Below are 144,179 nucleotides of genomic sequence, written 5' to 3'. Positions count from 1 at the left end.
CTCCACCATTTAACTAGTGGGTGAAGCCTGAACTGTCTAGAGACAGACCAGACCAGCTGCACAACACAGACACTTCAAACCTGAGGACAAATCTGAGAGAACAGAAAAAGGAAAGGAAACTTAGCTTAGAACCATGAAGCGCTACAGGAGACGGCAGCACTGCAGAGGTGAGGACCGGCACCTGTTTGAAAGAGACAAATGCACACAAACACACACAACAACGAACGAGAAACAAACACAGAGAGAGGACAAAGTGGTTATACAGAACTTGAGGACATTATCTACATGTAATTATCTACATAATTATAAATTTGTTGTGTTTTCTTTAACAATGTCAGAAGGAGAGAGGCACTGAGGCACCGTCTTCCGCCCCCCGACGCTCCTGCTGCGCCTCCTCCTTCTGACAGGAACTGCCTACAGAACAAGCATGAATGATGCCTGAGTGGACACACACAACTCACAAGTTCCTGGCTCTGTCAGCTCCTCTGCAGAGGGTTTCCCTAAGAAGGTGGACCTAGCAGGGTCACCGGGGGACGGGGAGCTGTGCCTCACGGCCCTCGCTTCGTCGGAGAAACCCTCATGCAGAGTTCAGAAACTTGTGTGTTGAGTATGTCGCTGTGAGCCTCCACCATTTAACTAGGGGGTGAAGCCTGAACTGTCTAGAGACAGACCAGACCAGCTGCACAACACAGACACTTCAAACCTGAGGACAAATCTGAGAGAACAGAAAAAGGAAAGGAAACTTAGCTTAGAACCATGCAGCGCTACAGGAGACGGCAGCACTGCAGAGGTGAGGACCGGCACCTGTTTGAAAGAGACAAATGCACACAAACACACACAACAACGAACGAGAAACAAACACAGAGAGAGGACAAAGTGGTTATACAGAACTTGAGGACATTATCTACATGTAATTATCTACATAATTATAAATTTGTTGTGTTTTCTTTAACAATGTCAGAAGGAGAGAGGCACTGAGGCACCGTCTTCCGCCCCCCGACGCTCCTGCTGCGCCTCCTCCTTCTGACAGGAACTGCCTACAGAACAAGCATGAATGATGCCTGAGTGGACACACACAACTCACAAGTTCCTGGCTCTGTCAGCTCCTCTGCAGAGGGTTTCCCTAAGAAGGTGGACCTAGCAGGGTCACCGGGGGACGGGGAGCTGTGCCTCACGGCCCTCACTTCGTCGGAGAAACCCTCATGCAGAGTTCAGAAACTTGTGTGTTGAGTATGTCGCTGTGAGCCTCCACCATTTAACTAGGGGGTGAAGCCTGAACTGTCTAGAGACAGACCAGACCAGCTGCACAACACAGACACTTCAAACCTGAGGACAAATCTGAGAGAACAGAAAAAGGAAAGGAAACTTAGCTTAGAACCATGCAGCGCTACAGGAGACGGCAGCACTGCAGAGGTGAGGACCGGCACCTGTTTGAAAGAGACAAATGCACACAAACACACACAACAACGAACGAGAAACAAACACAGAGAGAGGAAAAAGTGGTTATACAGAACTTGAGGACATTATCTACATGTAATTATCTACATAATTATAAATTTGTTGTGTTTTCTTTAACAATGTCAGAAGGAGAGAGGCACTGAGGCACCGTCTTCCGCCCCCCGACGCTCCTGCTGCGCCTCCTCCTTCTGACAGGAACTGCCTACAGAACAAGCATGAATGATGCCTGAGTGGACACACACAACTCACAAGTTCCTGGCTCTGTCAGCTCCTCTGCAGAGGGTTTCCCTAAGAAGGTGGACCTAGCAGGGTCACCGGGGGACGGGGAGCTGTGCCTCACGGCCCTCGCTTCGTCGGAGAAACCCTCATGCAGAGTTCAGAAACTTGTGTGTTGAGTATGTCGCTGTGAGCCTCCACCATTTAACTAGGGGGTGAAGCCTGAACTGTCTAGAGACAGAGCAGACCAGCTGCACAACACAGACACTTCAAACCTGAGGACAAATCTGAGAGAACAGAAAAAGGAAAGGAAACTTAGCTTAGAACCATGCAGCGCTACAGGAGACGGCAGCACTGCAGAGGTGAGGACCGGCACCTGTTTGAAAGAGACAAATGCACACAAACACACACAACAACGAACGAGAAACAAACACAGAGAGAGGACAAAGTGGTTATACAGAACTTGAGGACATTATCTACATGTAATTATCTACATAATTATAAATTTGTTGTGTTTTCTTTAACAATGTCAGAAGGAGAGAGGCACTGAGGCACCGTCTTCCGCCCCCCGACGCTCCTGCTGCGCCTCCTCCTTCTGACAGGAACTGCCTACAGAACAAGCATGAATGATGCCTGAGTGGACACACACAACTCACAAGTTCCTGGCTCTGTCAGCTCCTCTGCAGAGGGTTTCCCTAAGAAGGTGGACCTAGCAGGGTCACCGGGGGACGGGGAGCTGTGCCTCACGGCCCTCGCTTCGTCGGAGAAACCCTCATGCAGAGTTCAGAAACTTGTGTGTTGAGTATGTCGCTGTGAGCCTCCACCATTTAACTAGGGGGTGAAGCCTGAACTGTCTAGAGACAGACCAGACCAGCTGCACAACACAGACACTTCAAACCTGAGGACAAATCTGAGAGAACAGAAAAAGGAAAGGAAACTTAGCTTAGAACCATGCAGCGCTACAGGAGACGGCAGCACTGCAGAGGTGAGGACCGGCACCTGTTTGAAAGAGACAAATGCACACAAACACACACAACAACGAACGAGAAACAAACACAGAGAGAGGACAAAGTGGTTATACAGAACTTGAGGACATTATCTACATGTAATTATCTACATAATTATAAATTTGTTGTGTTTTCTTTAACAATGTCAGAAGGAGAGAGGCACTGAGGCACCGTCTTCCGCCCCCCGACGCTCCTGCTGCGCCTCCTCCTTCTGACAGGAACTGCCTACAGAACAAGCATGAATGATGCCTGAGTGGACACACACAACTCACAAGTTCCTGGCTCTGTCAGCTCCTCTGCAGAGGGTTTCCCTAAGAAGGTGGACCTAGCAGGGTCACCGGGGGACGGGGAGCTGTGCCTCACGGCCCTCGCTTCGTCGGAGAAACCCTCATGCAGAGTTCAGAAACTTGTGTGTTGAGTATGTCGCTGTGAGCCTCCACCATTTAACTAGTGGGTGAAGCCTGAACTGTCTAGAGACAGACCAGACCAGCTGCACAACACAGACACTTCAAACCTGAGGACAAATCTGAGAGAACAGAAAAAGGAAAGGAAACTTAGCTTAGAACCATGCAGCGCTACAGGAGACGGCAGCACTGCAGAGGTGAGGACCGGCACCTGTTTGAAAGAGACAAATGCACACAAACACACACAACAACGAACGAGAAACAAACACAGAGAGAGGACAAAGTGGTTATACAGAACTTGAGGACATTATCTACATGTAATTATCTACATAATTATAAATTTGTTGTGTTTTCTTTAACAATGTCAGAAGGAGAGAGGCACTGAGGCACCGTCTTCCGCCCCCCGACGCTCCTGCTGCGCCTCCTCCTTCTGACAGGAACTGCCTACAGAACAAGCATGAATGATGCCTGAGTGGACACACACAACTCACAAGTTCCTGGCTCTGTCAGCTCCTCTGCAGAGGGTTTCCCTAAGAAGGTGGACCTAGCAGGGTCACCGGGGGACGGGGAGCTGTGCCTCACGGCCCTCGCTTCGTCGGAGAAACCCTCATGCAGAGTTCAGAAACTTGTGTGTTGAGTATGTCGCTGTGAGCCTCCACCATTTAACTAGTGGGTGAAGCCTGAACTGTCTAGAGACAGACCAGACCAGCTGCACAACACAGACACTTCAAACCTGAGGACAAATCTGAGAGAACAGAAAAAGGAAAGGAAACTTAGCTTAGAACCATGCAGCGCTACAGGAGACGGCAGCACTGCAGAGGTGAGGACCGGCACCTGTTTGAAAGAGACAAATGCACACAAACACACACAACAACGAACGAGAAACAAACACAGAGAGAGGACAAAGTGGTTATACAGAACTTGAGGACATTATCTACATGTAATTATCTACATAATTATAAATTTGTTGTGTTTTCTTTAACAATGTCAGAAGGAGAGAGGCACTGAGGCACCGTCTTCCGCCCCCCGACGCTCCTGCTGCGCCTCCTCCTTCTGACAGGAACTGCCTACAGAACAAGCATGAATGATGCCTGAGTGGACACACACAACTCACAAGTTCCTGGCTCTGTCAGCTCCTCTGCAGAGGGTTTCCCTAAGAAGGTGGACCTAGCAGGGTCACCGGGGGACGGGGAGCTGTGCCTCACGGCCCTCGCTTCGTCGGAGAAACCCTCATGCAGAGTTCAGAAACTTGTGTGTTGAGTATGTCGCTGTGAGCCTCCACCATTTAACTAGTGGGTGAAGCCTGAACTGTCTAGAGACAGACCAGACCAGACCAGCTGCACAACACAGACACTTCAAACCTGAGGACAAATCTGAGAGAACAGAAAAAGGAAAGGAAACTTAGCTTAGAACCATGCAGCGCTACAGGAGACGGCAGCACTGCAGAGGTGAGGACCGGCACCTGTTTGAAAGAGACAAATGCACACAAACACACACAACAACGAACGAGAAACAAACACAGAGAGAGGACAAAGTGGTTATACAGAACTTGAGGACATTATCTACATGTAATTATCTACATAATTATAAATTTGTTGTGTTTTCTTTAACAATGTCAGAAGGAGAGAGGCACTGAGGCACCGTCTTCCGCCCCCCGACGCTCCTGCTGCGCCTCCTCCTTCTGACAGGAACTGCCTACAGAACAAGCATGAATGATGCCTGAGTGGACACACACAACTCACAAGTTCCTGGCTCTGTCAGCTCCTCTGCAGAGGGTTTCCCTAAGAAGGTGGACCTAGCAGGGTCACCGGGGGACGGGGAGCTGTGCCTCACGGCCCTCACTTCGTCGGAGAAACCCTCATGCAGAGTTCAGAAACTTGTGTGTTGAGTATGTCGCTGTGAGCCTCCACCATTTAACTAGGGGGTGAAGCCTGAACTGTCTAGAGACAGACCAGACCAGCTGCACAACACAGACACTTCAAACCTGAGGACAAATCTGAGAGAACAGAAAAAGGAAAGGAAACTTAGCTTAGAACCATGCAGCGCTACAGGAGACGGCAGCACTGCAGAGGTGAGGACCGGCACCTGTTTGAAAGAGACAAATGCACACAAACACACACAACAACGAACGAGAAACAAACACAGAGAGAGGACAAAGTGGTTATACAGAACTTGAGGACATTATCTACATGTAATTATCTACATAATTATAAATTTGTTGTGTTTTCTTTAACAATGTCAGAAGGAGAGAGGCACTGAGGCACCGTCTTCCGCCCCCCGACGCTCCTGCTGCGCCTTCTCCTTCTGACAGGAACTGCCTACAGAACAAGCATGAATGATGCCTGAGTGGACACACACAACTCACAAGTTCCTGGCTCTGTCAGCTCCTCTGCAGAGGGTTTCCCTAAGAAGGTGGACCTAGCAGGGTCACCGGGGGACGGGGAGCTGTGCCTCACGGCCCTCACTTCGTCGGAGAAACCCTCATGCAGAGTTCAGAAACTTGTGTGTTGAGTATGTCGCTGTGAGCCTCCACCATTTAACTAGTGGGTGAAGCCTGAACTGTCTAGAGACAGACCAGACCAGCTGCACAACACAGACACTTCAAACCTGAGGACAAATCTGAGAGAACAGAAAAAGGAAAGGAAACTTAGCTTAGAACCATGCAGCGCTACAGGAGACGGCAGCACTGCAGAGGTGAGGACCGGCACCTGTTTGAAAGAGACAAATGCACACAAACACACACAACAACGAACGAGAAACAAACACAGAGAGAGGAAAAAGTGGTTATACAGAACTTGAGGACATTATCTACATGTAATTATCTACATAATTATAAATTTGTTGTGTTTTCTTTAACAATGTCAGAAGGAGAGAGGCACTGAGGCACCGTCTTCCGCCCCCCGACGCTCCTGCTGCGCCTCCTCCTTCTGACAGGAACTGCCTACAGAACAAGCATGAATGATGCCTGAGTGGACACACACAACTCACAAGTTCCTGGCTCTGTCAGCTCCTCTGCAGAGGGTTTCCCTAAGAAGGTGGACCTAGCAGGGTCACCGGGGGACGGGGAGCTGTGCCTCACGGCCCTCACTTCGTCGGAGAAACCCTCATGCAGAGTTCAGAAACTTGTGTGTTGAGTATGTCGCTGTGAGCCTCCACCATTTAACTAGGGGGTGAAGCCTGAACTGTCTAGAGACAGACCAGACCAGCTGCACAACACAGACACTTCAAACCTGAGGACAAATCTGAGAGAACAGAAAAAGGAAAGGAAACTTAGCTTAGAACCATGCAGCGCTACAGGAGACGGCAGCACTGCAGAGGTGAGGACCGGCACCTGTTTGAAAGAGACAAATGCACACAAACACACACAACAACGAACGAGAAACAAACACAGAGAGAGGACAAAGTGGTTATACAGAACTTGAGGACATTATCTACATGTAATTATCTACATAATTATAAATTTGTTGTGTTTTCTTTAACAATGTCAGAAGGAGAGAGGCACTGAGGCACCGTCTTCCGCCCCCCGACGCTCCTGCTGCGCCTCCTCCTTCTGACAGGAACTGCCTACAGAACAAGCATGAATGATGCCTGAGTGGACACACACAACTCACAAGTTCCTGGCTCTGTCAGCTCCTCTGCAGAGGGTTTCCCTAAGAAGGTGGACCTAGCAGGGTCACCGGGGGACGGGGAGCTGTGCCTCACGGCCCTCACTTCGTCGGAGAAACCCTCATGCAGAGTTCAGAAACTTGTGTGTTGAGTATGTCGCTGTGAGCCTCCACCATTTAACTAGGGGGTGAAGCCTGAACTGTCTAGAGACAGACCAGACCAGCTGCACAACACAGACACTTCAAACCTGAGGACAAATCTGAGAGAACAGAAAAAGGAAAGGAAACTTAGCTTAGAACCATGCAGCGCTACAGGAGACGGCAGCACTGCAGAGGTGAGGACCGGCACCTGTTTGAAAGAGACAAATGCACACAAACACACACAACAACGAACGAGAAACAAACACAGAGAGAGGAAAAAGTGGTTATACAGAACTTGAGGACATTATCTACATGTAATTATCTACATAATTATAAATTTGTTGTGTTTTCTTTAACAATGTCAGAAGGAGAGAGGCACTGAGGCACCGTCTTCCGCCCCCCGACGCTCCTGCTGCGCCTCCTCCTTCTGACAGGAACTGCCTACAGAACAAGCATGAATGATGCCTGAGTGGACACACACAACTCACAAGTTCCTGGCTCTGTCAGCTCCTCTGCAGAGGGTTTCCCTAAGAAGGTGGACCTAGCAGGGTCACCGGGGGACGGGGAGCTGTGCCTCACGGCCCTCACTTCATCGGAGAAACCCTCATGCAGAGTTCAGAAACTTGTGTGTTGAGTATGTCGCTGTGAGCCTCCACCATTTAACTAGGGGGTGAAGCCTGAACTGTCTAGAGACAGACCAGACCAGCTGCACAACACAGACACTTCAAACCTGAGGACAAATCTGAGAGAACAGAAAAAGGAAAGGAAACTTAGCTTAGAACCATGCAGCGCTACAGGAGACGGCAGCACTGCAGAGGTGAGGACCGGCACCTGTTTGAAAGAGACAAATGCACACAAACACACACAACAACGAACGAGAAACAAACACAGAGAGAGGACAAAGTGGTTATACAGAACTTGAGGACATTATCTACATGTAATTATCTACATAATTATAAATTTGTTGTGTTTTCTTTAACAATGTCAGAAGGAGAGAGGCACTGAGGCACCGTCTTCCGCCCCCCGACGCTCCTGCTGCGCCTTCTCCTTCTGACAGGAACTGCCTACAGAACAAGCATGAATGATGCCTGAGTGGACACACACAACTCACAAGTTCCTGGCTCTGTCAGCTCCTCTGCAGAGGGTTTCCCTAAGAAGGTGGACCTAGCAGGGTCACCGGGGGACGGGGAGCTGTGCCTCACGGCCCTCACTTCGTCGGAGAAACCCTCATGCAGAGTTCAGAAACTTGTGTGTTGAGTATGTCGCTGTGAGCCTCCACCATTTAACTAGGGGGTGAAGCCTGAACTGTCTAGAGACAGACCAGACCAGCTGCACAACACAGACACTTCAAACCTGAGGACAAATCTGAGAGAACAGAAAAAGGAAAGGAAACTTAGCTTAGAACCATGCAGCGCTACAGGAGACGGCAGCACTGCAGAGGTGAGGACCGGCACCTGTTTGAAAGAGACAAATGCACACAAACACACACAACAACGAACGAGAAACAAACACAGAGAGAGGACAAAGTGGTTTTACAGAACTTGAGGACATTATCTACATGTAATTATCTACATAATTATAAATTTGTTGTGTTTTCTTTAACAATGTCAGAAGGAGAGAGGCACTGAGGCACCGTCTTCCGCCCCCCGACGCTCCTGCTGCGCCTCCTCCTTCTGACAGGAACTGCCTACAGAACAAGCATGAATGATGCCTGAGTGGACACACACAACTCACAAGTTCCTGGCTCTGTCAGCTCCTCTGCAGAGGGTTTCCCTAAGAAGGTGGACCTAGCAGGGTCACCGGGGGACGGGGAGCTGTGCCTCACGGCCCTCACTTCGTCGGAGAAACCCTCATGCAGAGTTCAGAAACTTGTGTGTTGAGTATGTCGCTGTGAGCCTCCACCATTTAACTAGGGGGTGAAGCCTGAACTGTCTAGAGACAGACCAGACCAGCTGCACAACACAGACACTTCAAACCTGAGGACAAATCTGAGAGAACAGAAAAAGGAAAGGAAACTTAGCTTAGAACCATGCAGCGCTACAGGAGACGGCAGCACTGCAGAGGTGAGGACCGGCACCTGTTTGAAAGAGACAAATGCACACAAACACACACAACAACGAACGAGAAACAAACACAGAGAGAGGACAAAGTGGTTATACAGAACTTGAGGACATTATCTACATGTAATTATCTACATAATTATAAATTTGTTGTGTTTTCTTTAACAATGTCAGAAGGAGAGAGGCACTGAGGCACCGTCTTCCGCCCCCCGACGCTCCTGCTGCGCCTCCTCCTTCTGACAGGAACTGCCTACAGAACAAGCATGAATGATGCCTGAGTGGACACACACAACTCACAAGTTCCTGGCTCTGTCAGCTCCTCTGCAGAGGGTTTCCCTAAGAAGGTGGACCTAGCAGGGTCACCGGGGGACGGGGAGCTGTGCCTCACGGCCCTCACTTCGTCGGAGAAACCCTCATGCAGAGTTCAGAAACTTGTGTGTTGAGTATGTCGCTGTGAGCCTCCACCATTTAACTAGTGGGTGAAGCCTGAACTGTCTAGAGACAGACCAGACCAGCTGCACAACACAGACACTTCAAACCTGAGGACAAATCTGAGAGAACAGAAAAAGGAAAGGAAACTTAGCTTAGAACCATGCAGCGCTACAGGAGACGGCAGCACTGCAGAGGTGAGGACCGGCACCTGTTTGAAAGAGACAAATGCACAGAAAAACACACAACAACGAACGAGAAACAAACACAGAGAGAGGACAAAGTGGTTATACAGAACTTGAGGACATTATCTACATGTAATTATCTACATAATTATAAATTTGTTGTGTTTTCTTTAACAATGTCAGAAGGAGAGAGGCACTGAGGCACCGTCTTCCGCCCCCCGACGCTCCTGCTGCGCCTCCTCCTTCTGACAGGAACTGCCTACAGAACAAGCATGAATGATGCCTGAGTGGACACACACAACTCACAAGTTCCTGGCTCTGTCAGCTCCTCTGCAGAGGGTTTCCCTAAGAAGGTGGACCTAGCAGGGTCACCGGGGGACGGGGAGCTGTGCCTCACGGCCCTCGCTTCGTCGGAGAAACCCTCATGCAGAGTTCAGAAACTTGTGTGTTGAGTATGTCGCTGTGAGCCTCCACCATTTAACTAGGGGGTGAAGCCTGAACTGTCTAGAGACAGAGCAGACCAGCTGCACAACACAGACACTTCAAACCTGAGGACAAATCTGAGAGAACAGAAAAAGGAAAGGAAACTTAGCTTAGAACCATGCAGCGCTACAGGAGACGGCAGCACTGCAGAGGTGAGGACCGGCACCTGTTTGAAAGAGACAAATGCACACAAACACACACAACAACGAACGAGAAACAAACACAGAGAGAGGACAAAGTGGTTATACAGAACTTGAGGACATTATCTACATGTAATTATCTACATAATTATAAATTTGTTGTGTTTTCTTTAACAATGTCAGAAGGAGAGAGGCACTGAGGCACCGTCTTCCGCCCCCCGACGCTCCTGCTGCGCCTCCTCCTTCTGACAGGAACTGCCTACAGAACAAGCATGAATGATGCCTGAGTGGACACACACAACTCACAAGTTCCTGGCTCTGTCAGCTCCTCTGCAGAGGGTTTCCCTAAGAAGGTGGACCTAGCAGGGTCACCGGGGGACGGGGAGCTGTGCCTCACGGCCCTCGCTTCGTCGGAGAAACCCTCATGCAGAGTTCAGAAACTTGTGTGTTGAGTATGTCGCTGTGAGCCTCCACCATTTAACTAGGGGGTGAAGCCTGAACTGTCTAGAGACAGACCAGACCAGCTGCACAACACAGACACTTCAAACCTGAGGACAAATCTGAGAGAACAGAAAAAGGAAAGGAAACTTAGCTTAGAACCATGCAGCGCTACAGGAGACGGCAGCACTGCAGAGGTGAGGACCGGCACCTGTTTGAAAGAGACAAATGCACACAAACACACACAACAACGAACGAGAAACAAACACAGAGAGAGGACAAAGTGGTTATACAGAACTTGAGGACATTATCTACATGTAATTATCTACATAATTATAAATTTGTTGTGTTTTCTTTAACAATGTCAGAAGGAGAGAGGCACTGAGGCACCGTCTTCCGCCCCCCGACGCTCCTGCTGCGCCTCCTCCTTCTGACAGGAACTGCCTACAGAACAAGCATGAATGATGCCTGAGTGGACACACACAACTCACAAGTTCCTGGCTCTGTCAGCTCCTCTGCAGAGGGTTTCCCTAAGAAGGTGGACCTAGCAGGGTCACCGGGGGACGGGGAGCTGTGCCTCACGGCCCTCGCTTCGTCGGAGAAACCCTCATGCAGAGTTCAGAAACTTGTGTGTTGAGTATGTCGCTGTGAGCCTCCACCATTTAACTAGTGGGTGAAGCCTGAACTGTCTAGAGACAGACCAGACCAGCTGCACAACACAGACACTTCAAACCTGAGGACAAATCTGAGAGAACAGAAAAAGGAAAGGAAACTTAGCTTAGAACCATGAAGCGCTACAGGAGACGGCAGCACTGCAGAGGTGAGGACCGGCACCTGTTTGAAAGAGACAAATGCACACAAACACACACAACAACGAACGAGAAACAAACACAGAGAGAGGACAAAGTGGTTATACAGAACTTGAGGACATTATCTACATGTAATTATCTACATAATTATAAATTTGTTGTGTTTTCTTTAACAATGTCAGAAGGAGAGAGGCACTGAGGCACCGTCTTCCGCCCCCCGACGCTCCTGCTGCGCCTCCTCCTTCTGACAGGAACTGCCTACAGAACAAGCATGAATGATGCCTGAGTGGACACACACAACTCACAAGTTCCTGGCTCTGTCAGCTCCTCTGCAGAGGGTTTCCCTAAGAAGGTGGACCTAGCAGGGTCACCGGGGGACGGGGAGCTGTGCCTCACGGCCCTCGCTTCGTCGGAGAAACCCTCATGCAGAGTTCAGAAACTTGTGTGTTGAGTATGTCGCTGTGAGCCTCCACCATTTAACTAGTGGGTGAAGCCTGAACTGTCTAGAGACAGACCAGACCAGCTGCACAACACAGACACTTCAAACCTGAGGACAAATCTGAGAGAACAGAAAAAGGAAAGGAAACTTAGCTTAGAACCATGCAGCGCTACAGGAGACGGCAGCACTGCAGAGGTGAGGACCGGCACCTGTTTGAAAGAGACAAATGCACACAAACACACACAACAACGAACGAGAAACAAACACAGAGAGAGGACAAAGTGGTTATACAGAACTTGAGGACATTATCTACATGTAATTATCTACATAATTATAAATTTGTTGTGTTTTCTTTAACAATGTCAGAAGGAGAGAGGCACTGAGGCACCGTCTTCCGCCCCCCGACGCTCCTGCTGCGCCTCCTCCTTCTGACAGGAACTGCCTACAGAACAAGCATGAATGATGCCTGAGTGGACACACACAACTCACAAGTTCCTGGCTCTGTCAGCTCCTCTGCAGAGGGTTTCCCTAAGAAGGTGGACCTAGCAGGGTCACCGGGGGACGGGGAGCTGTGCCTCACGGCCCTCGCTTCGTCGGAGAAACCCTCATGCAGAGTTCAGAAACTTGTGTGTTGAGTATGTCGCTGTGAGCCTCCACCATTTAACTAGTGGGTGAAGCCTGAACTGTCTAGAGACAGACCAGACCAGTTGCACAACACAGACACTTCAAACCTGAGGACAAATCTGAGAGAACAGAAAAAGGAAAGGAAACTTAGCTTAGAACCATGCAGCGCTACAGGAGACGGCAGCACTGCAGAGGTGAGGACCGGCACCTGTTTGAAAGAGACAAATGCACACAAACACACACAACAACGAACGAGAAACAAACACAGAGAGAGGACAAAGTGGTTATACAGAACTTGAGGACATTATCTACATGTAATTATCTACATAATTATAAATTTGTTGTGTTTTGTTTAACAATGTCAGAAGGAGAGAGGCACTGAGGCACCGTCTTCCGCCCCCCGACGCTCCTGCTGCGCCTCCTCCTTCTGACAGGAACTGCCTACAGAACAAGCATGAATGATGCCTGAGTGGACACACACAACTCACAAGTTCCTGGCTCTGTCAGCTCCTCTGCAGAGGGTTTCCCTAAGAAGGTGGACCTAGCAGGGTCACCGGGGGACGGGGAGCTGTGCCTCACGGCCCTCGCTTCGTCGGAGAAACCCTCATGCAGAGTTCAGAAACTTGTGTGTTGAGTATGTCGCTGTGAGCCTCCACCATTTAACTAGTGGGTGAAGCCTGAACTGTCTAGAGACAGACCAGACCAGACCAGCTGCACAACACAGACACTTCAAACCTGAGGACAAATCTGAGAGAACAGAAAAAGGAAAGGAAACTTAGCTTAGAACCATGCAGCGCTACAGGAGACGGCAGCACTGCAGAGGTGAGGACCGGCACCTGTTTGAAAGAGACAAATGCACACAAACACACACAACAACGAACGAGAAACAAACACAGAGAGAGGACAAAGTGGTTATACAGAACTTGAGGACATTATCTACATGTAATTATCTACATAATTATAAATTTGTTGTGTTTTCTTTAACAATGTCAGAAGGAGAGAGGCACTGAGGCACCGTCTTCCGCCCCCCGACGCTCCTGCTGCGCCTCCTCCTTCTGACAGGAACTGCCTACAGAACAAGCATGAATGATGCCTGAGTGGACACACACAACTCACAAGTTCCTGGCTCTGTCAGCTCCTCTGCAGAGGGTTTCCCTAAGAAGGTGGACCTAGCAGGGTCACCGGGGGACGGGGAGCTGTGCCTCACGGCCCTCACTTCGTCGGAGAAACCCTCATGCAGAGTTCAGAAACTTGTGTGTTGAGTATGTCGCTGTGAGCCTCCACCATTTAACTAGGGGGTGAAGCCTGAACTGTCTAGAGACAGACCAGACCAGCTGCACAACACAGACACTTCAAACCTGAGGACAAATCTGAGAGAACAGAAAAAGGAAAGGAAACTTAGCTTAGAACCATGCAGCGCTACAGGAGACGGCAGCACTGCAGAGGTGAGGACCGGCACCTGTTTGAAAGAGACAAATGCACACAAACACACACAACAACGAACGAGAAACAAACACAGAGAGAGGACAAAGTGGTTATACAGAACTTGAGGACATTATCTACATGTAATTATCTACATAATTATAAATTTGTTGTGTTTTCTTTAACAATGTCAGAAGGAGAGAGGCACTGAGGCACCGTCTTCCGCCCCCCGACGCTCCTGCTGCGCCTTCTCCTTCTGACAGGAACTGCCTACAGAACAAGCATGAATGATGCCTGAGTGGACACACACAACTCACAAGTTCCTGGCTCTGTCAGCTCCTCTGCAGAGGGTTTCCCTAAGAAGGTGGACCTAGCAGGGTCACCGGGGGACGGGGAGCTGTGCCTCACGGCCCTCACTTCGTCGGAGAAACCCTCATGCAGAGTTCAGAAACTTGTGTGTTGAGTATGTCGCTGTGAGCCTCCACCATTTAACTAGTGGGTGAAGCCTGAACTGTCTAGAGACAGACCAGACCAGACCAGCTGCACAACACAGACACTTCAAACCTGAGGACAAATCTGAGAGAACAGAAAAAGGAAAGGAAACTTAGCTTAGAACCATGCAGCGCTACAGGAGACGGCAGCACTGCAGAGGTGAGGACCGGCACCTGTTTGAAAGAGACAAATGCACACAAACACACACAACAACGAACGAGAAACAAACACAGAGAGAGGAAAAAGTGGTTATACAGAACTTGAGGACATTATCTACATGTAATTATCTACATAATTATAAATTTGTTGTGTTTTCTTTAACAATGTCAGAAGGAGAGAGGCACTGAGGCACCGTCTTCCGCCCCCCGACGCTCCTGCTGCGCCTCCTCCTTCTGACAGGAACTGCCTACAGAACAAGCATGAATGATGCCTGAGTGGACACACACAACTCACAAGTTCCTGGCTCTGTCAGCTCCTCTGCAGAGGGTTTCCCTAAGAAGGTGGACCTAGCAGGGTCACCGGGGGACGGGGAGCTGTGCCTCACGGCCCTCACTTCGTCGGAGAAACCCTCATGCAGAGTTCAGAAACTTGTGTGTTGAGTATGTCGCTGTGAGCCTCCACCATTTAACTAGGGGGTGAAGCCTGAACTGTCTAGAGACAGACCAGACCAGCTGCACAACACAGACACTTCAAACCTGAGGACAAATCTGAGAGAACAGAAAAAGGAAAGGAAACTTAGCTTAGAACCATGCAGCGCTACAGGAGACGGCAGCACTGCAGAGGTGAGGACCGGCACCTGTTTGAAAGAGACAAATGCACACAAACACACACAACAACGAACGAGAAACAAACACAGAGAGAGGACAAAGTGGTTATACAGAACTTGAGGACATTATCTACATGTAATTATCTACATAATTATAAATTTGTTGTGTTTTCTTTAACAATGTCAGAAGGAGAGAGGCACTGAGGCACCGTCTTCCGCCCCCCGACGCTCCTGCTGCGCCTCCTCCTTCTGACAGGAACTGCCTACAGAACAAGCATGAATGATGCCTGAGTGGACACACACAACTCACAAGTTCCTGGCTCTGTCAGCTCCTCTGCAGAGGGTTTCCCTAAGAAGGTGGACCTAGCAGGGTCACCGGGGGACGGGGAGCTGTGCCTCACGGCCCTCACTTCGTCGGAGAAACCCTCATGCAGAGTTCAGAAACTTGTGTGTTGAGTATGTCGCTGTGAGCCTCCACCATTTAACTAGGGGGTGAAGCCTGAACTGTCTAGAGACAGACCAGACCAGCTGCACAACACAGACACTTCAAACCTGAGGACAAATCTGAGAGAACAGAAAAAGGAAAGGAAACTTAGCTTAGAACCATGCAGCGCTACAGGAGACGGCAGCACTGCAGAGGTGAGGACCGGCACCTGTTTGAAAGAGACAAATGCACACAAACACACACAACAACGAACGAGAAACAAACACAGAGAGAGGAAAAAGTGGTTATACAGAACTTGAGGACATTATCTACATGTAATTATCTACATAATTATAAATTTGTTGTGTTTTCTTTAACAATGTCAGAAGGAGAGAGGCACTGAGGCACCGTCTTCCGCCCCCCGACGCTCCTGCTGCGCCTCCTCCTTCTGACAGGAACTGCCTACAGAACAAGCATGAATGATGCCTGAGTGGACACACACAACTCACAAGTTCCTGGCTCTGTCAGCTCCTCTGCAGAGGGTTTCCCTAAGAAGGTGGACCTAGCAGGGTCACCGGGGGACGGGGAGCTGTGCCTCACGGCCCTCACTTCATCGGAGAAACCCTCATGCAGAGTTCAGAAACTTGTGTGTTGAGTATGTCGCTGTGAGCCTCCACCATTTAACTAGGGGGTGAAGCCTGAACTGTCTAGAGACAGACCAGACCAGCTGCACAACACAGACACTTCAAACCTGAGGACAAATCTGAGAGAACAGAAAAAGGAAAGGAAACTTAGCTTAGAACCATGCAGCGCTACAGGAGACGGCAGCACTGCAGAGGTGAGGACCGGCACCTGTTTGAAAGAGACAAATGCACACAAACACACACAACAACGAACGAGAAACAAACACAGAGAGAGGACAAAGTGGTTATACAGAACTTGAGGACATTATCTACATGTAATTATCTACATAATTATAAATTTGTTGTGTTTTCTTTAACAATGTCAGAAGGAGAGAGGCACTGAGGCACCGTCTTCCGCCCCCCGACGCTCCTGCTGCGCCTTCTCCTTCTGACAGGAACTGCCTACAGAACAAGCATGAATGATGCCTGAGTGGACACACACAACTCACAAGTTCCTGGCTCTGTCAGCTCCTCTGCAGAGGGTTTCCCTAAGAAGGTGGACCTAGCAGGGTCACCGGGGGACGGGGAGCTGTGCCTCACGGCCCTCACTTCGTCGGAGAAACCCTCATGCAGAGTTCAGAAACTTGTGTGTTGAGTATGTCGCTGTGAGCCTCCACCATTTAACTAGTGGGTGAAGCCTGAACTGTCTAGAGACAGACCAGACCAGCTGCACAACACAGACACTTCAAACCTGAGGACAAATCTGAGAGAACAGAAAAAGGAAAGGAAACTTAGCTTAGAACCATGCAGCGCTACAGGAGACGGCAGCACTGCAGAGGTGAGGACCGGCACCTGTTTGAAAGAGACAAATGCACACAAACACACACAACAACGAACGAGAAACAAACACAGAGAGAGGACAAAGTGGTTATACAGAACTTGAGGACATTACCTACATGTAAATATCTAAATAATTATAAATTTGTTGTGTTTTCTTTAACAATGTCAGAAGGAGAGAGGCACTGAGGCACCGTCTTCCGCCCCCCGACGCTCCTGCTGCGCCTCCTCCTTCTGACAGGAACTGCCTACAGAACAAGCATGAATGATGCCTGAGTGGACACACACAACTCACAAGTTCCTGGCTCTGTCAGCTCCTCTGCAGAGGGTTTCCCTAAGAAGGTGGACCTAGCAGGGTCACCGGGGGACGGGGAGCTGTGCCTCACGGCCCTCACTTCGTCGGAGAAACCCTCATGCAGAGTTCAGAAACTTGTGTGTTGAGTATGTCGCTGTGAGCCTCCACCATTTAACTAGGGGGTGAAGCCTGAACTGTCTAGAGACAGACCAGACCAGCTGCACAACACAGACACTTCAAACCTGAGGACAAATCTGAGAGAACAGAAAAAGGAAAGGAAACTTAGCTTAGAACCATGCAGCGCTACAGGAGACGGCAGCACTGCAGAGGTGAGGACCGGCACCTGTTTGAAAGAGACAAATGCACACAAACACACACAACAACGAACGAGAAACAAACACAGAGAGAGGACAAAGTGGTTTTACAGAACTTGAGGACATTATCTACATGTAATTATCTACATAATTATAAATTTGTTGTGTTTTCTTTAACAATGTCAGAAGGAGAGAGGCACTGAGGCACCGTCTTCCGCCCCCCGACGCTCCTGCTGCGCCTCCTCCTTCTGACAGGAACTGCCTACAGAACAAGCATGAATGATGCCTGAGTGGACACACACAACTCACAAGTTCCTGGCTCTGTCAGCTCCTCTGCAGAGGGTTTCCCTAAGAAGGTGGACCTAGCAGGGTCACCGGGGGACGGGGAGCTGTGCCTCACGGCCCTCGCTTCGTCGGAGAAACCCTCATGCAGAGTTCAGAAACTTGTGTGTTGAGTATGTCGCTGTGAGCCTCCACCATTTAACTAGGGGGTGAAGCCTGAACTGTCTAGAGACAGAGCAGACCAGCTGCACAACACAGACACTTCAAACCTGAGGACAAATCTGAGAGAACAGAAAAAGGAAAGGAAACTTAGCTTAGAACCATGCAGCGCTACAGGAGACGGCAGCACTGCAGAGGTGAGGACCGGCACCTGTTTGAAAGAGACAAATGCACACAAACACACACAACAACGAACGAGAAACAAACACAGAGAGAGGAAAAAGTGGTTATACAGAACTTGAGGACATTATCTACATGTAATTATCTACATAATTATAAATTTGTTGTGTTTTCTTTAACAATGTCAGAAGGAGAGAGGCACTGAGGCACCGTCTTCCGCCCCCCGACGCTCCTGCTGCGCCTCCTCCTTCTGACAGGAACTGCCTACAGAACAAGCATGAATGATGCCTGAGTGGACACACACAACTCACAAGTTCCTGGCTCTGTCAGCTCCTCTGCAGAGGGTTTCCCTAAGAAGGTGGACCTAGCAGGGTCACCGGGGGACGGGGAGCTGTGCCTCACGGCCCTCACTTCGTCGGAGAAACCCTCATGCAGAGTTCAGAAACTTGTGTGTTGAGTATGTCGCTGTGAGCCTCCACCATTTAACTAGTGGGTGAAGCCTGAACTGTCTAGAGACAGACCAGACCAGCTGCACAACACAGACACTTCAAACCTGAGGACAAATCTGAGAGAACAGAAAAAGGAAAGGAAACTTAGCTTAGAACCATGCAGCGCTACAGGAGACGGCAGCACTGCAGAGGTGAGGACCGGCACCTGTTTGAAAGAGACAAATGCACACAAACACACACAACAACGAACGAGAAACAAACACAGAGAGAGGACAAAGTGGTTATACAGAACTTGAGGACATTACCTACATGTAAATATCTAAATAATTATAAATTTGTTGTGTTTTCTTTAACAATGTCAGAAGGAGAGAGGCACTGAGGCACCGTCTTCCGCCCCCCGACGCTCCTGCTGCGCCTCCTCCTTCTGACAGGAACTGCCTACAGAACAAGCATGAATGATGCCTGAGTGGACACACACAACTCACAAGTTCCTGGCTCTGTCAGCTCCTCTGCAGAGGGTTTCCCTAAGAAGGTGGACCTAGCAGGGTCACCGGGGGACGGGGAGCTGTGCCTCACGGCCCTCACTTCGTCGGAGAAACCCTCATGCAGAGTTCAGAAACTTGTGTGTTGAGTATGTCGCTGTGAGCCTCCACCATTTAACTAGGGGGTGAAGCCTGAACTGTCTAGAGACAGACCAGACCAGCTGCACAACACAGACACTTCAAACCTGAGGACAAATCTGAGAGAACAGAAAAAGGAAAGGAAACTTAGCTTAGAACCATGCAGCGCTACAGGAGACGGCAGCACTGCAGAGGTGAGGACCGGCACCTGTTTGAAAGAGACAAATGCACAGAAAAACACACAACAACGAACGAGAAACAAACACAGAGAGAGGACAAAGTGGTTATACAGAACTTGAGGACATTATCTACATGTAATTATCTACATAATTATAAATTTGTTGTGTTTTCTTTAACAATGTCAGAAGGAGAGAGGCACTGAGGCACCGTCTTCCGCCCCCCGACGCTCCTGCTGCGCCTCCTCCTTCTGACAGGAACTGCCTACAGAACAAGCATGAATGATGCCTGAGTGGACACACACAACTCACAAGTTCCTGGCTCTGTCAGCTCCTCTGCAGAGGGTTTCCCTAAGAAGGTGGACCTAGCAGGGTCACCGGGGGACGGGGAGCTGTGCCTCACGGCCCTCGCTTCGTCGGAGAAACCCTCATGCAGAGTTCAGAAACTTGTGTGTTGAGTATGTCGCTGTGAGCCTCCACCATTTAACTAGGGGGTGAAGCCTGAACTGTCTAGAGACAGAGCAGACCAGCTGCACAACACAGACACTTCAAACCTGAGGACAAATCTGAGAGAACAGAAAAAGGAAAGGAAACTTAGCTTAGAACCATGCAGCGCTACAGGAGACGGCAGCACTGCAGAGGTGAGGACCGGCACCTGTTTGAAAGAGACAAATGCACACAAACACACACAACAACGAACGAGAAACAAACACAGAGAGAGGACAAAGTGGTTATACAGAACTTGAGGACATTATCTACATGTAATTATCTACATAATTATAAATTTGTTGTGTTTTCTTTAACAATGTCAGAAGGAGAGAGGCACTGAGGCACCGTCTTCCGCCCCCCGACGCTCCTGCTGCGCCTCCTCCTTCTGACAGGAACTGCCTACAGAACAAGCATGAATGATGCCTGAGTGGACACACACAACTCACAAGTTCCTGGCTCTGTCAGCTCCTCTGCAGAGGGTTTCCCTAAGAAGGTGGACCTAGCAGGGTCACCGGGGGACGGGGAGCTGTGCCTCACGGCCCTCGCTTCGTCGGAGAAACCCTCATGCAGAGTTCAGAAACTTGTGTGTTGAGTATGTCGCTGTGAGCCTCCACCATTTAACTAGGGGGTGAAGCCTGAACTGTCTAGAGACAGACCAGACCAGCTGCACAACACAGACACTTCAAACCTGAGGACAAATCTGAGAGAACAGAAAAAGGAAAGGAAACTTAGCTTAGAACCATGCAGCGCTACAGGAGACGGCAGCACTGCAGAGGTGAGGACCGGCACCTGTTTGAAAGAGACAAATGCACACAAACACACACAACAACGAACGAGAAACAAACACAGAGAGAGGACAAAGTGGTTATACAGAACTTGAGGACATTATCTACATGTAATTATCTACATAATTATAAATTTGTTGTGTTTTCTTTAACAATGTCAGAAGGAGAGAGGCACTGAGGCACCGTCTTCCGCCCCCCGACGCTCCTGCTGCGCCTCCTCCTTCTGACAGGAACTGCCTACAGAACAAGCATGAATGATGCCTGAGTGGACACACACAACTCACAAGTTCCTGGCTCTGTCAGCTCCTCTGCAGAGGGTTTCCCTAAGAAGGTGGACCTAGCAGGGTCACCGGGGGACGGGGAGCTGTGCCTCACGGCCCTCGCTTCGTCGGAGAAACCCTCATGCAGAGTTCAGAAACTTGTGTGTTGAGTATGTCGCTGTGAGCCTCCACCATTTAACTAGTGGGTGAAGCCTGAACTGTCTAGAGACAGACCAGACCAGCTGCACAACACAGACACTTCAAACCTGAGGACAAATCTGAGAGAACAGAAAAAGGAAAGGAAACTTAGCTTAGAACCATGAAGCGCTACAGGAGACGGCAGCACTGCAGAGGTGAGGACCGGCACCTGTTTGAAAGAGACAAATGCACACAAACACACACAACAACGAACGAGAAACAAACACAGAGAGAGGACAAAGTGGTTATACAGAACTTGAGGACATTATCTACATGTAATTATCTACATAATTATAAATTTGTTGTGTTTTCTTTAACAATGTCAGAAGGAGAGAGGCACTGAGGCACCGTCTTCCGCCCCCCGACGCTCCTGCTGCGCCTCCTCCTTCTGACAGGAACTGCCTACAGAACAAGCATGAATGATGCCTGAGTGGACACACACAACTCACAAGTTCCTGGCTCTGTCAGCTCCTCTGCAGAGGGTTTCCCTAAGAAGGTGGACCTAGCAGGGTCACCGGGGGACGGGGAGCTGTGCCTCACGGCCCTCGCTTCGTCGGAGAAACCCTCATGCAGAGTTCAGAAACTTGTGTGTTGAGTATGTCGCTGTGAGCCTCCACCATTTAACTAGTGGGTGAAGCCTGAACTGTCTAGAGACAGACCAGACCAGCTGCACAACACAGACACTTCAAACCTGAGGACAAATCTGAGAGAACAGAAAAAGGAAAGGAAACTTAGCTTAGAACCATGAAGCGCTACAGGAGACGGCAGCACTGCAGAGGTGAGGACCGGCACCTGTTTGAAAGAGACAAATGCACACAAACACACACAACAACGAACGAGAAACAAACACAGAGAGAGGACAAAGTGGTTATACAGAACTTGAGGACATTATCTACATGTAATTATCTACATAATTATAAATTTGTTGTGTTTTCTTTAACAATGTCAGAAGGAGAGAGGCACTGAGGCACCGTCTTCCGCCCCCCGACGCTCCTGCTGCGCCTCCTCCTTCTGACAGGAACTGCCTACAGAACAAGCATGAATGATGCCTGAGTGGACACACACAACTCACAAGTTCCTGGCTCTGTCAGCTCCTCTGCAGAGGGTTTCCCTAAGAAGGTGGACCTAGCAGGGTCACCGGGGGACGGGGAGCTGTGCCTCACGGCCCTCGCTTCGTCGGAGAAACCCTCATGCAGAGTTCAGAAACTTGTGTGTTGAGTATGTCGCTGTGAGCCTCCACCATTTAACTAGTGGGTGAAGCCTGAACTGTCTAGAGACAGACCAGACCAGCTGCACAACACAGACACTTCAAACCTGAGGACAAATCTGAGAGAACAGAAAAAGGAAAGGAAACTTAGCTTAGAACCATGCAGCGCTACAGGAGACGGCAGCACTGCAGAGGTGAGGACCGGCACCTGTTTGAAAGAGACAAATGCACACAAACACACACAACAACGAACGAGAAACAAACACAGAGAGAGGACAAAGTGGTTATACAGAACTTGAGGACATTATCTACATGTAATTATCTACATAATTATAAATTTGTTGTGTTTTCTTTAACAATGTCAGAAGGAGAGAGGCACTGAGGCACCGTCTTCCGCCCCCCGACGCTCCTGCTGCGCCTCCTCCTTCTGACAGGAACTGCCTACAGAACAAGCATGAATGATGCCTGAGTGGACACACACAACTCACAAGTTCCTGGCTCTGTCAGCTCCTCTGCAGAGGGTTTCCCTAAGAAGGTGGACCTAGCAGGGTCACCGGGGGACGGGGAGCTGTGCCTCACGGCCCTCGCTTCGTCGGAGAAACCCTCATGCAGAGTTCAGAAACTTGTGTGTTGAGTATGTCGCTGTGAGCCTCCACCATTTAACTAGTGGGTGAAGCCTGAACTGTCTAGAGACAGACCAGACCAGTTGCACAACACAGACACTTCAAACCTGAGGACAAATCTGAGAGAACAGAAAAAGGAAAGGAAACTTAGCTTAGAACCATGCAGCGCTACAGGAGACGGCAGCACTGCAGAGGTGAGGACCGGCACCTGTTTGAAAGAGACAAATGCACACAAACACACACAACAACGAACGAGAAACAAACACAGAGAGAGGACAAAGTGGTTATACAGAACTTGAGGACATTATCTACATGTAATTATCTACATAATTATAAATTTGTTGTGTTTTCTTTAACAATGTCAGAAGGAGAGAGGCACTGAGGCACCGTCTTCCGCCCCCCGACGCTCCTGCTGCGCCTCCTCCTTCTGACAGGAACTGCCTACAGAACAAGCATGAATGATGCCTGAGTGGACACACACAACTCACAAGTTCCTGGCTCTGTCAGCTCCTCTGCAGAGGGTTTCCCTAAGAAGGTGGACCTAGCAGGGTCACCGGGGGACGGGGAGCTGTGCCTCACGGCCCTCACTTCGTCGGAGAAACCCTCATGCAGAGTTCAGAAACTTGTGTGTTGAGTATGTCGCTGTGAGCCTCCACCATTTAACTAGGGGGTGAAGCCTGAACTGTCTAGAGACAGACCAGACCAGCTGCACAACACAGACACTTCAAACCTGAGGACAAATCTGAGAGAACAGAAAAAGGAAAGGAAACTTAGCTTAGAACCATGCAGCGCTACAGGAGACGGCAGCACTGCAGAGGTGAGGACCGGCACCTGTTTGAAAGAGACAAATGCACACAAACACACACAACAACGAACGAGAAACAAACACAGAGAGAGGACAAAGTGGTTATACAGAACTTGAGGACATTATCTACATGTAATTATCTACATAATTATAAATTTGTTGTGTTTTCTTTAACAATGTCAGAAGGAGAGAGGCACTGAGGCACCGTCTTCCGCCCCCCGACGCTCCTGCTGCGCCTTCTCCTTCTGACAGGAACTGCCTACAGAACAAGCATGAATGATGCCTGAGTGGACACACACAACTCACAAGTTCCTGGCTCTGTCAGCTCCTCTGCAGAGGGTTTCCCTAAGAAGGTGGACCTAGCAGGGTCACCGGGGGACGGGGAGCTGTGCCTCACGGCCCTCACTTCGTCGGAGAAACCCTCATGCAGAGTTCAGAAACTTGTGTGTTGAGTATGTCGCTGTGAGCCTCCACCATTTAACTAGTGGGTGAAGCCTGAACTGTCTAGAGACAGACCAGACCAGACCAGCTGCACAACACAGACACTTCAAACCTGAGGACAAATCTGAGAGAACAGAAAAAGGAAAGGAAACTTAGCTTAGAACCATGCAGCGCTACAGGAGACGGCAGCACTGCAGAGGTGAGGACCGGCACCTGTTTGAAAGAGACAAATGCACACAAACACACACAACAACGAACGAGAAACAAACACAGAGAGAGGAAAAAGTGGTTATACAGAACTTGAGGACATTATCTACATGTAATTATCTACATAATTATAAATTTGTTGTGTTTTCTTTAACAATGTCAGAAGGAGAGAGGCACTGAGGCACCGTCTTCCGCCCCCCGACGCTCCTGCTGCGCCTCCTCCTTCTGACAGGAACTGCCTACAGAACAAGCATGAATGATGCCTGAGTGGACACACACAACTCACAAGTTCCTGGCTCTGTCAGCTCCTCTGCAGAGGGTTTCCCTAAGAAGGTGGACCTAGCAGGGTCACCGGGGGACGGGGAGCTGTGCCTCACGGCCCTCACTTCGTCGGAGAAACCCTCATGCAGAGTTCAGAAACTTGTGTGTTGAGTATGTCGCTGTGAGCCTCCACCATTTAACTAGTGGGTGAAGCCTGAACTGTCTAGAGACAGACCAGACCAGCTGCACAACACAGACACTTCAAACCTGAGGACAAATCTGAGAGAACAGAAAAAGGAAAGGAAACTTAGCTTAGAACCATGCAGCGCTACAGGAGACGGCAGCACTGCAGAGGTGAGGACCGGCACCTGTTTGAAAGAGACAAATGCACACAAACACACACAACAACGAACGAGAAACAAACACAGAGAGAGGAAAAAGTGGTTATACAGAACTTGAGGACATTATCTACATGTAATTATCTACATAATTATAAATTTGTTGTGTTTTCTTTAACAATGTCAGAAGGAGAGAGGCACTGAGGCACCGTCTTCCGCCCCCCGACGCTCCTGCTGCGCCTCCTCCTTCTGACAGGAACTGCCTACAGAACAAGCATGAATGATGCCTGAGTGGACACACACAACTCACAAGTTCCTGGCTCTGTCAGCTCCTCTGCAGAGGGTTTCCCTAAGAAGGTGGACCTAGCAGGGTCACCGGGGGACGGGGAGCTGTGCCTCACGGCCCTCACTTCGTCGGAGAAACCCTCATGCAGAGTTCAGAAACTTGTGTGTTGAGTATGTCGCTGTGAGCCTCCACCATTTAACTAGGGGGTGAAGCCTGAACTGTCTAGAGACAGACCAGACCAGCTGCACAACACAGACACTTCAAACCTGAGGACAAATCTGAGAGAACAGAAAAAGGAAAGGAAACTTAGCTTAGAACCATGCAGCGCTACAGGAGACGGCAGCACTGCAGAGGTGAGGACCGGCACCTGTTTGAAAGAGACAAATGCACACAAACACACACAACAACGAACGAGAAACAAACACAGAGAGAGGACAAAGTGGTTATACAGAACTTGAGGACATTATCTACATGTAATTATCTACATAATTATAAATTTGTTGTGTTTTCTTTAACAATGTCAGAAGGAGAGAGGCACTGAGGCACCGTCTTCCGCCCCCCGACGCTCCTGCTGCGCCTCCTCCTTCTGACAGGAACTGCCTACAGAACAAGCATGAATGATGCCTGAGTGGACACACACAACTCACAAGTTCCTGGCTCTGTCAGCTCCTCTGCAGAGGGTTTCCCTAAGAAGGTGGACCTAGCAGGGTCACCGGGGGACGGGGAGCTGTGCCTCACGGCCCTCACTTCGTCGGAGAAACCCTCATGCAGAGTTCAGAAACTTGTGTGTTGAGTATGTCGCTGTGAGCCTCCACCATTTAACTAGGGGGTGAAGCCTGAACTGTCTAGAGACAGACCAGACCAGCTGCACAACACAGACACTTCAAACCTGAGGACAAATCTGAGAGAACAGAAAAAGGAAAGGAAACTTAGCTTAGAACCATGCAGCGCTACAGGAGACGGCAGCACTGCAGAGGTGAGGACCGGCACCTGTTTGAAAGAGACAAATGCACACAAACACACACAACAACGAACGAGAAACAAACACAGAGAGAGGAAAAAGTGGTTATACAGAACTTGAGGACATTATCTACATGTAATTATCTACATAATTATAAATTTGTTGTGTTTTCTTTAACAATGTCAGAAGGAGAGAGGCACTGAGGCACCGTCTTCCGCCCCCCGACGCTCCTGCTGCGCCTCCTCCTTCTGACAGGAACTGCCTACAGAACAAGCATGAATGATGCCTGAGTGGACACACACAACTCACAAGTTCCTGGCTCTGTCAGCTCCTCTGCAGAGGGTTTCCCTAAGAAGGTGGACCTAGCAGGGTCACCGGGGGACGGGGAGCTGTGCCTCACGGCCCTCACTTCATCGGAGAAACCCTCATGCAGAGTTCAGAAACTTGTGTGTTGAGTATGTCGCTGTGAGCCTCCACCATTTAACTAGGGGGTGAAGCCTGAACTGTCTAGAGACAGACCAGACCAGCTGCACAACACAGACACTTCAAACCTGAGGACAAATCTGAGAGAACAGAAAAAGGAAAGGAAACTTAGCTTAGAACCATGCAGCGCTACAGGAGACGGCAGCACTGCAGAGGTGAGGACCGGCACCTGTTTGAAAGAGACAAATGCACACAAACACACACAACAACGAACGAGAAACAAACACAGAGAGAGGACAAAGTGGTTATACAGAACTTGAGGACATTATCTACATGTAATTATCTACATAATTATAAATTTGTTGTGTTTTCTTTAACAATGTCAGAAGGAGAGAGGCACTGAGGCACCGTCTTCCGCCCCCCGACGCTCCTGCTGCGCCTTCTCCTTCTGACAGGAACTGCCTACAGAACAAGCATGAATGATGCCTGAGTGGACACACACAACTCACAAGTTCCTGGCTCTGTCAGCTCCTCTGCAGAGGGTTTCCCTAAGAAGGTGGACCTAGCAGGGTCACCGGGGGACGGGGAGCTGTGCCTCACGGCCCTCACTTCGTCGGAGAAACCCTCATGCAGAGTTCAGAAACTTGTGTGTTGAGTATGTCGCTGTGAGCCTCCACCATTTAACTAGTGGGTGAAGCCTGAACTGTCTAGAGACAGACCAGACCAGCTGCACAACACAGACACTTCAAACCTGAGGACAAATCTGAGAGAACAGAAAAAGGAAAGGAAACTTAGCTTAGAACCATGCAGCGCTACAGGAGACGGCAGCACTGCAGAGGTGAGGACCGGCACCTGTTTGAAAGAGACAAATGCACACAAACACACACAACAACGAACGAGAAACAAACACAGAGAGAGGACAAAGTGGTTATACAGAACTTGAGGACATTACCTACATGTAAATATCTAAATAATTATAAATTTGTTGTGTTTTCTTTAACAATGTCAGAAGGAGAGAGGCACTGAGGCACCGTCTTCCGCCCCCCGACGCTCCTGCTGCGCCTCCTCCTTCTGACAGGAACTGCCTACAGAACAAGCATGAATGATGCCTGAGTGGACACACACAACTCACAAGTTCCTGGCTCTGTCAGCTCCTCTGCAGAGGGTTTCCCTAAGAAGGTGGACCTAGCAGGGTCACCGGGGGACGGGGAGCTGTGCCTCACGGCCCTCACTTCGTCGGAGAAACCCTCATGCAGAGTTCAGAAACTTGTGTGTTGAGTATGTCGCTGTGAGCCTCCACCATTTAACTAGGGGGTGAAGCCTGAACTGTCTAGAGACAGACCAGACCAGCTGCACAACACAGACACTTCAAACCTGAGGACAAATCTGAGAGAACAGAAAAAGGAAAGGAAACTTAGCTTAGAACCATGCAGCGCTACAGGAGACGGCAGCACTGCAGAGGTGAGGACCGGCACCTGTTTGAAAGAGACAAATGCACACAAACACACACAACAACGAACGAGAAACAAACACAGAGAGAGGACAAAGTGGTTTTACAGAACTTGAGGACATTATCTACATGTAATTATCTACATAATTATAAATTTGTTGTGTTTTCTTTAACAATGTCAGAAGGAGAGAGGCACTGAGGCACCGTCTTCCGCCCCCCGACGCTCCTGCTGCGCCTCCTCCTTCTGACAGGAACTGCCTACAGAACAAGCATGAATGATGCCTGAGTGGACACACACAACTCACAAGTTCCTGGCTCTGTCAGCTCCTCTGCAGAGGGTTTCCCTAAGAAGGTGGACCTAGCAGGGTCACCGGGGGACGGGGAGCTGTGCCTCACGGCCCTCGCTTCGTCGGAGAAACCCTCATGCAGAGTTCAGAAACTTGTGTGTTGAGTATGTCGCTGTGAGCCTCCACCATTTAACTAGGGGGTGAAGCCTGAACTGTCTAGAGACAGAGCAGACCAGCTGCACAACACAGACACTTCAAACCTGAGGACAAATCTGAGAGAACAGAAAAAGGAAAGGAAACTTAGCTTAGAACCATGCAGCGCTACAGGAGACGGCAGCACTGCAGAGGTGAGGACCGGCACCTGTTTGAAAGAGACAAATGCACACAAACACACACAACAACGAACGAGAAACAAACACAGAGAGAGGACAAAGTGGTTATACAGAACTTGAGGACATTATCTACATGTAATTATCTACATAATTATAAATTTGTTGTGTTTTCTTTAACAATGTCAGAAGGAGAGAGGCACTGAGGCACCGTCTTCCGCCCCCCGACGCTCCTGCTGCGCCTCCTCCTTCTGACAGGAACTGCCTACAGAACAAGCATGAATGATGCCTGAGTGGACACACACAACTCACAAGTTCCTGGCTCTGTCAGCTCCTCTGCAGAGGGTTTCCCTAAGAAGGTGGACCTAGCAGGGTCACCGGGGGACGGGGAGCTGTGCCTCACGGCCCTCGCTTCGTCGGAGAAACCCTCATGCAGAGTTCAGAAACTTGTGTGTTGAGTATGTCGCTGTGAGCCTCCACCATTTAACTAGGGGGTGAAGCCTGAACTGTCTAGAGACAGACCAGACCAGCTGCACAACACAGACACTTCAAACCTGAGGACAAATCTGAGAGAACAGAAAAAGGAAAGGAAACTTAGCTTAGAACCATGCAGCGCTACAGGAGACGGCAGCACTGCAGAGGTGAGGACCGGCACCTGTTTGAAAGAGACAAATGCACACAAACACACACAACAACGAACGAGAAACAAACACAGAGAGAGGACAAAGTGGTTATACAGAACTTGAGGACATTATCTACATGTAATTATCTACATAATTATAAATTTGTTGTGTTTTCTTTAACAATGTCAGAAGGAGAGAGGCACTGAGGCACCGTCTTCCGCCCCCCGACGCTCCTGCTGCGCCTCCTCCTTCTGACAGGAACTGCCTACAGAACAAGCATGAATGATGCCTGAGTGGACACACACAACTCACAAGTTCCTGGCTCTGTCAGCTCCTCTGCAGAGGGTTTCCCTAAGAAGGTGGACCTAGCAGGGTCACCGGGGGACGGGGAGCTGTGCCTCACGGCCCTCGCTTCGTCGGAGAAACCCTCATGCAGAGTTCAGAAACTTGTGTGTTGAGTATGTCGCTGTGAGCCTCCACCATTTAACTAGTGGGTGAAGCCTGAACTGTCTAGAGACAGACCAGACCAGCTGCACAACACAGACACTTCAAACCTGAGGACAAATCTGAGAGAACAGAAAAAGGAAAGGAAACTTAGCTTAGAACCATGCAGCGCTACAGGAGACGGCAGCACTGCAGAGGTGAGGACCGGCACCTGTTTGAAAGAGACAAATGCACACAAACACACACAACAACGAACGAGAAACAAACACAGAGAGAGGACAAAGTGGTTATACAGAACTTGAGGACATTATCTACATGTAATTATCTACATAATTATAAATTTGTTGTGTTTTCTTTAACAATGTCAGAAGGAGAGAGGCACTGAGGCACCGTCTTCCGCCCCCCGACGCTCCTGCTGCGCCTCCTCCTTCTGACAGGAACTGCCTACAGAACAAGCATGAATGATGCCTGAGTGGACACACACAACTCACAAGTTCCTGGCTCTGTCAGCTCCTCTGCAGAGGGTTTCCCTAAGAAGGTGGACCTAGCAGGGTCACCGGGGGACGGGGAGCTGTGCCTCACGGCCCTCGCTTCGTCGGAGAAACCCTCATGCAGAGTTCAGAAACTTGTGTGTTGAGTATGTCGCTGTGAGCCTCCACCATTTAACTAGTGGGTGAAGCCTGAACTGTCTAGAGACAGACCAGACCAGCTGCACAACACAGACACTTCAAACCTGAGGACAAATCTGAGAGAACAGAAAAAGGAAAGGAAACTTAGCTTAGAACCATGCAGCGCTACAGGAGACGGCAGCACTGCAGAGGTGAGGACCGGCACCTGTTTGAAAGAGACAAATGCACACAAACACACACAACAACGAACGAGAAACAAACACAGAGAGAGGACAAAGTGGTTATACAGAACTTGAGGACATTATCTACATGTAATTATCTACATAATTATAAATTTGTTGTGTTTTCTTTAACAATGTCAGAAGGAGAGAGGCACTGAGGCACCGTCTTCCGCCCCCCGACGCTCCTGCTGCGCCTCCTCCTTCTGACAGGAACTGCCTACAGAACAAGCATGAATGATGCCTGAGTGGACACACACAACTCACAAGTTCCTGGCTCTGTCAGCTCCTCTGCAGAGGGTTTCCCTAAGAAGGTGGACCTAGCAGGGTCACCGGGGGACGGGGAGCTGTGCCTCACGGCCCTCGCTTCGTCGGAGAAACCCTCATGCAGAGTTCAGAAACTTGTGTGTTGAGTATGTCGCTGTGAGCCTCCACCATTTAACTAGTGGGTGAAGCCTGAACTGTCTAGAGACAGACCAGACCAGACCAGCTGCACAACACAGACACTTCAAACCTGAGGACAAATCTGAGAGAACAGAAAAAGGAAAGGAAACTTAGCTTAGAACCATGCAGCGCTACAGGAGACGGCAGCACTGCAGAGGTGAGGACCGGCACCTGTTTGAAAGAGACAAATGCACACAAACACACACAACAACGAACGAGAAACAAACACAGAGAGAGGACAAAGTGGTTATACAGAACTTGAGGACATTATCTACATGTAATTATCTACATAATTATAAATTTGTTGTGTTTTCTTTAACAATGTCAGAAGGAGAGAGGCACTGAGGCACCGTCTTCCGCCCCCCGACGCTCCTGCTGCGCCTCCTCCTTCTGACAGGAACTGCCTACAGAACAAGCATGAATGATGCCTGAGTGGACACACACAACTCACAAGTTCCTGGCTCTGTCAGCTCCTCTGCAGAGGGTTTCCCTAAGAAGGTGGACCTAGCAGGGTCACCGGGGGACGGGGAGCTGTGCCTCACGGCCCTCACTTCGTCGGAGAAACCCTCATGCAGAGTTCAGAAACTTGTGTGTTGAGTATGTCGCTGTGAGCCTCCACCATTTAACTAGGGGGTGAAGCCTGAACTGTCTAGAGACAGACCAGACCAGCTGCACAACACAGACACTTCAAACCTGAGGACAAATCTGAGAGAACAGAAAAAGGAAAGGAAACTTAGCTTAGAACCATGCAGCGCTACAGGAGACGGCAGCACTGCAGAGGTGAGGACCGGCACCTGTTTGAAAGAGACAAATGCACACAAACACACACAACAACGAACGAGAAACAAACACAGAGAGAGGACAAAGTGGTTATACAGAACTTGAGGACATTATCTACATGTAATTATCTACATAATTATAAATTTGTTGTGTTTTCTTTAACAATGTCAGAAGGAGAGAGGCACTGAGGCACCGTCTTCCGCCCCCCGACGCTCCTGCTGCGCCTTCTCCTTCTGACAGGAACTGCCTACAGAACAAGCATGAATGATGCCTGAGTGGACACACACAACTCACAAGTTCCTGGCTCTGTCAGCTCCTCTGCAGAGGGTTTCCCTAAGAAGGTGGACCTAGCAGGGTCACCGGGGGACGGGGAGCTGTGCCTCACGGCCCTCACTTCGTCGGAGAAACCCTCATGCAGAGTTCAGAAACTTGTGTGTTGAGTATGTCGCTGTGAGCCTCCACCATTTAACTAGTGGGTGAAGCCTGAACTGTCTAGAGACAGACCAGACCAGCTGCACAACACAGACACTTCAAACCTGAGGACAAATCTGAGAGAACAGAAAAAGGAAAGGAAACTTAGCTTAGAACCATGCAGCGCTACAGGAGACGGCAGCACTGCAGAGGTGAGGACCGGCACCTGTTTGAAAGAGACAAATGCACACAAACACACACAACAACGAACGAGAAACAAACACAGAGAGAGGAAAAAGTGGTTATACAGAACTTGAGGACATTATCTACATGTAATTATCTACATAATTATAAATTTGTTGTGTTTTCTTTAACAATGTCAGAAGGAGAGAGGCACTGAGGCACCGTCTTCCGCCCCCCGACGCTCCTGCTGCGCCTCCTCCTTCTGACAGGAACTGCCTACAGAACAAGCATGAATGATGCCTGAGTGGACACACACAACTCACAAGTTCCTGGCTCTGTCAGCTCCTCTGCAGAGGGTTTCCCTAAGAAGGTGGACCTAGCAGGGTCACCGGGGGACGGGGAGCTGTGCCTCACGGCCCTCACTTCGTCGGAGAAACCCTCATGCAGAGTTCAGAAACTTGTGTGTTGAGTATGTCGCTGTGAGCCTCCACCATTTAACTAGGGGGTGAAGCCTGAACTGTCTAGAGACAGACCAGACCAGCTGCACAACACAGACACTTCAAACCTGAGGACAAATCTGAGAGAACAGAAAAAGGAAAGGAAACTTAGCTTAGAACCATGCAGCGCTACAGGAGACGGCAGCACTGCAGAGGTGAGGACCGGCACCTGTTTGAAAGAGACAAATGCACACAAACACACACAACAACGAACGAGAAACAAACACAGAGAGAGGACAAAGTGGTTATACAGAACTTGAGGACATTATCTACATGTAATTATCTACATAATTATAAATTTGTTGTGTTTTCTTTAACAATGTCAGAAGGAGAGAGGCACTGAGGCACCGTCTTCCGCCCCCCGACGCTCCTGCTGCGCCTCCTCCTTCTGACAGGAACTGCCTACAGAACAAGCATGAATGATGCCTGAGTGGACACACACAACTCACAAGTTCCTGGCTCTGTCAGCTCCTCTGCAGAGGGTTTCCCTAAGAAGGTGGACCTAGCAGGGTCACCGGGGGACGGGGAGCTGTGCCTCACGGCCCTCACTTCGTCGGAGAAACCCTCATGCAGAGTTCAGAAACTTGTGTGTTGAGTATGTCGCTGTGAGCCTCCACCATTTAACTAGGGGGTGAAGCCTGAACTGTCTAGAGACAGACCAGACCAGCTGCACAACACAGACACTTCAAACCTGAGGACAAATCTGAGAGAACAGAAAAAGGAAAGGAAACTTAGCTTAGAACCATGCAGCGCTACAGGAGACGGCAGCACTGCAGAGGTGAGGACCGGCACCTGTTTGAAAGAGACAAATGCACACAAACACACACAACAACGAACGAGAAACAAACACAGAGAGAGGAAAAAGTGGTTATACAGAACTTGAGGACATTATCTACATGTAATTATCTACATAATTATAAATTTGTTGTGTTTTCTTTAACAATGTCAGAAGGAGAGAGGCACTGAGGCACCGTCTTCCGCCCCCCGACGCTCCTGCTGCGCCTCCTCCTTCTGACAGGAACTGCCTACAGAACAAGCATGAATGATGCCTGAGTGGACACACACAACTCACAAGTTCCTGGCTCTGTCAGCTCCTCTGCAGAGGGTTTCCCTAAGAAGGTGGACCTAGCAGGGTCACCGGGGGACGGGGAGCTGTGCCTCACGGCCCTCACTTCATCGGAGAAACCCTCATGCAGAGTTCAGAAACTTGTGTGTTGAGTATGTCGCTGTGAGCCTCCACCATTTAACTAGGGGGTGAAGCCTGAACTGTCTAGAGACAGACCAGACCAGCTGCACAACACAGACACTTCAAACCTGAGGACAAATCTGAGAGAACAGAAAAAGGAAAGGAAACTTAGCTTAGAACCATGCAGCGCTACAGGAGACGGCAGCACTGCAGAGGTGAGGACCGGCACCTGTTTGAAAGAGACAAATGCACACAAACACACACAACAACGAACGAGAAACAAACACAGAGAGAGGACAAAGTGGTTATACAGAACTTGAGGACATTATCTACATGTAATTATCTACATAATTATAAATTTGTTGTGTTTTCTTTAACAATGTCAGAAGGAGAGAGGCACTGAGGCACCGTCTTCCGCCCCCCGACGCTCCTGCTGCGCCTTCTCCTTCTGACAGGAACTGCCTACAGAACAAGCATGAATGATGCCTGAGTGGACACACACAACTCACAAGTTCCTGGCTCTGTCAGCTCCTCTGCAGAGGGTTTCCCTAAGAAGGTGGACCTAGCAGGGTCACCGGGGGACGGGGAGCTGTGCCTCACGGCCCTCACTTCGTCGGAGAAACCCTCATGCAGAGTTCAGAAACTTGTGTGTTGAGTATGTCGCTGTGAGCCTCCACCATTTAACTAGGGGGTGAAGCCTGAACTGTCTAGAGACAGACCAGACCAGCTGCACAACACAGACACTTCAAACCTGAGGACAAATCTGAGAGAACAGAAAAAGGAAAGGAAACTTAGCTTAGAACCATGCAGCGCTACAGGAGACGGCAGCACTGCAGAGGTGAGGACCGGCACCTGTTTGAAAGAGACAAATGCACACAAACACACACAACAACGAACGAGAAACAAACACAGAGAGAGGACAAAGTGGTTTTACAGAACTTGAGGACATTATCTACATGTAATTATCTACATAATTATAAATTTGTTGTGTTTTCTTTAACAATGTCAGAAGGAGAGAGGCACTGAGGCACCGTCTTCCGCCCCCCGACGCTCCTGCTGCGCCTCCTCCTTCTGACAGGAACTGCCTACAGAACAAGCATGAATGATGCCTGAGTGGACACACACAACTCACAAGTTCCTGGCTCTGTCAGCTCCTCTGCAGAGGGTTTCCCTAAGAAGGTGGACCTAGCAGGGTCACCGGGGGACGGGGAGCTGTGCCTCACGGCCCTCGCTTCGTCGGAGAAACCCTCATGCAGAGTTCAGAAACTTGTGTGTTGAGTATGTCGCTGTGAGCCTCCACCATTTAACTAGGGGGTGAAGCCTGAACTGTCTAGAGACAGAGCAGACCAGCTGCACAACACAGACACTTCAAACCTGAGGACAAATCTGAGAGAACAGAAAAAGGAAAGGAAACTTAGCTTAGAACCATGCAGCGCTACAGGAGACGGCAGCACTGCAGAGGTGAGGACCGGCACCTGTTTGAAAGAGACAAATGCACACAAACACACACAACAACGAACGAGAAACAAACACAGAGAGAGGACAAAGTGGTTATACAGAACTTGAGGACATTATCTACATGTAATTATCTACATAATTATAAATTTGTTGTGTTTTCTTTAACAATGTCAGAAGGAGAGAGGCACTGAGGCACCGTCTTCCGCCCCCCGACGCTCCTGCTGCGCCTCCTCCTTCTGACAGGAACTGCCTACAGAACAAGCATGAATGATGCCTGAGTGGACACACACAACTCACAAGTTCCTGGCTCTGTCAGCTCCTCTGCAGAGGGTTTCCCTAAGAAGGTGGACCTAGCAGGGTCACCGGGGGACGGGGAGCTGTGCCTCACGGCCCTCGCTTCGTCGGAGAAACCCTCATGCAGAGTTCAGAAACTTGTGTGTTGAGTATGTCGCTGTGAGCCTCCACCATTTAACTAGGGGGTGAAGCCTGAACTGTCTAGAGACAGACCAGACCAGCTGCACAACACAGACACTTCAAACCTGAGGACAAATCTGAGAGAACAGAAAAAGGAAAGGAAACTTAGCTTAGAACCATGCAGCGCTACAGGAGACGGCAGCACTGCAGAGGTGAGGACCGGCACCTGTTTGAAAGAGACAAATGCACACAAACACACACAACAACGAACGAGAAACAAACACAGAGAGAGGACAAAGTGGTTATACAGAACTTGAGGACATTATCTACATGTAATTATCTACATAATTATAAATTTGTTGTGTTTTCTTTAACAATGTCAGAAGGAGAGAGGCACTGAGGCACCGTCTTCCGCCCCCCGACGCTCCTGCTGCGCCTCCTCCTTCTGACAGGAACTGCCTACAGAACAAGCATGAATGATGCCTGAGTGGACACACACAACTCACAAGTTCCTGGCTCTGTCAGCTCCTCTGCAGAGGGTTTCCCTAAGAAGGTGGACCTAGCAGGGTCACCGGGGGACGGGGAGCTGTGCCTCACGGCCCTCGCTTCGTCGGAGAAACCCTCATGCAGAGTTCAGAAACTTGTGTGTTGAGTATGTCGCTGTGAGCCTCCACCATTTAACTAGTGGGTGAAGCCTGAACTGTCTAGAGACAGACCAGACCAGCTGCACAACACAGACACTTCAAACCTGAGGACAAATCTGAGAGAACAGAAAAAGGAAAGGAAACTTAGCTTAGAACCATGCAGCGCTACAGGAGACGGCAGCACTGCAGAGGTGAGGACCGGCACCTGTTTGAAAGAGACAAATGCACACAAACACACACAACAACGAACGAGAAACAAACACAGAGAGAGGACAAAGTGGTTATACAGAACTTGAGGACATTATCTACATGTAATTATCTACATAATTATAAATTTGTTGTGTTTTCTTTAACAATGTCAGAAGGAGAGAGGCACTGAGGCACCGTCTTCCGCCCCCCGACGCTCCTGCTGCGCCTCCTCCTTCTGACAGGAACTGCCTACAGAACAAGCATGAATGATGCCTGAGTGGACACACACAACTCACAAGTTCCTGGCTCTGTCAGCTCCTCTGCAGAGGGTTTCCCTAAGAAGGTGGACCTAGCAGGGTCACCGGGGGACGGGGAGCTGTGCCTCACGGCCCTCACTTCGTCGGAGAAACCCTCATGCAGAGTTCAGAAACTTGTGTGTTGAGTATGTCGCTGTGAGCCTCCACCATTTAACTAGTGGGTGAAGCCTGAACTGTCTAGAGACAGACCAGACCAGCTGCACAACACAGACACTTCAAACCTGAGGACAAATCTGAGAGAACAGAAAAAGGAAAGGAAACTTAGCTTAGAACCATGCAGCGCTACAGGAGACGGCAGCACTGCAGAGGTGAGGACCGGCACCTGTTTGAAAGAGACAAATGCACACAAACACACACAACAACGAACGAGAAACAAACACAGAGAGAGGACAAAGTGGTTATACAGAACTTGAGGACATTATCTACATGTAATTATCTACATAATTATAAATTTGTTGTGTTTTCTTTAACAATGTCAGAAGGAGAGAGGCACTGAGGCACCGTCTTCCGCCCCCCGACGCTCCTGCTGCGCCTCCTCCTTCTGACAGGAACTGCCTACAGAACAAGCATGAATGATGCCTGAGTGGACACACACAACTCACAAGTTCCTGGCTCTGTCAGCTCCTCTGCAGAGGGTTTCCCTAAGAAGGTGGACCTAGCAGGGTCACCGGGGGACGGGGAGCTGTGCCTCACGGCCCTCACTTCGTCGGAGAAACCCTCATGCAGAGTTCAGAAACTTGTGTGTTGAGTATGTCGCTGTGAGCCTCCACCATTTAACTAGTGGGTGAAGCCTGAACTGTCTAGAGACAGACCAGACCAGCTGCACAACACAGACACTTCAAACCTGAGGACAAATCTGAGAGAACAGAAAAAGGAAAGGAAACTTAGCTTAGAACCATGCAGCGCTACAGGAGACGGCAGCACTGCAGAGGTGAGGACCGGCACCTGTTTGAAAGAGACAAATGCACACAAACACACACAACAACGAACGAGAAACAAACACAGAGAGAGGACAAAGTGGTTATACAGAACTTGAGGACATTATCTACATGTAATTATCTACATAATTATAAGTTTGTTGTGTTTTCTTTAACAATGTCAGAAGGAGAGAGGCACTGAGGCACCGTCTTCCGCCCCCCGACGCTCCTGCTGCGCCTCCTCCTTCTGACAGGAACTGCCTACAGAACAAGCATGAATGATGCCTGAGTGGACACACACAACTCACAAGTTCCTGGCTCTGTCAGCTCCTCTGCAGAGGGTTTCCCTAAGAAGGTGGACCTAGCAGGGTCACCGGGGGACGGGGAGCTGTGCCTCACGGCCCTCACTTCGTCGGAGAAACCCTCATGCAGAGTTCAGAAACTTGTGTGTTGAGTATGTCGCTGTGAGCCTCCACCATTTAACTAGGGGGTGAAGCCTGAACTGTCTAGAGACAGACCAGACCAGCTGCACAACACAGACACTTCAAACCTGAGGACAAATCTGAGAGAACAGAAAAAGGAAAGGAAACTTAGCTTAGAACCATGCAGCGCTACAGGAGACGGCAGCACTGCAGAGGTGAGGACCGGCACCTGTTTGAAAGAGACAAATGCACACAAACACACACAACAACGAACGAGAAACAAACACAGAGAGAGGACAAAGTGGTTATACAGAACTTGAGGACATTATCTACATGTAATTATCTACATAATTATAAATTTGTTGTGTTTTCTTTAACAATGTCAGAAGGAGAGAGGCACTGAGGCACCGTCTTCCGCCCCCCGACGCTCCTGCTGCGCCTCCTCCTTCTGACAGGAACTGCCTACAGAACAAGCATGAATGATGCCTGAGTGGACACACACAACTCACAAGTTCCTGGCTCTGTCAGCTCCTCTGCAGAGGGTTTCCCTAAGAAGGTGGACCTAGCAGGGTCACCGGGGGACGGGGAGCTGTGCCTCACGGCCCTCACTTCGTCGGAGAAACCCTCATGCAGAGTTCAGAAACTTGTGTGTTGAGTATGTCGCTGTGAGCCTCCACCATTTAACTAGGGGGTGAAGCCTGAACTGTCTAGAGACAGACCAGACCAGCTGCACAACACAGACACTTCAAACCTGAGGACAAATCTGAGAGAACAGAAAAAGGAAAGGAAACTTAGCTTAGAACCATGCAGCGCTACAGGAGACGGCAGCACTGCAGAGGTGAGGACCGGCACCTGTTTGAAAGAGACAAATGCACACAAACACACACAACAACGAACGAGAAACAAACACAGAGAGAGGATAAAGTGGTTATACAGAACTTGAGGACATTATCTACATGTAATTATCTACATAATTATAAATTTGTTGTGTTTTCTTTAACAATGTCAGAAGGAGAGAGGCACTGAGGCACCGTCTTCCGCCCCCCGACGCTCCTGCTGCGCCTCCTCCTTCTGACAGGAACTGCCTACAGAACAAGCATGAATGATGCCTGAGTGGACACACACAACTCACAAGTTCCTGGCTCTGTCAGCTCCTCTGCAGAGGGTTTCCCTAAGAAGGTGGACCTAGCAGGGTCACCGGGGGACGGGGAGCTGTGCCTCACGGCCCTCACTTCGTCGGAGAAACCCTCATGCAGAGTTCAGAAACTTGTGTGTTGAGTATGTCGCTGTGAGCCTCCACCATTTAACTAGTGGGTGAAGCCTGAACTGTCTAGAGACAGACCAGACCAGCTGCACAACACAGACACTTCAAACCTGAGGACAAATCTGAGAGAACAGAAAAAGGAAAGGAAACTTAGCTTAGAACCATGCAGCGCTACAGGAGACGGCAGCACTGCAGAGGTGAGGACCGGCACCTGTTTGAAAGAGACAAATGCACACAAACACACACAACAACGAACGAGAAACAAACACAGAGAGAGGACAAAGTGGTTATACAGAACTTGAGGACATTATCTACATGTAATTATCTACATAATTATAAATTTGTTGTGTTTTCTTTAACAATGTCAGAAGGAGAGAGGCACTGAGGCACCGTCTTCCGCCCCCCGACGCTCCTGCTGCGCCTCCTCCTTCTGACAGGAACTGCCTACAGAACAAGCATGAATGATGCCTGAGTGGACACACACAACTCACAAGTTCCTGGCTCTGTCAGCTCCTCTGCAGAGGGTTTCCCTAAGAAGGTGGACCTAGCAGGGTCACCGGGGGACGGGGAGCTGTGCCTCACGGCCCTCACTTCGTCGGAGAAACCCTCATGCAGAGTTCAGAAACTTGTGTGTTGAGTATGTCGCTGTGAGCCTCCACCATTTAACTAGTGGGTGAAGCCTGAACTGTCTAGAGACAGAGCAGACCAGCTGCACAACACAGACACTTCAAACCTGAGGACAAATCTGAGAGAACAGAAAAAGGAAAGGAAACTTAGCTTAGAACCATGCAGCGCTACAGGAGACGGCAGCACTGCAGAGGTGAGGACCGGCACCTGTTTGAAAGAGACAAATGCACACAAACACACACAACAACGAACGAGAAACAAACACAGAGAGAGGACAAAGTGGTTATACAGAACTTGAGGACATTATCTACATGTAATTATCTACATAATTATAAATTTGTTGTGTTTTCTTTAACAATGTCAGAAGGAGAGAGGCACTGAGGCACCGTCTTCCGCCCCCCGACGCTCCTGCTGCGCCTCCTCCTTCTGACAGGAACTGCCTACAGAACAAGCATGAATGATGCCTGAGTGGACACACACAACTCACAAGTTCCTGGCTCTGTCAGCTCCTCTGCAGAGGGTTTCCCTAAGAAGGTGGACCTAGCAGGGTCACCGGGGGACGGGGAGCTGTGCCTCACGGCCCTCACTTCGTCGGAGAAACCCTCATGCAGAGTTCAGAAACTTGTGTGTTGAGTATGTCGCTGTGAGCCTCCACCATTTAACTAGTGGGTGAAGCCTGAACTGTCTAGAGACAGACCAGACCAGCTGCACAACACAGACACTTCAAACCTGAGGACAAATCTGAGAGAACAGAAAAAGGAAAGGAAACTTAGCTTAGAACCATGCAGCGCTACAGGAGACGGCAGCACTGCAGAGGTGAGGACCGGCACCTGTTTGAAAGAGACAAATGCACACAAACACACACAACAACGAACGAGAAACAAACACAGAGAGAGGACAAAGTGGTTATACAGAACTTGAGGACATTATCTACATGTAATTATCTACATAATTATAAGTTTGTTGTGTTTTCTTTAACAATGTCAGAAGGAGAGAGGCACTGAGGCACCGCCTTCCGCCCCCCGACGCTCCTGCTGCGCCTCCTCCTTCTGACAGGAACTGCCTACAGAACAAGCATGAATGATGCCTGAGTGGACACACACACAACTCACAAGTTCCTGGCTCTGTCAGCTCCTCTGCAGAGGGTTTCCCTAAGAAGGTGGACCTAGCAGGGTCACCGGGGGACGGGGAGCTGTGCCTCACGGCCCTCACTTCGTCGGAGAAACCCTCATGCAGAGTTCAGAAACTTGTGTGTTGAGTATGTCACTGTGAGCCTCCACCATTTAACTAGGGGGTGAAGCCTGAACTGTCTAGAGACAGACCAGACCAGCTGCACAACACAGACACTTCAAACCTGAGGATAAATCTGACAGAACAGAAAAAGGAAAGGAAACTTAGCTTAGAACCATGCAGCGCTACAGGAGACGGCAGCACTGCAGAGGTGAGGACCGGCACCTGTTTGAAAGAGACAAATGCACACAAACACACACAACAACGAACGAGAAACAAACACAGAGAGAGGACAAAGTGGTTATACAGAACTTGAGGACATTATCTACATGTAATTATCTACATAATTATAAATTTGTTGTGTTTTCTTTAACAATGTCAGAAGGAGAGAGGCACTGAGGCACCGTCTTCCGCCCCCCGACGCTCCTGCTGCGCCTCCTCCTTCTGACAGGAACTGCCTACAGAACAAGCATGAATGATGCCTGAGTGGACACACACAACTCACAAGTTCCTGGCTCTGTCAGCTCCTCTGCAGAGGGTTTCCCTAAGAAGGTGGACCTAGCAGGGTCACCGGGGGACGGGGAGCTGTGCCTCACGGCCCTCACTTCGTCGGAGAAACCCTCATGCAGAGTTCAGAAACTTGTGTGTTGAGTATGTCGCTGTGAGCCTCCACCATTTAACTAGTGGGTGAAGCCTGAACTGTCTAGAGACAGACCAGACCAGCTGCACAACACAGACACTTCAAACCTGAGGACAAATCTGAGAGAACAGAAAAAGGAAAGGAAACTTAGCTTAGAACCATGCAGCGCTACAGGAGACGGCAGCACTGCAGAGGTGAGGACCGGCACCTGTTTGAAAGAGACAAATGCACACAAACACACACAACAACGAACGAGAAACAAACACAGAGAGAGGACAAAGTGGTTATACAGAACTTGAGGACATTATCTACATGTAATTATCTACATAATTATAAGTTTGTTGTGTTTTCTTTAACAATGTCAGAAGGAGAGAGGCACTGAGGCACCGTCTTCCGCCCCCCGACGCTCCTGCTGCGCCTCCTCCTTCTGACAGGAACTGCCTACAGAACAAGCATGAATGATGCCTGAGTGGACACACACAACTCACAAGTTCCTGGCTCTGTCAGCTCCTCTGCAGAGGGTTTCCCTAAGAAGGTGGACCTAGCAGGGTCACCGGGGGACGGGGAGCTGTGCCTCACGGCCCTCACTTCGTCGGAGAAACCCTCATGCAGAGTTCAGAAACTTGTGTGTTGAGTATGTCGCTGTGAGCCTCCACCATTTAACTAGTGGGTGAAGCCTGAACTGTCTAGAGACAGAGCAGACCAGCTGCACAACACAGACACTTCAAACCTGAGGACAAATCTGAGAGAACAGAAAAAGGAAAGGAAACTTAGCTTAGAACCATGCAGCGCTACAGGAGACGGCAGCACTGCAGAGGTGAGGACCGGCACCTGTTTGAAAGAGACAAATGCACACAAACACACACAACAACGAACGAGAAACAAACACAGAGAGAGGAAAAAGTGGTTATACAGAACTTGAGGACATTATCTACATGTAATTATCTACATAATTATAAATTTGTTGTGTTTTCTTTAACAATGTCAGAAGGAGAGAGGCACTGAGGCACCGTCTTCCACCCCCCGACGCTCCTGCTGCGCCTCCTCCTTCTGACAGGAACTGCCTACAGAACAAGCATGAATGATGCCTGAGTGGACACACACAACTCACAAGTTCCTGGCTCTGTCAGCTCCTCTGCAGAGGGTTTCCCTAAGAAGGTGGACCTAGCAGGGTCACCGGGGGACGGGGAGCTGTGCCTCACGGCCCTCACTTCGTCGGAGAAACCCTCATGCAGAGTTCAGAAACTTGTGTGTTGAGTATGTCGCTGTGAGCCTCCACCATTTAACTAGGGGGTGAAGCCTGAACTGTCTAGAGACAGACCAGACCAGCTGCACAACACAGACACTTCAAACCTGAGGACAAATCTGAGAGAACAGAAAAAGGAAAGGAAACTTAGCTTAGAACCATGCAGCGCTACAGGAGACGGCAGCACTGCAGAGGTGAGGACCGGCACCTGTTTGAAAGAGACAAATGCACACAAACACACACAACAACGAACGAGAAACAAACACAGAGAGAGGACAAAGTGGTTATACAGAACTTGAGGACATTATCTACATGTAATTATCTACATAATTATAAATTTGTTGTGTTTTCTTTAACAATGTCAGAAGGAGAGAGGCACTGAGGCACCGTCTTCCGCCCCCCGACGCTCCTGCTGCGCCTCCTCCTTCTGACAGGAACTGCCTACAGAACAAGCATGAATGATGCCTGAGTGGACACACACAACTCACAAGTTCCTGGCTCTGTCAGCTCCTCTGCAGAGGGTTTCCCTAAGAAGGTGGACCTAGCAGGGTCACCGGGGGACGGGGAGCTGTGCCTCACGGCCCTCACTTCGTCGGAGAAACCCTCATGCAGAGTTCAGAAACTTGTGTGTTGAGTATGTCGCTGTGAGCCTCCACCATTTAACTAGGGGGTGAAGCCTGAACTGTCTAGAGACAGACCAGACCAGCTGCACAACACAGACACTTCAAACCTGAGGACAAATCTGAGAGAACAGAAAAAGGAAAGGAAACTTAGCTTAGAACCATGCAGCGCTACAGGAGACGGCAGCACTGCAGAGGTGAGGACCGGCACCTGTTTGAAAGAGACAAATGCACACAAACACACACAACAACGAACGAGAAACAAACACAGAGAGAGGACAAAGTGGTTATACAGAACTTGAGGACATTATCTACATGTAATTATCTACATAATTATAAATTTGTTGTGTTTTCTTTAACAATGTCAGAAGGAGAGAGGCACTGAGGCACCGTCTTCCGCCCCCCGACGCTCCTGCTGCGCCTCCTCCTTCTGACAGGAACTGCCTACAGAACAAGCATGAATGATGCCTGAGTGGACACACACAACTCACAAGTTCCTGGCTCTGTCAGCTCCTCTGCAGAGGGTTTCCCTAAGAAGGTGGACCTAGCAGGGTCACCGGGGGACGGGGAGCTGTGCCTCACGGCCCTCACTTCGTCGGAGAAACCCTCATGCAGAGTTCAGAAACTTGTGTGTTGAGTATGTCGCTGTGAGCCTCCACCATTTAACTCGTGGGTGAAGCCTGAACTGTCTAGAGACAGACCAGACCAGCTGCACAACACAGACACTTCAAACCTGAGGACAAATCTGAGAGAACAGAAAAAGGAAAGGAAACTTAGCTTAGAACCATGCAGCGCTACAGGAGACGGCAGCACTGCAGAGGTGAGGACCGGCACCTGTTTGAAAGAGACAAATGCACACAAACACACACAACAACGAACGAGAAACAAACACAGAGAGAGGAAAAAGTGGTTATACAGAACTTGAGGACATTATCTACATGTAATTATCTACATAATTATAAATTTGTTGTGTTTTCTTTAACAATGTCAGAAGGAGAGAGGCACTGAGGCACCGTCTTCCGCCCCCCGACGCTCCTGCTGCGCCTCCTCCTTCTGACAGGAACTGCCTACAGAACAAGCATGAATGATGCCTGAGTGGACACACACAACTCACAAGTTCCTGGCTCTGTCAGCTCCTCTGCAGAGGGTTTCCCTAAGAAGGTGGACCTAGCAGGGTCACCGGGGGACGGGGAGCTGTGCCTCACGGCCCTCACTTCGTCGGAGAAACCCTCATGCAGAGTTCAGAAACTTGTGTGTTGAGTATGTCGCTGTGAGCCTCCACCATTTAACTAGGGGGTGAAGCCTGAACTGTCTAGAGACAGACCAGACCAGCTGCACAACACAGACACTTCAAACCTGAGGACAAATCTGAGAGAACAGAAAAAGGAAAGGAAACTTAGCTTAGAACCATGCAGCGCTACAGGAGACGGCAGCACTGCAGAGGTGAGGACCGGCACCTGTTTGAAAGAGACAAATGCACACAAACACACACAACAACGAACGAGAAACAAACACAGAGAGAGGACAAAGTGGTTATACAGAACTTGAGGACATTATCTACATGTAATTATCTACATAATTATAAATTTGTTGTGTTTTCTTTAACAATGTCAGAAGGAGAGAGGCACTGAGGCACCGTCTTCCGCCCCCCGACGCTCCTGCTGCGCCTCCTCCTTCTGACAGGAACTGCCTACAGAACAAGCATGAATGATGCCTGAGTGGACACACACAACTCACAAGTTCCTGGCTCTGTCAGCTCCTCTGCAGAGGGTTTCCCTAAGAAGGTGGACCTAGCAGGGTCACCGGGGGACGGGGAGCTGTGCCTCACGGCCCTCACTTCGTCGGAGAAACCCTCATGCAGAGTTCAGAAACTTGTGTGTTGAGTATGTCGCTGTGAGCCTCCACCATTTAACTAGTGGGTGAAGCCTGAACTGTCTAGAGACAGACCAGACCAGCTGCACAACACAGACACTTCAAACCTGAGGACAAATCTGAGAGAACAGAAAAAGGAAAGGAAACTTAGCTTAGAACCATGCAGCGCTACAGGAGACGGCAGCACTGCAGAGGTGAGGACCGGCACCTGTTTGAAAGAGACAAATGCACACAAACACACACAACAACGAACGAGAAACAAACACAGAGAGAGGACAAAGTGGTTATACAGAACTTGAGGACATTATCTACATGTAATTATCTACATAATTATAAATTTGTTGTGTTTTCTTTAACAATGTCAGAAGGAGAGAGGCACTGAGGCACCGTCTTCCGCCCCCCGACGCTCCTGCTGCGCCTCCTCCTTCTGACAGGAACTGCCTACAGAACAAGCATGAATGATGCCTGAGTGGACACACACAACTCACAAGTTCCTGGCTCTGTCAGCTCCTCTGCAGAGGGTTTCCCTAAGAAGGTGGACCTAGCAGGGTCACCGGGGGACGGGGAGCTGTGCCTCACGGCCCTCACTTCGTCGGAGAAACCCTCATGCAGAGTTCAGAAACTTGTGTGTTGAGTATGTCGCTGTGAGCCTCCACCATTTAACTAGGGGGTGAAGCCTGAACTGTCTAGAGACAGACCAGACCAGCTGCACAACACAGACACTTCAAACCTGAGGACAAATCTGAGAGAACAGAAAAAGGAAAGGAAACTTAGCTTAGAACCATGCAGCGCTACAGGAGACGGCAGCACTGCAGAGGTGAGGACCGGCACCTGTTTGAAAGAGACAAATGCACACAAACACACACAACAACGAACGAGAAACAAACACAGAGAGAGGAAAAAGTGGTTATACAGAACTTGAGGACATTATCTACATGTAATTATCTACATAATTATACATTTGTTGTGTTTTCTTTAACAATGTCAGAAGGAGAGAGGCACTGAGGCACCGTCTTCCGCCCCCCGACGCTCCTGCTGCGCCTCCTCCTTCTGACAGGAACTGCCTACAGAACAAGCATGAATGATGCCTGAGTGGACACACACAACTCACAAGTTCCTGGCTCTGTCAGCTCCTCTGCAGAGGGTTTCCCTAAGAAGGTGGACCTAGCAGGGTCACCGGGGGACGGGGAGCTGTGCCTCACGGCCCTCACTTCGTCGGAGAAACCCTCATGCAGAGTTCAGAAACTTGTGTGTTGAGTATGTCGCTGTGAGCCTCCACCATTTAACTCGTGGGTGAAGCCTGAACTGTCTAGAGACAGACCAGACCAGCTGCACAACACAGACACTTCAAACCTGAGGACAAATCTGAGAGAACAGAAAAAGGAAAGGAAACTTAGCTTAGAACCATGCAGCGCTACAGGAGACGGCAGCACTGCAGAGGTGAGGACCGGCACCTGTTTGAAAGAGACAAATGCACACAAACACACACAACAACGAACGAGAAACAAACACAGAGAGAGGAAAAAGTGGTTATACAGAACTTGAGGACATTATCTACATGTAATTATCTACATAATTATAAATTTGTTGTGTTTTCTTTAACAATGTCAGAAGGAGAGAGGCACTGAGGCACCGTCTTCCGCCCCCCGACGCTCCTGCTGCGCCTCCTCCTTCTGACAGGAACTGCCTACAGAACAAGCATGAATGATGCCTGAGTGGACACACACAACTCACAAGTTCCTGGCTCTGTCAGCTCCTCTGCAGAGGGTTTCCCTAAGAAGGTGGACCTAGCAGGGTCACCGGGGGACGGGGAGCTGTGCCTCACGGCCCTCACTTCGTCGGAGAAACCCTCATGCAGAGTTCAGAAACTTGTGTGTTGAGTATGTCGCTGTGAGCCTCCACCATTTAACTAGGGGGTGAAGCCTGAACTGTCTAGAGACAGACCAGACCAGCTGCACAACACAGACACTTCAAACCTGAGGACAAATCTGAGAGAACAGAAAAAGGAAAGGAAACTTAGCTTAGAACCATGCAGCGCTACAGGAGACGGCAGCACTGCAGAGGTGAGGACCGGCACCTGTTTGAAAGAGACAAATGCACACAAACACACACAACAACGAACGAGAAACAAACACAGAGAGAGGACAAAGTGGTTATACAGAACTTGAGGACATTATCTACATGTAATTATCTACATAATTATAAATTTGTTGTGTTTTCTTTAACAATGTCAGAAGGAGAGAGGCACTGAGGCACCGTCTTCCGCCCCCCGACGCTCCTGCTGCGCCTCCTCCTTCTGACAGGAACTGCCTACAGAACAAGCATGAATGATGCCTGAGTGGACACACACAACTCACAAGTTCCTGGCTCTGTCAGCTCCTCTGCAGAGGGTTTCCCTAAGAAGGTGGACCTAGCAGGGTCACCGGGGGACGGGGAGCTGTGCCTCACGGCCCTCACTTCGTCGGAGAAACCCTCATGCAGAGTTCAGAAACTTGTGTGTTGAGTATGTCGCTGTGAGCCTCCACCATTTAACTAGTGGGTGAAGCCTGAACTGTCTAGAGACAGACCAGACCAGCTGCACAACACAGACACTTCAAACCTGAGGACAAATCTGAGAGAACAGAAAAAGGAAAGGAAACTTAGCTTAGAACCATGCAGCGCTACAGGAGACGGCAGCACTGCAGAGGTGAGGACCGGCACCTGTTTGAAAGAGACAAATGCACACAAACACACACAACAACGAACGAGAAACAAACACAGAGAGAGGACAAAGTGGTTATACAGAACTTGAGGACATTATCTACATGTAATTATCTACATAATTATAAATTTGTTGTGTTTTCTTTAACAATGTCAGAAGGAGAGAGGCACTGAGGCACCGTCTTCCGCCCCCCGACGCTCCTGCTGCGCCTCCTCCTTCTGACAGGAACTGCCTACAGAACAAGCATGAATGATGCCTGAGTGGACACACACAACTCACAAGTTCCTGGCTCTGTCAGCTCCTCTGCAGAGGGTTTCCCTAAGAAGGTGGACCTAGCAGGGTCACCGGGGGACGGGGAGCTGTGCCTCACGGCCCTCACTTCGTCGGAGAAACCCTCATGCAGAGTTCAGAAACTTGTGTGTTGAGTATGTCGCTGTGAGCCTCCACCATTTAACTAGTGGGTGAAGCCTGAACTGTCTAGAGACAGACCAGACCAGCTGCACAACACAGACACTTCAAACCTGAGGACAAATCTGAGAGAACAGAAAAAGGAAAGGAAACTTAGCTTAGAACCATGCAGCGCTACAGGAGACGGCAGCACTGCAGAGGTGAGGACCGGCACCTGTTTGAAAGAGACAAATGCACACAAACACACACAACAACGAACGAGAAACAAACACAGAGAGAGGACAAAGTGGTTATACAGAACTTGAGGACATTATCTACATGTAATTATCTACATAATTATAAGTTTGTTGTGTTTTCTTTAACAATGTCAGAAGGAGAGAGGCACTGAGGCACCGTCTTCCGCCCCCCGACGCTCCTGCTGCGCCTCCTCCTTCTGACAGGAACTGCCTACAGAACAAGCATGAATGATGCCTGAGTGGACACACACACAACTCACAAGTTCCTGGCTCTGTCAGCTCCTCTGCAGAGGGTTTCCCTAAGAAGGTGGACCTAGCAGGGTCACCGGGGGACGGGGAGCTGTGCCTCACGGCCCTCACTTCGTCGGAGAAACCCTCATGCAGAGTTCAGAAACTTGTGTGTTGAGTATGTCGCTGTGAGCCTCCACCATTTAACTAGGGGGTGAAGCCTGAACTGTCTAGAGACAGACCAGACCAGCTGCACAACACAGACACTTCAAACCTGAGGATAAATCTGACAGAACAGAAAAAGGAAAGGAAACTTAGCTTAGAACCATGCAGCGCTACAGGAGACGGCAGCACTGCAGAGGTGAGGACCGGCACCTGTTTGAAAGAGACAAATGCACACAAACACACACAACAACGAACGAGAAACAAACACAGAGAGAGGACAAAGTGGTTATACAGAACTTGAGGACATTATCTACATGTAATTATCTACATAATTATAAATTTGTTGTGTTTTCTTTAACAATGTCAGAAGGAGAGAGGCACTGAGGCACCGTCTTCCGCCCCCCGACGCTCCTGCTGCGCCTCCTCCTTCTGACAGGAACTGCCTACAGAACAAGCATGAATGATGCCTGAGTGGACACACACAACTCACAAGTTCCTGGCTCTGTCAGCTCCTCTGCAGAGGGTTTCCCTAAGAAGGTGGACCTAGCAGGGTCACCGGGGGACGGGGAGCTGTGCCTCACGGCCCTCACTTCGTCGGAGAAACCCTCATGCAGAGTTCAGAAACTTGTGTGTTGAGTATGTCGCTGTGAGCCTCCACCATTTAACTAGTGGGTGAAGCCTGAACTGTCTAGAGACAGACCAGACCAGCTGCACAACACAGACACTTCAAACCTGAGGACAAATCTGAGAGAACAGAAAAAGGAAAGGAAACTTAGCTTAGAACCATGCAGCGCTACAGGAGACGGCAGCACTGCAGAGGTGAGGACCGGCACCTGTTTGAAAGAGACAAATGCACACAAACACACACAACAACGAACGAGAAACAAACACAGAGAGAGGACAAAGTGGTTATACAGAACTTGAGGACATTATCTACATGTAATTATCTACATAATTATAAGTTTGTTGTGTTTTCTTTAACAATGTCAGAAGGAGAGAGGCACTGAGGCACCGTCTTCCGCCCCCCGACGCTCCTGCTGCGCCTCCTCCTTCTGACAGGAACTGCCTACAGAACAAGCATGAATGATGCCTGAGTGGACACACACAACTCACAAGTTCCTGGCTCTGTCAGCTCCTCTGCAGAGGGTTTCCCTAAGAAGGTGGACCTAGCAGGGTCACCGGGGGACGGGGAGCTGTGCCTCACGGCCCTCACTTCGTCGGAGAAACCCTCATGCAGAGTTCAGAAACTTGTGTGTTGAGTATGTCGCTGTGAGCCTCCACCATTTAACTAGTGGGTGAAGCCTGAACTGTCTAGAGACAGAGCAGACCAGCTGCACAACACAGACACTTCAAACCTGAGGACAAATCTGAGAGAACAGAAAAAGGAAAGGAAACTTAGCTTAGAACCATGCAGCGCTACAGGAGACGGCAGCACTGCAGAGGTGAGGACCGGCACCTGTTTGAAAGAGACAAATGCACACAAACACACACAACAACGAACGAGAAACAAACACAGAGAGAGGAAAAAGTGGTTATACAGAACTTGAGGACATTATCTACATGTAATTATCTACATAATTATAAATTTGTTGTGTTTTCTTTAACAATGTCAGAAGGAGAGAGGCACTGAGGCACCGTCTTCCACCCCCCGACGCTCCTGCTGCGCCTCCTCCTTCTGACAGGAACTGCCTACAGAACAAGCATGAATGATGCCTGAGTGGACACACACAACTCACAAGTTCCTGGCTCTGTCAGCTCCTCTGCAGAGGGTTTCCCTAAGAAGGTGGACCTAGCAGGGTCACCGGGGGACGGGGAGCTGTGCCTCACGGCCCTCACTTCGTCGGAGAAACCCTCATGCAGAGTTCAGAAACTTGTGTGTTGAGTATGTCGCTGTGAGCCTCCACCATTTAACTAGGGGGTGAAGCCTGAACTGTCTAGAGACAGACCAGACCAGCTGCACAACACAGACACTTCAAACCTGAGGACAAATCTGAGAGAACAGAAAAAGGAAAGGAAACTTAGCTTAGAACCATGCAGCGCTACAGGAGACGGCAGCACTGCAGAGGTGAGGACCGGCACCTGTTTGAAAGAGACAAATGCACACAAACACACACAACAACGAACGAGAAACAAACACAGAGAGAGGACAAAGTGGTTATACAGAACTTGAGGACATTATCTACATGTAATTATCTACATAATTATAAGTTTGTTGTGTTTTCTTTAACAATGTCAGAAGGAGAGAGGCACTGAGGCACCGTCTTCCGCCCCCCGACGCTCCTGCTGCGCCTCCTCCTTCTGACAGGAACTGCCTACAGAACAAGCATGAATGATGCCTGAGTGGACACACACAACTCACAAGTTCCTGGCTCTGTCAGCTCCTCTGCAGAGGGTTTCCCTAAGAAGGTGGACCTAGCAGGGTCACCGGGGGACGGGGAGCTGTGCCTCACGGCCCTCACTTCGTCGGAGAAACCCTCATGCAGAGTTCAGAAACTTGTGTGTTGAGTATGTCGCTGTGAGCCTCCACCATTTAACTAGGGGGTGAAGCCTGAACTGTCTAGAGACAGACCAGACCAGCTGCACAACACAGACACTTCAAACCTGAGGACAAATCTGAGAGAACAGAAAAAGGAAAGGAAACTTAGCTTAGAACCATGCAGCGCTACAGGAGACGGCAGCACTGCAGAGGTGAGGACCGGCACCTGTTTGAAAGAGACAAATGCACACAAACACACACAACAACGAACGAGAAACAAACACAGAGAGAGGACAAAGTGGTTATACAGAACTTGAGGACATTATCTACATGTAATTATCTACATAATTATAAATTTGTTGTGTTTTCTTTAACAATGTCAGAAGGAGAGAGGCACTGAGGCACCGTCTTCCGCCCCCCGACGCTCCTGCTGCGCCTCCTCCTTCTGACAGGAACTGCCTACAGAACAAGCATGAATGATGCCTGAGTGGACACACACAACTCACAAGTTCCTGGCTCTGTCAGCTCCTCTGCAGAGGGTTTCCCTAAGAAGGTGGACCTAGCAGGGTCACCGGGGGACGGGGAGCTGTGCCTCACGGCCCTCACTTCGTCGGAGAAACCCTCATGCAGAGTTCAGAAACTTGTGTGTTGAGTATGTCGCTGTGAGCCTCCACCATTTAACTAGGGGGTGAAGCCTGAACTGTCTAGAGACAGACCAGACCAGCTGCACAACACAGACACTTCAAACCTGAGGACAAATCTGAGAGAACAGAAAAAGGAAAGGAAACTTAGCTTAGAACCATGCAGCGCTACAGGAGACGGCAGCACTGCAGAGGTGAGGACCGGCACCTGTTTGAAAGAGACAAATGCACACAAACACACACAACAACGAACGAGAAACAAACACAGAGAGAGGATAAAGTGGTTATACAGAACTTGAGGACATTATCTACATGTAATTATCTACATAATTATAAATTTGTTGTGTTTTCTTTAACAATGTCAGAAGGAGAGAGGCACTGAGGCACCGTCTTCCGCCCCCCGACGCTCCTGCTGCGCCTCCTCCTTCTGACAGGAACTGCCTACAGAACAAGCATGAATGATGCCTGAGTGGACACACACAACTCACAAGTTCCTGGCTCTGTCAGCTCCTCTGCAGAGGGTTTCCCTAAGAAGGTGGACCTAGCAGGGTCACCGGGGGACGGGGAGCTGTGCCTCACGGCCCTCACTTCGTCGGAGAAACCCTCATGCAGAGTTCAGAAACTTGTGTGTTGAGTATGTCGCTGTGAGCCTCCACCATTTAACTAGTGGGTGAAGCCTGAACTGTCTAGAGACAGACCAGACCAGCTGCACAACACAGACACTTCAAACCTGAGGACAAATCTGAGAGAACAGAAAAAGGAAAGGAAACTTAGCTTAGAACCATGCAGCGCTACAGGAGACGGCAGCACTGCAGAGGTGAGGACCGGCACCTGTTTGAAAGAGACAAATGCACACAAACACACACAACAACGAACGAGAAACAAACACAGAGAGAGGACAAAGTGGTTATACAGAACTTGAGGACATTATCTACATGTAATTATCTACATAATTATAAATTTGTTGTGTTTTCTTTAACAATGTCAGAAGGAGAGAGGCACTGAGGCACCGTCTTCCGCCCCCCGACGCTCCTGCTGCGCCTCCTCCTTCTGACAGGAACTGCCTACAGAACAAGCATGAATGATGCCTGAGTGGACACACACAACTCACAAGTTCCTGGCTCTGTCAGCTCCTCTGCAGAGGGTTTCCCTAAGAAGGTGGACCTAGCAGGGTCACCGGGGGACGGGGAGCTGTGCCTCACGGCCCTCACTTCGTCGGAGAAACCCTCATGCAGAGTTCAGAAACTTGTGTGTTGAGTATGTCGCTGTGAGCCTCCACCATTTAACTAGTGGGTGAAGCCTGAACTGTCTAGAGACAGAGCAGACCAGCTGCACAACACAGACACTTCAAACCTGAGGACAAATCTGAGAGAACAGAAAAAGGAAAGGAAACTTAGCTTAGAACCATGCAGCGCTACAGGAGACGGCAGCACTGCAGAGGTGAGGACCGGCACCTGTTTGAAAGAGACAAATGCACACAAACACACACAACAACGAACGAGAAACAAACACAGAGAGAGGACAAAGTGGTTATACAGAACTTGAGGACATTATCTACATGTAATTATCTACATAATTATAAATTTGTTGTGTTTTCTTTAACAATGTCAGAAGGAGAGAGGCACTGAGGCACCGTCTTCCGCCCCCCGACGCTCCTGCTGCGCCTCCTCCTTCTGACAGGAACTGCCTACAGAACAAGCATGAATGATGCCTGAGTGGACACACACAACTCACAAGTTCCTGGCTCTGTCAGCTCCTCTGCAGAGGGTTTCCCTAAGAAGGTGGACCTAGCAGGGTCACCGGGGGACGGGGAGCTGTGCCTCACGGCCCTCACTTCGTCGGAGAAACCCTCATGCAGAGTTCAGAAACTTGTGTGTTGAGTATGTCGCTGTGAGCCTCCACCATTTAACTAGTGGGTGAAGCCTGAACTGTCTAGAGACAGACCAGACCAGCTGCACAACACAGACACTTCAAACCTGAGGACAAATCTGAGAGAACAGAAAAAGGAAAGGAAACTTAGCTTAGAACCATGCAGCGCTACAGGAGACGGCAGCACTGCAGAGGTGAGGACCGGCACCTGTTTGAAAGAGACAAATGCACACAAACACACACAACAACGAACGAGAAACAAACACAGAGAGAGGACAAAGTGGTTATACAGAACTTGAGGACATTATCTACATGTAATTATCTACATAATTATAAGTTTGTTGTGTTTTCTTTAACAATGTCAGAAGGAGAGAGGCACTGAGGCACCGCCTTCCGCCCCCCGACGCTCCTGCTGCGCCTCCTCCTTCTGACAGGAACTGCCTACAGAACAAGCATGAATGATGCCTGAGTGGACACACACACAACTCACAAGTTCCTGGCTCTGTCAGCTCCTCTGCAGAGGGTTTCCCTAAGAAGGTGGACCTAGCAGGGTCACCGGGGGACGGGGAGCTGTGCCTCACGGCCCTCACTTCGTCGGAGAAACCCTCATGCAGAGTTCAGAAACTTGTGTGTTGAGTATGTCACTGTGAGCCTCCACCATTTAACTAGGGGGTGAAGCCTGAACTGTCTAGAGACAGACCAGACCAGCTGCACAACACAGACACTTCAAACCTGAGGATAAATCTGACAGAACAGAAAAAGGAAAGGAAACTTAGCTTAGAACCATGCAGCGCTACAGGAGACGGCAGCACTGCAGAGGTGAGGACCGGCACCTGTTTGAAAGAGACAAATGCACACAAACACACACAACAACGAACGAGAAACAAACACAGAGAGAGGACAAAGTGGTTATACAGAACTTGAGGACATTATCTACATGTAATTATCTACATAATTATAAATTTGTTGTGTTTTCTTTAACAATGTCAGAAGGAGAGAGGCACTGAGGCACCGTCTTCCGCCCCCCGACGCTCCTGCTGCGCCTCCTCCTTCTGACAGGAACTGCCTACAGAACAAGCATGAATGATGCCTGAGTGGACACACACAACTCACAAGTTCCTGGCTCTGTCAGCTCCTCTGCAGAGGGTTTCCCTAAGAAGGTGGACCTAGCAGGGTCACCGGGGGACGGGGAGCTGTGCCTCACGGCCCTCACTTCGTCGGAGAAACCCTCATGCAGAGTTCAGAAACTTGTGTGTTGAGTATGTCGCTGTGAGCCTCCACCATTTAACTAGTGGGTGAAGCCTGAACTGTCTAGAGACAGACCAGACCAGCTGCACAACACAGACACTTCAAACCTGAGGACAAATCTGAGAGAACAGAAAAAGGAAAGGAAACTTAGCTTAGAACCATGCAGCGCTACAGGAGACGGCAGCACTGCAGAGGTGAGGACCGGCACCTGTTTGAAAGAGACAAATGCACACAAACACACACAACAACGAACGAGAAACAAACACAGAGAGAGGACAAAGTGGTTATACAGAACTTGAGGACATTATCTACATGTAATTATCTACATAATTATAAGTTTGTTGTGTTTTCTTTAACAATGTCAGAAGGAGAGAGGCACTGAGGCACCGTCTTCCGCCCCCCGACGCTCCTGCTGCGCCTCCTCCTTCTGACAGGAACTGCCTACAGAACAAGCATGAATGATGCCTGAGTGGACACACACAACTCACAAGTTCCTGGCTCTGTCAGCTCCTCTGCAGAGGGTTTCCCTAAGAAGGTGGACCTAGCAGGGTCACCGGGGGACGGGGAGCTGTGCCTCACGGCCCTCACTTCGTCGGAGAAACCCTCATGCAGAGTTCAGAAACTTGTGTGTTGAGTATGTCGCTGTGAGCCTCCACCATTTAACTAGTGGGTGAAGCCTGAACTGTCTAGAGACAGAGCAGACCAGCTGCACAACACAGACACTTCAAACCTGAGGACAAATCTGAGAGAACAGAAAAAGGAAAGGAAACTTAGCTTAGAACCATGCAGCGCTACAGGAGACGGCAGCACTGCAGAGGTGAGGACCGGCACCTGTTTGAAAGAGACAAATGCACACAAACACACACAACAACGAACGAGAAACAAACACAGAGAGAGGAAAAAGTGGTTATACAGAACTTGAGGACATTATCTACATGTAATTATCTACATAATTATAAATTTGTTGTGTTTTCTTTAACAATGTCAGAAGGAGAGAGGCACTGAGGCACCGTCTTCCACCCCCCGACGCTCCTGCTGCGCCTCCTCCTTCTGACAGGAACTGCCTACAGAACAAGCATGAATGATGCCTGAGTGGACACACACAACTCACAAGTTCCTGGCTCTGTCAGCTCCTCTGCAGAGGGTTTCCCTAAGAAGGTGGACCTAGCAGGGTCACCGGGGGACGGGGAGCTGTGCCTCACGGCCCTCACTTCGTCGGAGAAACCCTCATGCAGAGTTCAGAAACTTGTGTGTTGAGTATGTCGCTGTGAGCCTCCACCATTTAACTAGGGGGTGAAGCCTGAACTGTCTAGAGACAGACCAGACCAGCTGCACAACACAGACACTTCAAACCTGAGGACAAATCTGAGAGAACAGAAAAAGGAAAGGAAACTTAGCTTAGAACCATGCAGCGCTACAGGAGACGGCAGCACTGCAGAGGTGAGGACCGGCACCTGTTTGAAAGAGACAAATGCACACAAACACACACAACAACGAACGAGAAACAAACACAGAGAGAGGACAAAGTGGTTATACAGAACTTGAGGACATTATCTACATGTAATTATCTACATAATTATAAATTTGTTGTGTTTTCTTTAACAATGTCAGAAGGAGAGAGGCACTGAGGCACCGTCTTCCGCCCCCCGACGCTCCTGCTGCGCCTCCTCCTTCTGACAGGAACTGCCTACAGAACAAGCATGAATGATGCCTGAGTGGACACACACAACTCACAAGTTCCTGGCTCTGTCAGCTCCTCTGCAGAGGGTTTCCCTAAGAAGGTGGACCTAGCAGGGTCACCGGGGGACGGGGAGCTGTGCCTCACGGCCCTCACTTCGTCGGAGAAACCCTCATGCAGAGTTCAGAAACTTGTGTGTTGAGTATGTCGCTGTGAGCCTCCACCATTTAACTAGGGGGTGAAGCCTGAACTGTCTAGAGACAGACCAGACCAGCTGCACAACACAGACACTTCAAACCTGAGGACAAATCTGAGAGAACAGAAAAAGGAAAGGAAACTTAGCTTAGAACCATGCAGCGCTACAGGAGACGGCAGCACTGCAGAGGTGAGGACCGGCACCTGTTTGAAAGAGACAAATGCACACAAACACACACAACAACGAACGAGAAACAAACACAGAGAGAGGACAAAGTGGTTATACAGAACTTGAGGACATTATCTACATGTAATTATCTACATAATTATAAATTTGTTGTGTTTTCTTTAACAATGTCAGAAGGAGAGAGGCACTGAGGCACCGTCTTCCGCCCCCCGACGCTCCTGCTGCGCCTCCTCCTTCTGACAGGAACTGCCTACAGAACAAGCATGAATGATGCCTGAGTGGACACACACAACTCACAAGTTCCTGGCTCTGTCAGCTCCTCTGCAGAGGGTTTCCCTAAGAAGGTGGACCTAGCAGGGTCACCGGGGGACGGGGAGCTGTGCCTCACGGCCCTCACTTCGTCGGAGAAACCCTCATGCAGAGTTCAGAAACTTGTGTGTTGAGTATGTCGCTGTGAGCCTCCACCATTTAACTCGTGGGTGAAGCCTGAACTGTCTAGAGACAGACCAGACCAGCTGCACAACACAGACACTTCAAACCTGAGGACAAATCTGAGAGAACAGAAAAAGGAAAGGAAACTTAGCTTAGAACCATGCAGCGCTACAGGAGACGGCAGCACTGCAGAGGTGAGGACCGGCACCTGTTTGAAAGAGACAAATGCACACAAACACACACAACAACGAACGAGAAACAAACACAGAGAGAGGAAAAAGTGGTTATACAGAACTTGAGGACATTATCTACATGTAATTATCTACATAATTATAAATTTGTTGTGTTTTCTTTAACAATGTCAGAAGGAGAGAGGCACTGAGGCACCGTCTTCCGCCCCCCGACGCTCCTGCTGCGCCTCCTCCTTCTGACAGGAACTGCCTACAGAACAAGCATGAATGATGCCTGAGTGGACACACACAACTCACAAGTTCCTGGCTCTGTCAGCTCCTCTGCAGAGGGTTTCCCTAAGAAGGTGGACCTAGCAGGGTCACCGGGGGACGGGGAGCTGTGCCTCACGGCCCTCACTTCGTCGGAGAAACCCTCATGCAGAGTTCAGAAACTTGTGTGTTGAGTATGTCGCTGTGAGCCTCCACCATTTAACTAGGGGGTGAAGCCTGAACTGTCTAGAGACAGACCAGACCAGCTGCACAACACAGACACTTCAAACCTGAGGACAAATCTGAGAGAACAGAAAAAGGAAAGGAAACTTAGCTTAGAACCATGCAGCGCTACAGGAGACGGCAGCACTGCAGAGGTGAGGACCGGCACCTGTTTGAAAGAGACAAATGCACACAAACACACACAACAACGAACGAGAAACAAACACAGAGAGAGGACAAAGTGGTTATACAGAACTTGAGGACATTATCTACATGTAATTATCTACATAATTATAAATTTGTTGTGTTTTCTTTAACAATGTCAGAAGGAGAGAGGCACTGAGGCACCGTCTTCCGCCCCCCGACGCTCCTGCTGCGCCTCCTCCTTCTGACAGGAACTGCCTACAGAACAAGCATGAATGATGCCTGAGTGGACACACACAACTCACAAGTTCCTGGCTCTGTCAGCTCCTCTGCAGAGGGTTTCCCTAAGAAGGTGGACCTAGCAGGGTCACCGGGGGACGGGGAGCTGTGCCTCACGGCCCTCACTTCGTCGGAGAAACCCTCATGCAGAGTTCAGAAACTTGTGTGTTGAGTATGTCGCTGTGAGCCTCCACCATTTAACTAGTGGGTGAAGCCTGAACTGTCTAGAGACAGACCAGACCAGCTGCACAACACAGACACTTCAAACCTGAGGACAAATCTGAGAGAACAGAAAAAGGAAAGGAAACTTAGCTTAGAACCATGCAGCGCTACAGGAGACGGCAGCACTGCAGAGGTGAGGACCGGCACCTGTTTGAAAGAGACAAATGCACACAAACACACACAACAACGAACGAGAAACAAACACAGAGAGAGGACAAAGTGGTTATACAGAACTTGAGGACATTATCTACATGTAATTATCTACATAATTATAAATTTGTTGTGTTTTCTTTAACAATGTCAGAAGGAGAGAGGCACTGAGGCACCGTCTTCCGCCCCCCGACGCTCCTGCTGCGCCTCCTCCTTCTGACAGGAACTGCCTACAGAACAAGCATGAATGATGCCTGAGTGGACACACACAACTCACAAGTTCCTGGCTCTGTCAGCTCCTCTGCAGAGGGTTTCCCTAAGAAGGTGGACCTAGCAGGGTCACCGGGGGACGGGGAGCTGTGCCTCACGGCCCTCACTTCGTCGGAGAAACCCTCATGCAGAGTTCAGAAACTTGTGTGTTGAGTATGTCGCTGTGAGCCTCCACCATTTAACTAGGGGGTGAAGCCTGAACTGTCTAGAGACAGACCAGACCAGCTGCACAACACAGACACTTCAAACCTGAGGACAAATCTGAGAGAACAGAAAAAGGAAAGGAAACTTAGCTTAGAACCATGCAGCGCTACAGGAGACGGCAGCACTGCAGAGGTGAGGACCGGCACCTGTTTGAAAGAGACAAATGCACACAAACACACACAACAACGAACGAGAAACAAACACAGAGAGAGGAAAAAGTGGTTATACAGAACTTGAGGACATTATCTACATGTAATTATCTACATAATTATACATTTGTTGTGTTTTCTTTAACAATGTCAGAAGGAGAGAGGCACTGAGGCACCGTCTTCCGCCCCCCGACGCTCCTGCTGCGCCTCCTCCTTCTGACAGGAACTGCCTACAGAACAAGCATGAATGATGCCTGAGTGGACACACACAACTCACAAGTTCCTGGCTCTGTCAGCTCCTCTGCAGAGGGTTTCCCTAAGAAGGTGGACCTAGCAGGGTCACCGGGGGACGGGGAGCTGTGCCTCACGGCCCTCACTTCGTCGGAGAAACCCTCATGCAGAGTTCAGAAACTTGTGTGTTGAGTATGTCGCTGTGAGCCTCCACCATTTAACTCGTGGGTGAAGCCTGAACTGTCTAGAGACAGACCAGACCAGCTGCACAACACAGACACTTCAAACCTGAGGACAAATCTGAGAGAACAGAAAAAGGAAAGGAAACTTAGCTTAGAACCATGCAGCGCTACAGGAGACGGCAGCACTGCAGAGGTGAGGACCGGCACCTGTTTGAAAGAGACAAATGCACACAAACACACACAACAACGAACGAGAAACAAACACAGAGAGAGGAAAAAGTGGTTATACAGAACTTGAGGACATTATCTACATGTAATTATCTACATAATTATAAATTTGTTGTGTTTTCTTTAACAATGTCAGAAGGAGAGAGGCACTGAGGCACCGTCTTCCGCCCCCCGACGCTCCTGCTGCGCCTCCTCCTTCTGACAGGAACTGCCTACAGAACAAGCATGAATGATGCCTGAGTGGACACACACAACTCACAAGTTCCTGGCTCTGTCAGCTCCTCTGCAGAGGGTTTCCCTAAGAAGGTGGACCTAGCAGGGTCACCGGGGGACGGGGAGCTGTGCCTCACGGCCCTCACTTCGTCGGAGAAACCCTCATGCAGAGTTCAGAAACTTGTGTGTTGAGTATGTCGCTGTGAGCCTCCACCATTTAACTAGGGGGTGAAGCCTGAACTGTCTAGAGACAGACCAGACCAGCTGCACAACACAGACACTTCAAACCTGAGGACAAATCTGAGAGAACAGAAAAAGGAAAGGAAACTTAGCTTAGAACCATGCAGCGCTACAGGAGACGGCAGCACTGCAGAGGTGAGGACCGGCACCTGTTTGAAAGAGACAAATGCACACAAACACACACAACAACGAACGAGAAACAAACACAGAGAGAGGACAAAGTGGTTATACAGAACTTGAGGACATTATCTACATGTAATTATCTACATAATTATAAATTTGTTGTGTTTTCTTTAACAATGTCAGAAGGAGAGAGGCACTGAGGCACCGTCTTCCGCCCCCCGACGCTCCTGCTGCGCCTCCTCCTTCTGACAGGAACTGCCTACAGAACAAGCATGAATGATGCCTGAGTGGACACACACAACTCACAAGTTCCTGGCTCTGTCAGCTCCTCTGCAGAGGGTTTCCCTAAGAAGGTGGACCTAGCAGGGTCACCGGGGGACGGGGAGCTGTGCCTCACGGCCCTCACTTCGTCGGAGAAACCCTCATGCAGAGTTCAGAAACTTGTGTGTTGAGTATGTCGCTGTGAGCCTCCACCATTTAACTAGTGGGTGAAGCCTGAACTGTCTAGAGACAGACCAGACCAGCTGCACAACACAGACACTTCAAACCTGAGGACAAATCTGAGAGAACAGAAAAAGGAAAGGAAACTTAGCTTAGAACCATGCAGCGCTACAGGAGACGGCAGCACTGCAGAGGTGAGGACCGGCACCTGTTTGAAAGAGACAAATGCACACAAACACACACAACAACGAACGAGAAACAAACACAGAGAGAGGACAAAGTGGTTATACAGAACTTGAGGACATTATCTACATGTAATTATCTACATAATTATAAATTTGTTGTGTTTTCTTTAACAATGTCAGAAGGAGAGAGGCACTGAGGCACCGTCTTCCGCCCCCCGACGCTCCTGCTGCGCCTCCTCCTTCTGACAGGAACTGCCTACAGAACAAGCATGAATGATGCCTGAGTGGACACACACAACTCACAAGTTCCTGGCTCTGTCAGCTCCTCTGCAGAGGGTTTCCCTAAGAAGGTGGACCTAGCAGGGTCACCGGGGGACGGGGAGCTGTGCCTCACGGCCCTCACTTCGTCGGAGAAACCCTCATGCAGAGTTCAGAAACTTGTGTGTTGAGTATGTCGCTGTGAGCCTCCACCATTTAACTCGTGGGTGAAGCCTGAACTGTCTAGAGACAGAGCAGACCAGCTGCACAACACAGACACTTCAAACCTGAGGACAAATCTGAGAGAACAGAAAAAGGAAAGGAAACTTAGCTTAGAACCATGCAGCGCTACAGGAGACGGCAGCACTGCAGAGGTGAGGACCGGCACCTGTTTGAAAGAGACAAATGCACACAAACACACACAACAACGAACGAGAAACAAACACAGAGAGAGGACAAAGTGGTTATACAGAACTTGAGGACATTATCTACATGTAATTATCTACATAATTATAAATTTGTTGTGTTTTCTTTAACAATGTCAGAAGGAGAGAGGCACTGAGGCACCGTCTTCCGCCCCCCGACGCTCCTGCTGCGCCTCCTCCTTCTGACAGGAACTGCCTACAGAACAAGCATGAATGATGCCTGAGTGGACACACACAACTCACAAGTTCCTGGCTCTGTCAGCTCCTCTGCAGAGGGTTTCCCTAAGAAGGTGGACCTAGCAGGGTCACCGGGGGACGGGGAGCTGTGCCTCACGGCCCTCACTTCGTCGGAGAAACCCTCATGCAGAGTTCAGAAACTTGTGTGTTGAGTATGTCGCTGTGAGCCTCCACCATTTAACTAGTGGGTGAAGCCTGAACTGTCTAGAGACAGACCAGACCAGCTGCACAACACAGACACTTCAAACCTGAGGACAAATCTGAGAGAACAGAAAAAGGAAAGGAAACTTAGCTTAGAACCATGCAGCGCTACAGGAGACGGCAGCACTGCAGAGGTGAGGACCGGCACCTGTTTGAAAGAGACAAATGCACACAAACACACACAACAACGAACGAGAAACAAACACAGAGAGAGGACAAAGTGGTTATACAGAACTTGAGGACATTATCTACATGTAATTATCTACATAATTATAAATTTGTTGTGTTTTCTTTAACAATGTCAGAAGGAGAGAGGCACTGAGGCACCGTCTTCCGCCCCCCGACGCTCCTGCTGCGCCTCCTCCTTCTGACAGGAACTGCCTACAGAACAAGCATGAATGATGCCTGAGTGGACACACACAACTCACAAGTTCCTGGCTCTGTCAGCTCCTCTGCAGAGGGTTTCCCTAAGAAGGTGGATCTAGCAGGGTCACCGGGGGACGGGGAGCTGTGCCTCACGGCCCTCACTTCGTCGGAGAAACCCTCATGCAGAGTTCAGAAACTTGTGTGTTGAGTATGTCGCTGTGAGCCTCCACCATTTAACTAGTGGGTGAAGCCTGAACTGTCTAGAGACAGAGCAGACCAGCTGCACAACACAGACACTTCAAACCTGAGGACAAATCTGAGAGAACAGAAAAAGGAAAGGAAACTTAGCTTAGAACCATGCAGCGCTACAGGAGACGGCAGCACTGCAGAGGTGAGGACCGGCACCTGTTTGAAAGAGACAAATGCACACAAACACACACAACAACGAACGAGAAACAAACACAGAGAGAGGACAAAGTGGTTATACAGAACTTGAGGACATTATCTACATGTAATTATCTACATAATTATAAATTTGTTGTGTTTTCTTTAACAATGTCAGAAGGAGAGAGGCACTGAGGCACCGTCTTCCGCCCCCCGACGCTCCTGCTGCGCCTCCTCCTTCTGACAGGAACTGCCTACAGAACAAGCATGAATGATGCCTGAGTGGACACACACAACTCACAAGTTCCTGGCTCTGTCAGCTCCTCTGCAGAGGGTTTCCCTAAGAAGGTGGACCTAGCAGGGTCACCGGGGGACGGGGAGCTGTGCCTCACGGCCCTCACTTCGTCGGAGAAACCCTCATGCAGAGTTCAGAAACTTGTGTGTTGAGTATGTCGCTGTGAGCCTCCACCATTTAACTAGTGGGTGAAGCCTGAACTGTCTAGAGACAGACCAGACCAGCTGCACAACACAGACACTTCAAACCTGAGGACAAATCTGAGAGAACAGAAAAAGGAAAGGAAACTTAGCTTAGAACCATGCAGCGCTACAGGAGACGGCAGCACTGCAGAGGTGAGGACCGGCACCTGTTTGAAAGAGACAAATGCACACAAACACACACAACAACGAACGAGAAACAAACACAGAGAGAGGACAAAGTGGTTATACAGAACTTGAGGACATTATCTACATGTAATTATCTACATAATTATAAATTTGTTGTGTTTTCTTTAACAATGTCAGAAGGAGAGAGGCACTGAGGCACCGTCTTCCGCCCCCCGACGCTCCTGCTGCGCCTCCTCCTTCTGACAGGAACTGCCTACAGAACAAGCATGAATGATGCCTGAGTGGACACACACAACTCACAAGTTCCTGGCTCTGTCAGCTCCTCTGCAGAGGGTTTCCCTAAGAAGGTGGACCTAGCAGGGTCACCGGGGGACGGGGAGCTGTGCCTCACGGCCCTCACTTCGTCGGAGAAACCCTCATGCAGAGTTCAGAAACTTGTGTGTTGAGTATGTCGCTGTGAGCCTCCACCATTTAACTAGGGGGTGAAGCCTGAACTGTCTAGAGACAGACCAGACCAGCTGCACAACACAGACACTTCAAACCTGAGGACAAATCTGAGAGAACAGAAAAAGGAAAGGAAACTTAGCTTAGAACCATGCAGCGCTACAGGAGACGGCAGCACTGCAGAGGTGAGGACCGGCACCTGTTTGAAAGAGACAAATGCACACAAACACACACAACAACGAACGAGAAACAAACACAGAGAGAGGAAAAAGTGGTTATACAGAACTTGAGGACATTATCTACATGTAAATATATAACCATGTCATAGCATCATAGGACCAAATTTGTTGTAAGATTCTAAATATATGTGACGTCATCATCCTGTAAGCCGAATAGGGCTTTGGACCTTGATGTCACAGGAGGCGGGCCACGCCCCCCGCCACCATGACAGTAGGCCAGACAAAGGATACAGCTTCAGCTATGGTTCGTACTTGTTTTGTAGTTGGTTGCAACGTTAGATCTCATGATCGTGAAGGCAAGAACCTGGATAATGGGCTATCTTTTCATCGTTTTCCATCCTGGCGGCAACGTGTATCCGATATCACCAAACAAAGACGCCAGTCATGTGCAATCCCCAGCTTTTTGTTGATTTGCTCGTGGCATTTTCTCTCCAGTGAGTTCTAAATTAATTCATATCACTATCCGGTTGTTCAGTCTGACGTCACTAGCCGTGTCTGGGTCTAAACTCCGCTGCAGGTCCATATATCAAACGATCACTATGGCATTACTGAGAGTTGAAAAACTGTCTAAAGTCTTTCATCTTTAATAAAATGATCAGCGTTCTGCTCTACCAGGTGTAACAATTGAGTTTAACATCCAGGCATCCATGAAAACGGAATTTATGACATTTAACGGAGTTAGAAGTTAGCAGGGAGTTAGCTCGCTAGCTTCTATCTAAATACAATATAGCATGTCCTGACTGCAGGGTTTTGGAAACAAATTAAAACGTACAACTCTGCTATCACTTCCAGCATAAATGAAGACAGAAAACTAAACAGCAGTGACGTTTGTAGGGTGACTGAAGTTGGGCTAGCTGGTATATAATGATGTGCTACGTGACCGCTAGCGACACAGCTATGTTAGCATAATATAAACAAGCTAACTTTTTTTCCACTCGATAAAAGTTAATGTGAGCGTTCTCGGTGGTCAGGAACAAATGTAATCGCATGGCAGGATGCTGTAAAAGGACCAAACTTCAGCCAGGAGAACAACTGAGATAATCCATCCACAATACGAGGTTAGTCATTCATATACTGCTGCATGGGCTGGGTTGTAGTTACATCCTAAGGTTTTAAAAATTGAGCTTAAATAAATGATTAGCGGTAATAAAAGCCGAGGGAGGTCAACGGTGATCACTGACTGTTTTAGGAGCTTTTTGAGATCAAATAGAAGAAAACTTTGCTTCAAACCATGCAGGGCAGCTGTCTAGAGGTGAGCTTGTGTGATTCTTATTCTGTCAGTGAACAACCTAAAAACAGAAAAAAAGAAAGAAAACTTACCTTAGAAATCTGTAGGGTTGTTTCCTCTGAGACATGTTGGAATCTGTAAACAGCTACTCCAAAAAGGATCCAGGTGTTTCAAAATACCTCTTTGGTGAACGTTTCAATTCTGCTAACATAAATGCTGCAATTAATTAACTAAAAGTCATTGCTCTTCACCCCTATTTATAGACTTTTGCGGATCAACGGATTAAAGCATCATAGGACCAAATTTGTTGTAAGATTCTAAATATATGTGACGTCATCATCCTGTAAGCCGAATAGGGCTTTGGACCTTGATGTCACAGGAGGCGGGCCACGCCCCCCGCCGCCATGACAGTAGGCCAGACAAAGGATACAGCTTCAGCTATGGTTCGTACTTGTTTTGTAGTTGGTTGCAACGTTAGATCTCATGATCGTGAAGGCAAGAACCTGGATAATGGGCTATCTTTTCATCGTTTTCCATCCTGGCGGCAACGTGTATCCGATATCACCAAACAAAGACGCCAGTCATGTGCAATCCCCAGCTTTTTGTTGATTTGCTCGTGGCATTTTCTCTCCAGTGAGTTCTAAATTAATTCATATCACTATCCGGTTGTTCAGTCTGACGTCACTAGCCGTGTCTGGGTCTAAACTCCGCTGCAGGTCCATATATCAAACGATCACTATGGCATTACTGAGAGTTGAAAAACTGTCTAAAGTCTTTCATCTTTAATAAAATGATCAGCGTTCTGCTCTACCAGGTGTAACAATTGAGTTTAACATCCAGGCATCCATGAAAACGGAATTTATGACATTTAACGGAGTTAGAAGTTAGCAGGGAGTTAGCTCGCTAGCTTCTATCTAAATACAATATAGCATGTCCTGACTGCGGGGTTTTGGAAACAAATTAAAACGTACAACTCTGCTATCACTTCCAGCATAAATGAAGACAGAAAACTAAACAGCAGTGACGTTTGTAGGGTGACTGAAGTTGGGCTAGCTGGTATATAATGATGTGCTACGTGACCGCTAGCGACACAGCTATGTTAGCATAATATAAACAAGCTAACTTTTTTTCCACTCGATAAAAGTTAATGTGAGCGTTCTCGGTGGTCAGGAACAAATGTAATCGCATGGCAGGATGCTGTAAAAGGACCAAACTTCAGCCAGGAGAACAACTGAGATAATCCATCCACAATACGAGGTTAGTCATTCATATACTGCTGCATGGGCTGGGTTGTAGTTACATCCTAAGGTTTTAAAAACTGAGCTTAAATAAATGATTAGCGGTAATAAAAGCCGAGGGAGGTCAACGGTGATCACTGACTGTTTTAGGAGCTTTTTGAGATCAAATAGAAGAAAACTTTGCTTCAAACCATGCAGGGCAGCTGTCTAGAGGTGAGCTTGTGTGATTCTTATTCTGTCAGTGAACAACCTAAAAACAGAAAAAAAGAAAGAAAACTTACCTTAGAAATCTGTAGGGTTGTTTCCTCTGAGACATGTTGGAATCTGTAAACAGCTACTCCAAAAAGGATCCAGGTGTTTCAAAATACCTCTTTGGTGAACGTTTCAATTCTGCTAACATAAATGCTGCAATTAATTAACTAAAAGTCATTGCTCTTCACCCCTATTTATAGACTTTTGCGGATCAACGGATTAAAGCATCATAGGACCAAATTTGTTGTAAGATTCTAAATATATGTGATGTCATCATCCTGTAAGCCGAATAGGGCTTTGGACCTTGATGTCACAGGAGGCGGGCCACGCCCCCCGCCGCCATGCGTATCGAGGCTTGCTTCATTTATGGGAGGAGCTGAAAATGATGACGTCCGAAGCCTCGCTGCCCGGCTGTACCACGTGACTGGTTCAGGAAGCGGTTCGAACTTTGCCGCAAATAATCATTTTCCATACTGCCAGCATAAATATACACAGTATGCTGCCATCACTACAATATAGATGTTTTACACACTCCTTTTGTTGTTGACATTTACAGGCTGTGTGCAAAATGCCACACTCTTCAAATTCATGCCAACTAATATTTTTACGTCCAGTAGGTGTCCTGCTAGAGCAAATGAAGCTTCAAGAAGCTTCGCGTTGAGGTGAACCAATTGGATGAAAAGCTTCAGTGCTTCATGAGGCTTCATCTGCCCATCACTATCCCTCTGCTTCACTTATGGACGCACAGGCCCCTCGCGTCGGGGCCTGTGCGTGAAGGGTCCTCCGATTGAAGAGATTGCTGCGGAAGTGCCTGTTGTCGGTATATTTAGACATTTTCCAAATCACATTGTAGTGAGGTATACAGAACACAATAAATTATATAATGTAAACAACTACCTGAAAAACAGCAGATACAGCAGAGGAATTAATTATAGGCTATTACTTTTGTATCGTTTATTGCATTTATGGAGGGAGTGATGTATGCTGGGTAATGGCACAGCTAGCTACTGGGTGACTTTATTCACCCGCTTCGGCTGTTATCAGTCCATACAATGGGCGTTATTAGCACAAATCAGTCCCATAGATATGGGCCATTTCCTGCTAGATTGTTCAGAAGGTTGTTCTCATCCATCCAGATGGAGGATCACTAACAGGAGCGTGGGAAGACTCCAGAATCCACTCTGGCTGGAATCCGGTGGATATGCAGTGTGTACAGGTAAGACCATTTAAACAGACAGCATTTATAGAATGACTATTAAAAATCAGCGAGTGTCAGTAATGTTAATGTGGTTATGTTAGTAATACACCGAGTGCTAATATAACAGCTTTAAGATGCATTTGTAGAAATTATTACGTGTTTACCGTCTTTATGGTGCTAGCTTAAAGTTACGGTGTAAACGTTAGCTTATATTGGAGGAAAGCTGTTACTGTTTAAACGATGTTAGCACAGAAATATTAGCTTCTGTCATGACTGATGAAGTTACTAGTTAATAAAGTTTCCAGTAATATAATAATAATATATAATAATAATCGCAGCCACAGATTGACAGCAAATATCTCGATTAGCTTCAGTGCATCTATAATAAATATGTGCAAGTTTCAGTGCTTCGTTTAAACTGTATGATACTTATACTGACCCAGGGTCAGTGTAAAATACAATTCTAGCTGTGTGAACAAAGCCTGGCTTCTTTAGTCCTGCATGACAAACCTCAGGATGCAGGTTATTATTACTGTTTCCTGCTGGCACACCTGTCACACCTGAGAGTCGGCTAGAAACTTACAGTGACGTGGACATCATGCAAAGACTGCCAGACTCTGTAATACTGCAAATGATCAGTGACTCAGGTTAACACTAAACTTTAAACGGCACCTCTGTGTCTCTGTGTGCTGAACATTTAGGATTGAGTCAGGCTGCATCAGCTGAAGCTGTTATTTGTATATATCAGTATTTTTTTTATTCAGGTGTGGGGAAAATACGTAACACTGCAGTGAAGCGATGCACCAGAGTAATCCCTGGCCAAAGGTATCGTACTCAAATCAGACTACTGATCCAGCCACATCAGCCTTTTGTGAGGTTTGTTTAAAGTAGACTTAAAGTGAACTACAGGTTCCTGAGAGGTGGACTGTGAGCACAGAAACACATGTTCATACATACAGCTGCAGCAAACTTACATTAATTTTAAATAGATTTGTTACTCTGGTGTCTGTCTTTGTGTTAGTCCTCTGACAGACTGGTGACCTGTCCAGGTGTGCTCTACCTATGACTACTGGGACAGGCTCTAGCCTCTGTAATAGAAATTTTCTGTTATTCTCATTTAAAGTATTTAAGTGCTTATGCATATGCTTAGTTGTAACACTGTTACTGTTCAGTGAAAGTTTCTAAAACTAGATGAACTTACTTCAGCGTCAGCAGTTTGAGAAAACAACTCCCTTTACGGGTGCTGATAAGGCCACAAAACAGCATAACCATTGATCCGTTGAAGTGTGGTAGGATCCGTTTGTAACTTCCTCCCTCTTCCTTGGAATGCATAAAGGAGTAGGAGCACCACTTCTGTGGCAGCGCTGACATGACTGAACTGTGATGTTTGATGTGTGTTGGCGCAGTAATAAATAGCTTGATCACAGCTCTTTCTGTGTTGCAGACTTTATTTAAAAAATTCCACGACACCTCCCACCCTCCCACTGCGAACCTGAATTGAATATTCAGAAGACATTTGTTTAAATAGTTCTACAAATCGGAGCTGTTGGTGTGTCCTTGGATTGTGTGGTAATAATATTAGAGCCTGCAATCTTTCTTACTGAATCTCTACTATGAGTCATGTTACCTGAGATTAATTCTGTTTACCTGTCAGCCTGGACGAATGTGCTGTGTGAAGGAAATTAAATTAAATCAGATCTGAACTGCTGCTACTTTTTGTTATATTAATTCTCTTCTCTGTTTTCCAGAACAGTTCTCCACAGTCGCTGTCCACATGGGTCAGTGGGACCAAGAAGCACTCTGCTAATGTGTGGACTCTGACCAGCAACATCCAGCAGGACCCAGACAGCATTTTCTATCTCCCAGCTGGAGTTTTTGTTTGTCTGTGACTGGAGAGTCAGATTTTTGTTGAGCTTCACACTTGCAGACCTAAGTCAGTTTGCAGAGATCCCTCCCACTCTGGCTTTTATGTCCTAGATTTCTTATCTGAAACAGTAATATTTCAGTGACTGCTGCTTGTACCACAGGTTAATACACGCTACTGATCCCTGATATGAGAATCATCAATTTTGGCAACAAAGAAGCCTGGTGGATGTTTGTTTACAGTCTGATGATGGGACATCATGCTCTGCATCGTCAAAGTTTGCCTCCTCATTATTATTCATACCCAGTAATGTGAAGTATGCTTATATCTACTATAACTGAACCAACCTGGTGCTCTTCATTTATGGAGGCTGTTGAGTCTGAATGTTGGATGTTGTGTATCTCGTGTTCTCTGGGCTTTGTTGTCCTCAGTCTTTTCGCAGGATCAGAAAACAAAACCAGGAGGCGCGTAAATGTTTCTTCAAATGTTTCTTCTGGATGATGATAAGACTGTGACACGGGATGCCACCTTTGGTCTTGTGATGAAGCAAAGCTCAGGAAGAAGTGGGATTAAATGGTACCCACATGTGTGCTGCTGAGAAGGATGTACAGGGGCACCTGCAGCCAAATCCAAGCCTCAGGTTAGTTGTAGTTGCAGAACGCTATAGGACTGAGACAGCTGAGGCATCAAATGTTTGATTAAACGGATGAAAAAGAGAAGTTTCTTCCCTATAATTATCACTTCTTAAAATCTGTAGCAACTTCAAGTCTGTCATCGTGCTGAGCATGCAAAGAATGTGACAATATATTTTTGTTCAATATTTAATTTCTTTTAGTTGCAATTGTTAAATGAAAAAATATATATATTCTTATAATTTAGCAAACTAATTTATCAAAAAAAATATACATATATCTGTATTAGTTTTAATAAATTAATTTGACACCTGTATTGAAAATACCATATTGTATTCATACAGAATCAGTTTGGTATCAGAATCAGAATCAGAATCAGAATACTTTATTGATCCCTGGGGGAAATTATTTTTTGTTACAGTGCTCCATTTTAAACCAACATTAAGACAAGACAGACAATACGCTAACTAAGAATAGTACAATATATACATATACATACATACATACATACATACATAAGTCACTTATAAATAAATATTTGGAAAAGAAACATGTGTAGTTGTAGCAGCAAACAGTGTGTTAAGTGGATGCGTTGTACAGGGAGATGGCCACAGGCAGGAATGATTTCCTGTGTCGTTCAGTGGTGCTTTTCGGTAATCTCAGTCTCTCACTGAACGAGCTCCTGTGACTGACCAACATGTCATGGAGTGGGTGGGATCATTGTTTGTCTGCTCACTGATTGTTGAAACTAAGAGCTACTTTGATCTGTTTAGATCTAAAGTATCCAAAGTTGAGCTCTGATGTTTCTTCACCCCTGTGTGTGTGATATGTGATTCCTACATGCTGGCAGAGCAGCAGTTTGTGCTCACAGATGGTGACGGTGTGGAGAGACGGTGGTGTTTCCTCAGAAGAACCAGCAGAGTCACTTGCTGACTGATGCTCATCTGCACTGCACAGAGGAAATCAACTGACCGAGGTTTGTCCAGTGACGTGTTATGAATGTATATTTGTTTTATGCTTACAGTTATGTTTTTCTTGACAGAGGCTCTGCAGAGGTTAGACAAAGCAGAGAAAACATGTGCTTTACATTTTACTGTGATTTATTGAGATATTTGTTGCCTGATGTTCAGCAGGAATGGAGAAATAGAATCAAAGGGAGATGTTTTTGATGTTTTTGTAATGATGTAAGTAAATCTTCAATATTATTTATTTGCTTGGTTATATTAGGAGTGTTTCTGAGTGAGGGGGAGAAGAGTCATCATCCAGGTAAAGTGACGTAGATCAGTGGATACACTTGTCTCCCCTTTAAAGGAGACAATCCAAGTCATCCTTAAATGTTAGTGCTTTCAAATACACAAACATTTTTAAAGGACAAAAATGAACATCCAACTTTGACTGTAACACAAAATAAATCTTTCCATGTGTGTTTTCAAACTCTCAGATGGGCAGCATATCAGTCTTGGACTGTCTAACCTGCCGGAGCAGCACTGAATGACCACCACACATGAGCATGTTCCTGCAACATTCAGCATCTGATCCTTCATCTGTGTGCTTCTGCTTTTGGTAAGTAGAGTTACCCAACTCCAGTAACTCTACACACATGCCATCCATTTCTGACGGCCTGGTTACTTCCTGTCAGTTACTTTAGAAACCATGTGGTCACCTGACCTAACACTATTCAAGTGTCACATGTCAAACAGCTGGAGAGGAAACTACACCAGTGTACTGGGATGTTTCACCAACACGTGCCAGATGCTGTTCCTTCATGGTGACATCACAGAGACAGCCCCACCCACCTCAGGACCTCGCCATTTATCATGATGATTATAATGATGACAGCGAGCGGAACTAAGACTGTAAAAATCCACGACCAGAATTTTTCTTTCTAATTATTAATGAATACTGAGAGCCTCTTTCTGTGTTTTGTATGTTTTGGGGTTGTTTTTTTTACCTCATTTGTTACTAACAAAGTTCACCAAACTCACACAGTTTACATTCTGTATGTTTCCATCTTTACCAGCCACACTCTAACTGCATTTAAGAAAATAATCCTTAGAAATCGTCATTTTTCTCTTTTGTAATTGATGATAATTCAGTGAATATAAGATAAGATAACTCTTTATTGTCATTGCACAGTCATACATAGTACAGTAGTACAATGAAATTGGAAAAACTGTCCTACGTCGGCACTACATATAACACAACACGACACGATATGACACATCACAACGTAACAAACAACACAACACAGTAACACACTGCTTCCTTCTATTGCGTCACACATTGCTTTAAGTTTTTCAGTGTCCAGTTATTTTTTACTGCTGTTTAAATTCTCTGAATGTTTGACCCTGTAGACTGTTTGATGGACTGCTTGTCTTCCTGTTTGTAACCGCCGCCTGTTTTTTTTTTTTAATAAAGATTTGGATTTCTGACTTCAACACAGCCTCTGCGTGTCCTCCCTTTGAGTCCTCTTCCTCTGTGAACGTGTTGCATGTGTCACAGATTCATTTTATTAGCAGCTTTCCCACAGTGAGTTGCATCAGCATTCATTCACAGCACATTTCAGAAGGATTCAGATTAATACAGTGATCTTATAGTCAGAATGATCCTGACAGAGTGCCACTGTAAACTATCTTTCATCAGGTAAATTTCAAAGTTCAGTATTTCAAAGCAGGAGTTATGAAGACTCATACTGGCATTAGGACTAATAATATGTACTTACAAAGTCAAAGTTTTTTAATTATGCTAGAATATTGGAAGACAATCAACTTTTAGTGTTTTCCGCATATTAATTATTCTGAAATAGAGACGTGACCCTAACTGTACAGAAGCACTAAACAACTGACAATCTTAACAGACATCATTGGCCTGAGCCGTCATGCACAGTGAGTCTGATCCTTTGCTGTGAGAGTCTGACAAGCATGTTTCTGGTCAGTTTGGAAGAAATAATATCACAATGTTGATCTTTTTTTCAATATTCCTTCTCTTTTACAACACAAACTGTGATCAAAGGTACTTATGTTCACAGCATGTAACTATACTGACAGTCCAGGGCATTGTGGTCTGTTGAGCTAGGGTTAGCAATTCAGACATATGTAATCAATATTAAACGTCTCTGACGTGGGCCACTGTCCACAGTGTTGGGAAATCCATACCAGGCTGGAACGAGTCAAGGTAGGTGAGCATCCACGAGAAGACACAGCAGATGCATCCTACTAATACTGACAGGACCAGGAGACTCCAGAAACCGAGCATCTTCTCTTCAGTGCCATCCTCGCCTGTCACCCTCTCTGCCCGCAGCTGAGTATGGAGTAAATACAAACACCTAGAGCTTTAAGACCTAATCTTATCAGCCTCTGTTTAGTCATCTGACCTGCAAAGCAGACTAACATTAACAAGGTTAAAAACTGGACCTGATAGTTGTACTATATGAAAAGTATAAGGATTATTGAGATGATGACACGTCATCCTGAGAGGATTTTTTCTCAAGAAGATTATGTCTACAATTTCAACCATATGTGTGCTTCTCCACATTCAGTCATTAAACTGTACTGTGGTAAATTAAGGAAGTAAGACGTCTGTGAAACTAATGATGAGTCAGATCTCTGTCTCAGATGAAATTAAAAGTTCAGACAACCATTTTCATGACACAAATTCTAATTCTAAGCCTCCTGTAATAGAGGAGTGGAGGACACTCTTTTGACTTTACTAAATCTGATTCTTAAACATGTAGAGAGTAAAGGGACTTTTGCAAAACTTCTTTTCATCGATTTTTCTTCGGCTTTTAATACAATACAACCCCATATTTTAATTAAAAGACTTTTAGAACAGTTTGAAATCAGGAAAAACCTGGTGGGCTGGATTTTAGATTTTTTAACTGACAGGTCACAAAGAGTGAGAATAAATGGGATTCTGTCTGACCCAGTGTTCTCCTCCACAAGTTCTCCTCAAGGGTGTGTCTTATCTCCCTTATTATTCATTCTCTATACAAACATGTGCCAGAGCAGATATGAAAACAGGGCCATCATTAAATATGCAGATGACTCTGTTATTGTCATCTTACTGAAAGAGGGTGAAACTAACCACGGTCCAGTCATTGATGACTTTGTTCAGTGGTGTGAGGAGTCTTATCTCCAGCTGAACATATCTAAAACAAAAGATATGGTTGTTGATTTTAGGAAACAACAAAATGGGCACGGAGTCACTTTAATTAAAGGTCAGAAAATAGAGCAAGTGCAGTCATATAAATATCTTGGGACCATAATCAATGAAAAACTGAACTTTGATCAAAATTGCAAATCAGTTTGTAAAAAGGGTCACCAGCACCTTTATTGCCTTAGGAAACGTGCTCATTTCCACATTGACCAAAAAATTTTAACTTTGTTTTATCGTTCTTTTATTGAGTCTGTTTTATCCTTTTGTTTGGTGGCATGGTTTGGTCAGACCTCTGTCACAGAGAAAAACTCTCTAAATCAGTTAGTGAGATGGTCCAGTCATCTGATAGGTGAGCCACAGTCTTGTTTAGCCTCCCTGTACTCCAAGCAGGTACAGAGGATGGCTTTATCATTCCTTAAAAATAGTTCCCATCCGCTAAGGGGTGAATTTCAGCTTCTTTCCTCAGGACGGAGGTTTCTATTTCCGAGATAGCTTTGTCCCTGTTGCTCTCACTGAATTAAATAAGAACTGTTTTTGATTCGAAATATTAAATTACTATATATGTGCTACAGGGAGGTTTATATCTTTATTAGGTATGTGTGTTTTTGAAGGGATGCTAAATGCTATCATTTTTTCTGTAAAGCAGATTTACCTTGCCTGTGGGTATAAATAAAGTTACCTTGACCTTGACCTCCTGTAATGATCCTCCTGACACAACAAACAGCGCTCACCTCATCTGCAGGTTATACATATTGCAAAGTCATGCAGCAGGGTGCACTGAACTGGATCAGATCTGGCATATTGACACCCCTGAACTAGCTGATAAGTCATTTCATACAAAACCATATATGTGAGTCTCATGGAGGCACTGCATTACTCATTCTTTCATCTCTGAGTAGAAGGAGCACATTTTAGTTTTGACCATTTTCAGCTGCCCAGGCAGTATGTGGGAAACATTATTATACACTATATTACCAGAAGTATTTCCCCTTTTGCCTTCACACACATATAACTGAGATCCCAGTCTTATTCCATAGGGTTTGATATGGTGTCGGCCAACCCTTTGCAGCTACAACAGCTTCAACTCTCATTGGAAGGCTTTCCATAAGGTTTAGGAGTGTGCTTATGGGAATTTTTGACAATTCCTCCAGAAGGACATTTGTGAGGTCAGGCACTGATGATGGATGAGAAGGCCGGCCTTGAAGTGTATGCTCTAATTCAGCGGTCCCCAACCCCCGGGCCTCGGACTGGTACCAGTCCGTGAGTTGTTTGGTACCGGGCCGCGAGAGTTGAGGCTCAGGTGTGAAATGTATGGTTTTCAGGGTTTTTATCGGTTTTCAGCGTTATTTTGTTATCGTTTTTATCGTTAACTCGGTTTTCAAGGGTCTTTTCACGTGTGTTATGAATAAATCTTCTTTTTTTCTGTACCGGTACTAGTTTTATTTTGTTGTATTTATCCGTGACACCTTAAAGGCCGGTCCGTGAAAATATTCTCGGGCATAAACCGGTCTGTGGTGCAAAAAAGGTTGGGGCCGCTGCTCTAATTCATCCCAAAGGTTTTCTCTCGGGCTGAGTTTAGGACTGTGCAGGCCAGTCAGATTCTTCCACACCAAACTCACTCATCCATGTCTTTAAGGACCCTGCTTGTGTGCACTCGTGCACAGCCATGCTAGAACAGGAAGGAGCCATCCCCAAGTTGTTCCTACAAAGTTGGGAGCATGAAATTGCACAAAATATTTTCAGTTTCTTTCACTGGAAGTAAAGAGCTGAGCCCAACTTCTGAAAAACAACCCCACACCCCCTCCAGCAAAGTTTAAACTTCTCTATATTGTGCTCGGCCATGGAAACCCATTCCATCAAGTTCTCTACACACTGTTCTTTAGCTAATCTAATGGCCACATGAAGTTTGGCGCAAACATAATGTGTCCTTCCACACCTTTGCTGATGACATTCAGATCTACCTCCCTCTGAGGTTAGACTGTAAGGACTCTCTGCAGCCGTTATTCTCCTGTTTGTCTGACATTAAGACTTGGATGGCTCTTAACTTTCTACATCTAAATGAAAGTAAAACTGAAGTCATTGTGTTTGGGCTTCCTAAAGACCCCAACCTTTCCTTTGATTTTGTGGGACCCCTAACTTCTGAATGTACTTCCTCCATTAAGAGCCTCGGTGTTACTTTTGACAGTGCTTTTAAATTTGATAAACAAATCAGCTCCGTAGTCAAGGGATCTTTTTATCATCTGCGGATTTTAACTAAAGTCAAGTCCTACCTGTGCAGGAACGATCTAGAAAGGGTGGTCCATGCTTTTATTACATCACGGCTGGACTACTGTAACTCCCTTTATGCTGGTTTAGATCGTTCCTGTCTGCATCGCCTCCAACTGATGCAGAACGCTGCTGCTCGCATGCTGACCGGTTCCAAAAAGAGAGACCACATCACTCCGGTCCTCTGCTCTCTCCACTGGCTCTCAGTTGCTTTTAGGATTGATTTTAAAATTTTATTGCTGGTTTTTAAGGTTCTTAACGGTACTGCACCTCCTTACCTGGCAGAGCTTCTTAGCATTTACCGCCCCAGGAGATCTTTGAGGTCAGCAGACCTGATGCTTTTAGATGTTCCCAGGTACAGACTAAAGACTAGAGAAGAGAGGGCTTTTGCTGTGGCTGCACCCAGACTGTGGAACAGTTTACCTCCTCACATCAGATTCTCCACAAGCCTAGGAACTTTTAAAACTGCTCTTAAAACTCACCTCTTCTCATTGGCTTTTAGCAAGGTTTAACTTATTGTTTTAATTTATTGTTTTATCAGTGAGGTGTTTTATGTACTTGTGTTTTATTGTATTTTATATTTGTATTTTATTGTACAGCACTTTGGTCAGCCTCGGTTGTTTTTAAATGTGCTTTATAAATAAACTTGACTTGACTTGACTTTGGAGGTCTGTACTGACTGAATCTGAAAAAAGTTGGCAACCTCTGTGCCACAGTATCTGTTGAGCCCGCTCTGTGATGTAATGTGGTCTACCACTTTGTGCCACTTTTGAAATATTTAATATTGAGGACATTTCAAGACTGGACTTGTTGCACAGGTGGCATCCTATCATAATACCACGCTAGAGTTCACTGACATCCTGAGAGCAACCCATTCTTTCACAAATGCTTATAGAAGCAGTCTGCATGCCTAAGTGCTTAATTTTATACACCTGTGACCATGGAAGTGATTGAAACACTTGATTTCAATTGTTTGGATGGGTGAGTGAATATGTTTGACCATATAGTGTATGATACGTCCATTGTGAGATTATTATACTATTTTATGCCATGTTATACCTCTAATTAAAGCTTGTGAAATCATTATGTAGTTTTAGGTTGCATTATTCTCCTGACTTAGAAGAAGGTGATAACTATTACATTTATTAGAATGATTTGTATTACATTAGACTGCTGATTTATTGTGAATGAATGACATTGTTTTATGATGCATTATACTGCTGATTTGTAAGAAATACTGTTTTCAGAGAATCATGGCCTTATTTGTCTGATTAGAAAGAACAGAACATACTGCACAGGAAGCCAAGGTCATAACTTAGGCTCACTGAGAGAGAAAGAATGTGGATGTTTAGGTTTTATGACTTTGGAGGGGGGCTGAAGCTATAAGAGTTCTGGCGGACACCCTCCTCTCCATATCTCCCGTCCAGATGGTAATGCTCAAAAGTGTTGTATGGAACAATGAGAATTGTATGGAATAAAGAGACTGTTGATTGAACATTTATGTTGTTCTTCCTTCAGCCCAAAGATCAAAGATTGGGATATTTAACACCATTAAACAGATGTAAGTGTTCAATGGATCAACATCGACTGACAGTAGGAAGAGCATTGCATGATGACAACTTGCATCAGGATGTAGCTAGCACCTAAATCTGGACCCACAATTATTACCCAGCATAACATTAATATGATGACAATGTAGGAGCATGAAGACAAAGGTGTCATGATCCTCTAGTCCTCCTGTGCCAACACACCTTCTATCTTTCTCTTCTATATCATTGTGTGTGTGTATGTGTGCATGTGAGTAATTCTGCTTATGCATTTCAATAAAGTGCGCACCTGGAGACAATCGAGTTGACACTCACCTGTGTGCAATCCTACGATCACTCACCTTCTAGTTAAGGCTGAAGATTTCTATGTCTTGCTTGTGTTTGCCGCTCTGTTGTACTTTTTAGTGAGGCAGATGTCCTGTTTCACTGGTATTCATGGATGCAGCTGAAAGTCAATAAACCTTTGAAAGTTTAGAACACATTTGAATGGTGACTATTAGTTTTAGTCATTAATTCATTAATTAGAATATGGTTGCTTTGTCTATGCCTCATTTGAGGCTAATATACTATACTAGACTGCATAAATAATAGATTATTCTTACTTTAAGTTTATCCTCTAATGCAGTGGTTCCCAAACTCACGTCACGCTGTGTACCACGTTATTGTTTACATGAGATGAATTGCAGAATGGCAGATAGAGACAAAATACTGTTAATCTGACTATCTTCTGTTTTTATGCGCTTACATTTACACACGCACCTATTGTCACTCCGTTTAGAAAGGCAGAGGCGTCACGGTGTGATTATTTTACGTATAGTTGTTTTTTTTCCTGTGTAATAATATTCAACATTGCTATCAAATCAAAAAATGCCTCTCTGTGCAAAATGGGCTTAAAAACATAAACAACTGTGGAATGCCGTTTTTCCGTGATTTCGACAGGGGGAACAAATCAGCCTGATATTATTTGTATCCCACTGTAACTTTACTGTATAAAGAGCTAACATCTCCAAAATGTCAGGAGTAGTTAGTCATTACAACAAGTGTTTGTGAACTAAAAATCAAGAATGTGGGATACTGTTTGTCTGTGATTTGGAGAGCCCAGTGCTGCTCCCGACAAAGGGAAAACCAATTCTGCAGGGGAGACCTACCTTGGCACTTGTGCAGGTGAAGCCAAAGGGAAGACATGCTTCACCATATTCTCTAGTCTTTGGAAGTTAGTTAGAAGGAAGTTACCATAGTTTGGAAACATATTCAGCGATGCTTCATCTCCTGCTTTGCGTTTGCGTGGGCGTCCCGTCAAAGAACCTGTTCATTATGCTAGCAGTGTCCAAGCGTTCTTTTTTCTTCTTTTTTTTTTTCCTTTTCATACCACGCCCCCCCTGCAATGGCTCTGTGCACCCTCTAGGGGGCGGGCCCCACACTTTGGGAAGCGCTGCTCTAATGGCAATGCTTAAAAAGTGTTTACTACTCTGCTGAGTATACTGTGCCCTAAAACAACCCCCCTTTATCCTAGACATGAGTACATGAGCAGCACTTTGTCTCTCTGTCAATCAGAAAGCATTGTTCAGCTTCTCTGCTTGTTGTTCCCCTTGTCCTCTCGGTTCCCTAAGGCTTTCCTTTATCTGATCAATAGTTGTCCTGGGACCTCGCTCTTAACTGGCTGTCAGGCTTTATGCGCTCCAGGTGGCTCAATCTCTATGCTTCTTTCTTTCTTTTGTGTGACTGGTGTCCTTGGTATTTTGTGCAGAATGCAATCTTCATTTATACTCTTCATAGGAGTTCTTTCTACTTTGTCCTTAAAGAAATAACACTACCTTCTCTTTTCTTTAAGTGAGCCTATCCAAACAACCCATGTGATCAAATCCAACTAGACACTCTGACATTGTAAGAACAGTTTTGTATTTTAATTTGTGGTTGTTGTGATTTAAAAAAAAAAAAAATATATATATATATATATATATATATATATATATATATATATATGTATGTATATATATATATATATATATATATGTATGTATATATATATATATATATATATATATATATATATATATATTTCCCTTCTCCTTCGCTTCCAGTCAAGTTCCCAGGGGCTTGCAAAGAAAGCAAAACATTTATTTTTTTCATTTTGGAAAAAATGCCTCAAAAAAGATAAAAACAGACCACCATATCCTGTAACACTTTGTAGTCTGGCGTCACATCACAACACATTAGCCCTCTATGGCACGGTGCTGCCTTGGGGCAACAAACCACATTTTTTGTTTTACGCTGTCCCCTAAAATTTGTAATTATTATTTTTTTCTGTTTGATGACACAAGACACAACACTGTTTACTAAAACGAGAAGTTGAAGAGGGTTTGACCTTTGACCTGGCAGTCCTTTCAGGAAACAAATTCACATTGGAGGCAGTATCAGCTACTGCTAAAAATAACATCATTTTTTATACATAAATAGAAATAACTATGTTCAAAATATGTGGATGTACTTGAACATCTGAAGAACTATATTTGGTAGTTTGAAGTCAGATTTTGATTTCAGCTGTTTAAAATAACATTTTTTGATTTTTTGCCTCAGGACAATGTTATTTCTCTGTCTTAAGTGCGGACGGGGAACTGAATGAGAGTCAGCAGGCCCCATCAGGTTTAAGGAAGTGTTAGGTCAATTAAGGGTCATACACATTTAATGTGTAGGGAAGACAGTCAACAGTTATCAAAATTTTAATAGTAATCGTAATTAAAGCTCCTGGAAAGTCTGAGGTATAACCTCTTGGTATCGGATGAAATATAATGTTGCAGAGGTGCTCTACTGGATTCAGGTCAGGCGAGCACGGGGTTCAGTCAATGGTGTCAATTCCTTCATCCTCCAAGAACTGCTGGGGATTGCCATGCACCAGGAGGAACCCAGGACGCACTAAAATATAATCAAAGTAGTTGATTCAATTTTCAAGAGAAACCCTGAGCTCTCAACAAGCAGGGTGAAATGTTTTTTTCTCAAAGAAAAAAACAATAAGACCCTCGATCAGAGCCTCTGTTTAAATCTTTGACTAAAGTTAAGGGAACAATTAAATGGGATGCATGTTAATGATAGTCTGTCCAGGACTTTAATATATTTGTCTGGACCAAAATACAGGTAATTGAACCTACCAACAGAGTAGGTGTTACAGCTACAGCATTTGTATGACTAAAAGTATAGTAAATAATACATATTCTTACATGCTCTAATGCTAACAAGGCCAGAAAAATCATAACAAAAGCATTACAACAAATTAATTATGGCCAAACACCCCCAAACAAAGCACTTTATACTGAAGCTAACGCTCTCTGAGATAATAAATCACTGATGCACCAATAAGCAGTAACACTTACATAAGCTCATTTAAGTGTTAAGTACAGAATATAAAATCTGCTACTTGACTTATGCAGCATTTGATACAGTAAACCATACAATTTTAATTTAGAGGCCAATCAAAAATGTTTTGTTTCCATTAATGACCACAGCTTTCTTTAATCTGCCCTAAATATTGGAGTTCCTCAGGGGTCTATACTGGGACCTATCCCTTTTCCCTTACCTATGCTCTCTACTGAGAAACAACATTTCATTCCACTGCTATGCCAATGACACAGGTCGATCTCCACCGTTTCAACTATCCTCTCAAGCCCTACAAATTGCCTTAACTGATATTAAGAATAGGGTTTGTGCACATTTTTTGAAATTAAACTGGTATAAGACAGAAATTCTTATCATTGGTTCAGACGAGCTGCTTCCAAGCACCAAGTCTTCCCTTGGTCTTTTATGCATTTACATGAAATCAGCTGTCAGAAACTTGGGTGTGTTATTTGATTATAGTCTGACCTTCAAGAGACATATATGCAAGATCTAGAAGATCCTCTTCTACCACCTAGGGAATATTGTTATAATGCATTCAACACTGACACACAGACTATTATTAATGCATTTATTTCCTCTTTGGTAGATTAACAGGTATCAATTAGAAACCATGAAATAGACTTTAAATTGTGCAAAATACAAGAACTAAGGAAAATTTACATATTATACCAGTCTTAAGGACTCTGTAATGGCTGCCCATAATTTTAGAAGAAATTTTAAAATTACTGGTCACCTTTACAGCTTTTCTTGATCCAAAATATATATTTGTATACTATTATTTTTATTGTTAATAGAACCAGAATTTAAAATAAAACTGGCATAAAAAGAAGTCACGGACCAGAAGCCATTTACAACACACACTCCTTGAAAATTGGTGACCTATCTATCAAAGGTGTAGTACGCACAGAGCAACGTACAATATATTTTTAATGTGGAGAGCAGAAGAAAGCAGGAGGTTCAAACCTAAGATCTTTTTTTCAACAGTAAGCAACAGTAATCCTGAAATCAATAAACTTCACATTCATTCTATTTCATAAAACCCACCTGATCCTACTGCCATAATATCAGATTCATGCATGTACTTTACAACAGGCTTTCTCTTGTGGACAAAATTTCAAAGAGTAATCTACTAATGGCTGGGCCAGTGATCTTCAAAGGACAATTTAGCATGTGGCACAGACTTAATTTAATGGTCTAACTGTAACTTTAAATACATTCTGCCAGACACACTGTCCCTCTGCCCTTCTGTGGAGTTTGGAGATATGCATTTGATTAGTTAAATTCCCCCTACCAGAGAGGCACATTATAAGTAACTTGGCATACTTTATTCTTTGTAATTACTTTAGCCGAGAAACCCAATTTGACAGACATCTGTTGTCTGCCTACTGCTGCCAATATTGATCATAAATCCATTTGCTCTTCTCTGTTTATTTGCATTTTGTCAATCTTTCTGGGTCATCTCCAAAAATAGTTCCCATCAGCTGCTTAGTGAAAGCCACTGTCATTCTGTCTGTGCAAATGTCAGTGAAATGTCAAATTTCAGAGATTTTTTTCAGGGTCTCTGATGCCACACATAGAACTTTGATTAATTAAGTTCCAGTGAGTGACTTATATCAGCTTCTGACATCACTGTACGGAACCTAAATGTTACTCCGTGAAGTGGTATAGTAGTATAAAGTATAATTTACTATCATCTATACCCAAAGACTCAAATATGAAATATTTATAGCTGCAAATAAAAGCTGCAATAATCTTAATTTATGGGGATCTTAAACACGGCAATAAAAATTTTAAAGCAGTTTCATAACAATACTGACAGCTACCGATTAGGAGCTACAGCAGTAAGTGTGGAGACATGAGAAGATGTCACGTCCAGCCTCCAGCTCAGAAGTCTAGTTTTTAAATACAGCCCACAAGATGGAGCTAATGTCTAGTGGGATGAGCTAGAATGCACATGAATGCTGCTTTTATTTATTAATTTATTCATATTAGTGACCAGTGCAGCTTTGTTTAGATCAGAATATGTCCATAGTCATAAACTGGCCACAGGTTTAGAGAAAAGGATAAAATTGGAGTGATATGTGGCCAATTTGTTTTATAAAATTGATTTATACAGTACGAGTCCAGAGGTCCATTTTTCCCCCCTTTTATTTCATATGCTGTTGGAGGTCCCGAGGATGCTGTTCTTGCCTTTCAGCAGTTGTGTTCTTCACTGCTAAGTTGTTGCGTCTGTACGTAATCAAATCAGGAACGTATCACTTCCCATGCAAAGGAGATTATTCCCAGGAAAGATATTGTAGACAGAACAGCAAACGTAAAAGCTTTCAGTGACTGAAAAACAAACGTCTCCACTAATAATATTCTAACATGAACAGTGAGACTGAATGAGACGGTAATAAATGACACATTTATTTATGCAAACATGTCACAGGGTATTATTTTCAAAGTAAAAGTAAAAGCCTCTATTGCATCAGCTCCTTTCATACAGCATAGATTGGTAGATAATAAAATAACCTGGCGTGTCCTCTTACTCTTGCTTGCGATGCAGATGCGCTGCGTGACTGGTGGCTTTTACATGTGAACAAGACAGAATCTGACACAAACATAAACATGTACTTACACGCCACAAACATATACACGTATGCCCCACGAATAAAAAAGCACACATGCTGAGCCTGCTTGTCTGTGCTTTCCCCCCACCGTCATGTGCCTCAACCCATCTGACAAGATCTTCTCAAGCAAAATCTGACATGACATTTTGCAACACTGAATCAGCAGTCAAAGTAGGCTAACACGGTGATATGTAGAACAACACAGGAAGTGAGAGGAGGGGAAACGTGTGTGTGGGAAATGGGGGGCGTCCTGTTTCACAAAAGGCCACTGCTGGAGGAAGACATCCATTTGCCCCCCGTGCCACCGGAGCGCACTATGGCATTAACCTAATGAGTCTTTACAAAGTAATTAACGGTTCACCACTGAATGATACTCTGTGTCGTTCTGTAACAGAGGAGAATTAATTATTAGTATCAATCAATTATGTTATCTGGGGGTGTTACTTGGTTAAGAAGGGAGACGGGCAGACAGTGGCATTTAGCTGTGATTAATGAAGTGACCTTCCCTACAGCCTTGGCTGAGATCTAGAAAAATCTATTCCATTTCAAAGTGACCTCCAGGGGGGATGGCTGGTTGGAACACCCATACACTCAGCATCCAAATGCAACAGAACTCACACACACACTCTCACACAACCTCACTCTGAGCGCTGGACGAGCGTGCGGATGCAGAACTTAATGTCACTCATGACGTGATGCGCTTGCTTTTGGATGATTCTGACACATAACGGAGGGTTACTTCACTACATCGTAGAAAACTGAGGGTTGTTTTTTTTTTACAAAGCCTTAGCACACCATTGGAAGTGGGACAGTAGCAGAAGTGGTGATGATAATGATATTAATGAGAGCCCAGAGACTTTTAAGAAATTTCCATATTTTGTCCCAAGGGCCCGAGCGTGACATTAAAATGTTCATATTGGTACCATTCTCACTAGAAAAGGACAACCGTGTCAGCTTTATTCACACTAGAAAGTATGAAGGCAGAAGTGCGAGTAAACAAGGATTTTACTTGTAAACAAAAGCATCAAGATGGCTAAATGTGATTACTGTGGTTACTATATACAATATGCTTTTATACTTTACAGACAAGAATTAGCTTTGTTTTCCTATCACGTCTTTTGAAAGTGTGAACAAGTGTCATGTCAAGGCACAAAAAAAATGTGGATAATGGTGAAAGTATCTAGCTTTTACAGCTGCAGCACTTTCGTAGCTACAAACCCTATTATGTTTATTATACTGAAGGAGGTGTTTGGAGAAGATTGCTGGATGTTTTATGCTTTTATATTATAGCCCTTTATGCTTTTGGACTGTACAGTGATACAAAGATTATGTTTTAATAACATTAGAAATATAGTTCATGGCTCACTATCAGATGTATGTAATAGATACAACCTAAAAGCCTACATTAACTCAACCTAATATATACACTTAGAACAGACTGCTGCTCTTATGTAGTTAATATCCCTCTTGAATCAGGGGGTATTAAAGCTTTTAAATACACGTCCAAGCTCAAATTTGGCTGATGGCACTTTGTCATCCTTAAAGCTGCAATAATTTATTTTTGGCAGCAAAAAATGTGAAAACACATCATCTCAGATTCTGTTATCCCTTTACAAAGCCACTATGGCCAGTGTATTTACTATTATTAGCATTCTTTTGGAGTTTCAGGCCATTTGGCAAATTTGCATCCAACAAAAAGTCTACCTTTAGCTCGGCTTTAAGTTTCTGCAAAGAGGGAAATGCCTTGACTATTTAGCTCATTCATTTAGCTGCTAAATGTTTATCTACTAAGAAATCTCATCTGTTTGCAGCTAGCTCAGAGTGCATTTGCAAGTTTTGTTTGTAACAGCCTTTAGCACCTGTGATAGAAATAGAGACCAAAACAATGAGCTAAAGTAGTCTCAGAAGGTCAGTAGAAGTCAGAGAGACTCCGAGGTCATGTCTTGATTCTCTGGGGATTGTCATTGTCATCTAATTCATTGTTAATATAAAAAGTAATGTTCTGGGGTCTTTACTTGTGGAGTTTACATGTTGTCCCTATGCCTGCGTGGGTTTTCTTCATGCTTCCGGCTACAATCAAAAGACATGAATGTGAGGTTAACTGGCGGTTGTAGATTGTCTGTTTCTCTGGGTAGGTAGGTAGGTTATTTACTATAAATGGCCATTAGGTACTGTAGCATGATAAAATGGTGCAATTACATTTTGGTTTGGCCCTGTAGAGAGCTTTCAATGTGGATCATCAGTCACATTGTCTGTGATGTTTAAAGTCCCAGATGTTTCAGTTGTTCCTCCTTTGGTGTGGCATAGGATTTGATCAACACCGTTAAAATACCTCTCCAAACCTTTCAGATGCTGGATATGCTTCTTCAACATATTAACATTTGGTAACAGATGGGTAAAACATGTGCATTCACATAAACTGTGCCATCAATATCTAACCAGCTGAGTCTGGTGCATTGCCCAGACAATGACAGCTCCTTGTGCAGTACAGGAAGTCCCTGTGGTGCCACTTTACAGAGCCTTAGAGGCATGCAAGTCATTGTGCCATCATCTCACCCACTCATTAATGATGGTCGCTGGCCAGCACATGACAGACTCCAGCTTTGGCACTGTTTGTCTGCTCAGCCCCGCTGTAGGAAAGTCAGCCAATTCTAATAGTATACATGACATGTAATTGCAACATTTCTGGCAATAACAGACTATAGGAGGGTGTTACATTGGCGACCCTTAACATAATGAGCCGATACAGGCCTTATAAAGTATTCAGGACATTGACTTTTCATTTATGAGTGTAAAACTGGGGGGAAAGGAGATAATAATGAGCATTAGCCAGGCTAGTGTATTCATTTGTAAGAATGATGATCCAAAGAGTGACAGAGGTTACAAAGCCATGTGAGTGACGAGATATAATAAGACAGTTGTTCATGTCTGCAAAATGTCTCTATATTCAACACAGCTTAAATGACTGTTTTATTGCAACAGTGGAACCATGTGATGTTATTAGACCCCTCTAAGGAGAAAAGTGCAGCTAGTGCTGATCAATAAAATTTTACAATTATTCCTAAAGTGCCCTGGTAGCCATTAAAGTGAAGTAAAAATGGAATGTTAGGTTTTCTTGTTCTCTCAGCTAAAGAAGAAGGCTGCAGAAGTTTGGTTAAACTGTCATCTGGATGTGTGCTCTGTTTGGTTTGAAAAGTTTCCAGAGTGAAATGATGAAGGCAAGTGAGATCTGGTCCATGAATTAGAAGATTTGTCATTCCTCCTGTTCCAGAGGCCCACACGTTGATGTGTCTTTGGGGAATATACTGAACCCCAGAACTGCTGCTGTTGTTTCAGCCAGGGTAAGCATGAAAGCAGTGTGTGTGTGTTGAATATGTAAAGGACTTGGAGTGTCTGGTAAAACTAGAAAAACAATAATCTAATTGCTTCATTTTAAATTTGATCTTGTTTTCTCAGATTTGCACCAGTTATAACAATTTAGTTCAATTCAGCTTTATTTATATGGGCCCAATTCACAACAAAAGTCGCCTATGAGCACTTTGAGACACTGGGAAGGAAATACTCCCTTTTAAAAGTAAGAAACCCACGGCAACTCAGGCTCAGGGAGTGACTGGTTGGGGGTGAGGGGAAAGAAAAGAGCACTGATAGTTCACAACAATGGTGATGTCACATGAATGAAAACCTTTCAAAGACAAATGACAGGAAATTCTGGCTCCCTGAAATCAATATATAAAGCAATGTGGGGCTCAAGACTTTTGCACTGTGCTGTATTACTAATTAGACAGTAATTATGTTAAACTGATGGTCCATTAGTCATTAGTGGTCTTAATACAGTCTACTAGTAATAGTGTGCTCACTGACAGATGTTACTGTAGCACAACACAGGACTGTATGTAGTTAAACAACTACACAAGTACGAGCAGGTGCTACTAATCAACACAAACTTGATTAATTGATCATCAGGAAGCCACAATCTTTTCAGGAGGGGACATCCTAACAAATTCACCTGAACGTCAGACTGTTCAACGCTCAAACAAACTGCAAAACCCAAAGAGCTACATCTGAGCTCTAAAGGCCTCAGTTAGCGTATTTGAAATAATTACCAGGAGAAAGCCTTTTGTTTCTTAAAAGAGCATGAGAGCAAAGCTTAGGTTTGCAAATTTGCATCTGAACAACCTTCAAGACTTCTGGACCATTATCCTTTGGACAGGTGAGACCAGAGTGGCTCTAATAAACAATACCAGCACAAACACCTCATGCTAACTATCGAGCATTCAAGTATTCTAGAGTCAAATGTAAAGCCATCTGTCTGACAGCTAAAGCTTGACCCAAACTGGGTCATGCAACAGGGCAATGATGTCAAGATCTGCAATGGGCCAGTCAACATCCAGACCTCATCCTGATTGTGAATGCTGTGGCAGGACCTTAGAAGAGCTGTGCATAAACTAATGCTTGCAAACATCAAAGAATCAAAAGCAACATTGTTAAGAAGAGTGGCCCTAAAAACAGAGAGACTGATAAAGTCACACAGAAAATGAGTATCTAAAGTCAATGCTACTAAAAGTGGTTCTACAAGCTATTTAATCATCATCATCATACTTTTCACAGGACCTCACCTAGTCCTTTCTCACATGACTGTAAAGAGTTAGCATCTCTTTGATGTATAGAGATACATCAGCGTAAACTTGATTTTTATGCTCAAAGCCGATACATTCATAGAAAAAGCTGCAGCCAAAGAGAACTCCACATTTTAAACAATCAATATTTATAAAGTGACAGCAGAGCAACTGTTGTTTTTGCAGTTACAACATACAAAAAGTCAAAAAAAAAAAAAAAAAAAAAAAAAAAGCTCACGGGCTTCAGACTGTCAAAACCCAAATATGGGTTTTCATTTGTTTCATGTGTCTTGGCACATAACAGACTGTGCAAAATTTCAATTAAGAACACCAAAATTATAGTTGTGAGATGGTAACAGCTGCGAGCTCACTTAATCTCCCCACAAACAAATGGCTCATTACTTTGAAAAGTCTGCATTCAACATGAGGAGATTTTACACGCAGCTGTACACAGTCACACACACACACACTAACACACATACACAATAGCACGTGTGTGCGTTTGTAAAATCCAAATTTTCAAGCTGAACAATGAATTGCTCCCCATGAGCTCCTGCAGTGTCCTAATGTGCATCCTATATGCTTATGTATTGTATGATGCATTGCACATTGCGTATACTGATGCTTTGTGTGTTAGTGCGTGATTTCCCTTCACGAGTTACCAGACCTTTTTAATAATACACATTGACGTCTCAATTATTTGGTAAATCAAGCAACAAGAACAAATTCTATTAGGAAAAAAACCAAATATCATTTGTGGCAAACAATTGAAGTCTCTCACAGGGAAAACATCATAACACTAGAGAATGATACATTGTCCTTTTTATTGAATTTGAAGTATCATTTACCTCAAGTATTTCTAACATGCAGTCAGTCTTAAAGGCTTATTTATTCCAGTAAACACGATCTATAGAATATTATGAAGGACTTTCTTTGCAAAAAAGTCATTTGAGTCAAACATCCACATGCCTTACATCTTTAAACATCAGTGATTTGAATGGTTGTTTATAGAATGGTTACAAAAAAACTAAATCTTATGCTGGGTTATAAACACAATAGCTCCGGCAGATCCTGTTTTAAAAACTGTTCGTGTGTAACTAATGGATATTTCAAGGCAGAGCAGCAATGTCTGTCTGAACTATATCAATGGACAGCTCTACACATTGGCCCAGAAGAGACAAGGAGGTCCAGACTTATAGCTACTAGCAATGTTTCTGTTTTAAAATCAGTGTTAAAACGTGATACATCAATCAAACATTCACTGATTCCTCCATTAGGTAGGCCAAAATGCAGCACTTGCCGGACATGATCAACAGCTTTTCTTTAAAATTTGGAAATGAGCAGAAAATGCAGGAAGGTTTATCTGATCCAACGAGAACTTTATCACACAAAATTACTCCCATCACATTTTAAACATCATGGATTAATGATACACGTAACTGTATGAGAGGAAAAGTATTTTCCATAGATTTCTCTGCATTTGCATGATGATAGAGCCCATTAGATCACATTATCTATGTTGATTGAGTTTAACAACAACAAAGCATATAGAGGTTTTTTTCCCCTCTCTCCTAAATTGCGACATGATTAAGAGAAACCGATGACTTATAACATCTTTGTTCTCCAAATACCTCATTTGTCATCTCTGCAAGTGCTCCTACAAACACATGCGAGGCATTGTGCCCAAGACTTCCACAGAAGAAACCGAGAAATATGCCGCAGCACAAAACTGGCTGTACATCTCTGACAAATGTGCAGGAGGCATCATTCCAACAAGTTTCTTCTAAATCACTGTCATTTCAGCGAAAACATTGTGCGATGCCTATAATTAGTGCAGAAGCTGTAAGTGGTGAGTGGGAAGCCTGTGTGTTAGAGAGCATATGTCACAGTGAGTTAGCGTCCAAGCTAAAACGTGTTACTTACGCCTGTCATGGCTGTCCTGACTGCCTGTCAGACCAGCCGTGAGGTGACAGTGATGCGTCTTGTCTGTCCGGCTCAGTGGCCCAGAAGACCTGTAACCTGTCAACAAACACTCACAAACACACACTAATATTGATAGCATATACACATATTTATGTGCCGTGAGCTTGCAAAATTCCAAACTGTGTCATTGAAGCTTCCGCCAATAGTTTTTTAAGGTACACAACCTGGATATCAAAGTTGCATCATCTTTCAGTTCAGTTCAGTTCAATTCAATTCAATTCAATTCAATTTTATTTATATAGCGCCAAATCACAACAACAGTCGCCTCAAGGCGCTTTATATTGTAAGGTAGAGCCTACATTTTTAATCCACTTCATTTAGTTTCCACCTGGTTGTTCTTCATGTTGGTTCCAAAAGTTCATGACGGGCAAACGTGAAATGTTTAAATAGATCATATTCTTCCTGTTTTATGTTTGCTCCCAGCTCACTTGTTGTTTTCTAATACTGTGGCTCACAAAGGCATTACGAAGTTAATGTCATGTGAATGTCTTGTTTTAATTTAATGAAAGCACCGCCCTTTGTCGGGCATGAAGTGAAATATGAGATAAAGTGCAGATGTGTGTAATGACGATGAAAATACAATGCAAGCAATTTTAGGGTTTACACTCTAATAATCTCTAATCACACAATTTAATGGTTGTGATCACTAACAAGCAGCATTCCTGTTCTATTTCTCTATGAGCTTTATCTACGTACAGTATAGTGCAGAGCAGCCTTCTTAAAATCTTAATATTTTGATTTGTATTTTCATATTTTCATGTAATGCAGAGCCCCGCCTTTCTTTTTGTTTTGTTTTTTGTTTTTGGTCTGTAGCTTCATTGCATCTATCTGCAACAACTTCTCCAGATATGAGTCACTGAGGTCACATCTTATCCTGCTCTTTCTTCTCCATCTTTCCTCTGTCCTTGTGGATGACCCTGGTCAAAACCTCTGCCTTCCATCCTGCAGCACTAACTACACTCAATGCATCTCTCTCTCAACTTGTCCCGTTTTTACCTCGTCCTCACCCTCTCCTTTATCTACTCTCCCTCGTCTAAGTGTGTATTTTGTGTATCTCTCCTTGAGGCTCTGTGTGTTAGTGCCAGATGACCTGAAGCCACCCAAGACCAGTGGACCATGGCTAAAACGATAAGGCAGGGGAGTCCTTTGCTTGCTGTACCCCCTTGATTTCTTTTTTCATTTTCTCTTCTTTCCCTTTCCTTCTCATCCTTCCCCATCATCTGCCTTACCTTGCTGTTGCTGTTCCCTATTAGATATTCAAAAGCAAAAATGTCATTAGTTATCACCAGCATTAATGAGTCACAAACAGATAAATATGATTTCTTTAGCTCAGCACTGAGTCGAACAAAAACAGCAGAATTTAAATTCAAATGGAGGTTGCTTTCCTTTTTGCACAAGTGCATTAGGAGTAAGTATTACATTCATATCCTAAACAAGCTAAGTGAACTTTTCCTGCTCATATTTGCCACTTATTATCCTTTTACAGATGCTGATTGGAAAATCACAAAGCTTTCCTCGGGCCTTGATGACCGATCTTTCAGTGAAGTTTTGAAGAAGCAGTCAATAGCTTCACACATCATGCGAGTCCATGGGAAATCTGTTTATTTTATATTCATATCAAATCCTATGATATCTCTCTAATTGAACAGTTTGCAAATGATTTTGAGAGAAATGGCCCGTGTCCCAATTGACTCGGGCTGCAGCTTTTCAGCCCTGTGCCGGCTTCCAGAAAGCCCGGAGAGTTTTGATTAACCACATCTGGTCGCACTCTTTATCAGGATTCATCACTGCAAACTCTTTGGTAATTAGAAAGACCGTCCTTCATGTCAAATCAAAAACATGAGTGATGGTTATTTGTAATCTTATGGGTGCACGTGTTTGTTTGTGTGTGTGTGTGTGTGTGTGCACGCGTGCGTGTGTGTGTCGGTAGGCCGCAATAGAAAGTCTGATTAATGATGCTCATCTCGGCCTCTTTTGGCTGTCCAAATGTAAACAGAGGACTCAACTGTTTGCGTGCAGTGTAATTAGTCAGCGGTGACAGGTCTTTTCTCTCTTTCTTTCTCCCTCTGTGTCTCTCTGCTCGTCTTGTCAACAGGACAGATACGCACCATGCTGTCAACAAGCCTGATAGCCAGCACTGGGAAAAAGGTTAAGATTTACATAAAATATAGCAATCTGCTTACACACACACTCCACATCAGACAGATTTCCCATTACTGCATTCCCCCCCTCCTGTTCATTCCTTTCTGTCCTCCTTGCCTTTATTATTTCTCTTTTAAAATGCAGACTGTGGCTCAAAATGACTCCCACTCATATGCAGAGGCAAAAATGCATGCCTGATTGGGTGCACACACATACACACTGGCAGTCATAAACATTTCTCTTTGTTGAGCAGGTAGACTGCAGAACAACGATCATCTGTCACAATCAGGGTAACGTAATTCTAGTTCATGCTGTCCTACATAAGCCCGTATACAATATATATGTATTTTATTGTTTTATTCTGCAGGCACCGCTATCACTCTGTTATCATCCTTGTCAACAACCAGAAAGAAAGAAAACCGTGAAAGACAGCAATGGATAGAGCAATCTGAGTTTTCATTTTCTAAATCCACATCCAAGGTGATGGAGAGCGAGAAGAAAACTGTACCTGGAGGATGCATGTACCTTTGCCGTCCCCTCCCCTCAAAAAAGACATAGGTTTCTTGGTTCTTGTTTAAGGAAGGGAATATGTATAAATGACAAAAATCTGATGAATTCTGGTAAAAGGAGCGAGAGCCAAAAATAATCCTAATGTGATTGGACCCTGGCAGTGGTAAAAGGTTGTATTTGGGGTTGACCGGTCACCGCGTTCCACTAAAATGTCAACTTCAGCATGTGTGCACATGGCTGTTTCATTTTCACATTAAGGCATACTTGCTCTTGACATTTTGCAATGCACTGAGTATCCCCTTTAATAGAGGCACCTCATCACTTATAGTAATGCCCCCCTCCAGTCATCCTGAGTCATACTGAGTGACATGCAAAAGTTTGGTCACCTCTGGTCATTCACAACAAATGAAAAGTGAAAATGACATTTTCTTTTGACTTTTTAAGCAAAATTGTTGAAATTTCATATGAAGGTTCAGGCTCTTCAAGAGATATGAGGTCTAAGGTATCAATGATTACTTTTACCAACATTTCGGAATTTATTAACCTTGCTATCACCCTGGCTTGTTTATAGTCGTCATTATAAAAGCCAAGTGATAGAAAGCTCAGGGCTTTTTCAATACTTCTCAAACCTTGACAGACCAATCAGCTGCCATGGGCTCTTCTAAGCTGCTTAGCACACAATTAAAATATTTGATGGCCATAAAGCAAGAGAAGCCAACATGATGTATTTTTTCACATATATGTTTAATCAGTAATGTAAGTGAGAAATGGCTGTAAATGGAGGTCCACTTTTCTTTCACCTTCAACCAGCACCCTGAGCTTCATGCTGCTGAAGGTTTATCTCTGTTAGAGAAAGTTTTATGCCCATTCTGGTTCTTAATCCCATAGACGATTGATGGATTATTTATGAATTATTTGTCCTCTAATGCAAAGTGCTTTCATGTAATTATTATTATGATTTGGTGATATATAAATATGAAATAAATCTATGAGAATTGCTCTTTGGCTTGCTAGAAATGCTGTTCAAAGCACCCGCAAACTAGCTTGATGCACTTTGGAAGTTTTCCAGACTTTACGGTTGAAATATAAATTTTTAGCCACAGTAGATAAATGGAGAGCTGTTCTTTATATAGAAAGAATAGCTCTCTAAGTGTTAAGCAGGTGTTAGATGGATCATGCCTTGGGCTTGTGTTGTAGCTTGTGGCTACATTCCACTTGCAGAGAAAGAATGGATTCAATTAAATAGCGGCAGATTCTTGAGTCAGACATCATTCCGCGCTAAAGCTGCAGACGAAAAAAGGATGACCTCTACTAAAGGACTGTAAACACATCTCAAAATCCACAACAGACTACTTCATTGAGGCAAAAGCTTAAAGGTTTTTGCTGTGGCCTTCACCACCTAACCGTGTATTTGTGATCAAAAGTTAAAAGTGGATAAAGCTCAAAAGAGAAGTATATCCCAGAATATCAGACAACAGCAGAATCAGTCAGGGCCGGAGATTTTCCAAAAATGCCTTTTTATCACATGCAGCACATAGCAGGAGTTCTGACTTTTCAAAATACTCACTGTTGTTTAGACGAGCGTGCTGACTGAGCAGCGCATGCGGGAGGCAAGTCACAGGATGACCACCCGCTAGCGAAGAATTTACAGACAAGTGCTTTTTTATTCTCACATCAGAAGAATTGGACCACATATAGACTTTGTATTACAGAGCTGGTTAGTTAAAGATTGTTGGATGTCCAATCTGACCACCTGCGTCGGACTTCTCACACACATTACCTAACGCCTTGAAAAGCTCCGGCTGCAGTGCATGTATGAAAATGGTTAACCAGAAGCCATCACATAACACAATATTGCCCAAAATTATGCATGCATTGTATGAATAATATAGATAGAATAATTTAAAAATCCCAGCACTATTGTAAACATGAAGATTAGGGGAAGTAATACTCGGTGGACTAGCCACTACTGTGACAGGTTTTTGACAGAATCAGGCTATAACACAAAGCGCATAAATCCTGTCTTTTGCCAGTAATAAAGAGGGTTGTTGATGCTGAATACAGTGCAGTGCCTTCCACTGCGGGAAAGCAATAAATACAGTTAATGAGCTATGAATCTTCTGAAACCAAAACTTCTCTTCAGTTATACAGTATATGTATCGTAGAGTCGTAGAATGTAAGGTCTCTAAGCGCTCAAAAGTACTTGTGGCCACACTCCAAACAGGAGCCTTTGGTTGTTCTGGGGATTAACGATTTTCCCATAATGATTTTACTCTGCAAGAGAGAAGCAGAATTATTAGGAAATGTTATGTATACCCAGTAAATGAACAGGGGTTAAAGTGGCCCAGAATGGCATCCAGACACCTTAAATTAATGAGCATTTAAATCTGATTAATGCATATTACTGTCCAATGAGCCCAGTTTTTTGTGTGCTGTAGGTCGGTGTTGCTTCCAGTAGCGACACTTGCTCAGTAATAAGAAAACAATTAAAATAATGACATCCCACGGCACGCTCGTGCCCTTCTCGTGCCTGTGATGCGTTCATGGTGCAGATGTAAATAAAGCTGGGGTACTTTAGCATCTAGCACAGAAGACGAGCGAGCAAATTTAACTTTTCAATCAACTCAAAAAATCTCCAAACACACAAATTGTTTCTGCACAGCTTGTCACAAAATATGTGTATTAGCTAAAGATACAGCTGCTGTGTTGTCCATTGAAAGACAAACATTTTCAAACATAGCTCAGGATGTGAATTTTGATAAACAGGAAGTGTCAAGCTTACATAGAATGTCTGCATTTCTATTGAGAGCTTTTAAACCAGATATTGGATATACATTGTATATACACAATGTGTTGCTGAATTATGTCTCTGTGAAACGTCTTGCAAGAGAAACTGAGGATTGTTTTGAGCAGGCTACAGTGGTTAGTTTGCAGCACCGTGGTGAAGTTTACAGTGTGATTCAGTATGCTGGACTGCTACAAAGCAGCCTCTTCATGGTCAGTGTTAGTGTACATTAAGAGTTGTTATGAATTTATATATTATCAGTTATAATATTTAATGATTATCTCATCTTTTTATTCATTTCACTCACCTAATTCTACCTTTTATACTAGCATTATACTGTATAGGAGTTGAAATCAGCCATAAAAAGCATGAAACATCTGCTTATACCTTATTGAAATCAGTTGGAACCCTAAATCCACCCCACCAATATTAAAACATTTAATATTGGCGTAGCAGCACTACTCTTGTTTTTTGAAATATAGTTTTAAAAAAACAAACCAAAATTAAATTTACTGTGTAATCCTTTGCCCCTTGATATTAGAATTCCCCCACCTGCCAAATCCACTTTAACCTTTGATAGTGAATAATGATGAAAATCAGGTCCATTATCAACAGTAGTCATTCCAGTAGAAATGACAATAAAGGACAATATAGGAAACACTATATAAAACTTGGAAGCTATAAAGAGAGGCACTGTTTCGACACCAAAAGAATATGAGGAGCGTAATTTTGTCATGCATTTTCATCTACACTTGGAAGAATCACAAGTAGTTTCACTTGATATTAAAAATACAAGCATGCACCTGCGTGAAATGCCAGAACAGAATTTAAGTGCAGCCATAATACATAATTCATGAGCCTTGTAACACAGTGAGAGACTGGATGTGTATATTTGCTGCTTCTCTCCCCTGGTGAGTGCATCTCTCAACTACAGAATAACGCTGGAGTAGTAGTTTTTGGCGCAACGTCACCAGATTTCACGGTAGATGGAGAGGTGGATCAAATCTGAGGGGTCAAAATCTAAGCAACACTTTAGAAATGTAGAACAACTTCACTGCTCGATGAAAGTGCACTAACTGGTATTTCTGGAGACATAACTAAAATTTAACTAACAACGAAAACTTAGTTAACTAAAACAAACGTTTAAAAACACAAAAGCTGACAAACGAGCTGTGAAAATGAACTAAAATAAAATAATACATATAGAGGAAGTAGCCTTTGTTTATTGTAATGACACACCTTCAGATGCCAAGCTATGGTACATCCTCTGTGGTGTGTCCTGAGGTCATCGGGTGTTTTGGGTCTCTCGAACATCAGACACCTTCACTCAGGTGACCCAGCTGATCAAGCCTTTGCTTGCTCTCTTTATCCAGAGCCACCTGACGCCTTTTTTCCACTGCCTCTATGCTGTTAGAGATGGCCCTTCTCCTTCAGTGAAGACCCTGCAGTGTTTTAGTATTTGTTAATTAAGCAAAATGATCCCAACTTGCCTTATGAAGCGTATATAGGACATATTTATTGAGACTTTGGATCTCTACAAGACTGCGAGTCAACTAATATTTCAAAATCTTGCCTCTGGCATATCCCCGTAAACATAATGAGACTAAAACTACCCACTAAAAATTCATAAGAAACAAAAGTAAAACTAAACATTCTGAAACATTAAAAACTAACCCTGGTAACTAACTGGAACGAAATTGAATTAAAACAAAAACTGAAAAAAAGACATAAAAATAAAAACTAATTACAAAATGACAAACTTTAATAACTGTAACTCTGTTTTGGAGTTGTAGTCTCATATGAAAGCAGCAGAAATAAAGCATGGACAATAATTAATCTCAGTCGGAAAACATTAATACACTAGCACTAAACTAATGTACTACTGAACGTTTTCCTTTTTATACTTCTTTACACTTCTACTCTTATTATATGCCATCTTTCATTTATTTACATATATTTTATGCACATTGGGCTACTCTGCAGTTTAAAAGCCCAGCACACCTACACAGGTGTTTTCACTTAGACCTCTATTCTGGTGTAAATTGAGTGAAGCTGTACTGGGAATTAGCGATATCGCTGAATGTCAATCAAGCACATCACTTATTAGGTAACATAAGTGAAAATGCCTGTGTGGGCAGACTGTGGGCGTGCAGGGCCTTTGAGATCACACATGTAAATGATGTAATATTTTTATATAACCAAACAAATTGCAATTACGCGACTAAACTCCTAAGCAGGGTAACAAATCATTTGCATTATCTCCATCTCATTCAGCTAAAATGTCAAAAATCATTAAGCAACAGCAAATCACATGAAACACTGAGATCCACTTTGTAAAAAAGTGATTTTATGCTGGATATCTAAAGTACATTTTAATCATATGGGATATGGTTTCCATGCAGTATTGTTACATTAAATAAACTTTCTAAATATGTTCTTCTGCCACTCTCTCAGCTCTGCGAGATCACAGCAGCAGACAAAGATACAGTCGTGTGAAAAGGAAACTCTGTGAAGTCTGTGGAAGTACACCCCTTCCATAGGAATTAGGAGGGTAAGTAGCAGCCAGGAATTGCTAATCAAATGCACACTTGATTAAATGATCACCAAAAGGTGTGAACACCTCTATAAAAGCAGAAATATATGCGCACATCAGCACAAATACCTCATAACAATGATAAAGCAATGTGGTGGAGCAGTGATGATTTGGGCTTGTTTTGCAGCCACAGGACCTTGATTCCTTGCAGCCATTGAGTCGACGATGAACTCCTCTGTATAAATATTCTAGAGTCAGATGTGAGGCGATCTCCCCAACAGCTGAAGCTTGGATGAAACTGAGTCATGCAACAAAACAATTATCCTAAGAATGGCTGAAAAAAACAGAACCATGTGCTGAAAGCCCCGGCCAAAGTCCAAACCTCAACCTGGTTGAAGTGCTGAACTATAAGAGAGCTTCCATACGTGAATGCCTGCAATGAACTCAATGCTGTAAAAAAGATGTGAGATGCTGATAAAGTCACACGGAAATGAGTACACAGGAAAATCTCCAGTGTTAAATTAACACTAGAGAGTGTCTATATGGGTCCACACCTCTGAGTGTTAAATTAACACTTTTGACAGTGTTATATGTTTAAAAGTAACCCAGTCAGTTTTGAAGATTAACAATGGCTAACACTGAGCAGTGCTGATTTTCTAACACTGGAATATTTCTAACATTTTGAGTTATTTTCCAGTGTTAGAAAATCAGCACTGCTCAGTGTTAGCCATTGTTAATCTTCAAAACTGACTGGGTTACTTTTAAACATATAACACTGTCAAAAGTGTTAATTTAACACTCAACAGTGTTGTATTTAACACTCAGAGGTGTGGACCCATATAGACACTCTCTAGTGTTAATTTAACACTGGAGATTTTGCTGTGTACTTAAAGTTATTACTGCTAAATGCTTCGAAAGGAGTGTAATTAGTTTTAGACAGTAACACCGTGTAACACTACCTGCTACCCAGGAGTGCACTGACCTGATAAAGAGGCAGTTTCTTCTGCCGGGGTTACCTCAGGAGTGCACTGCATCTGCCATGTCTGTTTCTGCATCTGTGTAACAGAGTTTTGTGCTGCTCTTTGAAGGATTTCATATCACACCAGGAGCATTTCAAAAGTGGAGCATGAGGTCTTTTATTCAGAAAAAAAAAAGGTGTTAGTGACGAGTTCCATTGCTCCAGATAAATGTTTATCATTTTATCATCATCTTTATGAAATATAAGAAGTAAACACAATGCTAAGCCATAACACAAGCCATTTCAATGAATGAAACACAGACAATTAGAATATTTTCACATATTTTTATCAGCACCATATCAGCACTTGCCTTCTTGGACTTAATAGTAAGCATGTCATACATGATTTGATTGATTTTTTATTATTGACTATTACTGATGAGTGAATGTGCAAACCGCTTTCTAGTCTTGGATAAGGTGAAGTTCACTTTGTTTACATTATACATTGTAAAAATTGTATTTTAAAATTTTCCTTGCCATGTGATTCACAAAGTAACTGTGACCCACACATAAATATAATTCATATTTAGTTCAATATTACCTTCAACATAGTAAGCAGGAAGAGATAAATACATATAATTTGGCATAACATCATAGTACCCAACTTACTTGACAGTAAACTTTTATAAGTAAATGTTACAGAGCAACTTAAACTAATCACAGGGCACGTTTGACTTTCAAGCCAAGTATCTCCCAGGCCTCCACCCTAGACCCCCCCCTTCACCATGCCCACTGCCTTCTTAAAAAATACCCAGACACCCCGCTGGCTCTGAATCAGAAGAGTGAGCGAGAGAGCTGGCATTAGTCAACATTCTCACTTAGATTTCTCCCCACTGATGCGCCACCCACTCCTATGAATGCCAAACAGTTCCTTTATTATCTCAGCATTTACATGATTTTCGGGAGCAGCTTAAGCTTTATTCCTCCACCCATCCTTCTCCTTCCTTTCCGTTCCCCCCCTATTTGTGCCTTTCCCTTTCTGTTCTATCAAAGTGCTGTATCATTACGCCTGGGATAATCCTGATCCTCTCGCCCCTCCCGCCTCCTCCAAGAGATGAGCCTCACCCTTCAGTTTCTTCTGTTCTACAGAGTGTTCAGACTTGGAGGGGGTGGGGTGTGTGTGTGTGTGTGGGGGGGGGGGGTTCAGAGGGGCCAGGATGTCTTTTTCTTGTGCTACTGCAAAATGATGATGAAACCATATGGAGGCTGGTGGTGGTGAGGTTTGCAGGGGGTGGGGGTGGGGTTACGCAGCAGCGTAAATGACTTCTTAGCAGTGCAGCGAGATGTGAAGGACAGACTGACGTGAGACGGTGTGGCGAGCAAACTAATGAGCTACACATTTCACGCCGAGAAAGAAAAGGAAAGAGGAGAGGGAGGGGGAGCGTGGTGAGAGAGAGAGAGAGGAGCGATGGAGCAAGAGGGGTGAGATGATGACAGAGATAGAGGGAGATGCAAGGAGGAGGAGAAGGAGGGAGGAGAAGGTGGGAGAGGGGTGGAGGAGGAATGATGGGGGGAAAACGAGAGAGGGCGAAGCCTTACATTTGCAAAGTTGGCAGAAAAAAAGAGGGAGACAAAAGAAAGACAGCGAGGAAGTACGAGAGGGGAGAGGATAAAGAGTGACATGAAAAATGACCTTTCCCTGCCAGCTTCTCTCATCTATCCTTGCCATGACGATCAACAATAAAGTTAGCATCACTGAAATATTACAAGGATACACAATCTCACAGGCTGCTCATACCTTTCATCTTTTTTCATTTTGACTTTCAGAGATTTCCATTTCATTTGACTGCAAATGAAATTTGTGTTTCATGCAGAAAAAGTTCCAAAGCGATGCATAGTGGGCTATTAGTGTAGCGCTGATATATTGCTCCCAGATGGACTTAAAGATCAGATACCAGCTAGTCAGCAAATTCCACATCTAATGAGATACAGTGCTTCATTGTAGGTAATTAATCAACAATACATTTGTTGTCTGTGAGACAAATGAAACATCACGGAGCATTACTTTTGCATATGAGAATGAAATCTCCAAAATTTAATTTCCCTGCAGATGAAGAAGGTAAAGTTTCCATTATGAACAATCCACACAATATATTAGTTGTAAAACTATACTCACAGGCTCATGTAGAATCCAGTTACATTTACTTTGAGAGCACAGAATAAGGTGATCATGTGCTTTACTAGCACAGAGTTTAAAATAAACACCAATCCTCTGCACCAGCTCTTGAAACTTGATCATTTTCAAAGGAATGCAAGTAGCAGCAAGATTCAGCAGCACATTTTGGGGCTTTTTCGTCTTCTACACTGGACAAAACTTCCTTGTCCCTTCTCTCCTTCATGGCTTTCTGTAGTGCCAGTCATTCAGTATCTGGTGAGATGGCTTTATGAAGATGCCTGTGGTCCTCTGCTGAATGCAGGCTTGCATCCAGCTCATCTGAGTCACTTCCAGTGTTTGTTCTGGGCCAGCCCTCCCACCACTCTACAGTCCCTCAGCGCATCAAAATTTAAAGCACAGAGCACAGATAAAATATACTAAAACAAAAATACAGAGTGAGAGTCCAGCCTATTCTTGGAGTGAGCTAACAGAAGGCTGTGTAAGAAAACAAAGCCAGAAAGGCTTGAGGATCACAGTCTTTCTAATGAAAGAGAAATGTAGCAAGTTAGCATAATGCTGAGGATGTACGATGTAAAATAATCACAAGGGTAACATCTGCATTACTTTATTCACCCCACATGGTCAGAGAAAAATCAGAAAATGATATGACTTATTGTATAATTTCAGTCACAAAAGCAACATACCCAAAAGTAAACATCTTCACATGCTAAACAGTTTCCACAGCTTCACAGAACTGCCAGCAACTGTAGTCTTGCTAACTTGTAGTCTTGGCCACGAGTTGAATGCTGAGGTATGTTAGTGCGTAAGTAATACAGTACCAACAGCACCCAACTGTGTTTGCAGCACGATCAGTACATTTTGGGGCTCAGCAGTGGTTAACACGTTTAAATATACAGGTGTCTGAGTAAAACCAGGCTCACATTTATCATCAGTGAAGCAGAGCTTGATTTTTGATTGTGATGATGTTCACGTTCATGCTTCCCATGTAAGGAATACATAGGCTTCATATATCAGTGTGATTGACTTCTCACACTTATACCTTTTAATTGTCATCATGATAATGAGCTGTAACTTAGGCCCTGTTGATCAGCTATGTGTTTTCAGGTGCTCTGTTACCATCGCTGTCTCCATAGTATAATTGGTTCATCCTAACTAGAGGTTAAAAAGGGCTAATGTGTGAATAATCAGCTTTTCCTCTCTCTCTGTCTCTATTTATCTCTCTCTACCCCCCTGTGCTATGCTGATATATTATGCCATTTAAGTCTGCCTCTTTTCCTCTTTTAGTTGAGATAAGAGTTCATTTCCACTGCCTCTTCTGCTTCTCTCATTATTGTAAAAGTCCTTCTTTTCATGCCAAGGAGCCTGGCTAAGAAGCAAATTGCTTGTCCTGCTAATACTTTATTAGTGGCTTCTAGTGTGCACGTACTCCTTCAAACTCAGTCGGACTCAGTCATTCACTCAATCAATCACACTTGCTCCCTTCAGCTCGCCCAACTATCTGGTGACCACTTGCGCTAAAAATGGACACACACAATCAGGCCTGAGCAAAAAAACAAGCTGCAAAAAACTGCCGCTATAGCTCCATACCATTTGTTCAGGTTTGCATATGCATAACCAACTAACCACATGATGTTAGCTTGTCTACTATTTTGAATCATGGTGACGATGCAAGATCGGGTGAATAAGGCCTCAGTCACACAAACATAGAGACTGGTCCGTGAGCATCTGATGACTACTAATCTTAACAAAGTTGTGCATTCCCTAACAGGTTGGCAAAAACCTACTTGTGATTGCTTGGGTTGCTAGCTGATTGCCGAAGCCATAGTTTAGAAGGAAGTAATGAGCTTGTGTACAAACACTTGTAGTGAAGCTGTAAAAAGGGTGACACAAACTGAAAGTGGAAACCATACACCTTCAAAAAGTTGCGCCTCAGTTGCAGCCAATGTGTTTTTTTTTAAAGTGCAACTTTTACTTTGAAGGCAGACCTTCTCCATTTCCAGTCTGTGTCACATTTTTAATACCGCTTGGCTAGTAGCTAGAGACTGCTTAGAGGGAAACGTTAAAAAGTAGAAGCAACAGTGGAAATCTGCTAGCAACCACAGCAAACCTATACTTGTGCCTTTAACCTGGGTGCCGGACACCAAAGCTAAGTCTTGTCAGAAGATTCGACAGGATAGGAAAAAGTAACAGATTTTATTGAATTAAGAAGTATTATGGGATTGTATTAAGTTGTGACAGGATCTCACTTCTTTGAATTTCAGCTGGTAGATGAACATCAGCTTCTTGAGGGAAACATGTAGTTTGTCCTTTTTCCATTTTCTCTCAGCGTTTCTGCATTGCCTCTTTAAACCAAGGAAACCAAGAAAATGTAGCAGTTTTCAGTTTTCAAGCTACAGTATTCAGAAATTTCGAGCATAAGCTATTAAAAGTGCCTACAAAGACATCCACAGCGACATCACATTTGCTGCTTATGAAAGCTGTTGCGTAAATGCGAAAAATTATACAAAAATGAGCAACAAAGCTACATTTTAGTGTTTGGGAGCGAATCACTGTAGATGGGTTGGATCTGGAGCAGCACAGCATTGTGGTCTGAGACAACAAAGTCCATTAAGCTTACAATCATGCACATATATATGACGGTGCTCCACATGTTGATTCAGACTGAAAGACTCCAAAATTTTGATAAAGTCAGAAGCAAATACAGAGAATAAGGCATAACAGACATGAAAGTTGAAGTCACCCAGAAAAAGCTCTCTCTTATAATTTCTCATGATAGTTGATAAGAGACTTGAAAATTCTTGCATAAAACCAAAAGACTAATGACTGCTTCAAGTAGAAAAACATGTCATATCACAAAGCTCTCAACCTGAACATGAAACGACCTCCACACACCTCAATCCAATAGAGCATGTTTGGGATGTGGTGGTGATTCAGCACCTACACTTGTCCAATATATCCACTATCCTTCCTCTGCATGTGTCTTAAAACTACTCAACCTGAGCTGTCCCTGCTGTCTCTGCCACCTCCAGTCTTTTTGTTATTGCCAACGTCTTCAAGCCATACATCACAGGAGGTCTCACTACCATCTTGTAAATCTTCCCTTTGACATTTGCTGCTATCCTTCTGTTACAAATCACCCGTGCCATTCATCTCCACCTACTCCACCCTGCCTGCACTCTCTTCTCCACCTCTCTCGTGCACCGTCCATTGATTTGGACAGTGCACAAGAGAGGACACTGTTGCTGAATGAATGCCATAAGGATTAAGGCAGTTTGAAGCCAAAGATGTAGTAGCAAGGTGTACCACATTAAGTGTTCAGTGAGTGTCATTTTGATTTGAATTTGGGTTTGGTTCAGGTACCAAAACTACTTACTTAGGTTTAGGTATAAATACTACTTGGTTAGGCTTAGCCAAAGATTTTGATTGGAGTAAAACACACATTTAACATGTTGCAAATCTCATTAATTTTCAGTTGCCATGGAGCTGAGTTCTGCCCCATGTAAATTGATAACATTTATTCACACAGCTGCTGGAAGTCACTTAACATTAAAACACAACAGCAGGTCTTAATGCGTACACAAATGACTTATGGGCTGCTTTCCTGTGTACGGCAGTCTCGCTCATTCAGGTATGCCTTTCCAAAGCAGCTCTCTGGGGTTTCAGAGGCCCTGTTGTTGTTGTGCAATCCTGGCACCTTCACTCAGGCGCTCGGGACGTTCACTTCTTCTTGAGTTAGAGAGAGGTAGGTCACTTTGCAAGAAGGGCTCATTCTTATGAAGTAAATGTAGAAAGTTAAAGGCAGTGTTGTGGTTTTGGAGGCACTTAATGCATATGTAATACAAATATTCAATTTACGTTAAAATACAAGTTGTAAAGTTGTGCTATGAGGAATACAATGAGCATTTGAGGATACTTTTCGACGTACAGCTCACACAGACTTGAACACTTTTGTGCTCACACTTGAATGCACCCTGAGTACCACACACAAACATCACATCACATAACCTCATGTAGATGAAAACACTGAGCAACAGGAAGCTTGTCTGAGTCTGGAGGAAGACGAAGACCTGCTATGACTGCTGGGGGCTTCAGCCAGCATCTGACAGGAGGAGGTGAACCATCTCATCTAATTGACTATAGACAGGATCTCTGCGCTCAGGACTGCCGCTGCGGCCTCCAAGACGCAGCATTGATCTGATGGAGAACACTGTCTGCCTCTTTGTTACTTACTTTTTTTTTTCTCATTCATTTGTCCTCTATTCCTCTCGCTTCATTTCCTTTCTCTCTCTTTCATCCAGTGCCCCTCCTCCTCTCCTCCTTTCACTCTGCTAATCACTCCTTCCTCCTCTCTCCCTCGCCGCTGCTTCTTTCCTCCTTATCAACATATTTCACTACAAGGGATCTGAGCCAAGCCTTTAAGACAGATGGATGATGATGAATGGTGAGGCAAACCAGATCTCTCTCTCCCTCTTTGTCTTTTCCTTCCCCTCTTTCTTCCTTTCTTTTACATGGTCTTGACTTTGTTTTCTTTGATGCACTTTCGAAGCTAATGAGAATTTGCCTTCGGGAGGAAGATGATGTGCTTTCAAATGATCGGGGCCAAAAGCTACTTCCTTGGCCATCTAACATCAATAAAAGAAAAGCCAGTTGGACACAAGATTGAAAAAAAGAAAAAGGAGAAAGAAGAACCACTTCTATTAAGAATTCGGTTAAGGATCCTCTTAAACCAATGAGGATTGTCACCGACTTGTTAGAGCTTGTACCCTTCTAGACTTCTTGACTTCCCCACGAATCCTCTATGGGATTCAACTGCTGTTGAGGATAAAAATGTGTGAGAAAAGTTACATGCAGCTTTTGCCTTTGAAGAAACACAGATGAGGCCTTTAGGAAAATTCCCCGTGGACCCACGATGGACTCCCCTTGGCCTCAATTATGCCAGCCTCCACTGGCGTTGCAGCGTTCCATCTATATCTAGTCCACGTCTCTCTCAGCGTGACACCTCTTCTTGTCTTGCAGCACTACAGGACAGTTTTGTCCTTCACCTTTTGATCCAGACCAGATCAAACACTGCCTGCTCTTTGATGATAGCACTGACGGTGGTAGCGCTAAGGATCCTAGGGCATTGGATCCCATTCAATTTATCACCAGAAAACCCTAACAACCTGTAGCAGCAGGCCTGCAGTTATGCTGCTGAAGGCTCATAGCAGGAGGTACCATAAATAATGGCTGTCTGGCTGTGGTGATGCAAGATGTGGGTGTAGATTTTGCTGGCTGTCACTGCTCAGGGAGTGTTTGAGGAGCTGCTGTAGTGGGGAACATAGTGGTGTAGATTGTGGAGCCAAGAACTGTGTGATACATAATAAGTGACACTATCAAATATCAATGCTCACAGATGGAGGATCAGACTACTGCAGCAATGCTAAAAAGTCCTGTGTCTTTTGTGGGAAACAACGATTTCATGTGCGCACTTAATAAACCATAAATTACAAGCGATGTAAATAACGTATTAACGTCGGTTGTCTGATGAATAACAGCTGAGAGGGGAAAACAAATTAATTATCAATAATTAATTATCAATAAATTAGTGAATTTAAAAAAACATAAGTGAGGGTGATGTCAGCAGGTTGGCTGGTCAGTAAATCTATTGTTGTGATTCATGCTGACCACTGAAAGGATTTGGGAATTTTTGTACAGATATTCATTTTTCCCCATGGGTGGAAATTTCTCTCGGTCAGTGAACTATCAGAAGATTAGACATAATTTATGCATGCTTAAGCCTTTCATGATCACCTGATTTTTCTTCTCTTGCCACCAACTTTGATGTTTTTGAGCCAGCTGTTCCTGGATCACTTACACAAAAGTTGTCCAAACATTATCAGTTACTGTGTGGATGAATTAGAGCTTTTCACGATCGCGCCGGCACTTAAAGGCTTTAAAAGTTGTATTGCCTAACCATAATGTAGGTGAGAGGCTTACCAAAGTCAGCAGGCAGTGCCATTCATCACTAAAATCCACAGGATAACAACCTTGCAGTCTACTGTTTGACTCTGATGAGCCTTCAAGAACACAGTTGGTATTCTGCATTCAGTGCAGTTCAGCATTTTCAGAAAGTCTTAAGAGCAGTATGACACCTTTTGAAAGAAGGAAAAAACAAAAAAAATGAAATGTTATCAGCTGAATTGAGTCTCAGATTTGTAGGACTGATTAGTCTATAAAGCACAGCAACAAGCACGTACAGCCACATCAAGCTCCTCAAGCAGGGCGTTGGTGACCCAGGATGAATTTATAATAGCCTTAGCGAGCCTTGTTTTTTTTATCATCATGTCTTACTTGAAGAAAACGAAATGTTCCCACGAAGTGCTCAAGTTTTTATCAGTGGAATTTAGTCTGGTAGCATTTATAATAAAAGTAAACTTTCAGTAGGGAACTTTCCAAACAGGAGCTTATGACTGTTACACGTAGGCAGCACGTACCAGGTTGTACAGAGACAACTAAAAAGAACAACAACAGCATTTTCATTGTGCATGTGGACATGTTTGAGTGGTGATATTTTGCCAGAATCAGCCATGTGCCTAAATGCAGCATATCTGTAGTCTCTTAGTCTTAATTACATAATTGATTTAGTCATTTTGCCTATAAAATGTCAGATAGGTAGAGAATCATTTAATAGAAACACAACTCACAGCTGTTTTTTGTATTTTCCCAGGCCAATGGGGAAAAGAAAACCCAACAAAACAAGGCTCCTCTGAAATAATTAAAGGAGCCATATTTAGCACAGGCTGCCCTAAAACTGTAAAAATATCCATTTGTAGATCAGTGTGTGACTAGAAACATTTTTAACCCTGCAAACTAAGGAAGTCGGGGCCATTTTCATAATCCGCTTTGGCTCAGATCTTGTGACACAATGTACCTTCTCCATACTCTAATAAATCTCAGAGCATAGTGACACCTGATATTCTGCATTTATGTATCACCTTTAATGCTGTAGGAAACCATCAATCATCCAAATTACAACAAATTAAACCAATCTACAAATTGAGGAAAAGATTAGAATGAGCAGTGTGACTCTTTAACACAACACATTGGGAGATTTATTGCAATCATTACCATCTATTCAGACCTTTTCATCACCTCGGGTGCTTACCTTCTCAAGTCCCGAGTAATACAGCTCTAGATGGTGATATAAAACGATTAAGGCTGATATGGACATTTACGGAGCCCACATTCATACAGAGAACAGACACAGATACCTGAAGGTCAAGTGAAAGGGGGGAGCAGTCAATTTCAAAGAAGCTTTTGTCAAATCCTTATTGAAATTCATCAATAAAAATGGGTTGCCCTAAGCCTTTTCAGAAATAAAATTGTCATGCTAATTCATTTTGATTGCCACATTGGAATAGCTAAACAAAATGAATGGCGGGGGCCAGATGCACCCACTGAAGCGTAACTTTGGATATTTCATAGTGAATTACACTTGATCGACTTGCCGCATGATCTCGGTGCAAATTCTGATCAAATGCCAACACGTAAGGAAATCCAATCATTGGTTTTCTAACTCATTGATTTGCATGTCAAAGAAGTACCCGTTAAAAACTTAAATGAAAAGCAGTAGTGCTGAGTGGGACTTTTATTTTTTCTAAAACTGAAGAATGAAGAGAGTTTAGGTGTTGATCCCAAGAGTGCCCACCATGATGGTCCTAGAAAATAATTCTTTAGCTGTTTTTTTTTTTTAAATCAAACAATAAACATTATGCTGAAACCTTCAAACACTTGCAGAGAGCAGTGTGCTTCCTTAAGTGTTTATCAGAGTTGACATTTGTGCTAACACATAAATTATACGGGAACACACCAAAGTTCCCGTAGAGTATATACTATTCTGGTTGGGATTATGGGTTGATGCTAGGATCAAATACATGATGGGTCATATAGATTAAAGTCTGCAGACCATGAAACTGTGAAAAATAACAAGGCCTCTGTGTTGCATGAGAGACAGGACTCTTGTGCATGAGGGGGGAGGATAGTTTCCAATGAGCCATCTGGACATGGGCCTCCCCAGGGGAGACAGAGCAAAACATGCTTAATCTGTCTCCTTTCCCCCTGTTTCTTCATCTATCTATCTATCTATCTATCTATCTATCTATCTATCTATCTATCTATCTATCTATCTATCTATCTATCTATCTATCCATCCATCCATCCATCCATCCATCCATCCATCCATCCGATTTTTCAATGAAAATATAAATGATAGATAAAGGATAGATATTCCTTAGTATGTTTTTCTTTCTCCACTGTGTAGACACATTCAAACCAAAACTTCAACTTTGGATTCATCGCTCTGTAAGACATGTCGTCACTGATTTTCAGTGCAGTTCTTGAGTAATTAGGCATACCTCAGCCTTTTTTCCTTCCCTGTTTCCATTACTTACAGTTTTTCTCAGTCGCTTTGGTGCGTTTCTCAGAACACCATTAACATTTGCACAGCAGTTAGTGCATTTCCCAAAACAATTAGTGCAAACTGCAAAACCTAGTGGATAGCCTGCAAAAGCACGTCACATGCACAGAATTGATTATCCATACCTCAAAAGCAAGTATCCATGTCAATGAAACTGTCAGTGCCATCAAAATGAAAAGTCTTGACACCATCTTTATGAACAAGATAGTCAAATGGCATTGTCATGTTTCCACTATGACAGTTTATAATTTCAGTGTTTCCCATTGCAAAAACAATTGGTGACACCTGAAAATGCTGACGACAGCACTATGGCCTACCTGTACAGCCATCTGAAATGTGCAGTAAAGTCACTGTAGATGTTATGGGAGTCTTGGGAGTAACTGAGACACTGAATACGTACGTTTCACATTTCCATTGTGTAGAAGTGTTTGTAATCCTACAGAATTGTGCAAAAGAAAAATATGCTACAGTCACTTGTTCACTGTAGAATACATGTAAACATAAAATCACCAATTTGGTAGAGCCTCCTCATGAGTGACAGCTGTAATTCACCTGAGATCAATTGTTCAATTTCGGAGACATTTCCAGGAAAAATGATACAGAAAGGTATAGGATTTGCTTGACAGATGGCCAATATTTGGCATGTGATAACTAGTTCAACAATTTTGTGTGTGATGACTTACAGTTTTTCTCAGTCGCTTTGGTGCGTTTCTCAGATCAGAATTGAAATTCTCATAACTATTAGTTCAACCTCCACAACACTCAGTCATTTGTGCACATCATAGTAGCAATTTCTCCTCTCTCTGAACAAACTGCAAATGATTTTGGACATGAATCAGTTGCTTCCATACATTTCCCTGCTGCTTTCTGACATTTCCATTTGCTTATGTCATGTCAGTCAAAAGTAATCATACCTATGGATGCTGAATAGTCATTCCCAATAAAACTAATAGTCATACATCCATTGCTTAAGTCATACACACAAAATTGTTGAACTAGTTATCACATGCCAAATATTGGCCATCTGTCAAGCAAATCCTATACCTTTCTGTATCATTGTTCTTGGAAATGTCTCCGAAATTGAACAATTGATCTCAGGTGAATTACAGCTGTCACTCATGAGGAGGCTCTACCAAATTGGTGATTTTATGTTTACATGTATTCTACAGTGAACAAGTGACTGTAGCATATTTTTCTTTTGCACAATTCTGTAGGATTACAAACACTTCTACACAATGGAAATGTGAAACGTACGTATTCAGTGTCTCAGTTACTCCCAAGACTCCCATAACATCTACAGTGACTTTACTGCACATTTCAGATGGCTGTACAGGTAGGCCATAGTGCTGTCGTCAGCATTTTCAGGTGTCACCAATTGTTTTTGCAATGGGAAACACTGAAATTATAAACTGTCATAGTGGAAACATGACAATGCCATTTGACTATCTTGTTCATAAAGATGGTGTCAAGACTTTTCATTTTGATGGCACTGACAGTTTCATTGACATGGATACTTGCTTTTGAGGTATGGATAATCAATTCTGTGCATGTGACGTGCTTTTGCAGGCTATCCACTAGGTTTTGCAGTTTGCACTAATTGTTTTGGGAAATGCACTAACTGCTGTGCAAATGTTAATGGTGTTCTGAGAAACGCACCAAAGCGACTGAGAAAAACTGTAAGCAATGGATGTATGACTATTAGTTTTATTGGGAATGACTATTCAGCATCCATAGGTATGATTACTTTTGACTGACATGACATAAGCAAATGGAAATGTCAGAAAGCAGTAGGGAAATGTATGGAAGCAACTGATTCATGTCCAAAATCATTTGCAGTTTGTTCAGAGAGAGGAGAAATTGCTACTATGATGTGCACAAATGACTGAGTGTTGTGGAGGTTGAACTAATAGTTATGGGAATTTCAATTCTGATCTGAGAAACGCACCAAAGCGACTGAGAAAAACTGTAAGAACATCTGAAGAAGTATTTTTTAGTTGTTTATAGACAGATTCAGATTTAATTTATTTAAACCAGCATATTTTGGTTGGTTACCTCAGGACAAGATTGTGCAGTTAGGACACCTTTCTTCAGGCAATAATGGTAAAGCAGTGGACTAGAATTTAGAACCACCTTCTTTTAGGTTTTCAGGTGTTTCCCCACTCCAAAACACCTGATTCAAATGATCAGTCTGTTATCCGACAGTTCATGCACATAAGTTGGTCATTTGAATCAAGTATGTTGGAGCGATGGGATGTGTGAGCAATCAAATCATGCACTAAAATGATCATGTAAAAAGTTGGAGGAAATGAGGACACAAAGATTTTATGGTAGGAAAGAATTTGATTGGACATTTAGGGTCATAAGGTCACTCCCTCAGTGAGGACAGTGAACTGGATGAAAGTGACAGCGAGTACAAGAGGATCCCAGAATTAGGTCTGAGGAACAGTTAGGAAATCATGGGTCAGTTAAAGGCTATACATATCTGATGTGTGTGTGTAAGCATTGGCAGGTGCATGTACATAATGGTGTGTGTGTGTGTGTCTGTGTGGGTGTCTGTAGCTTTTATGAAGGTAGATGTAAGACACCAGGACGTGATGGTAATCCAAATGTCAAATGACGGAAATGTGACATCCACCTCTGATTCATAAAGTTCCACACAGCGCAATTAAGCACATTCAGACACACGGAAACACACACAATTGCACATGCAGACCCATGCATCATGCATGGTATTCCACATTCGTCCTAGGCCATAACCACCCCCAAGTAATTCATAAAATTCATACAACTCAACTACTGATTGGAAGGCTTGATCTCTGGCTGCTCCAGTCTCTATGCCAAAGTACCCTTGGGCAAGGTACTGAACCCAAGTTACTCCCACTGTGTTCATCAGAGTTTGAATCTGTGTGTGGATGTTAGACAGAAAGCACTTGGATGTAGAAAAGGTGCTTGTATGAATGTGTATTAGAATGGGTGAATGAGGCGTGTTGTATAAAACCCTTTGAGTAGAAAAGCGCTACATAAACGGCAGTCCAGTTAGCATTTATTCAGTTGTTGCATTAAACACTTAAAAACTAAAATTCATGCCATAGAGGGTTCAAAGTATGCAAAGGATTGCTTCAGGTCCTGCAGAGATGAAGTATTTCTGTTTGAATAACAGATCCATGGGTTTTCGTGACAGCTACTGTTTAATTTAGAGTTGCATTAATGAGTTATTTATATTTCAAAGCATGTCACCAGAATTGTGGATTTGCGTGTACTACTCCTGGCCATGGGAGTGTTTGGGATGCCATCCAGCCAAGTTAAGAAAAACATGTTTGGTTAAGTGTGTGCGTGTGTATGTGCATGGGGGGAGGGGGGGGGGGTGCTTTCGGGGTTTGTTTTGGTTTTTTGCTTTGGAGATTTGATGCAAAAAAAATGAATGGGAAGACTATATTTCTGTCATGCACATTTGGCGATGGTCTGAATTCACTTTGTGTGGGTGTGGCTACCTTCATTTATTCTAGAAGAGAAAGTCTCAGCCAATCTGCTGTGGAAAGTGGGTTTTTTTTTCCAGTCTGATTAGTTTTACTGCAGCCAGCAGATAAAGAGAATTTTTTTCAGCATCTCAGAAAAAAAATAATGGTGCTCCATTTTTGCCAAGAATAGAGCTCTGGGGTTTCTCAGATTACTTTTTTGTAAGTTTTCATATACTTTGTCGTCTTTAATTTCTTCGTTATAAAATCTGTAGTTCTACCAACAAAAAGTAATTACACCCCTATATAAAAAGCAATTTTTTCCTCTTAGTTATGTGTCCCAAATGTAGGAAGATAAATGAGATAAAGAACAATTTAGCTGCAAAGTAAACATAGGCTTGAAGTCTTATCCATCACTTTGCAAGTCATTTCTCCAATACACTATCTCCCCTTCTCACCCTTTCTCAGTCACCCTCTAGTGTGTCTGTCTCTCTGTGTGTGTCACTGAGTTGCAGCAATTGGAGGCCCTCGGGGTATTGATTGGGCTCGACTTAATGCTGTCAGACTGATGGGAGACATGTGATTCACAGATGAGATCTTGGCCCTGTACACTCAGCCTCCAACCACAGTGTCACACACACACATTTTACACAGCACGTGCAGTCACGCTGGCAGAACGCGGACAGCAAGCACACAGACTACTGTATACACATTACGATCATGGGCCGTTGCAAAGGCAAATGCATGCACCCACACTCAAATGGTTAAACTGCTCATGCATGGGTGCGCACACTCCCCCACACACAAACACACACCCTTGGGAGTCCCTCCTGACACCCTCAATCTGTCATAGCTAAAACCCAGAGGACCTCGTCTTCGAGTCAGGAGGGTCTGGACAGTACACTGAGCTCAGCAGAGTTTGCGCTAATCAAGACTGGCAATGACAGACTGCCTGCAATGACAGACCTTTTTTCACTTTTACATATTTCACCGTTGAGGATATCTCATTTCTTTGGTTGGAGGCATGGAAAAAAGAGTTTGTCCTGGTGGGCAGCGATGGCTCGTGCCTAATCACTGTCACAGCACTGAAGTCTGAATGCACAGAAAGCTCCGGGTTATTCAGTCATATTTAATGTTAATAAATAAAGCAAATAGTGCAAAGCAGATTTTATCTTGGCTTTCTTTCTGGTTCAGAGACAACAAAGGAACATATTTTATTACCACAGCAGGTCAACATTGTAAGCTACATGGTATTATTTAATTGTTATAAAATGATACGTTACGGCCTTTCAGTAACAGCAGAATGAAGAGTGATCATAATACATTCAGAAAAGCCTTTGTTTATGTCAGTTAAAAAAGAAAAGGCCAAATACATTGCAATATATAAGAGGAGAATGTTAGCACATAGGATAATAAATTACCGTAATGAATATAAATATTTATGAATGCTGTATGAGGCATAGGCAACACAAACAACATTTCATTGTTGGTTTAGGTCTTTCCATGCGAATGGGTGCTTTTCCATGTGAAATTGAAAAATTTAGAAATGGTCGGACTTATCTTCTAAGGGTGCCTTACCCTCACTTCCTTAATAAATAATGCAATCGCGCAAACAATGCACTGCAGCTCCAGTGCCGCTTATTTGCCTTTATCCATAATAATATTCATCAGGCTTTTATTGTGTGTCAGGTTTTTTTTAAAATAAAGAAATACATTTCCCCGAATGCTGTCCTCGAACAGAGTTCTGTGCTTCTGTTCTGCAGATTATGTTGCCCTAATAAAACGTACATTCGATCTTTCCTTGAGCGAGTACTGAGCGTCCTGTGTGACATCTGGACGTTCTCTGTGTTTGGTCCCAAGGACGGGTAGCTGCTGTCAAGTCCAAAGGCAATAAGCATTCAAATAAACACCCGGGTCCTCAACATTAGGCCTGGTAATTGACTGGATGCAGAGCTGGGAGCACTGAGCCAATGTAACGGGAAGTAATCATGTGATGAACTGACCCCTTTGTTAAATGGTGTCACTCAACCTCTTAAAATCTGATAAACAAGTCAGTAGGCTGGCACAAGATCTATACCCCCATCAGGGTTGATTTTCCTGCTGCGTAACTATGTCAACGGTTAAATGTGACCTGTGACTTTTTAATAAGAGGTGGCCCTTACACTTACAATTCACCCGTAAAGTTGAATACCATAGTATCACAGTGCTTTTAGATAAATCCTTGGACTTTAGTTATAAAGCAAATTTCTTTTTCTGGAAAAAAAATAAAAAATATTTAGAAAGTAAATTCCAACATTTCATTGCTGTTGTTTGCTTACTATTCCTTTATGTCCATACAGTTTTCTTTTGTTTGAAACTCACAGTATTACAAGATTTGGAAGTTTCATCTATACAAGAAATCTTGTACTTTGTGCTAAATGCTAAATCAATGGGCTAATTAAAATGGCCAGCTAAGATGGTAAAAAAGCTAAGTTGGACAGATGTAATGTTTACCAAGTTTACCATATTAGTTTAGTATAAATACCAGAGGGAATTAATTAAATTAAGATGAATGGATGGCTCCAAACAGTTGCAGAGACATTGGCGAAAAAGCCAAAACATCATCCTCCTGGAGGAGCTGTAATTAGATGAGTACCAACGTCACTAAGAGTCTTCCGAGAACTATAAAGGCTCAGGCCAGCATTTCAACACAGTCCAAACATCTTTTGGGACATTTTGTTTGCACTAAAGGCGCAGACTAACGGACCAATATTGCCATCAGTAGAGCCACACAGCTAGTATAGCCAAGCGAGGCACATCAAGATCACTGACCATTTAGCGGAAATCCTGAATTATACAGCCAAAGTGATTATGCATGAAATTCTTACATGTTAGCATAATATTAGTGAAATAATCTAAGGTAACATGAACAATCTGAGCATGCGGCAGAGAGCATGAATGACTTTCCCAATAGTGTCAATATTTCACCTTCCTGAGTCATATTAGTGCAAGAAACTGATGACTCCATTGGATAAATTTGGCTGCGGCCCTTCTCTCCTTGACTCACTAAATGAGCCGAGTGAAGGATGTTGTGCTCTTCTGCATAAACGCTCGCAGCAAAATAGAGTTTATTAAGACCCATAAAAAACAACATTAAAATTCACAACCAAGAAAGCGTCGCCTGACCCCTGGAGAATGATAAATTAGCTTGTGTTGCTCTAGTAAAACGACCATTTTATACCTTCATCTCCCCCCCGGAGCTGCTTCCCCTTCAGTGTGGCAGCACTGCAATGGGCCCTGGACCGGGAGGCTTTGGCAATGAGGTTTTTCTCCGATGATGCTAATATCATTCTGCTGGTTTCTCTTGTGAACGGAAATCAAATGACATTTCATTCAGTTATAGATCTGCTTCTCACATTCATTGTGCTGCTGGAAGTGAGCAAAGCGTGGAGCCACACATTTCTTCTCAATTCTGAATTAAAAACTAAAGTGTCTAGTGGTGTAATAGAAAGCAAGAGTCAAGCAATAAAATGTCTCGAGAAATCTTTGGGTTGATATGATCTGCTTAGGGCTTATTTCACTCATACCTTTGATTGTGTTCTACCTTTAACTTACCATTGAGAAGGGGCTTTCTGCAGCCTGTTCTGCTCTGCTTACCTGGCACAAGCTGCTGAGTACAGCCACCTCCTCATCATTAGTTTGAGCGATGGCTAAATAGATTTCCTGTGACAGTGGCATGCCAATTTCCCACAAGCAAAACATGCAGGTTCCTGAGCACCATTTGAGTGGGGATGGAGGAGAAAAATTGGCCCTTAATATAAGAAGTTGATTATATAAAATAAAAGCAACATTGTTAGTACAGGAAGTTGTGTTATTCTACAGCCCTCTCTCAACATGCAAAGCTGTTATTTTGTAAGAGTCAACCTTTAATGACGCTCTGCTACCAAAGTCCCTTGCGAATCATCACTAGCAACTCATTAGCACTATGCTAAGCTAATGGATCAGTAAATGGATTTTTATGTGGGCATAAATGCTAATTCGCTACACTGCGGCGCCGTTCAACAATGCTGTGTTTAGCAAGACAGTCTGAGCCTCGAGGGTGTGTTTGTGTCTCATTAGGCTCGGCCAGGGATCCATTCTGGATAGGGAAGACTCAGCAGCAAAACTGAAATACAGCGATGAAGGCCCGCAGTGCTGGAGCACTTATCCCTTGTGCTGGCCCTGATGGTTTTATTCAAGAGGAAAAAAGATATCCCACAAGTGCTGACACAATTGCTTTTTTAAAAGCACAAAAACAGCCAGTAAGATCAAGTGTCAGGTGTTATTGTGTTACATGGTGGTTGCTGCTAGCTGGGATTCACATAGACACAAGCTAAAGGCACTTGATAACACTCGAGCTACGATATATCTGAGGGAAAAAAATGCTCTCATGCAAGCATAGCATGACGAGTTTCGCCCCTCCACTGATCCCACTCTAGTGTTATTCCATGATGGTCAAACATTTACTGCATGGTTATTCGGCTGTAGCTACAATACATAGCATCACTTTTTTTATGTGTCAATTACAGGGCAATTCCCAGAGCTGATTGAGAAATGTAATCAGATTTTATGGCGGTAATCTGCGTTGAGAAGTGATCGTCTATGAAGTTCATATCTGCAACTACACATTTTAACAAATGTACAGGGTGGGCCATTTATATGGATACACCGTAATAACATGGCAATGGCTGGTGATATTAAAGTCCTGTTTGTGGCACATTAGTATATGTGAGGGGGCAAACTCCTCAAGATGGGTGGTGACCATGGTGGCCATTTAGAAGTCGGCCATCTTGGATACATCTTTTGTTTTTTCAATAGGAAGAGGGCCATGTGACACATCAAACTTAGTGGTAATGTCACAAGAAAAACAATGGTGTGCTTGGTTTCAGTGTGGCCACCATGAATGGCCACCATGGTCACCACCCAGGATGAGGAGTTTGCCCCCTCACATATACTAATGTGCCACAAACAGGACTTTAATATCACCAACCATTCCCATGTTATTACGGTGTATCCATATAAATGGCCCACCCGTTATAATAAGTGACATCAGATTTTCTTCAAACCTTTATCACACTCAATTTTTCCCTTTAACAAATGCTAGATAATCATAAAGATTATGTAAAAGTCATATTTTTATAACATCAATATATGATAGAATCCACATTACAAAGAGTTTTTATTCTGTCACAGTAGCTTCCTGACAGCTCACTGTCTGGTGTAGTAAAGGTTTTCTGATATCCAGTGAAATACTGTGCTGTAATGTAGATGGAATGGAGGAAAAATACCACATTTGTTGATCCCGACAGAAGCCCACATCCAAAACCCTGAGACAGCAAGACATACAAGGAAAGTGGAAGGAAGCAGCAGGGACAGGCCTTGTTGAAAGGACATCTCTGAGTGGGAGTTGAGTGGGAATACTGGCTCAGCAGCATCCGCAGAAACCACATGCCTCAGTCTTTTTACAGTCAGGTGGAACACCTAATATTCTTGATGGTACTAATGCTACATCATGACCTAGAAATATCACTCGCAGTGAGCCAATAAGAAAAACAGTGCCAATTCATAAATCAATAATAGCAAGGCAAAGCATTTTACGAATACCTTACTTCCCCTTAATTTTACATTTCTTTAAGATTTCCTGGAAAGAACTCGGTCATTTGAGAGAATACAGTAGAGCCAGCTGACTCAGGAGGCAGAGTGGCGGCCTCCGCTGATCAGTCCACTGCTCCTCTGGCCCGCATGTCAAACTGTCCATTACTGGTTGAATGAAGAACAAAGTTCTGTGTGTAGGCTGCATTGTAAAAATTTTTGAGTGGCCAATAAGATTAGAAAAACACTAAATGAATTCCACCGTAGAGCCACAGTTGTATAGAGTTTAATTAGTTTTACAGTAATTAGCAGGAAAGGTGGGTCTTAAGAGAGATTTACAGTAGAAATCCGATGCATTTACACTCTCGTACTTTACTCTAAATATATACAGTACGGTAGGCAAATTATCACCTAACTGGCTTTTGCTGTGACCAGTATATGCAAGGTCATGCTGGCTTAGCAGTTAATTAAAAATACTTACAAGCACTTACATTTAAAACTGCTTTTAGTTTCCCATTAATGAGGACTTTTTATAGACCTGTGAAAGAAAGCAAAAGCCTCATGAAATTTATAAAACTTTTCAACCTTTTATGCACAATGGGTTAAGTGGCTCTGAGCAATTAAGTAACTAAATAGGCATTAACATTTGGTAATTATATATTAAGCAGGGGTATAAGAGAGTATTAGTTCCTAAACAATGCCTTAGGGGTTCGCGTTGATTTCATATAGCCACACAGCTCTGAGTAAACTGTGACATAGAATAAATCAGATTAATATTTACTCTGCCTGTTTTAATTGTGAGAAGTATGGGAACATTTCTGATGCAATTATATGCAATTATAACTTGTAGCATTATATGTCAATATCCACTTGCCATATTGTGGAATAATACTAAAATAATAAAGACATAAGGCAACTTTTGTAAAGCGATATGTTATACAGTGAATAACTCGGTTGTCTGTAATGAAATCTATTCTCTACAGTTACTTCAGGTATAGTATTACACAATGCATTCAATATTTTTTTTCATTATTATCATAATTTATCTCATATACCGTTACTATATCATTTTCAGACTCTGGGTTTTTTTCAGCTATTTTTTAAAATAAATGCTGTCTCAGAAATACAAATATAATATCTATATACATTACAGCCATGTGTTGCCGGGAAAAAATCTGTCATAAAGATGATATACCGCCATAGAGAACCTTGTTGTTGCTTAGATGCTAGAAAGTGAAAGTAGTGGTCAAAAGGCACAGCTTGTACTTTGAAGGTCCCAAAAAGTTGTATGATAGTGCACTGAAAACCTCCTTGAGAATATTTTGGTTACAGATGTGGCCAACAAGAATTTGTATACAAAACACCAACTTGTCTGCAAACAGTTGCCAACTACTTGCGAAGTGGTAGGGAAATTATAAAAAGGGCACAACCTAGAAATGGACACCACGTGCTGTCAAACTTAGCAAGTTTTCGCATCCATGTCCGGAATCTTCCATGAAAACTATGGGCGACTGTAGCAACGTGCTATTAACCAAAGCAACCACAAGGAGGGTTTAGTGGTAATGCCCTCTGTGAATGATTTCACCAAGTGACAGCCAGCAACCTCTCAACAACAATACACATATTTGCCTAGCAACTGGAGGCTGTCAAGGGGTCGAAAACCAGTCGCTAGCCCTGTGTGACTGGGACCATACCAGACTTACTTTGATGACATGTTCTAGCATAAATACTTGTCAGATTTGGACATTTTTCAGATGCAGAGGCAGAGGAGGTTTATGTATGTCCATCTGTTCTTATCTATCATTGAGTAAAATCCGTCAGTGTTACTGTCCTGCTTAGAGTCACTGCAGCAGCTCCTGCACTGACAGTGAGGCAAAACAAAGGGACAATTTACTTACGGTGAGTGCCAACCATAGAAGTGATAAATAAAGGCAGCATGAAATCAAAGAAATGGGATCAGGTGGAAATTGGTATTTTCTCACAACACAGAAGACTGTGTACTGACCTGGAAAACACACGCACACACACCAAATGCACAGTCCACAGCTTCTGGGAGCAGATGCTCTCTTTATATCCTCAAATGCATACATTAAGATGGAGATGTACAGGGCTTTGTAGTACAAAGAAATGAAAAAAGGGGAGCAAGGAGCAGGCACATTAACCGGAACACCTGTACATTATAACGCAACCAACTGCAATCACCCCTAGTAAAGTATCACCGTGGCGATTATTATTTTTGCAAATGGCTTGGAGAGATGTTATTCATCTGCAGACCATAGCTCGATGTGTTTGGAATGTGTTTTATTTTTTATTTGTATTCTTTTGGAAAAATATTACTGGCGTTCACGTTATTGTGTCCACTTCTTCTGCTTCTCTCAGACTGATGCCTTTTGTGCTACTGCTCCTCTATAACTCCTTAGAGTAAGACCCATAGAACAAAAAATACATTAGTTGGATATATATATATATATCAATATGTATGTATGTACATAATTTTAAATATATCAAGCATTTCTTGGCAAATAGCACATCTGGCCAGCCAAAACATTTCATATCAAAATATAGTCGGTTTAGACAAGGATTCGGAAATACATTTAATCACACATAAATCGATTTTAATTACAGAATTTTAACTTATGTGACAATACTGTTTCAATTTCAGTTTCAATTATATTTTATCCCCAATATAAATATTTCTATGTACTAAAGAAAAGACAAGAAGGAAGAAAGGAAAAGGCGAACCCAGGATTAAAATGAGATCCAACATCTGTAAAATCCCAAATGCTTCCTTTTTGCCAGATGGTGAGCTCTGGTCTGGGCGTGTCCCAAAAATATACAAGAGTATGAATAATGCATCGGATATGACTTATTTCACAGTGTATCTCTGGATGTTCCTACCCACTCACGCATACAGAAAAACATACACACACAAGCACACGTGTACTCACATATTCACACACGGACAGATGCAAACATGCACCCACACCCTTGTGCCCACGCACACATACACACACACACAGTATAGATCATTAAAACAAGCCAGGGGTCCACATCTGCTAAATGCTCCCAGTTGTGTGTACAAGATGTTCATTGACAAAAACTACTTTTCTAGTCTATGTTGGCACCACATAAAAAAAACCAAACAACATAAGGTATAAGCTAAGTCATCCAAAATGTCCACATTTCACCATCACGATCTCCATTCAGTGAGCAAAGACAGTCAACTCATCTGTCATCTCTTGTGTGACTTTCATGCTATTTCATAATATCCGTCCCGTTATGTGTATGCAGAGACATTGGCGGCTATGGCCTTGTAAAAATCTCACCCGGCCAAATGAGAGAAAGGTGTTAAAAGCTAGAATCCAACGGACAATATGGCCTGCCTCAACCTCTGTAAAGTCACGACTCAAGCAATGAACTGTCATTAAAGAAACTTGGCTGGAATATAACCTTGGATTGCTTCATGGCGGCGACTGTAAAGAAGATGAAGGGGCTGACTTTTGAAAGGCCTTGTGACAAGTCTAAATCAAGCCACAAAGGTATAAAAAGAATCTTCAAGGAGCTGTCCCCTGCAGATTGGGCAGTGGCAGACAAAAAGACAAAAAAAAAAGGCCTTCAGTGAATTTTCCACTGGTTGTTCTGGGGTTTCTCATAGGGATTTTGTTCCATGATTAGCCCATGAAGTTGGGTGTGATGAACGTTCAATGCTGATGTTGTTACCATGCGGCCCTCGTGGAGTTTTCAGATGTTTCAGGTCTCTCACTGCGGTGACTGGAGATGTTATGGGTTATTTTATCTTTTATTTTTTATTATTGAAGGTCAGAGCCGATGTAAGTTTTGGGAGCCTCATTGGTGAACGGACAAAATATCTTGGGTGTAATGACTGGCCTCGGTTTCTTTAGCAACATAGATGTCAATGAACCTGCAGCAGAAGAAAGAAAGACAAAGACAAACGTGAGCCACTAACTGTGAAGTTAGATCGTTTCAGACATGCGCCTTGTTATGCAAATGTGCAGACGATTTTCTGTGTTGTGTAGCCTTTTGAATTTTATGTCAAATTCCAACATTTTCCATGAACCTAATGCTATCGCATTAACAGCAGCAGCACAAAGCAGCCTTTATTGTCACTTTTGCCTGCTTGTGAAAAATTAACTTTTACTTTAGTAATCTAAATTAATTAGCAGATCCCTAGTGTAGTAGTTTACACACTTGCCTAACAAGCAAAAGATCCCCGGTTTAATCCCGGGAGGAGACACAAATCCCTTTGGGGTTGTGTCAGTAAGGGCATCCAGTGTAAAAATCTGCCAAATCAAACATGTGGAGCTACCTGCTGTGGTGACCCCTTGCGAATTAAGGGAGCAAGTCAAAAGCAGCTTTAATTAGATTATGGTTCCTGTGCACAGAGGAAAAGAAATAAACGTAGTCTTGTTTTTAATCATGTAACAACTAAATTAGCGTTTTCACTTCAGTAAAAAAAGAAAAAGAAAATGTGCCCTGATTTTTTTTTAGGGCATTCACTGCCTAACTGTGAGTATCAGAAACGCCTTTTCTTGGTGTCACATTTTTGTCAGGGCCAAACTGCAGTCCTCATTATTTTTTTAATCAAAAACAAAACCAGTTTAGTTAACAACAAAAACAGCCAATATACAGATTCAAAGGTGTTAAAGGAAAAAAAACTGCAAGACCAGCACCACCACCCACCCACCGACTTCCCTCCTTCCACTTTAATTTTCATATCCATGTCAGCTCCAGAAAAACACTTTACATACAGAATATGAGCCAATTATGAATTTAACGAGAGACTCAAATTAAGGTCTTGTCATTCTTTGCCTGTGCATTGTCTGACATTATGAAAACAGGCATCAGGACTCTGCGTTAGGCACACTTCAACATTTGTTTTGTTAATTCCATCAAATAAATGACAAATTTAATGAGGAATGTATTAATAGAACGTCCCTCACACTCAACGGTAACTGATTTATGCTTTGACATCCATCACCATTGAAGCCTGTGAGGGAACAGGAAACACCTTTTTTCCTGAATATAGTTACCTCTTTTCTTTTCTTTTGAAATCACTATTGCTTCCAGTGAATAAACACAGCACTGGTGTGACTCCACAGTTAATTATGCCACGTCTAAAAGGTAAAAAAAAAATCTAATTATATGAGTTATGTGAAGAAATGGGTTCATATGTCATATATTCTTTTCTAGGTGGAATACGTTTCACCTGCGGTGAAATTCTGCAGTTAATGGCTTAATTTAGCCAATCATTTGATCAAAAAAACCATTTGAATGATAATAGAATTCTGCCATGAATATGTTATATGGATGAATCCATAAATGTTAATACATAAATGATTCAGGGTGACAGTGGACAAATGTGACACCCCAGGACTGACCACATAAATCATTCAGACACTTAAATATGAGTTGGCAAATCCACACAGAATTGCACAAATTCCCAGGGCTGGCAGATAAATATTTATGACGCCCCCAATTCCCCCCTTTCTCCCCGTCTTTGGTAATTGTGCGTGATTCATTTTGTTTTCTCAGTGGAAGAAGGAAAATCAATCTTAGAATATTGGCTATGAGACACACGGCACGCAGATTCCAAATGCCTGTTTTGTTTTGGGGGGTTTTTCTGTAGAATATAAAAGGTTCAGATATATTCAGTCAAGTTCTCCGATGAAGATTTCAGTTTAGTCGTTACTTCATTTCCGGAGGGAAGTTTCTGGATGTGAAGTAAACCTGAGTCAGGCTAACTTGCTACCCACTCCAGTTTACTTGCTGACTTTAAAACAAGTGGTACTGATTTAGAGGGATTTAAAGTATAATTCTTTTCTTTCTGTTTTTTGAATCTATTGTGAAATCTTTTGTAGCTTTCCTCTTGGTTACTAAAAACATTCTTCCATGTAGACATGCTTTCGATATATGTCCTGAGAGAAAACTGAACTTGAACTTGAACCTTGAAGTAGCCGCTCCCTTTGATGTAGCCACAGAGGGGCTCTTTACTTTCAGTTCTTATGCATTTCAAAAAACTGCCAATAACTCATTGCATTGTTACATCAAAGTGACTCGGAAATTGTCCCAGACCTGGACCTTTATTCAAGCTCGCCATTGAACACATACCTGGAAAATACACTATGAAATGCATTCGAGGCAGGGCCTCTCTTATTTGCTGCTTCTTTTCAAAGTTAGTATTTGTGCTTTCTACAAGATCCAACAATCAAAACATCCTTGGTTTCTTCAAATGAACTGGAAACAGGGTTATGCACTCAGCATGCAAATTATGCAAAATAGCAGATAATCACAAAACTCATACTTGCTGTTTTTCCTCTGCATCCTACGACGGCTCCTTGGGCAAAGGCTGGAAAAGAAGAAGCAGAAGGTCACTAAGGAAGAGAGGGCCGGCCTTCATTTTATTCAGTTTTCCCTCAGCTTACTCGCCTTAAGACGCAGAGCAGCATATGTCCATTTAAAAGCACAGATGGCACATCTTCCAATTATATCTAAGGCGAGACGAAGGAAGCTGAAGGTTATTTTGTTCTCTACCAGATTTTATGACCTCCGAGGACACTGCTTCTCCCCTCAACCAGAAAATACGATCAAGTAATGGCCAACGCATCATCTGCATTAAAGAGCAGAGGACCTCTCTTTTCTTCCATCAGTGGCGTCACACTTTTTTTTTCATCACATTAGCTGTGAGGCAGGGTGATAAACAGTGTTCCACTTTATTTCTTTGTGAACGGAACTTCTTGCCGCCCACATTCATCTCAAGGAGGACACGACAACATGCTGTTTTCCCCTCGACCATAGGAGAGATACAGCTTCCTCGCTTTCTTAATATTGGTGAATGAGCCACTTTTGTGCAGATAATGACTCGGCTAATCATAATCAGAAAGCTAATGGTCTGTTTAGCCAATCAGAGGAGCTAAGGCGAGACGGCTGTCTGGGCTGTGCATTGGCATTCCCAGCAGCCGCTGCTTTCCCTTCGGCTGTGCCAGGCTCGCAGCACTAAGGCAGACTTGGTATTCCGCTGCCTGCTCGGCCGGTCCTTCTGTGATCTGTCTCTCTGTCTGTCTGACCAGCCGACTGGCCCCCGCGCTGTCGAAGAAATTCAGTCCTCTGAAGAGGCGCTGATCCATCACACCTCTCCAGCAGCATGTCATCTAAATGCTAAGTACTTCCACTGCATCTTTAAATCAAAACAAGAAAAGAAATGAGCACGGGAGGTGAGCGCTTGGAGGGGATAAAAGCTTATAAGGGCACAATAGAATCTACCAAGCAAACCCTTAGCTTTTTGATTACATTCATTTTCAAAGGAGAGGAAATGTGGGAGGGGAGAAACTGAGTGAATAAGCATGAGAGACCCTGTTATACTTTTAAATGTTCAAGGAATACAGAGAAGGCATGGTTTTTGCCCCTAAACAGTCCCTCAAAGAATATAATTTTGTTGTTTTAGTCCACTTCAAACATCATCATATATGTGCCCGAGCCACTCCCGCAATAAGGACTCCCTCCCGCTCCCCCATCTCCCCGTCTGAGCCCAAGTCTTTGCTATCGATTGGAGCGATTCCTGAAGTCAGGGCAAGTGCTGAGGCGGCAGAAGCGGCCGACACTATTAACTGCTCCTACTAATTAAAAGGGTAACAAGGTGAGTTTGGCCCCGCGGGACAACTGTGCAAGAGACGGAGCCGGCTGTTGGCCCGCCATGCACACCGGTAAACAGTGAGGGACTCATCCAGGCTGGAGAAACTGATCAGGAGGGCTAGCTCTGTGGTCGGCATGAAGCTGGACACTCTGGTGACAGTGGCAGAGAAAAGGACATTAAAGAAACTGCTGGACATTATGAACAATGCTGGGCATCCTCTGCACACGGCCATAAACAACCAGAAGAGTCTGTTCAGTGACAGGTTGCGTCTCCCCAAGACAAGAACTAACAGACTTAAAAACTCCTTTGTCCCACACGCCATCAGACTGTTTAACTCCTCTCTGGAGGGGAGAGGGAGGGGAAACAGGAGGACAAAGGAGGGGGGAACAACTAAGCTGTAGTGCCTCTGCACCTCACTGTACAATACCTTGTGCAATACTTTTTGTAAATAGTCAACAGTGCAATAGACTCAATACTTGAAATGTGCAATTCACTTGTATTTTTATTTTTTATTCCTATTTATTCTATTTATCCCCTTTGTATATTTTATTTATATTTGTCTCTGTATTTATATGTGTGTGTGTGTGTGTGTGTGTGTGTGTGTGTGTGTGTGTGTGTGTGTGTGTGTGTGTGTGTGTGGATATATATATATATATATAACAGTTCTGTAACTGTAACTTTGGTCGTTGCTGTGCTTTTTTTGGAAGTCGAATTTCCCAGAGGAACCCACCCGAGGGATTAATAAAGTTCTATCTTATCTTATCTTATCTTATGGTGTTTACAAGACAGAAATCCAAGGACATCGAAGACATATTCATCTCCCGCCGGCACAAGGGATGGGGGGAGATTTACAGATAAAGAGTGAGAGAGAGAGAGTATGCGCACTAACAAGCGCTTTGCTAATTGCTTATATTGCGGTGAAATTGAAACATTTGGACCTCGTCTCTGAGCTCGGGGTGCCCTCGTTTCATCATCACTTGTAAACACTGAGCACTGTGTGTGACAGGTTGAAGGACTACTGCATATAAAACTGTTCAGTTAATACTAATTCATATCTGTTGATATAAGGATGAAAATAATGTAAATATGGTAAGAAAGTGGTTAAGAGTTTATTATTTTTCATGTTATATTAATGGCTTTCATGTTACTTAAGAGAACTACAATCTATACATCAGTGATCGGCTAGTAAGCCTTTTCTGGGCTCGATTAGTAGTGTCTCTATTCTCCACTAGGGGGCTTTCGCGCGTTCTCCTCACTGCAATAAACTACTGCATGAGAGACGCAAGTCATAATCACTCTCGTGATTCTTTTCCCCCTGTTTTCAGGGGTGTAACATTTGGAGGCACCGCTGGGATAGCTGCTTAGATGTCCGGTGTCCACAATCTGCACATCGTAGTCCAAGCCAGCTACATCCCCCCCACTACAACCCAGGCAGACTGCAGTGAGGAAAGTGTTGCTGTCGAGGCGAACTGGTAGCTGTGTTTTAGCGCATGTTTCCTGAGGCCAGCCAGAGATCATCAGGGGCTGCAAAAGCGACTCAGCTCAGCGTCACCCGTACATGCAAAATTCTTCCAGCCTACTGCCACAATGTCTTCGGTGGAAGAGCTGCGAGAAGAGGTTGTGCGTGAAATGCACACTCTGTCCAAAGACCAACTAGTGTCAATCTGCGAGTTCCTTGGCATTGCAGAGAAAATAGATGTTAGCAGAAAAACACGACTGTCACTGCTAACACACATCCAAATACACATTGAGAGAGAAGGTATAACAGTACTTGAGGATGAAGGAATGTCAGAACTGTTGTTGCTTAATGATAAGATTGCTGAAATAATGAAAGAGACAATTGTTGAGACTGAACCAAATGCAAATGAAGAGGGTGATTCAGGACACAGAGAGCAACCAAATACTGCAACCTCACTGGTAACAGAGACAGCTAATGCAGTTAACACAGCAATTATTTCTCACTCCCAAGGTAATCGCTTTGTCCCTAACTCATCTGTGTCAAGTACCCCCCAACGACCAAGCCCTTACTGGCAGAAAGATTTCAAAATATCAGGCCAGATTGGCGAACCAGGTCAAAAAGACAAACTGACATTTTCCAGTCTTGCTCACCAGATCGAAAATGGACTGAGCAGAGGTTACTCAGAGCTTGACATTGTAGATGCTGTCATCAGAGCTATCTTGCCAGGTCTACAACTACGCAGCTATTTGGAGGGAAAAGCTCAACTCACCCTTCCGACTCTACGCCGCATACTGCGCTCCCATTTCCAGGAGAAGAGCGCCACCGAACTGTATAAACAACTTGCCTCTGAGGTACAGACCCCAAAAGAGACTGCTCAAAGCTTCCTGATGAGAGTTTTGGATCTAAAGCAGAAAGTCTTATTTGCTTCCCAAGAATCTGAGTCAGGACTCAAATACGACCCAGCTTTAGTTCAGCGTATGTGTTTGCACACCATACTCACAGGCTTCCAGAGTGACAGTGTCAGGATAGATATGCAGCCACTCCTGTTAGACTCTAAGACACCTGATGAACTCCTGTTAGAGAGGTTAAATATGGCTTGTGCCAATGAGGCAGAAAGGAAAAACAAGAAGAGATGTTTAGCATCACAGACTGCTACAAGTGTGAGTGCAGTGCAGTCAGATGATGTGTCACCAGCTAAGAACCCTGTGAAAGAAGTTAAAGCTAAGATACCACCCGAGCTTTTAACTGAGTTAGCGGAGCTTAAGACAGGTGTAGCCTCCCTGAAAGGTCTCAGTGCAGAGATAGCTCAGATTAAAGAGACTCTACAGCAGCCGGTGGCTGGTCCTCAGTCATATGCCCCACCACCAGTTATGCAGTATGATAGGGACCAGCAGTATTATAGCTTCCAGGGCCCCCGTCAAAGGCCACCACCCCCTCAGTATCCTGTACAGCACTACACAGGTAGTCCAGCCCGCCGTGAGAGGAGGTGCCACATCTGCCAGCAGAATGGAGTCAACGAGCGCTGCACCCACTGCTACCTCTGTGGGAGTAGAGAACACTTTCAGGCTGGATGTAGAAGCAGAGGTGTGAGACCATATAAAGAGAAACATTTAAACCAGCAATGGTTACCACCGAGGGACGAGTGTTAACCATGCCCATCATCCACAAGTCCCAACATTGCTCCAACTGTAAACAAGAAAAGTCAGGCATGAGACAGTGTTCAGCATGTAAAAACGCACTTTATTGTTCAAGAACATGCCAGAAACAACACTGGAGACAACATAAGAGACAATACACTGGCTTAAAGACTAAGAAAGAAAATGAGACTGTCCAGGTACCACTGTCGCCAGCTCATGTAAATTATTCCCCTCACAAAGTCACATCTCTGGTGGGCAGGCAATGTCTGGTTGAGTGTTTTCTGGACGGCCACAGGCTTCAAGCTCTATGGGACTCAGGCTCACAGGTATCAATCATCGATGAGAAGTGGAAAAAGGACTATCTGCCACACACAGAGCTGAGAGATGTAGCAGATATTATGGACACATCTGAACTCACCCTGACCGCAGCAAATGGGACCAACATGCCATATCTTGGGTGGGTTGAGACAACCTTCCAACTTGTTTCCGGAACTGAACAAACTGAGAAATTGACCATCCCCATGTTGGTAATGAAAGGCTTTCAGCTCACATGCCCTATTATAGGCTACAATGTAATTGAATACATTGTGAATAAGACTGACCAAGCTAAACTGTACAGCACAGTGAGAAAAGCATTTCCCAGCCTCAAAAGACACAAGGTGAAAGCTTTTATACAGGCTGTTAGTGCAGATGCAGTTGACGAGTACAAAGTGATGACAAAGAAAGACTGTATTACTGTACCAAAAAAAAGCCACATGCATGTTGAGGGTCGTATAGCAGCAGGGCCATTTAAACAAGATATGGTCATGATATTTGAGCCAGACTTAAACCCCCAGTGGCCAGACAATCTTGAGTTTTTTGACACTTTGGTTAAAGTTAAGAAGGGTACTTTACCTGTCATAACACTAGGTGTCTCTAACCCAACTGACCATGAAATTGTCATTCCAGGCCGTACATTAGTTGGCTCGGTTCAGACTATTACAGCTGTTTTACCTGCCCAGGTGTTTGAAAAAGCCACATCTGTAGCTACTGTTAACCAGACAAATACACAAGCCCAGTGTAGCGCTAGCGAAGAGTGGGACCCACCTGTAGATCTTAGCCACCTGGGTGAAGAGCAGAGAGTATTAGCAAAACAGATGCTCAGAGAGGAATGCCAGTCTTTCTCTAAAACAGACAATGATATAGGCTGTATTGAAAAACTGAAAATGACCATATCACTCAAAGACAACGAACCAGTCAAACGAACATACCTGTCTGTGCCACGGCCGCTCTACCAAGAGATGAAAAGTTACCTGCATGATTTAATAGCACAAGGCTGGGTCAGGAAGTCAGACTCGTCATACTCCTCACCAGTTGTTTGTGTTAGAAAAAAAGATGGTACTTTAAGACTGTGCATAGACTACAGAGACCTGAATCGGAAAACCCATCCTGATCGCCAGCCCATCCCACGCGTCCAGGACATTATGGACAGTTTGGGTGGAAACTCCTGGTTTTCGCTTTTAGATCAGGGGAAAGCGTACCACCAGGGGTTCATGTCAGAAGAAAGTCGTCCACTCACTGCTTTTGTGACCCCCTGGGGATTATATGAGTGGATTCGCATCCCCTTTGGACTTATGAATGCCCCTGCAGCATTTCAGCGCTGTATGGAAGAGTGCCTGGATGGGCTGCGCGACAACATCTGCATCCCCTATCTGGATGACACATTAGTTTACAGCAAAACGTTCAAAGATCACTTGGAGGACGTGAGAAAAGTGCTCCAGAGATTGAGAGGCTTTGGTATAAAGCTTAAGCCAAGTAAGTGTGACATGTTTAAGTCTGAGGTGCGCTATTTGGGCAGAATAGTGTCTGCAGAGGGCAGTAAAGTGGATCCTGCAGATTTTGAAGCAGTCAAAGCACTCAAAGGTATAAAACCACAAAATGTTGGTCAGCTCAGAAAAATGTTAGGCCTTCTCTCCTACTACAGACAATACATAAAAGACTTCTCCAGAAAAGCAGGTTGTTTGTATGAACTGTTAAAAGCTGACAAAACCACAGAGAACTCAGACACCACAAAAGGGACAAGGGCAAGACCAAAGAGAGCCAGTCAAGTTGTGCCCTCCTCAAAACAAATCGTGTGGACTGACCAGCATCAACGTGCGCTTGAGGAACTAATAGACTGTTTGCTCCACCCACCAGTGCTGGGGTTCCCAGATTTCACACAGCCGTTCATCGTACACACAGACGCCTCACACAAAGGGCTAGGCGCAGTGTTGTACCAGAGACAAGATGGTAAGCTGCGAGTTATTGCTTATGGCTCCCGTACTCTAACAGCGGCTGAAAAAAACTACCACTTCCATGCAGGAAAACTAGAATTTTTAGCATTGAAGTGGGCTATCACTGACAAATTCAGAGACTATTTGTACTATGCCCCAACATTTACTGTCTACAGCGATAACAACCCGCTAACGTACATTCTGTCAACAGCCAAACTGAATGCCACCACATCAAGATGGGTTGCTGAGCTCGCTGATTTTCACTTCACCATTAAGTACAAACCAGGGAAGGAAAACAGTGATGCAGATGCTTTATCAAGAATGCCACTTGATGTAGAAACCTTAATGAGAGACTGCTCTGAGGAAGTGCCACCGGACACTATCGCAGCTGCTATCCAGGCCATTGAGGTACAGAAAGACACACCTGCCGCATGGACACTCTCAGCTGCAGCAATGTCAGTCACAGCAGAAGGTGAGCCAGCAGAAGCAATATTCACACCCATACCAAAAGAACAGCTTAATGAAGCGCAAAAGTCTGATCCTGTTATAAGCCCTGTATTACAGTGTAAACAGACAGATTCAAAACCACTGCCCAAAGAGCTAAGAACATTTGACCCTAAGACAAAATGTTTGTTCAGAGAGTGGGGCAAGTTAAGACTAGATAACAATGGCATCTTGTACAGACTCACTTCTGCCCGGAAACAGCTAGTCCTGCCAGATCAGTTCAAAAAGACTGTACTTGAAGAGCTGCACAATAATATGGGCCATCAAGGTGTTGATCGCACAGTGTCTTTGATACGTGAACGCTTCTTTTGGCCACACATGCAGGCAGACATCGAGCATTATGTGACCAACGTTTGTTCCTGTGTAAAGCAGAAAAAGCCCAGCCATGAAACAAGAGCTCCTTTAACAAACATTGTAACTACGCAGCCCTTTGAGCTGGTGTGTATAGACTTTCTCCATCTTGAAAAATGCAAAGGCGGTTATGAATATATACTAGTGATAACTGACCACTTCACACGTTTTGCCCAAGCCTATGCCACCACCTCCAAGTCAGGCAAAACTGCTGCAAACCTGATATTCAATGACTATGCCCTAAAGTTTGGCTTCCCCTGTCGCATTCACCATGACCAAGGAGGTGAATTTGAAAATCAGCTATTCAGTCAGCTCAAGAAACTGTGTGCCATGGCCGGTTCTAGGACAACACCCTATCACCCAATGGGGAACGGTCAAGTTGAACGTATGAACAGGACATTGTTGCAAATGCTTAGAACGCTAACTGAAACACAAAAGTCAAACTGGAAGGAATCTATCAATAAGCTAATGTATGCATATAATTGCACACGTTGTGAAGTCACTGGCTACTCCCCATTTTACCTACTGTTTGGACGGTCACCCAGGCTACCAGTAGATATGCTCTTTGGACTGTACTCAGAAACAGATTTTAGTGACCACAGAGACTATGTTGAAAAATGGAGAAAGAGCATGGAACAAGCCTACTCTATAGCAAATGAGAATGCAAAGAAAGCTGCTGAAAAGGGCAAAAGACACTACGACACAAAAGTAAGGAGTTCTGTGTTACAACCTGGCGAGAGAGTTCTGGTCAAAAACCTGACACCTAGAGGAGGCCCAGGGAAACTGAGAGACTATTGGGAGGACACTGTTCACACAGTAGTCAGACAAATGGGGCCTGACCTCCCTATCTATGAGGTAAGACCGGAGAGAGGCAGAGGGCGCTCTAGAGTGCTTCACAGAAACTTGCTTATGTCATGTGACCACTTACCTTTTGAAAAAGTGCCTGAAAAGGATAATCGTACAAGACATGAACAGAAAAAGACTGATAAACCCGTCGCTGTTGTGCCAGACTCTGATGATGAGGGCAGTGTTGATGAATACCGCTGTCATTACGCACCACCTCAACCTGTGTCCCAGCCATCAGAACAAGAACTTCTCACAGCAACTTCTCAGCCCGCAGCTTCAGTCCCTGCTCTTGCACCAACACCAGAGCCTCTTGCTGGAGACCATCTGGAGGCGCCTGACCCAGCTGCCGTGGAGACAACTTGTGAGGAGGCAGAGCCCACTGCAGTTGCAGAGCGTTCTCACTCCCGAGGCGTAACATGTCGACGTTTTGTCACGTCCCGCGGCGTTCCTGAGGAACGCGAAAGGAGACCTTCGGCGTTCTTATGGTACGCGGCGGGTTATGGCTGGAATCCAGTGCAATGACGCTCCCGCGGTAATAGACGTTCCAGCCCTGTATTCCAGCCCTAAACCTAACCTTATCCCTAGCCCTGACCATAACCTTATTCCTGACCTTAACCAGGACTTTAATGATGTTAAATAGCGTGTTTCTAAGCGATTTGAAGAAAAAGAGCGAACATGTGTAGGTTCAGTCCAGACGGTTCTCATATTTCCTCTTTTTCCGAGGTCGTCATTTAGGAACGTGGTGGGTAGCCGAAAACGTAATATGGTGACGATTTGTCACCTAGCGTAAAATGTTACGCTTTGGGAGTGAGAACGGGTTGGCAGGTGACATACCTGCCCCTCCTCCACCTGTTGTACTTGAGGAGGAGACACCTCAGCGGCCACAGCGAGAGAGACACCCGCCAAGACGGATGACGTATGACCAACTGGGCACCCCATCTTGCTACAGTGTTCAGCCAGCACCGCAACTGCTTCCTGTGTACCCGGGCCTGGTTCCATGGTTTCCAGCTGTGCAGTCATACTGCACCCAGCCCATTGGTTTGTATGGACTCCAGCAAATGTAAGTTGACACTTTTTCACTGATGACTTGAGAACTGTACTTACAGACTGTCATCAAGAAAAAGACATGAACTTTTCCCCATCTGTGGATTATAACCATAGACAATAGACTTTGTGAAGACTCACATATGGACTGGTTATAGACTTTGTCTTCAGTCACCAGTGATGGACTGTGGTGAAACAGGTGTTAAACCTACAGAATTGAGGACATTGGTTCACTCTACTGTTGATGTCCTGACTACAAGAGAATATAGACTGAAAAGCATCTTGTCGGTATAATGTCGGGACGACATTTTTTGAGTGGGGGAGAGTGTGACAGGTTGAAGGACTACTGCATATAAAACTGTTCAGTTAATACTAATTCATATCTGTTGATATAAGGATGAAAATAATGTAAATATGGTAAGAAAGTGGTTAAGAGTTTATTATTTTTCATGTTATATTAATGACTTAAGAGAACTACAATCTATACATCAGTGATCGGCTAGTAAGCCTTTTCTGGGCTCGATTAGTAGTGTCTCTATTCTCCACTAGGGGGCTTTCGCGCGTTCTCCTCACTGCAATAAACTACTGCATGAGAGACGCAAGTCATAATCACTCTCGTGATTCTTTTCCCCCTGTTTTCAGGGGTGTAACATGTGCATAAATGATAAAGTTTCCCAGTTCAAATGAGGTGTGCAGCACGGATCTTTGAGAGGGTGCCAGTGGAGACTGGCAACAAAAAAATAATAATATTAAGGGATTCAATTAACGTCGTTCCTTATCATCAACACAACATATTTTAGGATCAAAGTATTTTTGAGATACAGTATGCCTCGCATTACCCAAAATAAAATCATCAGCCAAGGTAGTATTGCAACTCACAGAAACCTCTGTAGCTGAGACGAAAAGCCACTGCAGGCACAGCAGACGGCTTGTTTGCTCAGTGCTCAAGGGGAAACAATGCAGAGGCTGCATATTTGGTGGCACTTCGAGCTGCAAAATTGTCACCAACAGCACAGCGTGTCATTGTAGAGAGAGGTGCTATGCTGCGCCATCACTGCAGTAAGTAAGAATCTTTCCCTAGGGGTCTCTCCTAACAAGTGGACTCCTGCACAGGACTTAGCTGGGTTCATCAACCGGAGCCTCAGAAAGGTCCCAGTCATAACAATTCACTGGAGCTTCTGCTGTTATTAGCCATAGCCAGAGCTTACTGAAGAACCTGGGTGGATGGTTCACACTCACCGTGTGAGCCTGATGTACTGAAGCATCAGAGCATCACACCCAGAGCTGCCTCAGAGGAAAAAACCTGATTAGTTTCCAAGCAGCATGTTCTGTTTGTTGCTTTATTTCTGATGTGCCATCTGCAGAAAAAACCCCCTCTATTTTTCAAATCTTCTAATTAAGTTTTGCTCTTTAAAGCAGGATTTAATGAATTCATACAAAGCAAGCTATAGCCACAAAATTGGCATGATCCGGAAGACTTGAACCATGTGGCATACACAAACACTACAGAGAACACAGATTCATGTATTCACTTATGAAAATGTTAAATAAATGAAAACAAATTCAGAATTCATGTTCAGTGCAAAGTAGAACACAAATCAAGCGTATTTTAACAGCCTGTGTATTGATTTTGATGCTGTAAAGAAATTCATGAGGCCCCCAGAGAAAGATGATAAGACACATTTAAAGTTTCAAATGCTTTGCAAAGAGGCCAGCTGGAATACAAAGTCTTTACCATCAGCTAAAACTTCACTAAGCCATTATATTGTGCTTTATATTAAAGTATTAACTGCAAGACTGAGTACATATACTGGTGAAAAAGTGTCAAAAATAAAAACTATATATCATATAGGTAGATGGTGCTGCATGCATTAATTACAATTAAAAACATATTAACAAATGTACTTGAAAAACAATGTTCTGGGCTACTAAATCAGCATTTGAGTAATTGTATTTGCTTTCTACCACTGGAAACAGGCCTGGGGTTTGTTTTGAGGATGACTACAGCATTTTAAATTAGATAGAAATGTTAGCTTGTAGCCGGGTGCATCATGGGGCTGCAGCACTGAACAATTTATTAAAAATACATACACTAAAGATCCAAAGGGCTCAAAAACATCCTAGCTTTGAAACGGGATGCTGCTGAGCCTGCATGTCCGGTCTACGCGAGAGCTTTTCTGCATCACTGTTACAAAAAAACCCGTGTTGGTGCCCTTTGGCTTTGACAAATTTACACCAGACAAAACTCTGGAGGCAGGCAGAGTGCAGGCTAAAACACAAATGGCAGTTCAAAGCTTGCCAATGACAGAACTTCAAATAGGGGAGCCGGGTACAGTGTGCTGAAAGTGACAGCAGAAGGGACCGCATTCACTCTGGACTGGAAAGAGAAGGGGGCAACATGCGCCTGGCAAAGTCAAACTGACAAAAGAACTCTTTAATAGATAATGGCAGTACCAGAGGAGGCAAAAACAAAAACACAATGTGTTACTTTATTATAGCATGTAAATGAATACCACAGGAAACACTATAAACTGAGAATGTGATCATGAAGCGTCCTGCAGAATTCCTGCACAATAACACAACACCTATGATAACACAAATGGAAAAGGAAATGGAATGGTGGGAATATATTAGCTGTTTCTCTGTTTTCTGAACATCTCTATCAATCTAGCCTATTTCAATACATTTTCGGCATCTCTCCCCATGCTATCTGCTCAAGACTGATGATCGTGCCACAGCGTGTGACAAACAGATGAGGAGAAACCAAAGAAGCACATTTTTCTTTTCCGCTTGATAAATAGAAGATCTGCAAATGAAACTGAAATAAATAGTATATTTGCTTATCAAGTGTAACCTCTGTGTACTATGCATTTGCTCGGCAGGGGCACCCGAGCGTTCGAACATCAGTCATTTTATAAATGTACATCCAAAGGCAAAGCAGCCCAGCTACAGTGTGTTATCCCCGATGATCCAGAGAGGGCCTGTCAGATACAATATGACAGGAGTACCGTCAATTCACAAGCAGAAATGGGTACGAAAGCCTGGAGGTGGGCCAGTAAAACATAAAAGCTAGACCCCATGCTCTTTTGTCTGATGTATGTATCAAAGAAACAACGGCGGCATGTTCCTGTCATTCGATTATGAGTGAATTAAAAAGAACAGTTTTAGTAAATTACAGATTTCTTGTGGCAGACAGCAGTACTACTACAAAAGCAGTGAAAGTTAAACCCTGTTTCATTCAAGCGAGCACACTAGAATTTATTTCAACAGTTTGTTTTTGCATTATTGTTGGAATTTTACTTGCTGCTGCACAGAAATTAAATAATTTCGGCACTGAATGAGACTGAAAGCCAGCAGAGCAATGAAGGACATGGTGCACAGCATGCATATCTAATATCTGCAAATGTTCCAGGCCTGGTTTTTCAGTGCAGTTTGAAAATGCAAACATTTTTCTAATGACAACCAGTTTTGATTTTCTGAATCATTATTTTCTTTCTGTAATAGACCCGAGACCATTTCCTCTTATTGGAAGAACATTTTACTGTATGTTTCCTTCTGAGCCTTTGGCGCAAGCAGTTGCTATTACAAAAATAACCTACTTTACTTCTCTTATTATGCATTTTATTTGGGCTAAACTAATGCTGCTGGTCACAGTGCTACAGCACCTAATCAAAGAGATTCCATCATCACAACCACCTTTATCTAAAGATGGTGCCCCACTGAGAGTGAGTCGGTTTGAACAGATTCCAGAGGCGACAAAGAAGAAAACAAAAAAGAAATAATTTACATATCCTAAAAAAATACAGTGAAATCATATAAAATACAAGTGCAAAGTTATATGCTAATGAAACTGCAAGTAAAACTAAACCAACACTGAAGGACCTCTTGAAATAGAGCTTTTATTCTCAGTAGGGCTAGTTGTTTTGATAAAGATTTTATAGCAACTAAAGCGATTATAAAGAGTTCTTATAAAAATGTAATTACATGTACAGATGAAAGACAGGCGGCTAATTTGAGCCTTCAGCACAGCAGCCAGCTCTGCAGCATTTACTTTACTTTTGAAAACGACTTTACCGAGTATTATGGCGTAATGCAGCTTGTGTGTTTGACACATATATACTCCTTTTTTTCTACAGAGACAGCACTTCACTATAATATATCAAAACAGCCACTGTTTTTGGTTTGTTCTTGTTCTTATTCTTTGTGTTATTATTGCTTCAGAGACAGCTATGACATTTTTAAAGAAGGCTACACTTAAATGACTGTGAAAACGTCTTGTATCTATCTTGGTTTATTAATTATTTTAAAAAAGAAAAAATGCTTCTATGTTCTTCTTACTGTGAATCCTATCAAGACCAAGAGACATCAAGGTGTTGGGACATCTCTCAGTACTTCCTGACCTTCACACTTTGTCTGTAACACCTAGTCGTTGCCTCCAACTGAAGACAGAAATCTCAGCTCAGCTCATAACTGCGCAGCCACATTGAATATCACTGTAATTTTAGGAACCTCATACCCTAAAACAGGATAGTGTGACAGTGTATGATCAAGTGAATAAGTAATCACTCAGCCGTAGAGACCATATGACAACCATCAGTTGAGAGGGAAAAAATGAGTAATCCTCAACTAGAAAATCTCGAAATGTTCAAATGCGTGGCTTGCTAGCAGATAGCAGTTTGCACGGAACATGCCACCTTGTCTGCAAATAGTAAACAGCTGCTCTCTGAGCATTAGTAAAATTGTGAAAAACAAGATGCAAAGCAGAAATAGACTGCAAAGCAGCTTTGAGGCACAGCTTTTACTGTGAAGGAGAAATGTTCTCTGTTATCATATGAGTTGGTGTCTATCATGCAAACTACAAGCAACCGCTCTAATCTCCAAGCAAGCAAATCAATGATAAGGAGATTCTTGCTATAGCATGAACAGGTCGAAAATCGGTCAGACATTTTTCCCTCATGTCCAGTATGGTAGTCAAAGGAGTCCAATATGGTAGGCTAATTAGCTAACTGAAACTAGTTAGCTAAATATGCTGGAAGCATGCTCACCAAACTTTCAACTGCTCAGCAAGTCATGTTAGCCCGTATGCTAGAAAATACATTCAGTCCAGTGGTTTAGACTAGTTGAGGGGAAAGCTTGAAGCTAGCTACATGTAGCAGCTTACTTGTAACCTACCTGCTAATTGCATAACTTGGATACTACTCTCAGTTTTGGTGATCTATGAGCATTTCTGGCTGTGGTGTATGACAAGCTGACTTAAAATAAAACACACTCTCTCTCACACAGTGCCCATAGAAAAAGTGTGTTATAACTGTATCATAATAATTCTGGGACAAGAATGAGGGTCTGTGGCACAGGAGAATGATATTTATCTGACTTTAGCTCCACCTGTTATTAGGATAATTCATTTTTGGTGGTTATCGTGAGATTTATCATGTATATCATGTTCTACCTGTAGGGTTGAGATAATACCACCTGCTTCTCATGTTATTTGAATAATTAAGTGTTATAAATGAAATCAAACACACTCGGTAGAATTATATTCACTGGAAAGGTGAAACAATGACTGCAGTGTTAGTTTTCACCAGCTGTTTGGAAAAATAGAACACCATTTGAGATAGATGACATGCTTTGACATTTTTTGGCAGTGCACCTGAGGCTCAGTTGTACTGTTTTTTTGTTGTTCCTATTTGGACACAACATCCTTTTCTAGCCTCTTACACTAATGATTCCAAGCCATACAGAGAACTGTCATCTCTACCGCAGGTCTCCAACCTCACCAACTAATCAACAATTTATTTCAAGAAGCTGCAGAGAAATAGTTGTGTCCCTGACAGAGCCTGGGAGTGTGTTGGGCTGCCTTTGAGAAGCAAACTCATTAGAAGTCTGTCTCTGGTCAGATGGGCTGCCAGCACAGCAGTGACCATGGCGACACGTGACTTGGCTGCCTGGTCCTTTGTCGTAGACACTGAAGCCTTTATAACTGAGGTGCTAGCAAGTGTTACATAACGACACTGTGGAACTACATCATCTGTCCATGTAATTTTCTCACTTCTTATGAAAGAAGTGAGAATTTCATAACTCCTTCATAACTGGACGGGAACATTTGAACTGACACAGTGCCAAAAATCTAGTTTTATCTGTTTGTTTTGCCCTTTGGTGTCATATTTGGAATGTTTTCTAGCCAAACACCTGTTTTTCTTTGCTCTATTTCTCATAAAGGCATACCTTTTACTTATTCCTTCCTGTACAAATCAAGATTTTTGTGTCATGGCATCCTTTCAAAAAGCCGGCAATGCTAACTGGCTATGATGTCTTTATGTTTACAGCAACACTGGCAGGACTACACAGACTGCGCTGGCTTTTTTTTTTTTTTTTTTACCATGGCTGATGCTGGAACAAAGAGCACATAGCTGGAGGAGGGCCACCAGAGCAGAAAAAAAGAGAAAATGCTAAAAAAAAAAACATGCAAGCTTCTCTGACCTACTGGGTCACTCAGTGTGTGTACGTCTGTGCGTATCCTGTTCATTTTGTAACCCTCCTCATTTTGCCAAAAAATGCCCAACTACGACTGGTCGAATCCCCTCCAGGCCACACACTAGCCCAGCAATGGCATTTGTTGTGTGGGTGTATGAAGATTTTTGGGGTATTTTTTCCCCACCAACCATCGAGTTATTGTCTGTGGGTCGAAATGCGCACGAGTCTGCAGTCTGACTATGATCAAATCAGGATTTCAAGTACTTACATTTCATACTTTAAGCTCCCGCTAGCCTGTGAAGTAACAATATTCAGGAAAATAGTCCTATCTTTTTTTTTCCGCACTGAAGAAGCATTTCTGATATGCAGAATTTCAATTTGAGCCCATCACTTTGCAAACGCAAAGCATTAGCAAAGGCTGATATTAGAGCTCAGTAGTGCTCTCAACAGAGCTCTCGCCAAGCAGAGAGCAAGTGATGCAATCTCACAAGCCTCTCACTTGCCTAAAAGGAGTAAAACTAATTTCACTGTCCTAAATTCTCCCTGGCTGTCTTGTCAATTTTCCACCTTATGAACATTTCCAGCTTCCGTTCAATAGCACAGACCCCGGCATGCAACTGTGCTCTTGTGTAACCCCGCAATTTAAATCCACCCCCCACCCCCCCGTGTCCCCGTCAAGTGTATGAAACC

This window comes from Diplotaxodon limnothrissa, linkage group LG20, assembly GCF_057381915.1.
Source record: "Diplotaxodon limnothrissa isolate DT_005_m linkage group LG20, D_limnothrissa_male_GT1.1, whole genome shotgun sequence".
NCBI lineage: Eukaryota > Metazoa > Chordata > Actinopteri > Cichliformes > Cichlidae > Diplotaxodon > Diplotaxodon limnothrissa.
This window is presented reverse-complemented; position numbering follows the sequence as displayed.